This window comes from Loxodonta africana, chromosome 3, assembly GCF_030014295.1.
Source record: "Loxodonta africana isolate mLoxAfr1 chromosome 3, mLoxAfr1.hap2, whole genome shotgun sequence".
Classification (NCBI taxonomy): Eukaryota; Metazoa; Chordata; class Mammalia; order Proboscidea; family Elephantidae; genus Loxodonta; species Loxodonta africana.
This window is the reverse complement of record NC_087344.1, coordinates 33,577,168-33,701,843: the sequence shown is the minus strand read 5'-3', so window position 1 is coordinate 33,701,843 and position 124,676 is coordinate 33,577,168. Positions and strand designations below refer to the sequence as shown.

General features: G+C 57.1%; 9 protein-coding genes across 28 annotated transcripts; 4 read left to right on the top strand and 5 right to left on the bottom strand.

Moving 5' to 3' along the window:
* The first annotated feature begins 3,485 nt into the window (after positions 1–3,485).
* CRLF1 (cytokine receptor like factor 1) lies at positions 3,486–14,891 on the top strand. 2 transcript variants are annotated; one of them, XM_064280999.1, is made up of 9 exons: positions 3,486–3,612; positions 8,612–8,893; positions 9,274–9,403; positions 9,500–9,669; positions 10,661–10,818; positions 10,908–11,076; positions 13,560–13,747; positions 13,967–14,009; positions 14,630–14,891. In XM_064280999.1, exons 1-9 carry the CDS (start codon positions 3,501–3,503, stop codon positions 14,641–14,643), a joined length of 1,266 nt encoding a protein of 421 aa, XP_064137069.1. In that variant the 5' UTR covers positions 3,486–3,500; the 3' UTR covers positions 14,644–14,891. The 2 variants fall into 2 exon arrangements, with proteins under 2 accessions (XP_064137069.1, XP_064137068.1); XM_064280998.1 differs by having other exon boundaries at positions 13,962–14,009.
* Positions 14,892–15,138: 247 nt separating this feature from the next.
* Positions 15,139–17,348, bottom strand: REX1BD (required for excision 1-B domain containing). The gene is made up of 5 exons (XM_064281000.1): positions 17,222–17,348; positions 17,045–17,127; positions 16,534–16,738; positions 15,889–15,968; positions 15,139–15,371 (listed from the first exon to the last, which is right to left on the bottom strand). Exons 1-5 carry the CDS (start codon positions 17,288–17,290, stop codon positions 15,299–15,301), a joined length of 510 nt encoding a protein of 169 aa, XP_064137070.1. The 5' UTR covers positions 17,291–17,348; the 3' UTR covers positions 15,139–15,298.
* Positions 17,349–18,870: 1,522 nt separating this feature from the next.
* Positions 18,871–22,422, bottom strand: UBA52 (ubiquitin A-52 residue ribosomal protein fusion product 1). 3 transcript variants are annotated; one of them, XM_023552208.2, is made up of 5 exons: positions 22,307–22,422; positions 20,936–21,049; positions 20,628–20,714; positions 19,206–19,308; positions 18,871–19,063 (listed from the first exon to the last, which is right to left on the bottom strand). In XM_023552208.2, exons 2-5 carry the CDS (start codon positions 21,036–21,038, stop codon positions 18,970–18,972), a joined length of 387 nt encoding a protein of 128 aa, XP_023407976.1. In that variant the 5' UTR covers positions 21,039–21,049; positions 22,307–22,422; the 3' UTR covers positions 18,871–18,969. The 3 variants fall into 3 exon arrangements, with proteins under 3 accessions (XP_023407976.1, XP_003413301.2, XP_010591520.2); XM_003413253.4 differs by having other exon boundaries at positions 20,936–21,046; positions 22,307–22,330; XM_010593218.3 differs by lacking the exon at positions 22,307–22,422 and adding an exon at positions 21,582–21,603.
* An 818-nt stretch (positions 22,423–23,240) lies between these two features.
* Positions 23,241–35,758, bottom strand: KXD1 (KxDL motif containing 1). Of its 3 annotated transcripts, none has more exons than XM_003413017.4 (5): positions 35,629–35,758; positions 29,607–29,728; positions 28,506–28,658; positions 25,512–25,558; positions 23,241–24,465 (listed from the first exon to the last, which is right to left on the bottom strand). In XM_003413017.4, exons 2-5 carry the CDS (start codon positions 29,705–29,707, stop codon positions 24,233–24,235), a joined length of 534 nt encoding a protein of 177 aa, XP_003413065.1. In that variant the 5' UTR covers positions 29,708–29,728; positions 35,629–35,758; the 3' UTR covers positions 23,241–24,232. The 3 variants fall into 3 exon arrangements, with proteins under 3 accessions (XP_003413065.1, XP_010591521.2, XP_064137071.1); XM_010593219.3 differs by having other exon boundaries at positions 35,595–35,691; XM_064281001.1 differs by lacking the exon at positions 35,629–35,758 and adding an exon at positions 32,713–35,364.
* A 6,728-nt stretch (positions 35,759–42,486) lies between these two features.
* LOC135230536 (basic proline-rich protein-like) lies at positions 42,487–43,923 on the bottom strand. The gene is made up of 3 exons (XM_064279909.1): positions 43,920–43,923; positions 43,213–43,288; positions 42,487–42,973 (listed from the first exon to the last, which is right to left on the bottom strand). Exons 1-3 carry the CDS (start codon positions 43,921–43,923, stop codon positions 42,487–42,489), a joined length of 567 nt encoding a protein of 188 aa, XP_064135979.1.
* Positions 42,537–52,168, top strand: FKBP8 (FKBP prolyl isomerase 8). Of its 3 annotated transcripts, none has more exons than XM_064280997.1 (9): positions 42,537–42,619; positions 44,029–44,327; positions 47,495–47,664; positions 47,741–47,829; positions 48,073–48,293; positions 48,889–49,061; positions 50,583–50,660; positions 51,094–51,225; positions 51,665–52,168. In XM_064280997.1, exons 2-9 carry the CDS (start codon positions 44,030–44,032, stop codon positions 51,749–51,751), a joined length of 1,248 nt encoding a protein of 415 aa, XP_064137067.1. In that variant the 5' UTR covers positions 42,537–42,619; position 44,029; the 3' UTR covers positions 51,752–52,168. The 3 variants fall into 3 exon arrangements, with proteins under 3 accessions (XP_064137067.1, XP_064137066.1, XP_023407975.1); XM_064280996.1 differs by having other exon boundaries at positions 42,552–42,619; positions 48,076–48,293; XM_023552207.2 differs by lacking the exon at positions 42,537–42,619 and adding an exon at positions 43,117–43,220.
* A 7,245-nt stretch (positions 52,169–59,413) lies between these two features.
* On the top strand, positions 59,414–99,796 carry ELL (elongation factor for RNA polymerase II). Its single transcript, XM_064280995.1, has 12 exons — positions 59,414–59,570; positions 81,664–81,711; positions 84,573–84,694; positions 84,971–85,134; positions 86,088–86,356; positions 89,015–89,139; positions 92,882–92,975; positions 93,717–94,152; positions 95,358–95,424; positions 95,689–95,860; positions 96,079–96,123; positions 96,394–99,796. The coding sequence occupies exons 1-12, from the start codon at positions 59,436–59,438 to the stop codon at positions 96,508–96,510; spliced, it is 1,794 nt and encodes a 597-aa protein (XP_064137065.1). The 5' UTR covers positions 59,414–59,435; the 3' UTR covers positions 96,511–99,796.
* A 1,334-nt stretch (positions 99,797–101,130) lies between these two features.
* ISYNA1 (inositol-3-phosphate synthase 1) lies at positions 101,131–104,851 on the top strand. The gene is made up of 11 exons (XM_064280980.1): positions 101,131–101,178; positions 101,272–101,409; positions 101,509–101,670; positions 102,239–102,371; positions 102,464–102,657; positions 102,892–103,041; positions 103,134–103,349; positions 103,478–103,642; positions 103,726–103,839; positions 103,915–104,132; positions 104,230–104,851. Exons 2-11 carry the CDS (start codon positions 101,281–101,283, stop codon positions 104,429–104,431), a joined length of 1,683 nt encoding a protein of 560 aa, XP_064137050.1. The 5' UTR covers positions 101,131–101,178; positions 101,272–101,280; the 3' UTR covers positions 104,432–104,851.
* SSBP4 (single stranded DNA binding protein 4) lies at positions 104,839–120,028 on the bottom strand. Of its 13 annotated transcripts, none has more exons than XM_064280985.1 (18): positions 119,759–120,028; positions 111,763–111,835; positions 111,436–111,497; positions 111,262–111,346; positions 108,234–108,308; positions 107,843–107,908; positions 107,609–107,668; positions 107,460–107,526; positions 107,261–107,331; positions 107,105–107,172; positions 106,753–106,798; positions 106,627–106,662; positions 106,491–106,545; positions 106,344–106,411; positions 106,180–106,258; positions 105,834–105,862; positions 105,424–105,647; positions 104,839–105,173 (listed from the first exon to the last, which is right to left on the bottom strand). In XM_064280985.1, the coding sequence occupies exons 1-17, from the start codon at positions 119,833–119,835 to the stop codon at positions 105,438–105,440; spliced, it is 1,227 nt and encodes a 408-aa protein (XP_064137055.1). In that variant the 5' UTR covers positions 119,836–120,028; the 3' UTR covers positions 104,839–105,173; positions 105,424–105,437. The 13 variants fall into 13 exon arrangements, with proteins under 13 accessions (XP_064137055.1, XP_064137057.1, XP_064137060.1 ...); XM_064280987.1 differs by lacking the exon at positions 119,759–120,028 and adding an exon at positions 118,512–118,643; XM_064280990.1 differs by lacking the exon at positions 119,759–120,028 and adding an exon at positions 118,512–118,643 and having other exon boundaries at positions 105,540–105,647.
* Between the last annotated feature and the right edge of the window lie 4,648 nt (positions 120,029–124,676).

Below are 124,676 nucleotides of genomic sequence, written 5' to 3'. Positions count from 1 at the left end.
GGGTCTGAATTTTTGAAGCTCAGGGCACTTAATGCCTGGCACCCAGTCTTCTGGGCTTCCAGGTTCAGCCTCCAGGATGTGGAAGCATCACATTTAGGACACCCACTGGCCCTTCTTTCCCTGGGCACACCTCCACGCCCAGGGGTCTGCCGCCCTACCCTCATTTCTAGGGTGCCCACAGGACCCAGGCATCCAGAACCTCACATGACCCCTTGCCGGAAGTGTGGGCCTGGAACTCAAGATAGCTAATCTCAAACTAGGGTTCCAGGTTCAGGTTCAGGTTCAGGATTCCGTCATGGAAGGGGCAGCTCACTCCCTTTGGCTCTGAGTCCCATGGCCCCTGGAGGTCCTGATACCACTGCCCCCTCCCGGGCCTAAAACCCCTCTTCAGTGCTCTGAAAGCAGCCAGGGAGCTGGGGCTGAAGGACCCCGCCCCAAATCCTGAACTCTCACACAGAGATAGCCTCTGAGTGAAGGAGGCAAGACTAAGGGGGAGCCTTCCCCTTAGCCCATGAGGGCCCCCTGGAGAGAACAGGGCCCTCAGGGCCCTCCCTCCGTCCATCTGCCCCTCAGAACATTCCGAGCCACCCTCAAGGACTTGGGTCAATATTTGCCAGAAGTTTCTTGGTGCTGGTAGAGGCAGTGGGACTGGGGAGAAAGGCTGAGGCCACCGGGGGCGCCTAGGGCAGGAAAGAGTGCAACTGGGAGTCAAATCCCTTTCCCTGAAGTCAAAGATAGAGGGCAAGGGGCACCCAGAGGGCAGAGGACAGAGGGCAGGGCTGAGCAGCATCTAGAACTCCAAATCCCGTCTTCTGTGGCTAATGATCAGAGTGCTGCCTGCAGGCCTGGGCCACTCAGCCCACCTGGTGCTGGGCCTGCTGAGCTTTTCGCCACCTGGAAGAACTGAAAATGCCTCTTCTGTCTTTTAAATTTGCAAATGTTGACTAAACTCCGGCGTCTCCCAGGCTAAAGGAAAAAATCGCAAGAGGAGGAAAAAAGGACAAGGAAACAAGGTGAAGGGGATGGAGGTGGCTGGGAAGGTGACCTTTGAACTATGACTTTATGAAGGAGCTAACTGGAGAAAGATTTGGGGAATGACATCCCTGACAGGAAACAGCCAATGTGCTCCATAGCAGTAACAAGCTGGGTGAATTTGGGGGACTAGGAGGGCCCAGAGTGGCAGGAGCAGAGCAAGCCAGAGGAGGGGACAGCGGAGGGAGGGGAGGGAGAGGGTGGCCAGGCAGAGGTGCCCTGGTTTACTTCTTGATAAGCTCTCTTGGAGGGTTGCGAAGAAGCTGGGAAGCCAGGAGGAGGCTGGGGCAGCATCAGGAGAGAGACAGTGGGGCCTGCACGCAGCCGGGTGGGGAGAAGGGATCAGAAGCTCCAAATCAGGGAATCGGGATGTATTACGGAATCGGAGCCAGCAGGATCTGCTGATGGATTGGACATAGGGGATGAGAGAAGGGGAGAGGGGTCACGGTCGCCTCCGGGTCTCCGCTTGGAGCACCCGGGTGGATGGGAGCCCTTGCAGGGACAGGCATTACTGGGGGAGGGGCAGAGTTGTTGGGAGGAGATAGATCCAGATTTTGAACTCCTCCAAGCAGGGGTGAGCCTTCACTCCCCTCACCAGAGCTTGGGAAAGGTAGAGGTGGGGGAGGAGGAGCAGCACATGCCAGAAACACAATTCCAGCCAATGAGCTGCCACCTCCATTAGCCCTACCAGCCACCTGGCAGGTTGGCCGATGGTCCCATTTTCCAGAGGGGACAAACTGAGGCCCAGGGGTCACCTCACAGCAGGAGAATGTCCAGCAGGCGGTGCTAGGCTCCTGGTGCATTGCATTCTCCCACTGAAACTTGCCAGGCTGTCTGGGAGCTGCCCAAGGTGCATACAGGGAAACGGAAGCAGGAAAGACCTGGCTTGCCCCAATAAGCAGCAGTGCACCTTCCCCAACTTGACTCCCCCACACCCCTATACAGAGTCCACATGGGGTAGTACCCTGAACCCCCAATCCCCAGCTTCCTGTTCTGAGTCTGGGGTCTGAGATGGGGACCCAACTAGAAGGGGACTTCTGACCTCCCTATCCCTCCAGATGCTTTGACCCCCGCCTTGGCAGGATAGGGGCGTGGGGAGGGGGTCTCAGCCTCTAAGGGAACCCCGGGAACGAGGGGAATCACGGCTCAACCCCTCCCGGGGCTGGGGGGCCGGTTGCGACCCAAACCCGTGACTGAGGCGCCCAGGAAGTCTCATCCCAGGCGCCCTCTCGGTCCTCCAGGCTCCAAGCCCCGGAACCCTTTATTCATGGGCGTCCTGATCAGGTGGGGGCAAGGAGGAGGGGGATGAGCTGCCCAGGCCAGGAGAGGTCCCAAATCCGAACGGTGGCCAAAAATAATAGCGGGGAGAAGTATCCCTGCGCGAAAGCAGGCAAACTATGTGTCGCTCCGGGCAGCCGCGTTACCTGGAGTCGGGCGGGCGGTGGCCGCCCCAGCGATTACTCACCGCGTGGCGCACCCCACCCGCGGGCCGCTGAGCGGATTTTTCCGTGGAGGGGGGTCAGTGAGTCCGGGGGTGCCTTTTCTCCCAGGAACCCCTCCTACTGCGCGCGCGGGATGCAGTCCCTCCCGCAGGCCCTGGTCCTGCTCCCACAGAGGCACTCGCGGGAGCTCCCTCCTTTGGGTTCCCAGCCTGGTCCCATGCGAGGGGATAGCCGAGCCCGGGAGCCGGCCGGGACTCGGTGCCTTCCTGCTCTCTCCCGGTCTTTCCTCCAGCAGAGCCCTGGCCGACGCTGCGCGCCGAGGAGCGCGGGAGGCAGGATGAGTGGGGAGGGCGGGGGCGCTGGGCCCAGGCCGGTGGGACCCGTGCGCAGGGCTCGGGCGGAGGGCGCCTTCCAAGCCCCCGGGGAGGAAGGGGGGCTGGAGACAGGGGAGGTGGGGCTCAAGGACCACTCAGCAGGGGGCGGGGCCAGGGCTGGGTTGGGGGCTGAGAGGAGGCTAGGGCCGGGAGGGGGGAAGAGGAGCCGGCCGCGATGGGAGGCCGCAGGGACACTGAGGGGCACCCGGCCTAGCGCAGGGTGCGGGGAGGTGGATGGCGCATGGAGCTGGGGTTGGGGCGCCGGGTCCTGGACTGGGGGTGGCAAGCCTGGAGCTGGAGGGGTGGCGAGGGAGGTCCCGGGACGGTAGGGGTGATGTAGGGGTCTTTGGGCCGCTGGCCGGGGCGCGCGCGGGGCGCGGCGGGGCGGCGGTGGCGGGCGGGGCGCGCGGTGCCCGCGGGCGGGCGGGCAGAGGTGGGGAGGCCGGTGCGGGGCCGCCGCCCCCCCCCGGGGGCCGGGCGGGCCGGGGGCGGGGCCGGGCGGGGCCAGAGGCGCATTAGCGCCTTGTCAATTCGACTGCTCAGACTTGCTTCGGCCTCCGCGCCCGCGCCCAGCGACGTGCGGGCGGCCCGGTCCGCGCCCTCCTGCGCCCCGCGCCGCTGCAGCCCACCGCAGCTCGGCAGCGCCGGCCCCATGCCCGCCGGCCGCCCGGGCCCCGCCGCCCAATCCGCGCGGCGGCCGCCGCCGTTGCTGCCGCTGCTGCTGCTCTGCGTCCTCGGGGCGCCACGAGCCGGAGCGAGAGCCCGTGAGTACCCGGCGCCCCTCTCCGCCCTCCCGCCGGCCCGGGAGCGGGCGCCTCGGGGGCAGTCGGGGGGGGGAGGGGGTGCGGGCGCCACCTAGACGGCCGGGAACAAAGGAAGGCGCCCCCAGCGAGGCCCTCGGGGCGCCCTCACCTGCGAGGCGCACCGCTCCGCAGGCCCCCGGCCCGAGGGTCTGGCTTTCGCGCCCGAGGCCTCCTTACCTGGCGAGGGCGCCCCGCCAGGCCCCGGGGGTCTGGGGAACGCAGCCTGAGACCCTATGCACACCAGGATACGGCGGGTGCAAGCGTCTGCAGACCCGAAGCCGCGGGGAACCCGGGCGCGGCTCCCAGGCGGGGGCGCACGCGGTTGGCGCGCTGGGTGCGGGCCCCAAGCGGCCCCCCCGGGCGGAGGGATGAGCCCCGCGGGGAGGGCGGGGCGGGAGGGGGGCCGCTCTGGCCTCCTGGCGCGCGGCCCGGGGTCCCCGGGGACGCGCCTCTCCGCGGGCCGGCGCCGTCGCCCTCCCCGTGCAGGACCCCGCGCGCGGGAGTTCGCGGACTCCCAGCCACCGGCGGCTCTCAGAACCGTTCCCGGTCAGGCACCGCCAGACTGGGATCCTCCAGTGGGAGAAATCTTTGTGAGTGAGTGGGAGCCAGCGAGTCTAGGCACCGCGGGCCCACCCTGGGGGAGGGTGGTGCTCCACTGGGTACCCATAGCTCCGCAGCTCTAGGCCTCCGCCCTGCCCTGCTGGGGCTCGGGGCTCCGGCCTCCTGCACTGAGGCTGCCCACCCGACGCGCGCACGCATACTCCCGCCAGGACCGCGTCTCCACATGCAGACCCTCTCCCGGACACACCCAGAGTCACACAAAGACTCAAAAGGGCTTGTGGCCCGTCACCCTCGGCCTCCGAGGCGTGCACACTGCCTCCCAGATGCACATTCGCACACCATCGCCGGCGCAGACATTCCATCCCTGGCACACACACATTCGTGGTCACACCAGCTCATTACTCAGGGAGGCAAGGAAGGGCACAACGCAGGCACAGCCAGCCACGACCTTCCCAATCCCTCCTGTGCACCAATCCAGGCGCAAAGGCCATCCTGGGCAGAGCTGAGCTGTTGGAAAGCTCCCTTCTGCTCCTCCAGAAAGGGCCAGGTGGGCACCCCCTGGGGTCACTTGCAGGAAGAGGGGCTTGCCCAGTCACCTGGGCAAGTGAAGGGCTGGCCTGGGCCAGGCCCTTTACTGGGCAGCAGACAGCGCCTGTGGGTGCCACCAGAACACCAGGTTTTGTTCCCAGCCAGCCGGGCAGCAGGCTAAGTTGGGGGTGGTTGTTGTGCCCGTGTTTTTTTCCTTTAAAGGGGAAGAAATTAAATAAAAGATTCTCACACCTCAGCAATATGTTTCTACTTACGGTGTGTCTTAGCACCTGATCAGCAGGCGGGCGGGTTGTAAAGTTTGTGCAGGTACTGGTGGGAAGGAGATGGGGATCCCTGTGAGGACCCCAGGATGGAGGCCGCCAGCCCCACAGCCCTCCCCGCTCCCTCACAGGGAATCTCACACTTTTCCCTTTTAAAACACATGGTGTTCCTTTTTAATAATGGTGGTGGCTCCAGATAGGGAAAGGGGGAAGAAAAAAACTTTTAAAGGCCCCAGCTCTGCAGGAAAGGCGGGGAGGCAGGGAGTGAAGGGGAGGAGAGCCATCTGAAAGCCTGGCCCTGGGATCTGCTTTGGGGAGCCCTCTAGGAGGCCCCCCAAACCTGGCCAGGGGCCCCCAGCCTCAGTGGGCTTTTCCCAGCTCCTCCGCCAGGCCTGGAATGTTGTGCGTTCCAGTCCTGAGCACCAGCCCATTGTTTGGGGAGGCCTGGAGGCAGTTGAGGCAGCCCCTGGCCCTCTGCTACAGGACCCCAGCACTGGGAGGGGCTGTAATCCCAACAGTTCCTGGGCGCCACCGTGTGCCTAGCCCCCTTTAATGTCCAGGACCTCAGCTAACTCATCTCCCCTCTAGGTACAGTGGATTCCTCCTCCCTGTTTTGTGGAGGAGAAACCGGAACAGAGACGGGCTGTCGCGTGCCCAGGTGGTCCAGCCAGTTGGCATCCATGGCCCTGAAGCAGAGGCCTCAATCTGACCTCTCCTGCTGGGCTGGGGGGAGCAGTGGCCTGCTCAGGCTCGCCTAGCCTTGCCCTCTTGCCCCGGCCCCCACCCAGCCCCCCAAGGGCAGCTGCAGCTGCTGGCAGGAGGGCCTGGGCAGCCCAGGCCAGGCGGGCATGGTGTGGAGGGACAGAGCCCCCAGCCAGGACCCCCCAAAGAGCCCCTTCCCCGCTAGGCTGTGGCAGTGGGCAGGAGGGGGGGCAGGAGGGCGTGACCTGACACTGAGGACTGAGAGGGGGCCTGGGGTCCGGGCAGGCCTGGCCTTGATCCCACCCTACTGGGGGGGCCCAGGCAGGAAGCGGTGGGTGGGCCGGGGCAGAGTCGCTGGCACGCCCGAGTTCATGCCAAAGGAATTCCGAATTAGCGGGCGGCTGGCTGCCTGGGACCTCCGGGGCGGCCCCCTGGCCCCCCGCCCCCAGCCGCCCCCGCCTCCCTGGCGCTGGCCAGCTCTGCCGGCTCCTTCGCACGGACGCCGAGACCTCCGGCGAGCCCTGGGCCAAGCCCCAAACGCAACTTCGATCCCAGGCTCCAGCGAGATGTGGCCCGCGAGCCAAGTTTGCCCCGGAAAATCGTCAGGGCCCAGCCTGGGAAGCATGTCCACCCTACCTCGCCCTTTTGGGGCCAGCACAGGGTGGCCACAGGCATTCCAGGGGCTTCCCAAGGGCCAGGTTTGTTGGCCTGGGCTGCCATCTGCAGCCCCTGCCCCTTGTAGACCCTTCGCAGAGGCTGGCTGCCTGGAGATCCTTTTAAAATGTAAATCCAGCCTCATTCCTCCCCTGCTCAGACCCCTCCAATAACTCTCCCGTGCCCTCAGAATAAAACCTACAGCCTTGATGGGGCCCTCAGCTGGCTGACCTTCCTGTCATCACTTCCTAGCATGCCTGCCCCAGGCCCTTTGCACTTGCTCTTACTCTCTCCCAATTTTTTCATGACTTCTCTTTCTTTATTCAGGCCTCCCTTCTCCTAGCTTTGCTTCTCCCTAGCACTTAATCTACGAGAGTCATTTGTTCTTTTTTCCTGCTCCTTTTTCTGAATTCAAACCCCCTACAGCGGCAGGATTTTGTGTGTCTTGGTCACCACTATGCCTCAGCTCCTGGGACACTGTAGATCTCCAAGAATGAATGAATGGGTCTTCACAACTACTCTGCGTGGAGGGAGGGACCCCTTTCCAGAGGCTCTGAGAAGTGAAGCCATTTGGCCAAGCTTCGTAACAAGCAGGGTCGTTTGAGCCCAGGTCAACCCAGCTCAAAGGTTCCACGCACTGTCCTTGGACAGTATTTTCACTCCCCTCAAACAACCCCCTGTGGTTGATACCATGATACCCACTTCTCAGACAAACTGAGGCTCAGAGAGATACGAAGGGTGTTGGCAGAGGTGGTAGGTGCCTGGCCCCCCAGTACCCCCAATGGGATGCCCAGGAAACAGGAGAGGTAGTATTATGGTCTAGGGAACCCCACCCTCTTCTCTGGGCCTCAGTTTTCCCACGGGTAAAATGGCTTCCTCTTAGGTTCCCGCTGGAGAAAAAGGAAGTCCTGGGCTGCCCTGATGGCAAGCAAGAGCAGAGACACCAATCATGGGTGTCCCCTGTGACCCTCACAGCCTGCACCCAACCCTTGCACAACCCAGTTCCAGAAGCCCCCTTCCATCTGACCTTCCCAACGGCCTTGGGGACCGAGTGTTCTCGTTCCCACTCTGCAGATGAGGAAAACCGAGCTTGGGGAAAAATGATGTGAAGCCCCTTCAGGTGGGAGCTGGGGGTGAAGAGCTTGAGGAAACCCCCAGCCACACTCAGTCCTGGCAGCAGTGCAGGGCAGAACTTTGGAGCAAGATAAATCTGGGTTTACATCATGTGCTCTCCCTTCATTCTGGGACCCTGGGACAGTGACATGATCTCTCTGGGCCTCAGTTTTGTCATCCATAAAATGGGCAGGATTCGATGTGAAGACGTAGGTCTAGTCTTAGCACAACACCGGGAACACAGCAAGTGCTCAATAAACAGTGTCCTTGATGATTCATCTGGACTCCCTGAGAGGCAAAAACTATAAATGTGCTTGGCTGCTAACCAAAAGGTTGGTGATTTGACTCCATCCAGAGGCACCTCGGAAGAAAGTCCTGGCAATCTACTTCTGAAAAATCAGCCACTGAAAACACTGTGGAGCACAGTTCTATTTTGATACACATGAGGTTGCCTTGAATCAGAGTTGGCGCTACAGCAAATGGTTAATGCTTTATCTTGTTGTGTTCAGGATGCTCATTTTTCAAAGTTCCTTCCCCTCAGAGAGTAGTCCCTGGGGGGTGTGAATGGCTAAGCGCTTGGCTACTGAATGAAAGCTCGGCAGTTCAAACCTACCCAGTCGCACCACAAAGACAGGCCTGGCAAGCTGCTTTAGAAAAGTCACGACCTTGAAAACCCTATGGAGCAGTTCTACTCTGTACACATGGGGCCACCATGAGTTGGAATCTGCTCGAGGGCAAATACGTTCCTCTGATAGAAGCACCTGCTATGTGTGAGCCTCCAGGGTTATCACAAAGCGAACTCCCAAACTTTTGTTTCTAATTGCCAAAATAAGAAAGAAAAGAAAGGGGGAAAAGGCAGAGTGCTACGTTTGTCAGAACAATGTGCAAACCAAGAGTCACTTGGATCCAAGTGGCCACTTAGAAACTCAGTGATGAACTCAGGAAGGACCTGAGTTCCTAAGTCAGACACACCTGGGCTTGAATTGCAGTCTTATCACCAACCTTGGGCTGCTCACTTGACTGAACTGAGCCTCAGTTTTTCCATCTGTAAGAGAAGGGCCCCTGGAGACCCAACATGGTGGGGGTCCCCAGGCCTGACTTCCACTCCTCTCTGACCTCAGACACAGCCGTGATCAACCCCCAGGATCCCACGCTCCTCATCGGCTCCTCCCTGCAGGCCACCTGCTCGGTGCTTGGGGACCCACCAGGGGCCACTGCCGACAGCCTCTACTGGACCCTCAACGGGCGCCGCCTGCCTGCTGAGCTCTCCCATGTACTCAATGCCTCCACCTTGGCCCTCGCCCTGGCCAACCTCAACGGGTCCAGACAGCAGTCAGGGGACAACCTGGTGTGCCATGCCCGCGATGGCAGCATCCTGGCTGGCTCCTGCCTCTATGTTGGCCGTAAGTGGGCTCTGCACATCCTGGGGGAACTCTTGGAATGGTAGCTACCTCTGGAGAGGGGAGTGACTTAGGGCTCCTCTGGCCTGGGGTCGAATGGTGAGTGAGCTGCCAGAGGCTGAACTGAAATGGTGGGCACTCTGGCCTGGGGTCGAATGGTAGATGAATTAGCAGAGGTTGGGCTGAATGGTGGGCATATTGGCAGATGCTGGACTTTACAGTGGGGTGTTCTGGCCCAGGTGGAGAGTTGGGGTCCTCTGGGATGGGAATGAGATCAGGTGGCCATACCAACACGTGCTGGCACCTTTGAGGATGGGGCTAAGATTGCCCTGCCCCACCTCCCACTCCCAGCTGCGGCCCCCCTCAGCCCTGCCCTCCCCCAGTGCCCCCAGAGAAGCCCTTCAACATCAGCTGTTGGTCCAAGAACATGAAGGACCTGACATGCCGCTGGACACCTGGGGCACCCGGGGAGACCTTCCTGCACACCAACTACTCTCTCAAGTACAAGCTGAGGTTTGTGGGGCCGTCAGGGAGTGTGTGTCCCCATCTGGCTGAATGCCCTTGGCCTCCGCAGGAGGGACCCTCATTGCCCCACCTGCCTACCCGTAGGTGGTATGGCCAGGACAACACTTGTGAGGAGTACCACACCATGGGGCCCCACTCCTGCCACATCCCCAAGGACCTGGCCCTCTTCACGCCGTATGAGATCTGGGTGGAGGCCACCAACCGCCTGGGCTCCGCACGCTCTGACGTGCTCACCCTGGACATCCTGGATGTGGGTGAGGCCCCGGTGCCACCTGGCCCCCCACGGGGGGCTGCATCTAGGGCGGGTCCCAGCTAGTGTGGGGGTGATGCTGGGTGTCCCTCATTCATCTGCAGCACCCCCTACAGCAGCCAGGATCCTGACCCTGTAGAGAACACCTGGCCAGGCCACCTCCCCCTTAGTGGCCCAGGTGTGTGCGAGAGGGGCCCCGGGGAGCAGGGAGGGGGCGCCCAGGTCGGGAGGCGCCCCAGGAAGCTGCCGCCCAGAGCTGGGGGGTGAGGGCGGGAGGCAGGAAATGGCTGATCTGCGAGCAGAATTGGGCCTAATCTAATTAGGATGTTTCTCAGCCCCAAGCAGGCCTGCGCCTTAACCCTTTCGGCCCCTCGCGGAGGCCTCAGGGGGGAGAGAGTGGTGTGCCCTGCTGCCCACAGGATTCCCAGGAGGATCGATCCCCGGAGCCCCTCAGGGCTTACAGGGCACCCCAGCCTACCTTATACTAACTTAACTCCTGAATCTGCAGTAGGAGAACCCTAAGACTCTTTTGTCCCTCTGCACCCTACTGCCACATGGGGGACCTTAGCTGTCTCCTCTATAAAAATGGGAAAGGGCTGAAGGGGGGGGCGGGGGGGAGGGAGGGGGCTCCCTGCAGGGCTGGAGGCCTGACTTGGCCTCAGGGGCATTATTGTAACAACATCTTCCAGGGGCCTCTTCTGCCTTGTCATAGTCTCCAGGAGCTGGGATCATGTTTCCCCTTTCACAGATAATAACGCTGATAATAGCGAACATTAATTGAAGGCTTCTGGGTGGTGAGTGGTTTCCGAGCTTGACTCCTGGAATCCACACCTCAGTCCCCAGGGTGGGTGGAAACGGAGGCAGGTCACATGAAGCCACCTGCCCTGGGCCACGTGGTTCTGGGGCAGGAACCCAGACAGTCCCAGGCTGCCAGTCAGGGGGCCAGCGAGGAGAGGCCAGGCCAGGCTGGTGACCAGGCCCACCCCGTCCTGCAGTGACCACAGACCCCCCTCCCGATGTGCATGTGAGCCGTGTAGGGGGCCTGGAGGACCAGCTCAGTGTTCGCTGGGTCTCACCACCCGCCCTCAAGGACTTCCTGTTCCAAGCCAAGTACCAGATCCGTTACCGTGTGGAGGACAGTGTAGACTGGAAGGTGCTTGTTCACCCGCTCGCCCACCCACCTGCTTGCCAGCCCATCCTGGCCCCCCAGTCTCGGGCTCTGACCCTGCCCTACTGACCCAGGTGGTGGACGATGTCAGCAACCAAACCTCGTGCCGCCTGGCGGGCCTGAAGCCAGGCACTGTGTACTTCGTGCAAGTCCGCTGCAATCCCTTTGGCATCTACGGCTCCAAGAAGGCTGGGATCTGGAGTGAATGGAGCCACCCCACAGCCGCATCCACCCCCCGCAGTGGTGAGCACCCCCCAACAGGCCTGGGTGGTCTGGGGACCAGTCTGAAATCAGAACGGCCCTCATTCTAGTTTCTCTAACGAGAGCAGGTGGTCAGAAACTGCTGGCCCCAGGCTCGAATGAAGGTGGCTGTTCCTCAGCCTATTTTCTTTGGCCTGTCATTAATTTTTTTTTTTCTATCTACTCCCAGACCTTTAAAAACAAGACCTTTTTACACGAATATCCTGGATCCTCTAGAAAAATTCACTGTCTAGAAAATTTAACAAGACAGGGCCAGTGTTGCCATGAAGCTGCCCCTTCAGGCAGGACCCTCAATCTCCAGCTGTCCCATCCCCACCTGGCCCATTTAACCACTTGCACCCCCTCCCCTAGGTCCCTGGGTGGCACAAACGGTTTGCACACAACTATGAATCTAAAGGTTGGCAGTTTGAATCCACCCAGTGGTGCTGTGGAAGAAAGGCCTGGCAATCTGCTTTCATATAGATCACAGCCACAAACACCCTATGGAGCAGTTCTACTGTGTAACACATGGTGTCACCATGAGTCAGAACTGACTTGACAGCAACAGGGGACCCCCCCTCAACTCCTGAGGCAAGCAGGTTTGAGACCTCTGCCTCTGAGGTCTGAGTGTCAACTCTCCCTCTGATGGGCCTCGATTTCCCCTTCGGATTAAGAAGAGGTTCAGAATGACCAGGGGCCTGGGTCCAGCTCCCCTTGCTGCCCTAAGCCTGTGGGCGCTGTGTTCTCCTCTGGAATAGGGCAGTCGTGAGCAATGGGATGAAATTTATTACTGGGGATCTCTGGCCTCAGGTTCCTCACCTGGAAAATGGGGCCCATAATTGCACCAGTATCAGCACAGGAAAGCACTTTAAAGAGTGGTGGGCCAGGGGCAGGGGTGGGGGTGGCGGTGAGCCTGGGTCCCCTCCTCCCCGTTTCACCCTGGAAAGGCCCTTTTCTCAGAGGAGGACACAAGGTCCAGGAAGTTCAGCTGCCTCCCCAGGTCACACTGGGATCTGAGCTCAGTTCCTTGGGAGTCCAAGCCCACCCTCATGGGCTCATGGGGAAACAGAGGCCCAGAGAGGCTCCCAGAGCCAGGGAGGGCGGTGCCGGCTCCAACAGGCTCCCAGCCCCAGCCAGGGCCCCTCCAGGTTGGGGTGGGCGGAGCAGCGCCGGGAGGGGCCTGAGCCTTGGCCCTGCTCGTGCCCAGCACCTGCGATTCTTGCACGGGAGCCAGCAGGCGCTGCGTCCGCAGGGAGGCCGGAGAGGCCGGTGGGGGCGGTGGGGGCCGGGGCCGTGCCAGGGCCTGTCAGCGGGTCCCCCGCGTTATTTATGACGTGAGGCCGATGTCCTTATCCGCTGGCCTGCTCGGGGCTGCCTGAGGCCGGCTGCTGAACCGAACCACCGGCCTCCCACCTGGCCCTTTTGCCTGCTCCTGGGGTCCTCCACCGAGTACCAGCAGCTCGTGCTCCCGGCCCACCTAGGGACCAGACCACAGGTCTCCTTCTCTGTGCCTCCTCTTTCTCTCTTTTTGTGTCTCTGTATTTCTGCTTTTCTTGGTCTGTCTCTTGCTGTCTCTCTCCATCTCCCTCTTTCTGCCTTTCTCACTCTCTCTGTTACTCCCCATCTCCCTCTTTCTGTTTCTCTCTTTCTTTCTCTCTCCATCTCCCTGTCTGTCTCCCTCTTTCTCTACTTGTCTCCCTCCATCTTTGTCTCTGTCTCTGTCTCCCTGTCTCTTTCTTTTTATCTGTGTCTCTGTGTTTCTCTCTGCCCCCTCCATCTCTGTCTCTCTCTGTCTTGTCATCTCTTGTCTTTCTCCCCATTTCCATCTGTCTCTCTGTTTTTGTCTCCCTGTCTCTCCCTCTGTCTCTGACTCTCTCTGCCTCCCTCCATCTCTTTGTCTCGCTCTCTCTTACCCTGTTCTCCTTCTCTCTCTGTCTCTTCTCCCGTGTCTGTCTTTCTACTATCATGGTCTGGGTTTCACCCTGCACAGCCCTGTCCCTCTCTTGACACTCTATGTCCCCCCCCACCTCCTTGGCTGCCCACCCTTACTCCCCAGCTCTCTCTCCTCACCATCTTTTTCTCTCCTTTTTACTCCTTTCCTCTCTTCCAGCCTGGTCTCCTCAGGGCCCTCATCTAGGTCCCCTCCTCTGCCCCCTGCCCTGTCAGTCTATCCTCTCCTCCCCTGCCCCGACCCTCCCTCTTCTCTCTCCCTGCCCTTCTACACACACCTGGCTCAGGCCTCAGGAATCCTGTTCCTGGACACGTGGAGGAGGAGCCCCTTCCTCCCCTGCCCCCACCTCCCCAGGGGCGGGCGGGCCGGGGCGCAGCTGGGCCGCGGTGCAGGGCTGCGGGGAGGGCCGGGTCCCGGAGACACGCGGAGGGAGGTGGCCGAGGGGAGCGCGGGCCGCTGCGCCGGCCCCCTCCTGCCCTGCGCGCGCGCGCCCTCTGCCGGCCGCGCCCCGACGTGCCACTGCGCCTTCCTTTAGAGCGGCCAGGCCCCGGCGGCGGGGCGTGCGAGCCGCGAGGCGGCGAGCCGAGCTCGGGCCCCGTGCGGCGCGAGCTCAAGCAGTTCCTGGGCTGGCTCAAGAAGCACGCGTACTGCTCGAACCTCAGCTTCCGCCTCTACGACCAGTGGCGCGCCTGGATGCAGAAGTCGCACAAGACACGCAATCAGGTAGGGAGCGGGGCCCCAATCAGGTGGGAGAAGGGACCGCAACCAGGTAGGGAAAAGGGGCCGCCACCAAGTAGGGAGGAGGGACCCGCAACCGAGTAGGGAGACGGGATCCGCCACCAGGTAAGGAGGGGAAACTGTGGGCGGGGGCGGGGCAGGAGGCGGGATGGGGGAGGTTGGCCCGCAGCCCCCACGACTCCGCCGCCTTCCTTCCAAGCACAGGACGAGGGGATCCTGCCCTCGGGCAGACGGGGCTCGGCGAGAGGTAAGGGGGCCCGGCGGACTAGCGGGAGCGAGTGCCTCATCAGCTTTAGAGTCGCTGAGATGGAACCCCTCCTTCCTTAGTGTTTTATTCATCAGCATTTGTTTAGCGCCCTGTTTGCCCAGGCCTGTTGCCTTTAGCCTAGAAACAGCATCCAAAAACCCGAGGGGGAATCTTATCCCGGTACCCCAAGTCCCAGGAATGAATGAGTAATAACCATACTCCTGGTAGTTAGCATGTATGAGCACCTACTGCATGCCTGCCCTGTGCCAAGTGCTTTACCCCCAGGACACCAGGTGAGATGGGTAAAAACAAACAAATGAATTGCCATCAAGTCGATTCCATAGGACAGAGTAGAACTGTCCCAAAGGGTTTCCAAGGAGCAGCTGGTGGATTTGAACTGCCCACATTTTGGTTAGCAGCCGAGATCTTAACCACTGTGCCACCAGGGTTCCCAGTGATGTGGGTAGAGTCCGATTTATCAGATGGGGAAACCAAGGCCCAGAGAGGAGCAGCACCCTGTCCGAGGTCACACAGCTAAGTGTGGGGCCAAGACCTGAACTGGGGCCTCTGTACCTACTTAGTGGTGCTCTGTCCCTCCCTGCCTTCCCCTCTGCCCACAGGTCCTGCCAGATAAACTCTAGGGCCCTGGGCTGCCATCCCACTCAAGATCCTGGTGGTCCAGGAACACCCATTTCAAGAGCTCCGACAGCCACAACAGCTTGGGCCCTCTGGAGGCCACCCTGGGGGGGTGCCCCAGTATGGGAGATGCAGGCTGTGTTGAGTTGCCTGAACCTGCCAGGCTAGGGTGAGGTGGGGTCATGACACCTCCCCACCCAGGACCCCACCAAAGAGTCTTTCTAAATAAATGAGTTATTTAGGTGCTGATTGTGTAGGGGGGCTTTGAGTCCAGCTCGGGGCCACAGGGCTTGGGAAAGGAGAGAGGTGTCCTCATGACCCTTTGGGGATAGAACCTCTCCCCCCAGAACTTCAGAGAGGCACTCTCCAGGATATAAATTCTGAAAACACTAGCAGTAGATTTTATGGAGTCTGGGAGGGGTGGGCGGCTTCCAGAAGCCATTCCTGGTCCTATGGGGCTCCCTCCCCAACACGCTTACTTCAGCACCCCCAGGATACAGACAGGAGCAGCTGCAGACAGAGAAGTCTTTATTTGGGGGGGGGGGAGGGTCAGCAGCCTAGTGGGCACGACCCTGGCCAGCTGGCAGTCAGGACAGGCTGGGCGCCATCCACCGAGTTTCCCATCTCTCTTGGTATATCCCTGGGGAGCGCGATCACTCCACAGACTCTGCATCAAACCTGAGGTCCTGGAGAACCTTGCTGATTGCCTCCATGGTTTTAATTACCCTACAAGAGCGGATGGGAACTATAAATAAAACCCAGATGGGGTGAATTAGCCGATGCTGTGCAGCCAAGGGGGATGCAGTGAGCCCGGGGCCCTCCTACCCGCCGCCCAGCTCCAGGCAGCACCAGCGCCCTCCAGGCCGGTGGGACCGATGTGCACATGCATGTGCTTGGGAGGCTGTATGCAGGGTGAGCATGGTATGTAGCATATGTACATGCGTGTGCTCGGGAGGCTCAGCGTACAGAAGGATGTGCATGGTGGTGTGGAGCTTGGGCAACTGTGTCCAGCCCTGTGTGTAGGACCTGGGGGCGCCAGGGTGTAGCTGGTGTGAATCTGCAGTGTGTGCGCTTGTGGAAGTGTGTGAGCAGTGGCCACCAGGTGAATTCTTGGTATGCACAGCCTAAGGGCCGTGTGCAGCCCGAAGGTCCGGCAGGGCAAGCTCTGGGGACCGGTGGCTGGGGTGGGAGCTGGAGGGTACCCGGCAAATGTAGCAAAGGCCCCGCTGGGGGAGAGGCTCACTTCATTTTCAGCTGGTGCGTCTGGGAGGCGTCCTCCTGCCCCCTCAGCTCCGGTGCCCCCATCAGTTGTAGCAGGGCCACCTAGGGGGAGGGGTAGCGGGAGTGAGTCGCCATTGGCAGAGGCTGCATTGCCCCCCCCCCCCCCGCCACCCCGCCAGATACTGCCGCTCAGACAGGCAGGGCGGGTGGGGCTACGGGTGGGCGTTGAGAGAGGAGGAGCTGTGTGTTGGAGGCGTATCCTTGGGAGGGACCTGGGAATCCCAGTGCAAAGTCTTGGGGGAGGGACTGCATGTGGGCGGGGCACAAAAAGCCAGTCTCGGCCAGATATTGGCGGTAGAGGTAGAGTAGGTGGGGCCTGGGGCCATCAGGGGGCGAGTTTTGTAATCCTAGGGGCGGGGTAAGGCCCAGAACCTATGCTGGGATTGGGGTTGCTCGGGAGAGGTGTGGCCAAGGGCCTGTGGGCGGGGTCTGAGCATAGTGGAAGAGCGCTGAGGCTGGGGATTGGGGCCTGGAATAGGGTGGGCGTGCCCTGGGACTTCGACGAAACCAGCACTGAAATCAGGGTCAGTTTTTTTAAGGAGGGAGCATGCGGGAGAACCGTGGAGGAAAGTGCGGCTAGGCAAGGGTCGGGTCGGCCGGAGCTCACCGTGGCCAGGCGAGTCTGCTCCAGCTGCTGCAGGGCGCGTACATGGCCAGCGAGCAGCGGCTGTGCTCGGGGCCCGGCCAACTCGGCCTCTAGGGCCAGTACCTCCCGCGAAGCGGCGGCGAAGGCCTGGGTCACCTTGTGCACCGAGCCCCGGTAGCGCGGGAAGTCGTAATGCGGGCCGCTGCGTACGTACTGGCGGTGAGCTCTGCGGCAGGTGGGGGTCCTGAGGCCGCGCCCCCAGGTCCTGAGCCCGCGTGACCACCTCCGGGCCCTCCACGGAAAGTCCCAGGACCCTTGAGACCCTGACTTCCCCAGGGGTACCCAAGACAGGCCCACCGATCCTTGTGGGTAATGGGAAAGCCGCGCTGAAGGGCGTCCAGGAGTGGGGGCGCGCCCTGCGTCTCCGCGAGTGGACGCGAGGATCTGGCCCACAGCAGACCCCGCCCCACCTTGGCCGCGAAGCGCACGGGGACCCAGGGCACCTGCACCCCACCCACCCGGCTGCACTCACTCCTCCAGCCGGCGGAAGGCCTGCGCACGCTCAGCTTGGAGCTGATGAATCCGCTGTACTAGCGCGTGGACTGGGGCACCTTTCTGAGGGGGAGGGACACGGCCCGGAAGTGAGGCTGGCGCCCTTGGCCCGCACCGCCCGCGCGCCCCGCGTCCCCCGGCCTGTGCCCGTGCTCACCCAGGGCCACACCGGCTCCGTGCGCCCCGGGAGTCCCGGGGCTGACGCGGCCTCCTCGGCTGTGATCATGACTGCGAGGCCCGGGTCCACCTTGGACTGGGCCGCTTCGCCACGCGCGGCGCCCCCTGCAGGTGCGGAGGACTCAGGCCCGGGAAGAACCGGGAGCCGGACCCGCCGGCTCCATCGCCCGCGCCACACGTCTCTGCCTGTTGTCCTGGCTTGTTGTCGTTGAAAGCACAGCTCTTGTAAAGAAGGGCTATTAGCCCTCTGCTCGTTTCTTTTCTTCTTCTTCGTTTTATAAGCACATATCGGAACACCCACTGGGCGCTGCCATGGTTTCATTTCATTCTCACAATGCTCTGCCTCAAAGACAAGAAGAGGAGCCCTAGGTAAAGCTCCTCACCCTAAGGCCACATGGCTGTGACATTAATGGGACTGGCACGCAGCTTCTCGCGCTGGAGAGCATCAAGTCACTGGAACCTGCAGGCTGCTTGGGTAGTGTGTGCCAGACCAGGAGAGAGCCGAGCAGAGAAGCCACTCTACAGGTTGGAGAACAGCCTGTGCCAAAGCCCTTAGACAGAAGTCTGGGACTGGGCAGGGCCTGCAGGGACTCATTCATCTTCAGTGCTGAGCTTATGGAGCTTCATGACCCAAAGAGCTTCCTCCTGCAGGGACTTAGGGGTGGTGGAGGGCATGGAGGAGTGGGGAGCCAACAGTGGACATGGAGCCTAAGTTGAGGTGGGGGTGACTGGGACACCAGCCTTCAGCAGGGACTCTGGGAAGTCTCAGGCACCTGCCCTCAAGAGGCTGGGGGTGGCATATTCACAAGACAATGGCCAGTCTAGGTAATGTCCCTCACCTGACATCACTTCAAGCTGATACCTGGCCCTCTGAGATAATGTCATTGATCTCAAGTGGGCCCCAGGTGACCGTATGTGCACCCCAGTAAGGGGGGCAATCCTGATTTTCCACTCACCCACCCACCTATACATAGACATCACCTCCCAGGAATAGGTATGATGGGATACCTGGTGGTGGCTGATGTATTGTGAGGTGCCATCAAGTTAGCTCCAACTCATGGTGACCTTACGTACAACAGGTCAAAACGCCTGGTCTTGTGCCTTATGTTTGAGCCCGTTGAGCTACTGTGTCAATCTATATCAATGGTCTCCCTGTTCTTCGTTGATCCTCTACCAAGCATGATGTCCTTCTCCAGGTATTGGTCCCTCCTGATGTGTCCAAAGTAAGCAAGACGAAGTCTCATCATACACACTTGTAAAATGCATTCTGGCTGCACTTCCTCCAGGACAGATTTGTTCGTTCTGGCAACCCATGGTATATACCACAGCATACCATGGTGCCTGACTACGCCTACCATTTCCGAGCCAATCCTGGGGCGGGGGTCTTTATTCTCATGCTCCACATGACTCAGGTTCAGGGAGTAACTAGGCTTGTAAGTGCGAGGGAGCCCATGTGGCTTGGCCTGTGGTTAGACAATCCTGTCAGAGGAGGGTGGGGACCCCGGCCTGTTTTAAGGATGAGCTAACTAAAATTCAGGACCAAGTGGTGGGCAGAATCAAGTGAGAGGAAGATGCCTCGCTTCAGCTGCCTCCCGCCTGAACAGACCAGCCACAGACACCTGTTACTGCTTCAGTTCAACAGAAGGGAGACTTTATTGAGGGTCCAGGGCTATGGGGCTTGGGAGGAGGCCACCAGCGGGAGGCAGGAGAACCGGCAGAGAGGGGCCCTTATTTGACCTTCTTCTTGGGGCGCAGGTTGTTGGTGTGGCCACACTTCTTCTTACGGCAGTTGACAGCACGGGGGTGCAGGCGAGCATAACACCTGTATGGGAATGCAGTGCTGTTAGAGGTGTGGGGGTGCAGGCGAGCATGACACCTACACAATAACTGGGGCACGGGGTACTGTCAGGGCACTCTGACTACCCCCGACCCAGGAAACCCAGCCCGTGTGAGTGGGCACATACTTGCGGCAGATCATCTTGTCGCAGTTGTACTTCTGGGCAAGCTGGCGCAGGGAAGGCTCAATGATCCCACCACGCAGACGCAGCACCAGGTGCAGGGTAGACTCTGCACAAGGGCAGGCAGGAGGGTCAGTGAGGGAAAGAGGTCAAGGCTGGGGCCCAGCTCTGCAGGGGCAGGCATGGCGGCCAAGTGCCCTGCAGACCAGAGCTTCCCCAAGTGCAGAGATGACAAGGACCCCTAGGAAGCTCCACAGTGGATGGCCGCAGTAGCCCTATTGGCCCACCATCCTCCTTGGTAAGTCTGAGGTTCACATGTACCAACTAGGTGCCCCTCTGCGTTTTCCAATACGAGAGGCAATTTCTAAGCAGTGTGGGGATGAACCCCATGTTTTGATAGTTAAAAGACATTAGAGTCTTGTGACTGTGACAAGTCACACCAAGTTTCCTGTCATATTTTAAAATAAATGAAGTCATTAAACATCTTAAAAGCAGGACTCCCCATCTTAACAAAAAAAGACAACTCAGTCAAAAATAGGCCAGGAACCTTAACAGACCGACAGTTCACCCCAGAAATATAAATGACCAACAAGCATATGAAAAAAAGCTCAAGGTCACTAGCCATTAGACAAATGCAAATCAAAACCACAAAGAGGTACACCTCACCCCCACCTACAGTTGAAAAAACAAAAAAAGTGTTGTTAAGAATGTGGAGAAACTAGCACCTCAACCATTGCTGGTGGGAATGTAAAATGTGCAACTGCTGTGGAAAATAGTGTGACGGTTCCTCGAAATGTTAAACACGATCCTGTGACTCCACTCCCCCAAGAGACTTAAAGACCACAGAAACCTGTACATTGGTGTTTGCTGCAGCACTTTCACAACAGCCAAGAGGCAAAAACAACTGAAAAGTTCCATCAACAGGTGAACAAAATGTTGTCCATCCACACAATGAACATTATTCAGCCATCAAAACAAAGAGGCCCGATGCGTGCCACAACATGAACCACGAAGACAGTATGTTGGGTGAAGTGAGTCACGAAAGGACAAATATGACATGAATTCACTCGTGAAATAGTGACACGACAGTCAAATGTATAAAGCCCAAACTTGATTAGTGGTGACCAGGGGCTGGGAGAAGAGAAAAGGAGAGGAAGAAACTATTGTTTACGAAGCCGTGAGTTTCTGTTTATGGTGATGGAAATCAGCAACCAATATTGGTTAATAATTACACATAATTAATAATTATGTCACGAAATTATACGTGTGGCAAATGTTAAATTAGCAACTGTGTTGTATGCATTAAAAAAAAAAAAAGGGCAGAATCTCCCACCCCAGACCACAACTGTATTTAAGTGTCCTCCTGGTACCAAGGAGGCTGCCAGATGACTGTCCTGGGTCCCAGGCCTCTGTTTGACCCCCCAGTACCTTTCTGGATGTTGTAGTCTGAGAGAGTGCGGCCGTCCTCCAGCTGTTTGCCCGCAAAAATCAGACGCTGCTGGTCAGGGGGGATGCCTGTGAAGAGGGAAGTGGGGGGTCTACTCAATGTCCTCCTCCCAGGGGTGCTCCGGCACTACCCCCAGCCTCTGAGAAGGGAAGGTGAGGCACAAGAACAACCCTTTGTCCTGAGACCACACAGGAGAAGCATTAGCAAAGCTGGGGCGTGCTGGAGCCCAGCACCCATTCCACACTGGACGGTGGCCATGGATAGAGCTAAAGGACCCAGCCCCACTCACCCTCCTTGTCTTGGATTTTGGCTTTGACATTCTCGATGGTGTCACTGGGCTCGACCTCGAGAGTGATGGTCTTGCCTGTCAGGGTCTTCACAAAGATCTGCATCTCTGCGTCTGCTATGGGGAGGGACAGAGCCGTGAGCCAGGTAGGTCTGAGCAGCACTGGGCCTGAAGAGGCCCTACCTGCAGTGCCAACCCCCAGCCAACCTCCTGTGCCAAGCGTGGTCATTCTTGGGAAGTCTTTTCACACACACTGGACTGTAGCCTAAATGTATCCTATGACTAAGTCTCTCCATCCTGCACCTGAAAACCTGTGGTAAGCTTCATGGGGACCAGGACTGTGTTTATGATGCTCAGGCCCAGGACAGGAGGGACTCACTGTTGCTGATGGAATAACAAGTCCCCCAGGCCAGCATCTGGCTGGCCATGTCTTCCCCAGAAAGGAGCTCAGTCCCATCCTCCACAGCCTCAGCTAGCCCCTGGCCACAGGCTGCTCTTCCTGCTGGCCTGGTTGGGAACCCCATCTTAACAACCACCCCCCCCCAACACACACAAATACATCTCCCCTGCAGCCTCTATTCTCCCCACTCAAATTCCAAGCTGGGTCACTCAGCACACTGGTTTCCTTCTCTATTAAGCTCAGACTCACCAGGCCTCACTTTTTGCCTCTGCATCAGCCCATAAGTAGTAATGGCTACCACTGAGTACCTGCCAACCATGTGCCAGGCACTCCCTTTACAGATTATCACTTCATGCCTTAAAAAAAAAAAAAAGACCGGCTGACAGAGGCTATCTCTTCTTAGAAATAAACTGAGGTAGGCCTAGAGACCCAGCTGAGGAGATTTGATACTTTAACGAGCGAGGCACAGCACAACACCCGGCAGGGAGAAAATGCTGTTGTTTTGCCCGGTGTAGATTGCGACTCAGGGCAGCCCCATGTGTGCACAGTAGAACCACTCCGTGGGGTTTTTTTTCCCCCCATGGCTGTGACCTTTCAAAATCAATCACGAGGCCTTTCTGCCGAGGCATCGCTCGGACAAAAAACGCTACACTCTTGATTATCCCTCCTGCTGTAACCCGGATCTGCCCCAGCAGAACCCGTCTGCCTTGTGGGGTCGCTCGGGGCCGCGGGCCGGACGGACCCCAATCCCAAAGCCCCACTCGCCCTCGGCAACCCCGCCCAGCTCGGAGCCCAGGCCCCGCGCGCCTCGCTCCTGGTCCCACGCGCCCGGCTGGCCAGCCCGCCAGTCCCTGCCGGCGCGGCACACTCGGAGCCGCTGCTTCGGCCTCCGACCCCCTACAGACCCCCAGAGTCCCCCGCGGACCGCCACCCGCCCTGGACCCAGGGCAAACTGCACAGGTAACGCTACCAACCCGCTCGGCCGCCTCTGTGAGGAGAAAGAGGGTGACGGAACCGGAAACCGCCGATTCGCCCCGAGGGCGCCTGCGCACCGAGCACGCCGCGGGCTGACGTCACAATCTGCGGAGCTACCAACCCCCGCCCCCGCCCTGTCGCCATTTTGAGTGAGGGCGAGCGAAGCCGCGGCCAGTGTGGGCGATCCTCGCTTGTCCGTCTTCCTGATGTGGGCTCACTCCGCTGGGGTCATGTGAAGAAACAACCGCATCTTTCAAGTGATTGGCCCTACTGACGCGGGCCGACACACAGCTGGTGCTTAACTGAGCGCATGTTAACCAGAGCAGACATGGACGTTTTCTGCTAAAGCAAAGGTATTAAGCAGAGAGCCTGCGGGGAGAGGACGCAGGTCCCCGGAAGCCCCGGGAGGGGTGTCTGCTGGGATGACACGCTGGGTCAGTTATTAGAAAGCACTGCCGCTGTGGGCTGACGGACGGGTTTAAGAGCAAGGATGGAAGTAGGGAGACCAGGTAGGGGCTGTGCATCCGCCCACAAAAGGGTAGGAGTCTGTGCTAAGTGGGGGCTCCGTGGGACCCAAGGTCTGTTTTGGACATAGAGCCCAGGAGACATGTGAGTGGTTTAAATGTGACAGGCCTGGGAAAGGTCCCGGTGGATTCTCTCTCTCTTTCCTTCACCATTTCTGAACATCTACCCTGTGCAAGGTGAAAGTAGATACCCTCCTGTCTGGAAAAATGCCTTTAATGATGTAATCCCTGGGTGCCCTGGATATGGGGCATCGGTGGGTCAGTGGTAGGTAGAATCCTCACCTTTAATGCAGGAGACCAGGTTTGATTCCCAGCCAAAGCACCTCATGTGCAGCTACCATCCATTTGTCAGTAGAAGCTTGTGTGTCGCTAGGTTTCAGCAGAGCTTCCAGACTAAGACGGACCAGGAAGAAAGGCCTGGTGATCAACTTCTGAAATCAGCCTTTGAAAGCCCTACGGATCAAAACAGTCCAGTCCATAACTGATCATGGGGATGGCACAGGACCAGACAGCATTTTGTTCCATTGTGCGTGGGGTCACCATGAATGCGGGCCAACTGGATACCAGCTAACAAGAACGACCAACAGGGGAGGGGGGTGATGTGGGAGTCACGGATGGCTCGGAGTGGACTGTGGAGCTATGAGTGAAGGCAGTGTTCCAAGCATTGGGAACAGCATGTACAAAGGCCTAGATGGCGATGGAGGTCAGGACTCCCACCAAAAGCAGCCACATCTGCCCCTGGTCCCTGATCCCGATTGTCTGCAACCCCAGCTTATGTCCCTTGTCTGGGCCCAAGAAGTCACTGCCATGGGCAACCTTCCCTTTTTAGGAATGGAGTCTTTATTGATAACTTCCCAACAGCATCTGTAAACATCGGGTACAAAAATATTCCGTGAAACTCTGTTTTCCAAGAGGGCCTGGCCTGCCCATGGAGGCCCCTGGGAAAGGCCTGCTGGGGCAATCAAGTGTCCTCAGGGGCAGCCAGCCTCCATCTTGAGCCTTCTACCTGTCTCTGAACCCCCCGACATACTGATGGGAGAAAGTACTGTTGTCGGAAGAAGGGACAGAGAGACCGGACTTAGCGGGGCTGGGGTGGACGGGGGTTGTCCACCTCCAGGAAGGCCTGACCAGGGGGCTAGGAGGGTGTGGCCTGGCTCTGGTTCCTGAGAACCTGTAAGTGTTGTTTGGGGCAGCCTTCCATCCCAGGAAAGTCCCCACACGCCCAGCCTGAGGACCCCAGCTGGGCTGGGCACACCCATAGACTGGGAGAAGCATCTGCAGAACAAAGATGTTCTCAGGAGGAAGGGATGGGTGAGGGAGACCCCCACACGTCATAGCCCTGGAATCCGGACCCTGAGAGCCCCAGATGACAGATGGGACCCTGGGGAATCCAGGGCAAGGCTACTCGCCCGGCGTCTCCTCCTCGTCGTCTGTGGGGCCATGACCATTGATGGCGGGGGAGCCAGGCCGGGCCTGGGACAGGTCCTCAAAGCCGGGGCTGAGGGGGAGTGAGATGAGGTCAGGGCTGGTGTCACAGGAGTCCGTGCTCTGCTCCGAGGTAGCGATGGTGGTCGTGGTGCTGGGCGGGATGGGGTCCTCATCCTCGTCCTCCAACAGGGATGCCTCGGGGATGTCTGGGGAAGGGGAGAGGCTGGAGCCGGACCAGGATGGCCATCCTGAGGGCCTTACATGCCAGGCACCACAACGAGGGTCTTGCTGAGCCTGTGAGCCCACTGACAGCCCTTCCAACCCTTGGGGCATGACTTGGCCAGAGTTTAAAAAAAAAAAAGCCAACCCGCACTCGTGGCAACCCTATGCGTCAGAGCAGAACTGTGCTCCGTAGGGTTTTCGGTGCTAATTTTTCAGAAGCTGATCACCAGACCTTTCTTCCGAGGCACCTGAGTAGACTGTTATTAGCTAAACATGTTAACTGTTTGCATCACCCAGGGACTCCTCCACTCAGAGAAAGAAACTGAGGCCCAGGCAGGTGAAAGGCTCCCCTTCAAGGTGAAAACAGAATACAGGCTCTGGGTCAGGCCGAAGTGGGCCCTGGGGTGGGGGCCCGGCTGTGCCCCTCCCGACTGTGTCATCTGGGTCAGCCCCCTCACCTGCCTCCACCTGGGCTCTCTGTCCTATACATGGGGCTGGTGACAGCACTACCACTGTCCCCACAGCCCTCACTCCTGGGGTGGTCAACAGCCCTGGAGCTGGGAGCTGTCCACCCATTCAGCAGACGGGGTAAAATCAGGCTCAGCATGGGGTGGGGGACCTCTAAGATGATAGTGACATGGAGTGATGATCAAGAACACGCTGGCTTCAAACGAGAAATATGTGAGTTTGAGTCCTGCCCATGCCTTTTCCTGGCTGTGCTTCCTCCACAGCCATTTCCCCTCTCTGGGCCTCAGTTTCCCCATCTGTGAGATGTTCCAGTGGTAACAGCCTGGCTCGCAGGAGTGCACAGTACATGCCGGGGTGAGGGCTGTTATCCTCATCCCACTTCCTCATGTGACCTCCTCTGGGGAGGGACCCCCACATGATAACCACGCCGCCAAAAGGACCAGCCTGCCCCTGGTCTCTGGACCTACTGCCCAGTAGGCATCAGCCCGAGACCCCTCTCAGGCCTGGCATTTGTGGGCACAGAGACTGGACTTGGGGTACAGGAGCCCCAGGGGACACTTACGGCTAAAGGCTTCGGGGTGCTGCCGGGCCAGCTTCCCTTTCAGGGTCCTGTGGGAGAGAAGGCGCAAAGGTTGATGCTGCTCCCAGGAGGCTGGGCCATGTGCTATGGCTCCAGCCAGGCAGTGGGCCCCCCCCACTGTTCCTCCAGCAGCCCAGAGTAGAACTGCACCCCTGAGGTAAGTGCCCACCATCTACCTGTCACCCAGCTTCTGTGCCTCCTTGAATACCTTTTTTCCATCTAATCCCTAGAGCCTCCTGACCCCCTTCCCAGTAATTGCTTCTGTGGGTGGCTCGTCCCAGCCTTGTCTCTCCACCCCCAGGGGAATGGAGTCTGTATCAGGCTCTTTGCCCCACCACCCCACCAGCCAGGGCTCCTGGAGGCCAGGGCTGAGGCCCAGCATGGGGGCATACTGGGGGAAGCAGGCAGTGCCGGCTCAGAGAACAACAGTGTCCAAACCCCAGACATTGAATGCTGGCCCTTGTGAAACTCAAGCTCACGGAGAGCACGTTACAGGTTGAATTGCGTCCCTCAAAAAGAATGTTGAAGTCCTAACTCCTATACCTGTGACTATGACCTTGTTTGGGGAAAATACAGGTTTTCTTTGAAGATATTATTACTTAACAAGATCATACCCCATTGCTGTTGAGTCGATTCCAGGTCATGGCAACCCCATGTGTTACAGAATAGAACTGCTCCATAGAGTTTTCAATGGCTGTGATCTTACGGAAGCAGATCGCCAGGTCTTTCTTCCGTGGTGCCACTGGTGAACTCGAGCCTCCAACTTTTCAGTTAGTAGTCAAAGGTAAACCGTTTGTGCCACCCAGGGACCTTTAAAGATAGTTAATAAGGTCATGTAGGACTAAAAAAAATCAAAATCCAAACCAGCTGCCATCAAGTTGATTTCGATTCATGACAACCCCACGTATGTCAGAAACTGTGCTCCATGGCTTTCAATGCCTGATTTTTCAGAAGCAGCTCAACAAGCCTTTCTTCCGAGGCACCTCTGGGTGGATTCAAACTGCCAACCTTTCGGTTAGCACCCAATTACTTAACTGCTTGTGTCCAGGGAGCCCATACTGGAATAGTTGTTGCCAGTTACCATTAAGTCGATTCCAACTCATAGTGACCCCACCTGTGCAGACTAGAACTGCTCAGTAGGGTTTTCAAGGCCGTGACCTTTCAGAAGCAGATCACCAGGCCTATCTCCTGAGGCATTTCTGGGTAGGTTCAAACCGCCAGCCTTTTGGTTAGTAGTCCAGTGCTTAACCGTGCCACCCAGGAGTAGGGTGGGTTCTGAGTGCTGTCTTATAAAAGGCAGAACAGACAAGGTGTCAGGGACACACAGAGGGAAGACACCACGTGAAGATGCATGTACAAGCAGCAAAGCAACGCCAAGGATCACCAGCAGCCACCAGAAGCTGGGAGAGAGTCAGGGAAGAGTTCCTCTCTCAGAGCCCTCAGAAGGAATTGACACAGCCAAGACCCTATTTCGAATTCCTGGCCTCCAGAACTGGTAGAGGTCAGCGAAAAACAGGAAGACTGTCAAGATGTACTGGCATAGTGGCTGCAACAGTGGGCTTAAGCATAACAACAATTGTGAGGATGGCGCAGGACCAGGCAGCGTTTCATTCCGTTGGCTACTATGAGTCAGAACCGACTCCGTGGCACCTAACAACAACAGAAATGTGAGACAATGAATTCCTATTCTTTAAAACCACCCACTTGTGGCATTTTGTTACAGCAACCCTAGGAAAGAAGACAGAGCATTCACTTCCTTTTTTAACCAGCTGTTTTTCCCTTTTGGATTTTTTGCTGCCGTGTTGTTTACAAAGAGCAACAAAGGGCTCTTCAGAGCCCTGCCCCTTCTCAGCAGTCCAAGCATCCGAAACTGACCCTGCTGAGCCCTTTCTGCTTCATGGTCTTTGTGTGCCATTCTCTTGTCCTGCAGAGCTCTGACCACTATTTGAGCCACCTAGCAAACTCCTATTCAACCTTCAAAACCCTGACCTGCAACCTGCCAGCCCCTCTCCCAGGAGTACCACCGTGACTAGGTCCCTGCCCATGGAGTGCCTGGGTGGACACACTTATCCTCTTCCTGAGTGAGACACACAAAATGGGCAATGCCTTTGGATTTCTGCCTTCTCCCCTAAACAACACACCTATGCCAGCCCACTGAGACCTCCCCAAAAAAGACATGTTTTCATGAAGGATTTAACTAGCCTCGTCTCATGATTTCTGCTCAAACATGCTCAATGGAACAGTTTTTCTTCAATCTTTGGCACCAGCTGCCCCAAGTTGGCCAGTGGGTACAGCTGCTGGGACAGAGGGGAAACTGGCAGAAGTGCGGCGGCGGCAGTGGCTCATCCTGGCCAGGGTGCCCTGTGTACCACATTAAGCCCTTCCTGTGCCCAGGAACTTTTTTGCTCATTAAAGCACATGCATCTTTCCTTGTCCACACTGACAGCACTGCTGCGAGAACCCACAGAAGTTGGTAATCTTATTTGCCCTGTGAGGAGACCTGGGTGGGGGCAAGAGGGGCAGGGGACTGGGCTTTCACTGTCTGGTCTTTCCTGCCTTGTGAATTATGTGTGCAGTGCTATGAGACCTGTTAGAAACATAAATAAATTTCAAAGTCTTCAAAATTTTTACTCTCAAATTCAGATCTTTTAAAAATGCCACCTCAAGGCTTGCAAGAGATGCACAATAAAGCCTCGTAAAAGAAATGAGCAAATCTCCTGGGCAGGGACGATTCTCATCGAGGAGGGGAGGAAGCCAAGGCTCACATGGGAGCTGGAAGCAGAGGCCAGAGGTGGCTGGGCGGAGCCAAGGAGAGCAGGGCCAGGGAGGGCGGGGCTCGCAAAGGGACTGGAAGAGGGCCGGGGCAGGGCCGGGGAGGACCAGGGAGGGGCGGGGCTGGGGGCAGGGCCAGGGAGGGGCGGGGCTGGGGGCAGGGCCAGGGAGGGGCGGGGCTGGGGGCAGGGCGAACACACCCACCTGATCCTGCGGAAGATGCTGTCTAGGTCCCGCTTCATCTCAACCAGGGTCCTCGTGTGATGCAGGAAGCGCTCGTTCATCTGCTGCAGGCGGGCGCTTGACAGGTTGTTGAAGTTCAGCAGCATTTCGTTAGTCTTCTCAAAGCGGTCTAGCCTGGTGGCAGACAGAGGTCTCTAGCTCCTGCGCCCAGCCTCTGGGGTGCTGTCTGACCTGCCCCTCATCCTGAACTGACCCTGCCAAGTCCTGTCCTGCTTCAGAACCTTATCCTGCTGAGCTCTACATGCTGTTGAAGTCACCTAGCCAACTCCTATTTGTCCTTTAAAACCCCAACCAAATATGCATTCTCTCCCTGCTCCCTCAAGCACACTCTGCTTCTGTTCCAACTCTCCCACTCCCAAGTTTTTCACTTTGGCCCACCCCGACCCCAAAGGGCCAGGACAGTCTGTGTGGGAGTCTCCTGGGGCTGGGGCCAGGGCCAGGTCTGTATTTGACCTAAAGAACTAGGAAAGAGTGGGGCATTCCTAATCCCAGACACATCTAGTACTCGTTCCAAGCGAGAGAGAGGTCAGAAAATCACATCTGTGCTTTGTCATACACGGAGTGTGCAGAGAACCTTCAGACCCAAGACTGAAGCCCCAAAGACCATGCTTCCACCCTAAAGTTTTGAAGGATGAACAGGAATTTGTCAACCCTCCTCCTCCACAGGGCAGGCCAGAATTAGGGTTAGGCTGTGGTGGCCACAGGGCAGAGCCGCCTCCAGAGACCCAGGCTCTGTGCAGATGCAGATGCCCAGCCCTGTCAGGAAGCCAGCCTACCAGCTCCCTGGGCACCCTGAAATCTCCCAGCAGCCCAGCCTGTGCCCCATTCTCCCACCCAGGCCTCGGGATAGGAACCTCTGCGGCCCACGCCAGGCTGTCCACAGCTGCAAACCCTTCCCCAAGCCCTGCTTCCTGTGCCAAAGACTCGCCCCCAGGCCAGGGAGGAATGTGCTTTGGAGCCAGCAGGGCGATTCGCTCATTTCCTTCATTTTATTGCCCAAGTGAGCTGGGGCAGAGTGGGCAGGGTGGGCAAGCTGGCCAGCAGGCAGCTCCTCCCACTCACATGTTCTTCTGGGCCAGGATGATGGCATTGACATCATCTGCATTCACCATACTCAAGACGCGGCTGCAGAAGACCCCTGAGGCCGAGTCTGGGGCATCCATCTCTTCTTCCTCCTCCACAGCCTGCAACGGGTAAGAAGATAGAGGCCACCATCAGCCCCAGGCATGGTGGAGGCAGGACAAAAGGGCCGGGAGCAGTCAGCCACCTGAACCTCTGGGACAGCACTTCAGGAATTTGGGGGCATCGGGAGAGCTGAGGTGTCCCTGGGTGGTGCAAACAGTTAAGCTCACAGCTGCTCACTGAAAAGCTGGAGATTCAGGTCCACCCAGAGGCACCTCAGAAGAAAGGCCTGGCAATCTACTTCCAAAAACTCAGTCATTGAAAACTGTATGGAGCACAGTTCTATTTTGACACACATGGGGTGGCCATGAGTCAATGCTGACTCAACTGCAAGTGGTTTGATTTTTCTTTTTTTTTGGTGGGAGGAGAGCTGAAGGAGGTCAAGTTTGTGAAACGCGTAACACCCATGCCTGGTGCACAGTACAAGTTCAAAGAGAATCCACCAGTCAAGCCCAAACACATCAGAATCCCATCATCCCTCCCACCTCAGCAGGCCTCCTCCCTGGTTTTACTTGCCTTCACTCATTCCCACTTTTACGGGTTACCTTTGCCCCCCCAAAAGAGGTATGTCCACATTCTAAGGCCTGGTACCTGTGAACGTGACCTTGTTTGGAAATATGGTCTTGTGGATAAAATCAAGTTTAGATGAAATCATTAGCTGTTAGGTGCTGTCAAGTCGGCCCCCGACTCATGGAGACGCCCTGCACAATGGAACAAACCACTGCCCCATCCCTCAGCATCCCATGATCGGCTGCAGATATTGATGTGATCCACAGAGTTTTAATTGCCTGATTTTTGGAAGTCAATCGCCAGGCCTTTCCTCCTAGTCCATCTTAGTCTGGAAGCTCCCCTGAAACCTGTTCAGCATCCGAGCAAAACACGAGCCTCCAAGGACAGACAGGTAGTGGCTATGCATGAGGTGCACCAGCCAAAAATTGAACCATGTGGAAGGTGAGAATTCTACCACTGAACCATCACTGCCCCATTGAGGTCATTAGAAAGAGCCCTAAATCCAATCTGATTGTTGTCCTCCTAAGAAGAGAAGTGACACAGACACGGTGAGAAGGCCGTGTGACAACGGAGGCAGAGACTGGAGTGATGCAGGTACAAGCCAAGGAACACCAAGGATTGCTAGGAACACCAGAAGCTAAAAGGCAGTTCCTTTCCTAGAGGTTTCAATGAGAGCACAGACCCGTGGACACCTTGATTTTGAACTCCTGGCCCAGTTTGTGTTACTTTGTTACAGCAGCCACTGAAGACTCATACACCCACCTTTACTCATTCTGTGAGCCATCCCCAGCGCCCTCCTCACATCATCACTCACCCCCCACGTCTCCTCTCCCCGAGGAGTCTTCAATGACTACTCCCCACCTGGTTACTCCCACCGAGTCATCTTGTTCTAATCTTTCCTTTGGCCCATCTATTCCAGAACTGTCTTAGCTATCAGGTGACCTGCGTGTCTGCCGCCCTCACCACACTGTCAGCTCCACGAGAATAGAGGCACGTTGCTCAGTCTCCAGTCCCCTGCCCAGAACCGGGCTCACAGAGGTTGACAGAACTTGGTTTTTGCGGGCGCAAAGAGAATCTTTCAGATCAGATCTGACGATAGACTTTTATCAGAAAATTAAAGCCAAGAATTTCAGGCACTCGCAGCCAGGCTGTGGGTACACCAGATGGCTCTGCAGCTTCCAGCTTCCCGGGCTCAAAGATGACCATCCTGGCAGGCAACGGCTTCCAGACCAGGTCAGGCAGGACCCCAGCTTCAATACTGTCCCCCCAGTGCAGGAAAAACCTGGAATTCCAGCACAGCTTAGCTCTGGGGCCCACGCAGTTAACGACTGACAGAAGAATCCATTTGCAATTGGTTACGATCCTGTAAAAATGGTCTAGCAGTAGTCTCTGAACCTGCCTAACTTCACAAGTAGGAATGATGAGAATTACCATCAGAACCGGCCCAAGTTTGATCCCTACTGTGTGGAGATTAGACATACCAATACTCTCCAACCTTTTTACCAATTCTGTCACCAGCCATCCCTCCCATGGCACTCTCTATGTCTCTACTGGGTTCGATAATCCATAGCAATGGCCAGAGAGAACTCATATACCACGATTACACTTAAGTGGTTTATTAAGGAAGTAACAGGGTACAACTCAGGATCAGGAAGCACATAGGCAAAGTCTGGAGGGCTCCCCAGAAGTGGAGAGCACATCTCTCCCTTCTTCAGTGCAGGACCGCTCTCTCAGCTCCTCTTGGCCATGCAAGCAAGCAGGCTCTTCTCTCTGCTGTGCACAGCCCCTCTCAGTCCCCTGAAGACAGGCCTCCTCTCAGCCCCCTGAGCATAGGCCTCTCTGCCTTCAGCCTCCCCGCCATCACCAACAACTGCCACAGGGCCCCTTCTAGGCCTGATACCACCAGCTCTGCCCAGGGCTTCAAACAGGTTCTTCCTGATTCAGTCATGGCTGATGAAATGGAACTGGCACAGATCCAAATTTTTAAAACTAGGTGCTCCAGAATGGTAACCAGAATCGGTAAAATTACAGGTCAAACCCTCCTGGACATCTAATCTCCCTCTTAGGAAACAAGGGCTGCATACGTGTTGCATAGCAACCAATCTCTTGCCTGGTAGGATTTTGAGCAGAGATGGAAATAGCTGTGTCCGGCTCAAGATGGCAGCCAGCCACACCACTCTGAATGTATGTCGCTCTCCACATTCCTACCAATAATCCAAACTCATGCATCAGGCTCCTGAAAGGGCTCACTACACCTCTTCTGAGTCTCCCACTCCGGGGCTTCAATTCATAATTTTTCCTGTTCTGCAGCACCAAAATTTTAAAAATTTGGGTCTGTGCCAGTTTCACTTCACCAGCCACTAATGAACTGGTTTGAACCAGTTCAAAGCCCTGGCCCTGGCTCAGGGCCCCTTTCAGGCCTGTCACTTAACACAGCCCTTGACCTGTGTTACAGCTCTTTGAGGAGGTCCCTCACCTCCTTTCTCTCTCTGCTGCTTCTCTCTTCTTGCCTTTTCTCCTTTGCGCTTCTTCCTTCTTTCTGTCTGCCAACCTTTGTGGAATTGTCTGCACATATAAGCAAACTCCTGGTCAATTTCAAAGTATGGCCCTCCCACCAGAGCCATGAACTGACCAATCCCCTCCTGGTAGACCACAAACCGTAAACACTTCTTCTCTGTAAATATACTGACCAATCCCTGCAAGGTGCACACTAATTACAGGGCAGGCTACAGCCCAGGGCCAAAACAAAAAGTCAAGTTGTTTATAAGTCAAGTTTGGGAAATGTCCATCAACCTGGACAAAATTAACAAACCCTCTGGGGAAGAAAACTAGGGCAAAGGTAACTCCTCGAGCCTTAGGAAAAAGCTCTCAAGCTATTTTTCCAAGAACCAAGGCAAAAGGCCACACAAAAGAACTCATTTCACCAGAAGTCTACAGGTGAGGCAGTGATGTTTCAGTGGTAGAATAGAACCTTCGCCTTCCATGTGAGAGACCTGGGTTTGATTCCCAGCCAATTCACCTCATGAGCAGCTACCACCTGTCTGCCAGTGGTGGGTTGCATGTTGCTATGATGCTGAACATATTTCAGTGTAGCTGCCAGACTTAAGATAAAGTCCCTGGATGGTGCAAATGGTTTGCACTTGACTACTAACCTAATGGTTGGCGTTTCACTACTACCCAGTAGCACCATAGAAGAAAACCCTGGCAATCTGCTTCTATAAAGATTACAGCCAAGAAAACCCTATGAAGCAGTTCTACTCTGTCACTTGGGGCTACGATTAGTCAGAATCAACTTGACAGCAACGGGCTTGCCTTTTTTTTTTTTTAGGTTACCTGACTAAGACAGACTAGGAAGAAAGGCCTGGCAATTGACATCCAAAAATCAGCCAGTGAAAACCCTATGGATCACAAGGGTCTTACTGTAACTGATCATTGAGATGGTGCAGGACTGGGCGGCATTTTGTTGTGTTGTGCATGAAGTCACCATGAGTTGGAGCCAACTCAACAACAGCTAACAAGATCCACACATAGGATCATGAAGGGCCTTCAGAGCCTACTTAACCCACACTCCCATTTCCTGAACAGCTGCTGTATACCAAGCACAGCACCAAGCTCACACACTGGAAACTGCTATCATCCTTATTTACAGATGAGAAAACTGAGGTTCAGAGAGACTGAGTCACAAACTCAAATGCCCAAGGTCTGCAGGTTCCACAAAGGGGTGAATCTGAGCAAGTGCTCAGTATCTGTCCATGGAGGAGCAGTTGCTTCTTACAGCAGCTGATTTCTCACAGACTTCTGATTTTTTTTTCCAAGTAGAAACAGAAATCGAGATTTTTTTTTCACGTGAAATTGCCTCATTTACAAATGCTAGCAACCAGTTTGGTTTTTTCCCCCAAAATATGCTGGAGGCCAAAGAGTAGCTACTGGTATCCTGAACCTGGCTACCAATTTGCATCCCTGTACACTTTCCAGGAAGGTCCCTGGGAGGTGCAAAAGGTTCGTGTTCGACTACGAACTCAAAGGTTGGCAGTTAGAACCTACCCAGCAGTGCCATGGAAGAAAGGCCTGGTAATCTGCTGCCCTAAAGATGACAACCATTGAAAAACCTATGACGCTCAGTTTTACTCTGTAACATATACAGGGTTACCAAGAGTCTGAATCAACTCCATAGCAACAGGTTTGGTTTTTCCTTTTTCTTTTTGGTTTTATGCCTTCCAGGAGCAACTGCCACAGCTGTCAAAGCCCTCCCCTCTTCCAATAATTGCTGTTTTTTGAGCTCCTACTGCACCAGGCGTGAACACCTGTGGTCTCAGTATTTCCAAGGAAGCATGGTGACCCATGGTATGAAGACGGCATTTGGGCTTAAAGAGCAGGGTAACATGGTAGGAGGCCCACAGCTAGCACTTGGCAGACACAGGTGCTGCAGGAAATGGTCCACTTCAAAGCAGGACTTTTGCCTGTCTCTGGCTCCCACGTGTGAGGCCTGAGGAGTTCATGCCCCTCTCCAGCTGCCTCTCTTAGGAAGTCCTCTCTGACTAGCGGAGCAGAAAAAAACCCAGCAGGGGCTCTCTCTCCTCCCTTCCCTGCTCTAAACATATTATGGATGGGAGAAACCGGCATTGGAAAGTTTGTGTGACCTTGGGCAAGTCACCTCACCTCTCTGTTTTCTCACCCAGAAAACGAGAATAATGATGAGTGAGGGTGTCACATCGCTGTCTGATCGCTGTCTGTGAAGACTGGGGACAATGGAGATTAGAGAGGGGTCAGAGGAGGCTGATTCTCCAGCGGGGTTTTGGAGACGTCCTGGGGCGGGGCCCACAAGCTGGTATTTTAACGAGTGCCCCCCCGCCAAGTGCCAAGAATACGAGCAAACATTTGTACGGCGTTGCATATAATTCTCGATCACTTCTATGAGGCAGGGAATATTGTGCCTAAGGGAAACCTCGGTATCTTGCCCAAGGTCACACGTCAAGGCGCCGCGACTCCACCCAAGTCTTGGAGCAAAAGCGCCCGGACTTCGCGACCCGATCTCAGGACAACCCTCGAGTCGGACGAGGTTCGCACATCCCTCGCCCCGCACTACAAAGCAGGAAAACTTGGGCGAAAGCCCGGCAACTCCTGGCTTCAGGTGACAAAGCACAACCTGAACAGAAACGGCCCCAACTTCCGCTCCTCGGATCGGGACCCGTCCTGCGGCGTCACTCGCGCACCCACTGCGCAGACAAGGAAACTGAGGCCTGTGCACGCAGGAGGGGGGTCCTGATGTGGCCAGCGGCGCGCCCCACCCCGCGGCAGCCCGAGGGCCGCGCCCGACCAGACCCAGCTTCCTCGACGCCCCGGAGCCCCCGTCCCCACCCCAGCCTCGGTCCAGCGGCGGCTGTGGCGGCACCTGCACATCTGGCGGTCTTGCTCTCGCTTCCGGGATGGCGTCCGCGCCGCCGCGACGACACCACGCACCGTGCGTGCGAGCGCGCAAGGCAGTGACGTGAACGTGGACACCGTGCGTGCGTGCGTGCGTGTGAGGCGGTGCAACCGGAAGGGCGGGGCTTAGACGCAGCCACCCCCTTTCACCGGTGCGTCCGAATAAATAGCCAATCAAATAGTCCTATTTGTGCCTGCGCCGCGCTCCGAGGAAGCCCGGAAGTGGGGAAACGTGAGAGACGCTTCTTCCATTTTATGGATTGGTAGGCTGAATCTCCATCAGGGCTTCGAATGGGTTCAGTCATGGCAGACGAAATCTGAGTAGATATGTATGTTTACAATTTCGAAATCCTGTAATGAGAGACTTGGAAGAGGCATAGTGAGCCGTTTTAGGTGCCTCATGCTTAAGACTAAATTATCGGCAGAATTGTGGAGAGCGACAGGAGCTCTGGTGGCGAAGTGGTTAAAGCGACCAACTGCTAACCATAAGGTTGGTGGTTCGTAACCATCAGTGGCACCTGGGGAGAAAGATGTGGCAGTCTGCTTCAGTAGAGATTTACAGCCTTGGAAATCCTACGGGGTCACTATGAGTCAGAATCAATTCAAAGGCAGTGTGTTTGGTGGAGAGTGACACATTCAAAACAGCATGGTTGGCTGCCATCTTTGAGCTGGGCAGTGCTGTTTCTGGCTATGCTCAAAATCCCAGCGTCAAAGAGATTCGGTTGCTACGCAACGTGTATGCTGCTCCTGCTTTTTAAGAGGGAGATTAAGTTTCCAGCAGGGCTTCAACCTGTAATTTTTACCATTCTGGGTATCATTCTGGTTCACCCAAATTCTAAAAATTTGGATCTGGTTCAGTTTCTCTTCATCAGCCATGACTTAACCTGGAAGAACCGGTTGGAAGCCCTGGTTCTGAAAAGCAGCAAGTACTGCCTTGAGGCCATACAATGCTCCAGTGGCCTTAGATACACCCAGACCCTGGTACCCTGCTTTCCAGACTAAGAATTAGCGTCACCTGGGTTCCAAAATCCCTGCTCCACCTTTGGAGACCTTTTGCAAGTGCAGGAACCCAGTCAAGAGCTTTCTTGGGATTTAGTTGTTGTGTCTTTTTAATCTCCTCCAGCCCATGCAGTTCTTCAGTCTCTCCTCATCTTTTGTGATATTAATACTTGTGAAGAGTACTGCTCAGTTTTGTAGAATGTCTCTCAACATCAGTTTGTCCCGTGTTTCCTCGTGATTAGATTGATGGTGCATCTTTGGCAGAAATCCCACACAAGTGATGCTGTGTCCTTCTCAAGATTTTTTAGATCGCTATTTAAGGCATTGTCTCTCCATTTCTTTACTGTGAAGTTATTATGTTTTTCTTTACAAATAATAGGTATCTTATGGAAAGATACTTAGAGACCATGCAAATACCCTGTTTGTCATATTTTCACCCGCAAATTTTAGCACCTCTCCATGGTCCTTGTGGCCACAATTATTAGTGGGGTATTTGCCTAATTGTGATCTTTCTAGTTATTGATTTGGTAATTCATTAGAATTCTACTGTTCATTCTCCACGTATTTATTGATGCAATTATTTATATCACTATAAACTCACTGTTATTTTATTCCATGGATAATAAAAAAGTTTTTTTAAATGGATAATAGCACATTATTATTCAGTGCTGTTCCTGCATCCTTTTGACACAAACCCATCATTCTCTGAGCATTTCCTTGCTTTCTGGCGCCACAAGATGTTCTAGGTTCTGGCACAATCCTTGAACCAGCCATTTGTCCTCGAGCCTGGTTCCATTTCTGTACGAATGGTATTTAGAAACCAAGTTCTGGATGCTGGATGTGCTCATTGCTACTGGGATGTCACTGTTTCTAGGCCCTCTCTGCAGTGAGAGGTAGGAGATAATAGCTGTATGTTGTTGTTAGCTGCTGTGGAGTTGGCTTTGACTCATAGCAATCCCATGTACAATAGAATGAAACATTACCTGGTCCTGTGCCATCTTCATGATTGCTGGTATGCTCAAGTCCATTGTTGTATCTGCTACATATCTTGAGTGTCCTCCAACCTAGAAGGCTTGTGTTTCAGCACTATATTGAACAATATTCAGTTGTGATTTATAAGGTTTTCATTGGCTAATTTTCAGAAGTAGATTGCCGGGTCTTTCTTACTAGCCTGTTAGTCAGGAAGCACCACCGAAACCTGAGAGATAAAAGGTGGTACAGGCCCCACCCCAGGGAAACTCCCTTTACCTTGGATCTGGGGTGGTGATTTGGGTAAGGGTGGTGTTACAATCCCACCCTAATCTTCTTTAACATAAAATTACAATCACAAAATGGAAGATAACCACAGAATACTGGGAATCATGGCCTAACCAAGTCAATACACACATTTTTGGGGGGACATAATTCAATTCATGACACCAGGTTAGATGCATGAACCAAATGGGGCAAATAGTAATTGTTCAAGAAATGTTAATAACTCATTATCAGTTATTGAGATCCTCTGGTGTGCATATGTTATACATTATGCATGTAATCACTGTATCAGTTTTTTAACTGTAAGTTGTAGTGATCATGGTATCTACCTCTAAAGGGTGTCGAGAGCTTGGGAGATACGTATATAAGTCCTCAGGTACATGGAAGACTGTAAAATCCCTGAAATGGGACAAAGTTCTCATTCCAATTCTGTCACATTCAAGCTGGATGGGTTTGGGCTAGTGGCTTAACCTCCCTGTCATGGTTTAAACTGTGTTCCCCCAAAATATGTGGCACTTTGGTTAGGCCTTGATTCTCAGTGTTGTGTGGTTGTTCTCCATTTTGTGATTGTAATTTTATGTTAAGGATTAGAGTGGGATTGTAACACCCCTGCTAAGGTCACATGCCTGATCCAATGTAAAGGGAGTTTCCCTGGGGTGTGGCCTACACCACCTTTTATCTTACAAGAGATAAAAGGAAAGGAAAGCAAGCAGAGAGTTGGGAACCTCATCCCACCAAGAAAGCAGTGCCAGGAGCAGAGCACATCCTTTGGACCGAGGTTCCTTTGCAGAGAAGCTCCTAGACCAAGGAAAGATTGATGACATGCACCTTCCTCCAGAGTCCACAGAGAAAGCCTTCCCATGGAGCAGACGCCCTGAATTTGGACTTGTAGCTTACTAGCCTACTACTTGGCTTTGGTAAAGCCATCCACTTGTGGTATTTCTGTTATAGTAGCAGTAGATGACTAAGACAGTCCCCAAAGCTCGACGTCCTCGTTCATAAAGTGGGGATAATCATTGTACCAGCCTTGGAGGGAGGGCTGTTATGCAATCATGCAGGTGAAGTACTCACCATAAGGGTTGGCATGCCATAAATCCTCAAAAATGGTTTGTTGTTGTGTGTGCCGTCAAGTCGATTTTGACTTATAGTGACCCTATAGTACAGAGTAGAACTGCCCCATAGGGTTTCCTAGGGTGAAATTTTTATGGAAGCAGAGCACCAGGTTTTTCTCCTGTGAGGTGGCTGGTGGGTTCAAACTATTGACCTTTATGGTTAACAGTCAAGCATGTTAACCACTGTGCCACTAAGGCTCCTTTCAGTAAATGGTAGGTAATATTATTACTCCCACACTCCACTGCATCATTTGTTGAAAAGTCAATGAGGACCAGTATTTTTATAGATTTAGTTCAACAAACCGTTTTGAAATTTGTTGATTAAGCCCTCCCATTGCTTCCTCTGGGTTTGGGCCATATGTTGGGGATCCAGAGAGCACTCTATTCCTGCCTAGCCCTAGAGGAGGAAGGGAGACAGAGGTAGACACAGACACCCCCAGCCCTGTGGGGATCAGTACTGCGCTGGGAGTGAGCAGGACTCAAGGCTGGAGGAGCCTGAAGAGTGTGACGTGAAGACTCATTTGGCAGTCAAGGAAGGTTGCAAGGAGGTAGAAACATTTGGATGGGGTTTTGAAGTAGGATTAGGAGTTTTCTAGGAGACAACCAGTCATTCCAGGCAGAGGGAACTGCAGGAGCAAAGGCAGGATGATGGGAAAACACGTTGTGTGAATTTAATCTTTGTAAGAACTGGGGGGTTGAATGAGTCCAGCAAAACCAGTGCTGAGAGGGGGGAGTCAGAGCTGAACCATGGCTCTGTCTGCAGGCTGCAGGAAAAGAGGCCCAGGATGGAGAAAGGAAGTTTCTCAATGGGTCCTTTGGGCTCTGCTGGAGGCCGGGAAATATTTATGAAGGTCTTGGGAGGGGTGGGGGCTGCACAGCAAGGCTAAAAGGGGCTTGGCCATCCCCAAATGTTTTGTGCACAGTGGAGTGGGGATAAGAACGTATTTTCCTCTGTGTGTTGAAGGGACAGCGTGAGAAGTCATGGGAACGTTCAACCTGCTGACAGCTGCCCAGTGATGCGGACATTGCTGGGGGGGAATGTGAAAGGATGGGAAGACCTGAGTTGGTTTAAGTGGAAGATGAACTTTCTCTCCAAGACCCTCACTAGAATCTCTGTGCCCCAAAGCAGTCAATCTTTTAGAAGCTTGGTCCCTCAGGAATGGAACCTCATCCCAGCCACCATATATGACTTATTCTGGTTCAGGAGAAAGCAGGAGGTCCAGGTATGGGGAGTAGAATCCCTTCTCTGCTTCTTTTCCTAGTTTATTTCTTCCATAGAATTTGTCACACCTGCAATTCAACTCTTATCTGCATCATCATCATGCAATACCTGGCTCCCTGGCTGCAATGGAAGTTCAATGCGCGAAGGGATCTGGCTCATCATTCTCTCCTGGATGTGACCTTGAACAAAGTAATTAACCTCTCTGTGGCTCAGTTTCTCCATCTATAAAATGAGAATAATAAGAGTCTTATCAAGGACAGTTAATAGTGAAGAACATGACTAATGTCACGAAACTGTACATGTGAAGATTGTAGAAATGGCAAACGTTGTGTTACCTATATATTCACCACAATAAAAAAAAGGAATCTCACCAAACGTATCCAAAACAAATCCAAAGGAAGGCAAGGAAGAAGAGAAAAAAGGGGCATAGAGCAAAAAGATATAACAAGAAGGCAGATTTAAGCCCAAAGAGGTCCATGATTACATTAAATGTAAGTAGACCAAATGTCCCAGTTAAAGGACAAAGATTGGCAGACTGGATCCAAAATCAAAACCCAACTGCATGCTGCTCACAAAACACAAGTATACAATTTAAGGATATGGAAAAGTAGAAGCTAGAAGGGTTGCAAAGGATGGAACATTTAAAATACAAACCAAAAGAAAACAAGTATGCAATGTTAACAGCCAAAGTCCACTCTGAGGCAGGAAGAACTGAGATAAAGAGATTCACGTCATAAAAATAATAAAAGGTTCGATTCACCAGGAAGATGACATGGTCTATTTGCTTATTGGTCAACATGGGGATTCAGTACTTGGAAGGTGTTTGCAGCAGTGCCTGCAAATGTGAGTCTGCCATTACTATCATGATTACTTTTTTGGTGTTGGTGTTATTTTGTTATATTTTCGTTTATTGTTTATTATTGTTGTCCATGATTTCTCCAATGCCTAGAACACTGGGGTTCAGAGATAGGAAATTGTCCAAGTCCCTTAGAAGTGGGACTGGCCCTCATTTTATATGATGTCCCTTCCCTAGTTCTTTCTCACATACTCCCAATGTCCCACCAGCCCTCCTGGCTGAACTGCCTGCCTTCTTACTTTCTTTCCTTCCTTCCACAACAATTTTCCTGAGTCCCTCCCACACCCCCTTGCCTGTTGCCAGGCCCTGTGTAGGCCTCAGAGTTAAAACAATGAGAAACAACAGACCATTCCTAGACTTTGGGGTATCCCAGTCTAGTGGGTGAGGCAGAGGTTAATCAAATCATGTCACAAAAATAAATATGAAGTGGAGGTTCATTGTGCCAGAAGAGCAGTGAAACAGGGCACATGATATTGCTTTGGGAAGGTCGCAGAGGGCTTCCTGGAAGAGGTGACACTGGAGCTTGGATCTGAGATGTTAGTTACCTCCAGTAGCTAGTGTCCAATTCATTCATTTATTCAACGAGAATTTCTTGAGTGCCCATACGTGACAGGCATCCTTCTAGACAGTACTGGACACAAATCAGGCAAAAAAATCCCTCCCATGGGATGAACAAGATCATTCCAGACGAGGGTAACTGCTGCTAAGGAAATAAAACAGAGCAAGAGTGGAATTAAGTGCCCCCCATGCCTATTCTTTGAAAACAAAATCCAGAAACACATCTAATCGAGGCTGCCACCTTCTTCAGGGCCCTGGGGCACCTTATCACCCTCTTGCAGTGGCTCAGCAGGGTGCGCAGAGGAAGAACTTCCAGCGGCCCTGCAGGGTCATCAACCTGGTAGTTACTGAGCACCTACTGTATGCCCCAGGCAATCTTCTGGGGGTTAGATAGACAAAACCGGGGGCCACAACGGTCCCCCTCAGGCACAGCTGTGACAAAGGTTCCCAGGTGGCCTATCCAGCAGCCTCAGAGCTGCTCTGACACTGCAGCCTCAGCTCTTGTAGGAAACACCAAGTAGCACAATCCTCCCGGCAGATCCTTGGTGAGCTGCATGGATAAGGATGTTTATCCCCATTTCGCAGATAGGCAGGATGACGCTTGGCCGGGAGCAGGGAGTCCCCCCAGGTTGTGCTGCGCCGACCCGCATCTCAGACGCCCTCCCGCGTCCCATCAGCTCCCCGAGTCCACCTCCACCGCCCCACCCCCGCCCCCTGGGGCGCCCGGGAGCCGCGGCCCCTTTAAGAGCGCCCCGCGGACCCAAGCAGGAAGGGGGCGGTGCCTGCGCCTAGATGGACGGGTGTTCGGACCAATGGAGGTGGCGGTCACGGCTGCTGCTGCCAATGGGCATGCTGGGGGGCGGGGCCAGGGCCCGAGCCTAGTTCCCGAGGCGCGGCGGCGGCGGCTGGGGGCGGGGAGGGGGGCGCAGGACCCCAGGAGGGGGTCCCGGAGCTGGAGGCACGTGTCCAGGGGTGCCGGCGGGGTCGCGCCGGACTGGGGCGCTGTCGAGGCCTTGGCCGAGCCGGGCCGGCGCGGCAGGGGCCACGGGCGATGGGCGGGGCGAGGGAGGCGGACCGGGGGCGCGCGGGGGTCGGGTGCCGAGGGAGCTCGGCCGGGCGGGGGCGGAGGGACTGGGGGTACGGGAAGCTGTGGGGGTCTGCCAGCAGAGAAGCGCAGGGCCGGGACTCCCCAGTGGTGCGGGGGTCGGGGCCCCCGACTGGTGGCGTTAGACGGGCAGGGGGCGTTGGGGGTCTTGCTGGGGAGTTGACACGGGCTAGGCCTGGGCGGGTGGTGTGTGGAGGGTGTGGGGGCCTATGGGGCCAGGAGGGGGGCGTCTGGGGACATCGGGTGTTTATGGGGGAGGGAGCGGCTTGGGGGGCCTGGCCCAGGCCGGGGGCGGTAGTTGGAGCGGGGGAGGCCGATTTGTGCCGGCGCAGGGGATTGTGGGGATAGGGTCTCGGAGGGTCTCCGAAAGGGAGCCCAAGCCCAACAGGAGAGGACAGGTGAAGGATGGAGGGGGAAGTGCCGTGAGTTAAGAGGACGGCCCCCACCTCCTGAGGTTCGTAGGGTCTTGAGGCTTTGGGTGGTTCGTGATGTCACGTCCAGGGCTGGGGGCTCCCAACAGGCCTGGGACAAGGAAGGGGCATAAAATGTGGGGGTATCTCCAGCAGTCCTGCAAAGGGGCCTGCTGTTATAGGGGTCAAGAGACCTGGGGAGAGGAAAAGGCCCCCAGGGCAGGTGCAGGGCCAAGGGTCCCTGGTGTGGGAGGGTGCCCTATAAGCTTCAGAGTCTGGAAGGAAAGGGCTTGGGGTTTCTGGAGGGTCACAGGGCTGGAGGTGAGTTTGTGGGCCGGGGGCTCCTCCTTAGGAAAAGGGGCAGCAGCAGGCAGGGAGTTCTGGGAGAGATTGTTCTTCTGTATTGGAGCTCTAAAAATAGCCTCCAAAGGCCTCCTAGTTGACTCTCAAAGAAAATCCCAGAACCCTCTTTTGGGATTTAATCATACAAAATCCCAGGGCTCTGGAGCCCGAGGTTCAAATCCCACCCCTGCTGGCTTGCTCTGTGACCTTGAGCAAATGGCTTTACCTCTCTGGGCTTCAGTTCCCTTTTTTGGGAAATGTGTGTTTGGGGGGGAGGGTGGTCACCCCTCTACTAGGGCATTTACAGTAAGTAATAATTAGTTCTAGTAATGGTGACACTGTTTGAGCTACATGGCCAGAGTTTGTTAAATCCTTGCAACAAGCCAGTGTAGTTGTAATACCCATTGTATAGTTGAAACTGAGGCCTCAAGTTACTTTGCAGAGTGTGAGGTGGAGGGGAAAATGGGAGGGACCGGGTGGGGTTCTTAGCCCGTCCCCTCCCCCCAACAGCATGGCATCCTGTGCCGAGCCCTCTGCCGTGGGCCCTGAGCCCGCCACCCCGCTGCCTGCCAGGGTCCCACCACTGGAGGACTTTGAGGTGCTGGATGGAGTTGAGGACGTGGAGGAGGAGGAGGAGGAAGAAGAGGAGGAGGAGGATGACCTGAGTGAGCTGCCACCACTGGAGGACATGGGGCAGACTCCGCCAGAAGAGCTGGAGCAGCCCGGGGCCCTGGCCCGAGAGTTCCTGGCAGCCATGGAGCCTGAGCCCGCCCCAGCCCCAGCCCCGGACGAGTGGCTGGATATCCTGGGTAAGGAGCAGGTGACCCGGACAGCTGAGGTTCAGAAGTGACCTTGACCCAGACTCGTTGCCCTCTGAGCCTCATTTTCTCGCCTCTGCTGTGAGGGTCAGCGGTAACCACAGTGATTGTGACCTGCTTGTTGTCACGCCCCTAAACCTTCCATGAGGTACTGTGTCCCTGTTCCCTTTGCTGGCCGGGGCCACAGAGTGGCATCCTGGTGTCACCAGCCCCTAGTGCATCTTCTCAGCTACTTCCTGCTAAGGGCATTCCCCAAAAAATGCATCCTGAGGTCAGGCTGATGTGAGGAATGTCCCATTTTTTCAAGCTTTCTGGCAGATGCTCACAGCATTTCTCAGTGCTCTACAGAGAAGTCCTGTAGGAAAGAAGCCCCTGAACCCACACATGGCCCCCTTGACCCCTAGTGCCCTGTCCCAGCCACCCAGGACTTTAGAAGAACGTTAGTGTCCAGGTGGAGGAGGTGTTCCTGCTAGTGCTGAGGGCGGTACACTCAGTCATACTAACACCGCATAAGTGACAACATACGGCATCACACCTGCCAACAATATTAGCAGTACTAGCTGTACATCTGTAACGCACAGCAGATTGTTGTTGCCGTTGAGTTGACCGCAACTCATAGTCACTCCGTGTGTGCAGAGTAGAACTTTGCTCCCTAGAGTTTTCAAGGCTGTGACCTTTGAGAAGCAGCTGGCCAGGCCTGTCTTCCAAGGTGCCTCTGGATGGGTTCAAACCAACAACCTTTTGGCTACTAATCAAGAGCTTAACCATTTGTGCCATTGGAGGCCCTGTGTTATAACGTTTTATATGTAATACAAACAATAATACAAAACCGGGTTATCTTGAAGCTGATAAAATAGAGTTTTGAGAAACATCACCACAGCTATTGAGAATAGTCCTACTTCTAAAAATAGCACCAGCTAATATTATTGAGTACTAGTATTAGAAGGGAATGTAATATAAGCCAGTTGCCCTTGAGTCGATTCTGACTCTTGGTGACTCCGTGTGCGTCAGGGTAGAACTGTGCCTCACAAAGTTTTCAATGGCTGATTTTTCAGAAGATGATTGCCAGGCCTTTTTTCTGAGGTGCTTCTGGATAGACTCAAACCTCCAGCCTTTCTGTTAGCAGCTGAGCGTGATTACTGTTTGCACTCTCCAGGGACTCCATAACATAATACGTGGTAATATACAATATTAAACCCATATTACAGAGCACTAATTTTGAGCCAGGCCTGTACATCTTCACAGCAGCCCCAGGACATAATTCCTCCTATGTCCCCATTTTGCAGATGGGGAAACAGGCTTAGAGAGGCGAAGGCACTTGCCCGAGGTCACACAGCCCCCTTGGCTATGTCAGAGTTTGGGAACCTTTCCTCTAGGGATACTCTCAGAGCTTTCTCGCTCCCCCTCTGAGTACGAGGCTGGCTCTGTCCATTTTTGTTCGTACTAGCCAGCCACTCTCTGAAGTCAGAACTGAGGCTTCTGTTTTCCAGATGAGGAGACTCAGGTCCTGAGAGGGGATCTGATCTGTCCAGCAGCGCCTGGGTACAACCTTGCCAGTACATCCACCATTAGTGCCCAGAAACCTCAAGCTTCAGGGGTCCCTTGCAACCTACTAGATCACAGGTCCTAGGCTGGATGTGGGACGTGTACAAATTGGGCAGCAGCACAGAAATTCAGAACATTCTAGAATATGGATAGACACCTAACTGTTCTTAATCTTTAGTTTGGGCCTATTCCAGACTTGGTATATTCCAGATCAATGGAATATTATAGTATGCAGGTATCGTCAGCAGAATGGGGGTGACCTTAGATGATGTCAGTCCCATGTGCTCTGTGGATTAAGCCCTTGCTTTGCCACAGCTCCATTTTGTAGATGCCTTGCAGTAGTCAGGGAGGGGGCGGGGCTGCGTGCCACGGGCTAATTGCCTGCTCTCTCTGATCCTTCGTTTCCATCCCCCGTTGCTTGCAGTTGTGGGACCACATGGGCATGTGGTTGCTGCAGGCTCCTTGAGTCACTGTGGCCACTTGGCCTTTCCTGTGGTTGCTTGGGAGTTCCCAAGTGGTGCAAACAGTGAAGGTGCTTGACTTTTAACTGAAAGGCTGGAGGTTCGAGTCCACCCAGAGGCACCTTGGGAGAAAGGCCGGCGATCTACTTCCAAAAAATCAGCCCATGAGAACCCTGTGGAGCACAACAGTTTGGTCTGCAGCCGATCGTGGGGATGGCCCAGGCAGCGTTTTGTTCCATTGTGCATGGGATCACTGTGAATCAGGGGCTGACTCAACAGCAGTTAACAACAGGAGACGTTTGGAGTCCCTGGATGGTGCAAACAGTTAACGCAGTTGGCTGCTAACCAAAAAGTTGGAGGTTCACATCCACCCAGGGGCACCTCAGAAGAAAGGCTTGGTGATGTACTTCTGAAAAATCAAACATTGCAAACCCTATGGAGTACAGTTGTACTCTGACACATAAGTTCTTTACGAGTTGGAATCAACCCGACAACAGCTGGCTTGGGGGCTGCTTGGGGCGTGGAGGTAAACTCCAGCCAAGGCAGCTGAGAGCTGACAGTGGTTTCCCTGGGGGCATGAGGGGCTGCTGATTGTGTCAATGGTGAACTTATCAGTACTGTTTTGACTTGAGCCCAGAGCCATGACAGAGAGGCATTTGCAGTGTCTGGCGCCCTGCTCACCTGGCCAACTTGGACTGGTGGACTGAGGAGGTCCCATAATCTCTCCATTGCATAGTTGGGTAAACTGAGGCCTGATCATACTGGGGAGGGGGCTGTTTCTCAGCCCTTGGCCCTCACAGACCCTTGGTTTTCTTAAGACAGCAACCAGAAATGCTGGTGGTCCTTGATCCATTTCTCAGCACCCACCCAGCCCAGTGCCGTCGATTTGATTCCGACTCATAGCAACCCTATGGGACAGAGTAGAACTGCCCCATAGAGTTTTTATATTTCTTGGCACCAGCATCCCGAAATTGGTCTTGTTGGGCCCAGTGTCCAGCCCAGGACACTGAGGCCCCTCAGCGTAAAGTCACCTGCTCAGTAGATAGCAGAGTGGTCATTTGAAGCTCAGCCTGTGTCCCAGAGCTGGGATAGGGGAGTGGGCTCCCTGTCTGAGCCTCCCAGTGACAGGCTGCATCCCCTCACCCCCTTCAGGGAACGGGAAGGTGAGGAAGAAGACGCTGGTCCCGGGCCCACCCGGCTCAAGTCGCCCAGCCAAGGGCCAGGTGGTGACAGTGCGAGTGCAGACGTCACTGGAGAACGGCACGAGGGTGCAGGAGGAGCCAGAGCTGGTGTTCACCCTGGGTGACTGTGACGTAATCCAGGTGGGCACCGGGGCGGGCCAGGGGACGCCAGGGCCAGCCTGGGCCCGCATGACCCTCTGCTGCTCTGTTCTTTTAGGCTCTGGACCTCAGTGTCCCGCTCATGGACGTGGGGGAGACTGCCATGGTCACTGCTGACTCCAAGTACTGCTATGGCCCCCAGGGCAGGTGAGATTCCCTCATCCCACCCTGTCCACCCACCTGTTTCGTGGGAAAGGAAACTGAGGCTCAGGGCAGGGAACTTTGGTGCCAAGGTCCCATTGTCAGTGGGGTTTGGGAGCTGTTTCCCTACCTTCTACCAGGAAGGAGGCTCAGAGGCAGCACATCCAGGGCTTGAGCCCTTTCCTCCTGGACTGGGGTATAATTGGGAGGTGCCGAGGCTGAGTGCTGCCCCTGCCCCACGCCCCCCAGCAGGAGCCCCTACATCCCCCCACATGCGGCCCTGTGCCTGGAAGTGACCCTGAAGACAGCCGTGGATGGGCCTGACCTGGAGATGCTCTCAGGGCAGGAGCGCGTGGCCCTGGCCAACCGTAAGCGCGAATGCGGCAACGCCCACTACCAGCGAGCCAACTTCGTTCTGGCGGCCAACTCCTATGACCTCGCAATCAAGGCCATCACCTCCAGCGCCAAAGGTGCCCTCCTGCCCCACTCCGTGACTACATAGTTTTCATCCCCTTTGCTGCCACTGCCACCACGTCTGCCATTGGTGCCTAGAGAATTCAAGCCGCCACCAGATCAGTGGGCCTCAGAACATTCTAGAATATTCCAGAGCATGGATAGATTAGATGCTTAACAGCCCCTGACTTTTTGGTTAAGTTCTGTTTCAAGCTTGTGGTGTATTCCGGACCAATGGGATATTCAGGGTGCAGGTATTATCAGGACGGGGGTCACCCCAGTTGGTGTCAGTCCCACGTACCCGAGGCTCTGTTTCGTAGACCTTGGTGACGCCTGGGGAAGGCAGGCTACGGGCTGCGTGTTAACATAGTTTGAGGGTCTATCCTTGGGAGCTCAGAAGCCCCCTTGCCACCTCCTACAGTGTCTGGAGTGCTCAGTCATATAGAGCCCACCGTGCCAGTTCCTCCCTTCTCCCAGGAGCAGAGAGGGCAGGGTCAGACCGTGGGCAGCCGGGGTGGGTGTGAGGCCAGTGGCATTGCCGTCAGGTCAGACCATGGGTGAGTGGGGTGAGTGTGGGGCTGGTGCAGCACAGTAACGGCCACACCCCTGCAGTTGACATGACGTTCGAGGAGGAGGAGCAATTGCTGCAGCTGAAGGTGAAGTGTCTAAACAACCTGGCGGCCTCGCAGCTGAAGCTGGACCACTACCGTGCTGCGCTGCGCTCCTGCAGCCTTGTGCTGGAGCACCAGCCTGACAACATCAAAGCGCTCTTCCGCAAGGGCAAGGTGGGTGGGTGCCATGGCTGTGGGGGCGGGGGCACGGAGGCACAGACAGGCGCAGGGTGTGGTCCAGCTCATGCAGCAGTGCGTTGGGGGAGGCCACATTCAAACCCAGATTCTTGGCTTTTTTCCATTCTCCTGCACTGGTCCTTTAACCAAGTACTGTCTCTTTTGCATATAATGCCTCGTGGCTCCCTTCTTCCTCAGAGTAAGCTGTGTCATTGCTGTCCTCTCTTATACTGCTCTCACCTGTCCTGCCTGACTTCTTGCTTCTCTCCATTCTTACTACTCGCTGACCAGGCCAGGCCTGTATCCACCCTAGGGCCTTTACATGGCTGTACTCTCTACCTGAGACATTCTCACCCCGGGTGCCTGCATAGGCTCCTCCCTCACCTCCTTTGGGTGTTTGTTTAGATGTCATCTCCTCAGGCTATCTTTCTACCACCCCAGCTGAGCCCAGCACCCCCTCCCCGCTGTGCCCCCTACCCTGTTATTGAGTTTTGCAAGTCACCATCTGACAAGCAACACAAGGCATCACACATCCTGTCTGACCCCACACTGGAAGATGGGGTTTTGTCTGTGTCTCCTTCTCCTGTATCTCCGTCCCTTGGACAGGGCCTGGCACATAGCAGATGCTCACTAAATGCTGACATATAATAGGTGCTTACTGAATGGTAGTATACAGCAGTGCCCACCAGGTGCTGACACATAGCAAGTGATCACTAGGTGCTAGCACATCACAGATACTTACTGAATGCGGGTATATGGCAGGTGCTCACTAAGTGCTGGCTGATGCAGGGATGAGCCCTAGCCGCCTCTACTCCTCACAGCCATCCTGTGTGTAGGGGGCTGTCAGTGAACAGTAAACTCAGGTGCAGATGCTAGGGTACCTAGCGTCTTTGTGAGTGGCCTGAGCAGGAGCTCCCTCCAGCTTGCTTTTATCAGGCACCTGCTGTGTGCAGACCTCTGGAGAGAGATGTAAGGAAGAAAAAGGTGCTGCTGGTGTTTTCAAAGAGCTTATAATCATCTTACGGGTACCATGGAACATCTGTTCATTGAGCCTTGTGTGTGTTTGGGTCAGTTGGTCAAACGTGACAGAAACCCATGCAGTTCAGGCAAAAGCAAGGATAGATTGCTCACAGAAGTGCTAAGCATGGTGTATTGGGTTTCAGGCATGGCTGGATCCAGGCATTCACATAATGTAGGACACGTGTCTCTCTCCTGTGGGCTCCTCTCTCAGGGTAGCCAAGACATCCCCCACTGCCAAAGCTCTAGGCTGCCGTCTTCCCTCGCTTAGCAGCTGTTCTCCAGTGGCACTGGCTGAGTTCAGGGCTGGATCTCCATTGGTTGGCCTGGGTCACATGCCTGGCCCTGAGCCAGTCGCCATAGCTTTGGGAAGGTGGCCTTTGGAGCCAACTGTAAGACAAGCCAATGACTGGCTGAAGTGGTGAGAGAAGGAGAATCCAGGCTGTGACAGACATGTGGGGAAAGGAGCAGGGCCCAGAGTGATGTCCCCCTTTGTTGCAGGTGCTGGCCCAGCAAGGCGAGTACAGTGAGGCCATCCCCATCCTGCGGGCAGCCCTGAAGCTGGAACCTTCCAACAAGGTGAGGTATTCTGAGAATGTCTGGGAAGTCCCTTCTTTAGTCTACCCCAGGCCCTTCTTGTGGGTCTGCCACTGGTGTTCCCATCTGGGCCGTGGGTGGCTGATGGCCCCAGCAAGCTTGCCAGGACCCACCTGACTCCCCAGATGGACAGTCTAAGATCACCCCTCACGATGCCCAGAGGCTGAGGGTGCCACCATTGTGGCTAATGTCCATGTCTTTGATCTCCCTGCCTTTCTTCTGGCCACCTGGCTCTTGTCCCATCCATTTTGTTGATGCCAACAGGGGCAGAGCCTGGCTCCAGGTCCCATAGTGAGCCTGTGACAGACAGACCCTGTGTCCCAGTGGGCCCAGCCCCCAAGAGACCAGACCCCCAGAAAGGCAGCACTAGCACAGACGGTCAAGCTGGACCTGCTCACACCCGCCTCCCCTGCAGACGATCCATGCGGAGCTTTCAAAGCTGGTGAAGAAGCACGCAGCCCAGCGGAACACGGAGACCGCCCTATACCGGAAGATGCTGGGCAACCCCAGCCGGCTGCCTGCCAAGTGTCCTGGGAAGGGTGCCTGGGTGAGCTTCGGGTGGTAGACCCCAGAGGGGCTGGGGCCAGGGCCAGGGAAGGTGCGCCAGGCGGAGGGTGCAGCCCAGGCTGGACAAGGAGGCTGCTCAGGGATAGGGGCCCTTTCTCCCTGCAGACGTTGATGTTCTTGGTCACTGGGCCATACTGTGCAGTGCTTATACACAAGAGAGGCCTCAGCCCTGTGTGACTATGACAAGCTGGAACCCAGACTGGAAGGCCTAGTGGGGAGGGGAGTTGTCCCAGAGAAGGGGACATTTGATTTAGATTTTGATGCATGAGTAGGAGTTTCCCAGGAGGCAGGGAGGGCATGGTTTTAGGCAGTGGTTGCTGGGATGCCTGTTCAGGCTGAGTCAGGAGCTGAGGTCCCAGAGGTATGCCTCGGCTGCTTTCCAGCCCCTTTTACCCTCCCCCTCCCGCCTTTATCCATAGTCCATCCCATGGAAGTGGCTGTTTGGAGCAACTGCTGTTGCCCTGGGGGGCGTGGCCCTCTCCGTGGTCATTGCTGCCAGGAACTGACCATCCAGGTGGCAGCCACCACCTCCCCGCACACCGTGGACCCCACCCCATGCTCCCTAACTTCCCTGGCCCCTGGTCCGTTGTCCTCCCTGGCCCAGCCCCCTCCTCCGGTTCCGGCAGCGAGGTTTGGGGGCCATGCAGCCCAGTGAGCAGTAGAGACTGCAGCCCTCTCAGAGGAGAGTGAGGCAGGGCTGGGCCCAAGTCCAGCCCGGAGGGAGGGGCCCTCACCCCCAGACCCCGGTCCCGCCTCCCATCCCAAGTCAGGCCTCCACCCAGCCAGCCTCAGTTTCTCCTTCCCAAAAGGCCTGGGCAGGCCTTCTCCCGCCCTGTTCCCATCCTGAGTGCCAGCCCCTCCATCCCATCTGCTGCCCTCTGTGCAGGCCCCCCCACAGTGAAATAAAGCCTCCCACCCCGCAATCCACTGGCTCCAGAGTCTTCTTCCATGGCCACATGGGGATGTCCAGGGTCGCATAGCACCGTGGGCATGGCTGAGCCAGGGCTCAAGCTGGGGCGCTTCCTCCCAGGCTACAACAGACTCTTTTAAAGAGGGAGAAATTGAGGCCCAAGGAAGCAGCCAATATTCCCTGACCTATTGAACTTCTCCAGGGTCACACCTGGTCCTGCCTGGCACCACATTTCTTTACCTCGTGTCTATCCTGTTACCCTGGAAATGGGGCCCCTGCCCAATATCATGGACTCATACCTTTGGTTGTAGACAGGCTGCAGATGCAAGGCCCCAGCCTTGAAGGAGACAGATGATGGGTAGGATCTGCGAGGGGGCATGGTGGGGGTCTGAGAAGAAGACTTTTCTGCAGGGGATGCTGGGTGCTACGACCACCAGGGTCCAGCTATGTGGCAGGCTGGCAACCTGGCATTTGGACAGTAGCACAGCTAGTCCAAAGGCCCTGGGATGGGATTGAGCCTCATGGGTTCCAGTCCAGGCACGGGCAGTAGAGAGATCCTTAGGACCTTGGGGCCACATGGAGGAGTCATAGCTGGCTCTAGGGGCTGCCCCAATCCCATCTGAGTCTGCCATAACCTGGGGCTGGGGGAGCCTCTCTCCACTGAGCCAGGGAAGCTGAGGCCCAGAGGATGTATATGGCTCCCACAGAACCTGGTCAGCCTAACACAGGCCAGTCTGCTGCTGCTCCATCCTGTCCCAGGAAAGGGGGTCCCCAAAAGTAGACCTCCATGAGCTGCTTCCTGTTCTCTCTCCGCCCAGGTGGTAAAGCCACTGGCCCAGCCTCCCAGCAGGAGGTGGCAGGCAGCAGTTTGGGTCTGTACCCCACTGGCTTCAGGCCCCTGCTCTGGCCACCATGACCACTTGGGGCATGAGGCCAGGGTGGCTTAAAGCTGTGCCTCCTCACTGTCCAGCCCCCTTGGATTTCTGCCCGACCCTGAGACAATGCAGGGGCTTTGCAGGATGCCCTAGGAGGGGTCCAGGAGGTTGCCCAGGCTGAGGGAGGGGCTGCATCCCAGCTGGAACACCCCACTCTTCCCCCAGATGCCTGGAAGCCCTCAGTCTCACTTATCTGCACAATGCCCAGTTCTCAGGCATGGGCAGGGAAGAGGCTCCATGGGGGTTGGGACTGCAACCCAGCCAACACTTTGACTGTAGCCTCCTGAGACCCAGCTAGAATGTGCTGGATTTCTGACCCCTGGAAATTAGGAGATAATACATATGCATTATCTTAAGCCTCCAAGATTGTGGTCCTTTGTTATGTAGCAATGGCTGACTGTTACAAAGGTGTTCATCTAGTGTGGTTTAAAAAATCCTAAACTTGAAACAACATACATGTCCAGTTAAAAAAAATTGTTTACCATCTATGGTCAGTTGATTTCTGACAAGGGTGCTAAGTCCATCCAGTAGGGAAAGAATAGTCTCCAATGAATGGTGCTGAGATGACTGCATCTCCACATGCAAAAGAATGAAGTTGTACTCCTAGCTACCTGCACCCAGTGCCGTCGAGTCGATCCCAACTCATAGCGACCCTATAGGACAGAGTAGAACTGCCCCATAGAGTTTCCGAGGAGCACCTGCCGGATTTGAACTGCCGACCTCCTATCTTACACCATATGCAAAAATTAAAATAGATCACAGACGTAAATGTAAAAACTAAAACCATAAAACCGTCAGAACAAAACATAGTAAAGCTTTGAGACCTAGATTTCAACAATGAATTCTTAGACTTGACACCAAAAGCACAAGTAACAAAAGACAAAATAGGTAAATTGGGCTTCATCAGAAATTATTGTTGCATATCAAAGGACTTTATCGACAAAGCAAAAAGACAGTCTACAGAATGGAAGAAAGTATTTGGGAACCAAATACCTGATAGCACCACCCATCTATCGGTTTGTGGACTGTGGTGGCTTGCATGTTGCTGTGATGCTGGAAGCTATGCCACCAGTATTTTAGATACCAGCAGGGTCACCCATGGTGGGCAGGTTTCAGAGATTTTAGCAGAGCCTCCAGACTAAGATGGACTAGGAAGGAAGGTCTAGTGATCTACTTCTGAAAATTAGCCAATGAAAACTAAGGATCAGAACAGAACATTGTCTGACTTGCTTGGTTTGGACACTTCAGTAGGAAGGATTGCTGAAAGACGACATTATGTTTGGTGAAGTAGGGGGCCATCGAGAGAGACCCTTTGGGAGATGGATTAACACAGTTGTGCAACGATGGACTCGAATGTGCCAGGCAACAATTTGTTCTGTTGTACATAGGGTCACCATGAGTTGGAGTCAACTCAACAGCAGCTATCCATCCATCCATGCAGCCTTCCATCTGCCCTTAAACCATCTATTCATCCATCAGCTGTATCTATCTATCAATCTATCTACCTAATAAGGGTTTAATACCCAGAATATATAAAGAACCCTTACAACTCAACAACAGAGAGACAGCTCACTCAAAAAATGGGTAAAGGACTTTATTTCACCAAAGAAGATATACAAATGGCCGAGAAGCACATGAAAAGATGCTCAAAGTCATCAGTCATTTAAAAAAACCCATCGCTGCAGAGTTGGTTCTGACTCATAGCGACCCCATAGGGTTTCCAAGGAGCGGCTGATGGATTTGAACCGCTGATCTTTCACTTAGCAGCCGAGTGCTTAAACATTGTGCCACCAGGGCTCCTTTTCATCAGTCACTGTTGCTCTTGTTAGGTGCTGTCGAGTTGGTTCTGATTTAGGGACCCCATATACAACAGAATGAAATACTGCCCAGCCCTTTACTATCCTCACAATCGTTATGCTTAGCCCATCATATCAATCCATCTCGTCGAAGGTCTTCCTCTTTTTCGCTGACCCTCTACTTTACCAAGCATGATGTCATTCTCCAGGGACTGGTCCCTCCTGATAACGTGTCCGAAGTACATGAGGTGTAAAGGAGCTCTGGTGGCACAGAGGTTAAAATGATTGGCTGGTAACCAAAGTATGTGAGATGAAGCCTGGCCATCCTTGCTTCTAAGGAGCATTCTGGCTGTACTTCTTCCAAGACAAATTTGTTCGTCCTTCTGGCAGTCCATGGTATAGTCAATATTCTTCATCAACACCATAATTCAAAGGCATCAATTCTTCGGTCTTCCTTATTCATTGTCCAGCTTTCACATGCACATGAGGCAATTGAAAATACCATGGCTTGGGTCAGGCGCACCTTAGTCCTTAAAATGACATCTTTGCTTTTTAACACTTCGAAGAGGTCTTTTGCAGCAGATTTGCCCAAAGCAGTGCTACATCAGACAAAGGTCCACTGCTGTCCATAAGGCTTTCATTGGCCAGTTTTCTCAGAAGTAGACCACTAGGTCCTTCTTCGTAGTCTGTCTTAGTCTGGAAGCTCTTCTGAAACCTGTCCACCATGGGTGACACTGTTGCTATTTGAAATACTGGTGGCATAACTTCCAGTATCACAGCAACATGCAAGCCACCAAAGTATGACAAACTGACAGACCAGTGCTGGCATCAGTCATTAAAAAAAAAAAAAAGGGAGCTGCAAATCAGAACCACAATGAGGCTGCTTCACCCTACTAGTCATGATGATGTCATTTGCCATTGACTGAGGGCCAGGCTCTGAAGAGCTGTTACTTATCCCCATTTTATGGATGAGCAAACTGAGACCCAGAAAGGACAAGACATGGCCAAAGCCACACAGGGCAAGTGGCAGGACAAGGTCACTGCTCCCATCTTAGAATGAGAACTCTATAGTATGTGTGGAGGTGCCACTCCAAGGTGATTAACTGGTTTCCCATTCCTTGGATGGCCTAGCTCTGAGAGACTTTGGAAGAGTGCGCCAATGCCGGCTGAGTCTTCTATTATTGCTCTGGGAAATTCAGTGTAAAATGGAGAACTGCTCATTACCAAGCTGCCCCCTGAATGGTTTCAGTGTTCCCAATTCCTTGAACCTCTCCAAACCTGTCTCCTCCTCTGGCACATGGGTCCAAAGCACCGTATCCATCCCAAGTGGTGGTCGTGGATGCCATTCGCTCAACACAGAGCCTGGTTGGTCGTATGTGCAGGTTGAGGGTTATTATGACTATTGTCTATTTCCCAGGTAAATCCACAGAGACTCAGAGAGGGGTGGTGCCTTTCCTAAGGTCAAGCCTGTAAAAACCAAACCCACTGCTATTGAGTCAGTTCCAACTCATAGCAACCCTACAGGACAGAGTAGAACTGCCCCATAGGGTTTCCAAAGCTGTAAATCTTTACCGAAGCAGACTGCTAGGTCTTTCTCCTGTAGAACAGCTGGTGGGTTCAAACTGCAGACCTTTAAGTTAGCAACCAAGCACTAAACTAAACCACTGTGCCACTAGGGCTCCTAAGGTCATGCAAGGAGCCACAAAGCCTGCTCCTCCTACCTTCTCCTCCACTCAGCAGCCAGGCTGCTGGCACCCTGCCCTTCCTCTCCCCTGACGACTCCTGTGCCCCGCTTCCCCCACTTCTGCCCACCTGAGACCCTCCAGGACAGCGCAGCCCCACCTGCTCCAGTATTGACCTGGCCCAGCTTCCTGGATAAACAGCTGGGCAGGGACTGAGGAGACAGTCGAGACGGTCATTGTGTCTGGACATGCATAGGCATCTACCTCTAGGATCAGCTGATCTGGCCGGAGGATCCCAGAGCCTTGGCCCTGGGCTCAGACAGGTTGGAGTTCTAGTCTCTACAGCAAAATGTGTGACTCTGAGCTGGTTCCCTGAGCCTTAGTCTCCTTGTCCACAAAATGGGGTGATTTGTGAGGATTAAACAAGATCATTTATTCACTTACCTGCATTCATCCCACCCATCCCATACCTGGCCCTGTGTTGGGAGCATTCTATGGGGAACAGAGGATGGTGGGTAATCAGCCCAAAATACTAGAGTTTGAATCCCAACCAGCTGCTCACCAGTGGGGTTGCCTCAGACGGGCAATCTCTCCCCTGAGACTAGTTTCTCCTTATGTAAATGGGATATTCATGACAGGTACAGGAAAAGTGCGTCACAAGGAATCAAGCATTGACTCCACTCGGTCAGCAGTTGAAACTTGGTGGGGCCGCCATGTCTCCATCTGTAAAATGGGGGCAGTTGTGCCAGCCTGGTGGTAAAACTAATGAGACAGAAGAAGGTCCCTAAACTTTGTCTTTCATCCTTTAGCCACCCGCCCCCCCAATTAGATTAAAGCAACAAGGAAAACAACTGAAGACCTGAGAGCCCAGAAGGTGTTCACTGTGTGGCAGGGCCTCTCTCCAGCATCAGTTTCCCAATCTGTAAAAGGGGGCATTGATAAAGCGCTGCAGCTGCTGTGGAAAAGTCAGGCAGCTCTGCAAAAGGCATGACCCAGCACATACACTCCTAGACATAAGCCTAAGAGAAGTGAAAACTTGTGTATGAGTGTTCATAGCAGCACTATATGCAATAGCCAAAAAGTGGAAACAACCCAAGCATCCCTCAGTGGTTGAATGGATAATGGAGTATTATTCAGCCATAAAAAGGAGTGAAGTTCTGATACATACTACAATGCGGATGAATCTTGAAGACATTATGCTCAGTGACAGAGGCCAGATGAAAAGGACCACATAGTGTTTGATTCCATTTATAAGAATCAGACTCATAGCGACCCCATAGGAAAGAATAGAACTATCCTATACGGTTTCCAAGGCTGTAAATCTTTATGGAAGCAGACTGCCACATCATTCACCTGTGGAGTGGCTGGTGGGTTCGAACTGCCGACCTTTTGGTTAGTAGCCAAGCACGTAGCAGAGCACTTAACCACTGTGCCACCAGGGCTGTATGAGAAATGTCCAGAATACATAAATCCACAGAGACAGAAAGTAGACTGGTGGTTATCTAGGGAATGGGGAAAGGTCCCTGGGTGGTGCAAACAGTTTGTGCTAGACTACTAACCTAAGAGTTGGCACTTCAAACTCACCGGCAGCACCAATGGAGAAAGGCCTGGCAATCTGCTGCAGTAAAGATTACAATCAAGAAAACTAGGGAGCAGTTGTACTCTGACAGATTGGGTCATCATGGGTCGGAGTGGACTTAACAAGGGCAATGGGTTTAGTGAGTGAGTGTAGGAAGGAGTGGAGAGTTATTGCTTGCTTAATGGGTACAGGGTTTCCTTTTGGGGGGATGAAAATGCTGTAGAACTGATAGTGGTGATGGTTGTACAACTTTGTGAATATAATAAAAACCTTTATACACTTTAAAGGGTGAATTTTATGGTACATGAATTATCTCTCAATAAAGGTGTTATTAAAAATAAGCAAGCAAACAAAAACCATTATGTTCATTTGTGAAGGAAGCCAGTCACAAAAGGACAATATTGTATGATTCCATTTATATGGTTTAAATCCACAGAGACAGAAAGTAGATTCGGGGTTTGCTAGGGGCTGGGGGAAGAGGGGGATGGGATTAATTAAATGGGAGAAGGGGGTCTTTTTGTGGGGAAGAAAATGTTCTGAAAGTGATTATGGTAAAGTTGTAGTAAAGTTACAAAAATTCATTGGATCGTGCACCTGAGACAGTAAGTGTGAGGATATGTAAAACTATAAAGTTGTTTATAAAAATACAGGTAAATTGGACTTCACCGTCGCTCAGGGACCGTGGGGCTGTAGAATTTTTTTCTATGCAAAATGCTTTCCTAACGTGGAAGAAGTTCACGGCGTTGGCTTCAGCAGCCTCCGCGGGGAAATGCCCCACGGCCACCTTAAGGGAAGTACGAGCGTCCCAACCCAGCGTCCCACGCGGACGTTTGCATAACCACGCCCACCCACCAGGTTTGCCGCTGACCCCGCCCCCCACGTGCGGCGCGCAGGCCACACCCCCCTCCGTGTCTTCTCAGCGACGCCCAAACGAAGTCAATGACGAACGGCGGAAGGGACCTCATAAATAATGAAACACGGCAACGGCAAGTGGGCAGGGCCTTGGCGCGCCCGGCTGAGTCAGCGACACGAATAATTGATAGAGAAGCGCGGTCCGGAGGGCGGTGCGTGTTTCGAGGCGGAGTCCGAGGCCGAGCCGAGCGCCTTGAAAGGCGGGGCCAATCGTGACTTCATGAATATGCAGCACGTCGGGACCGGACAGTGGGCGCAGGGGGCGTGACTCTCCGCGTTTTATGAATAATGCAGCACGTCAGCGGGCGGCGGGCGGGGCGTGGGCGCGCGTAGGCGCTGGAGCCGGGACGGGGGGCGGGGGAGCGATGGTCGCAAGATGGCGGCGCTGAAGGAGGCTCGGAGCTACGGGCTGTCGTGCGGACGGCTGGGCGACGGCAGCCGGGTGTCCGTGTTCCACGTGAAGCTCACCGACAGCGCCCTGAGGGCCTTCGAGAGCTACCGCGCCAGCCAGGTGAGCAGCGGCGCGGCGGCGGGGCGCGAGGGCTGCGGGGCCTGGCCTGGGACTGCGGGGCCGGGGGGCGCGGGGCCGGCGCGGCCTTCCAGGGCACCGGGGGGCGGCGAAGAGCACGGCCTCGCGCGCCCGGCCGAGGGGCATCTGGAGGCTTCCGGGAGTCCTGCCTTCGCTTTCCCGGCGCTTGGGCAGAGCCGGGTTTGTGCACCTGGCGGGGGGCACCCGGGACTTTTCCGCCTGGGTGTTCGGAAGGGTGGTGGGTAGTGGGGTTCCTCCCCTTCTGGGGTCAGCTCTTCCGTCGGAGTCTCTGGCCAGGTGGCTAGGGGGTCCCCGTCGTCGGGGCACCTGTGAGGGCCTCCTTGGGATTTTCCCCTCCGGATCTCAGAGCTAGTGGGTGGGCAGGTGGGCGGGGAGGCTTCATCTGTTCCTGGGTTCCGCCTTCAAGGCTGTCAGTGAGGCCCCCGAGTCGGGGTCGTTCTTAATTCTCAGGAAGGGGAGTTTGGGGAGAAACTGACAGATCGTCCATAACCCCCACCCCCTCCAGATGACCCTACCCGACTTGACACCTTTGGGTGTGTGAGTGTAGGGGGAAACTGCTGCTTCTCTTTGGACATATGAGGGGGTCTCTCGTTGTGGGCGGGGGACCCTGATTGGTGGGCACCTGGGTGGAAGCTCTGGCTACCACACCTGGTGGCCGCGGACCCTTGAGCTTCTCTGGAGCTTATTTGGGCCCATCAGGGGAAGTTTGAGGCGTTTCGGTTCTGCCACCTATAGTGGGGCAGTGGTAGAGGTGTCTACTGTGTCCTGTCTCCAGGCCCGTCTCGGGCACATCTGGGGCCTCAGTCAGAACCGGGTGCCCTGTTTCTGTGTGTGTCATGGCGCCCTCCCTCACTGCAGGGACCTGAGTTGCAGGTGTCCAATGGACAGGTCCTGGGAGGAAGTGGTTTTCAGTGCTTTGCCTTCGTATGTAGAAAGTGAGGTCTTTAGGGTGATAAGGTGGCGGGATGGGGGGCATCCAACCTCGGGGAGGCCCAGCTCCCTGTGTGTGTTTGTGTCTTTGGGGTGAGGGGGGGGCCGTGGGCGCGAGAGGAGAGACTAACTAGGAAGGAATGTGGTGTTCTTCCTGCCCTGGACTCGCTCGGCACTATGAGCCAAGCCGGGAATTTCTTCCCCTTTTGGTTCCCGTCACACTCTGGGAGCCGAATCTTCCAGGCACTTCTTCCTTCTTCTCTGGGCAACTTCCTTCCCAGCTCAGTGCCTCAGTTTTCCCCTTTGTCAAGCAAAGATCTGAGCTTGGTTTGGAAGGGCCACTTCTCATCATGTCCAAAAGATTCCCCAAAACGAGGCAGGGGTGCCCCGACAGGTGAGAAGGTGGCCTGAACCAAAACCTCCTACCTGGTGGAATTTGGGCCATGGGTAGGCTTAACTGGTGATCCAGGTGTGACCTGAGGGAAGGAAGGTGACTTTCCTAGAAGCATCTGGGGGAGAGCCCATGAGTCACAAGAACAAGGCGGATGTGGGCCTTGGTCACCCCGAGTTACAACCCTTGCCTGCCCTGGTTGCTGAAAGCCTAGCCTGGCGTCTACCTCCTGCCCGTCATGCTGCTATTTTTAATTTTGGGTGTGGGTGACATCCCATGCCAATCCGGGTCTTCCTCCCATGAGGGTGAAGGTAATTGCAGATGGTCAGGCTTTCCCAGCATGGCCTGGGAGTGGAGGGCTCACTGGCCAGTGCTCTGGGCTATATTACATTTTGGGGTGATCCACACTCTTTGTTTTTCTCCAAAGCTGGTAGGGAATTTAATCTGCTCAGCAATTTTTGGGTTTCTTCTTCCTCCTTGGGCAGTGTGGTGGGTGGAGTGCAGATCAGGGCAGCATGATCTCCCAGGGGTTTTGGGTGGTGGGTTTGGAAGGCAACTTGGAGAACTTGTTTGTGTAATCAGAGACTCTCATTGGCTCCTGACAAAGCCTCATGGTGTATGGTCTGTCAGCAGCCATCCGACCAGAGTCTTCTGTTGTTGAGCCTTGTGGTTATGTGGTTCGCCAATAGGAACTCGTGGAGAGGATTTTTGTGTTTTTTAACTGGGACGAGGCTTTTACAAACGCAGGTGTGTCAGGTCACAGGCGGGAACATCCTGCAGAACACTCCCTGTGCCTCCAGGAGCTGTAGGAGCAACCAGGGTACAGGCCCCACCGTCTGTTTCCCCAGAGGGGTCTGGAGTCAGAGCTGCCCCTGTGCAGACCTGGTGACGAGGTGGAACGGCCCAGAAGGTCAGAGTATGCCCACACATTCAGCTGCTCACTGCCCAGTCTTTGACTCTGGGCAGCCCTTCTTTAATGTCAATACTTAGTGAGTTCCAAGGCAGCTACTCCTGCTGTGGATCTCCCTTCTTATGTGGAGGGGTGACTTCCGGGAGAGAAGAGAGGAAGTTCTGATGTCACTCATCCTTCCAGGACGATGTGATGCCATTCTTTTGTAGTGGTCCCTGACCACACTGTAGGAAGTGGTTCTGTTCAATGTACCTGCCTCTCCTACGTGGGTGGGATCTCTTTGCTGGAGCTCTGGCAGAGCTCAGCTGACAGGTGACTTCTCCTCTCTGGATTGCAAGCTCTTTGGCAGGAAGTAGCTCGTCATTGTTCAGGAAACCTTGAGGGCCTGGATAGGAGCATCAAAGCCTGGGGTTTGGAGACCTACCTGGGTTTGGACTTTGGCTGTACCTGTGTGAGGCTTTGAGCGAATGCCTGACCTGTCTGATTCTGGATCCTTCTCAGGGCTGTGAGGGCCCCAGTGACTGATTTCTCTGATTCTGATCCTTCCTCTCAGGGCTCTGAGGGTCCTAGTGACTGACCTCTCTGATTCTGGATCCTTCCCCTCAGGGCTGTGAGGGTCTCAGTGCCCAACCCTCCTGGAGTTCCAAATCCTCCTTCTCTTCAAGACTGTGAGAGTTCCAGTGCCTGACTCCCTCAGATTCTGGATCCTTCTCCTCACAGCTATGAGCATCCCAGTGCCTGACCCCCTCAGATTCTGGATCCTTCTCCTCACAGCTATGAGGGTCCCAGTGCTTGACCCCCTCATATTCTGGATCCTTCTTCTCATAGCTATGAGGGTCCCAGTGCCTGACTCCCTCAGATTCTGGATCCTTCTCCTCACAGCTATGAGGGTCCCAGTGCCTGACTCCCTCAGATTGTGGATCCTTCTCACAGCTATGAGGATCCCAGTGCCTGACCCACACTGAGTTCCAGCTCCTTCTCCTCAGGGCTGTGAGGGTCCCAGTGACAGACCCTTTGGATTCCGGATCCTTCTTCTCAGGATTATGAGGGTCCTAGTACCCGACCCCTCTGATTCCAGATCCTTCTCCTCAGGGCTGTGAGGGTCCCAGTGACCGGTCCTCCCTGGGTTCTAAATTCTTCTCCTAAGGGTTGTAGGGCCTTGTTAGAGTGTGTGTAGTCCTGGCCCCTCTTGGGCTCTCAGCTCCCAGAGACAGCTCCTGCTGTAGGCCCCCCGGCAGCAGTGCCGTTCCTTGCAATGAAGTTTGCATGGAGCCTACAGACTTTGGGAGTTCCAGCAGGTGACCAGACTGGCCTGTGTCACAGGCTGACTGTGTAAGGCAAGAGCCGGGCGTGTCCAGGCAGCAGGTCCATCAACAGGAAAACCTCGACTGTGGGCCTTATCAGTAAGGAAATTAAATTGGGCGCCCTGTGGGGGCCGGGTTGTGGGGTCCCTCCCATGAGGTGCAAGTTGTGGAGCTGGTAAGAGGGCAGAGGGTACGGACAGGGGCATTCTGGGGCGTGGCAGACAGAACAGGTAGGGGTATGGGTGGGAGGCCCCATAAGTGTCCTTATGTCCGCGTGGGCAATGGAGGCTGCTTGCCAGCTGATGCGTGGGTGGCGTGGGGACATCACCTGGCCACTGGCTGGAGGAGCCTTAATTTAGCTAATTCCTCTCCCACAGTACGGACTCCAGCCCTTCCTCCCAGGTGGCTCAGCCAGAGCAGGGCTGCTTCTTGCAGCTTCTCCTGCAGTGTGGGTGTGGCCCCTAGGAGTCCTCAGAGGGTGCCTGTCACCTTCCTGACGGCCTGGTGGGGAAAGCTGTTACTCTGGGGATGTGGAGGCTCGGAGGGGCAGCAGCACCTGCCCAGGCCGCTTGAGCACCTGAGCTGATGTCTTGTTTTGGGGGTTGGGAGGGAAGTTGAGCCACAGGGGACACAACCACGGAAGGGAGTCGCACATGGCCTTGTGCCCTGGGCCTGTGTGCACAGGACGTAGTTGGGTGATGAGGATGCCAGTGCATCCTTACTATGCACCCCCCCTCCCCGGTACTTTCTCTTGTCCCCATGGTGGCCCTGGGGCGTGGTGCCCCCCCAACAGTGGGAGAAGGCAGAGTCACGGGGAGTGACTCCAGGCTGGGCAGGGGGCATGGACTCAGCACAGGAGGGGATAGAGCAGGGCTGGGCATTCAGGTTAGGTTTGCCTGTGTTTCAAGGTGGGCCTTGTGGGTTCTGGGTGGTAGGAATTCCTCCCAGCACAGTCCTCTGGGTGCCAGATGAGGCCAGCATCCCCGAGGCTGGTTTAATAAATGGGTCTGGGGACGTGGGGGTGTGAGAGACTGGGTGCTGCCCTGGCCACCATGACCTGTGACCCCTGGCTCTCCTTCTGGCATTGCTGCTGCTGCCAGCCATAATTGTATATAAACAGCAGGCACTCACGGAAGCCCTCGTCCTGACTCATCAGGAAGGCCAGAGTTCACCCCAGAGCCAGTTTGACATCATGTTGGATTGTGACATCGCCAGGGGACCTCAGAGGAGCCAGCCAACTGGAAAACAGTTGCTGCTCCAGGACGTGGCTACAGGGGCCTTGGGGGTGGGGACAGCCTGTGTTCAGCTTCCGTGTCTTCCTGTTTATGGGCCTGTCCCCCTGCGTTACGCCTTTATGGCTTAAGCTATCATCTCTCCTTCCACGGTCTGTGTCTTAAAGGACTAGGGGTGTCTGTAATGTCTTTAGTCAGCTACAGAGCCCAAAGGGGTGTAGGCCCCCACACAACCTCACTTTGTCACTTGGTCTAAAGAACCAGTCACCAAATGAACATTTCTGAGGGGACACTGTTTCACCAAGTCAAGTGTCCACTGGACCTTCCGCCTTCCGGCAGAGTGGGCACTCTGGAACCTGTGCTAATTATATCTGCCACCGGCCCCACCAGCCATGGGGATACGTAGCTCCCTTGGGTCATGCAGGTCATGGGGACACGCAGCTTCCTGGGTCACATGGGCACAGACGCCTGCCTATGATGGTGGAAAGGGACTGGACTCGCGGAGAGCAACTGCTCCTCACTCCCGAAGCATGAGCTCACTACAGGGCATCCAGATTCTGGAGAAGGAGCCCTCCGCTCGCATTGCTGCCGGGGAGTCACGTAGATACCTCTGCCCCTTGGTTCGGTGTCTGGGTGGTTGGCCTGTTTGTTTTCAACGTGGTGTGGCACCTGCCTTCTTCCCTTTTTTTTTTCCCCAATTGTCACCTTTGTTTTTCAGTGATTGTGTCTTCCTCACCAAGCTCACCCCAGCAGGTCACTGTTCTGGCGCGTCCTTGTGCTGCAGGCACTGGGCTAGTCCTGGCTTCTGGGTGTGGTGAAGCTGCGTCTGCTGCAGGCCGGCTCGCTGCCCTGCTGGGGCCCTGCAGGGCTGCTTGAATGGGGGTTGAAGTGGGACTGAGGCAGGGTGTGGAGGCAAAGTGCAGGGGCCTCAGGCAGAGGCTGGCCTGGGCCCGGGCCTGAGGTGGGGAGTGGGTGGCTGCGCAGCTGTTGCTGGCAAGTGGGGTGTGAGGTAGTAGGTGCCAAAGCTGCGAGCTTGTGTGGAGGCTGGCAGGCTATGGACAAGGGTTCAGGGGTGAGGGAGGGGCTGCACAGGAGCAGTGCCAGGTGGGCCAGGGCACAGAGGTGGAGGTGCTGGGGAAGTTACCAGTGCCATCAGAGGATATAGTGTCTCCAGTCTTCTCTTATTATGGCCATGAGACAGGCATGCATCACACGCTGGCCGTGTGCATGGAGCCGTGCTGTGCACGGGAACAGTAGGGATCATGCCAAGGAGTGGCTCAGCCAGAAGGGAGGTTGCCAGTGCTAGACTGTGCTGACTGGAGACCCACCCGCAGGCTCATGGTGGGGTGCATCCTTGTCGTCGCCGTCATCATCATCATCATCATCATCATCATCGTGGTGGTGGAGGGCAAGGAGGAAGCTGTCGTATGTCTGGGTTGTGCCCCAGGCCCTGTGACAAGGTTGTCAGGAGGCTCAAGCAAGTGTCCTCAGGTGTACTCTGAAGGCAAGTCTGCACAGACGGGGCCACCCTGGAGGCCAGGAGCCCTTCCCTCCCGACTGGATGTGTTCTTTGCACAGTGACAGATGCACGCCAGGCTTCCCCAGTGTGCTGGTGGCAAGTTCTGGGCAGCTGGTGCTCCAACAAAAGCCCTGGACCGTGCTGGGGTGAGGGGCTTAAGGACTGGCTGGACATCTGCCCTGAATTCCTCTTGGTGGGCAGTAGGCAGCAGTACTTGTTACCGAGCAGGGAACATCATGACGGGGGCCTTGTGGTCATCCTGGCTGTCCCCAGCAGTGATCACATCCTTGGACCGAGACTTTGGGAACGAGGGACAAGTGTGGCCCTCAGGGCCACAGCCCGCCCTCCCTCGGTGCCTGCCTGAGTGCCCTCTACCTGTTCCACACAGGCATCCTGATGAAGAGCTCCTTGCCGATTCTCAGTTTCACTGAACACAGCCCCTGCTATGCAAGCTTTGGCCCCCTGTCAGTGGCTCCAGCTTCTTTTGCTGCGGTTCCACTTTGGGCTTGTCCTACAACTACTTTCAGTTTGGCAAGCTACCTCGGGAAATGCACCCTCAGCATTTAGAGTTCCCTTCCCTGCCTCTCTGTTAGGTTTATTCTTTTAAATAAAGAAACAGATTTCCTCCGTTTCTTCAGTGATTCCACATGGGAAGCCCAGCACAGTGGGAGAGGCTTGGCTGTGATTCGACAAGCTACGGTGGGTCTGGGGGCCATGCTGAGTCCCTGGGCCTGCAGGATCTGGGGGTAAGGGGCCACTCCGCAGGTACATGAGGCAGGGTGCTCAGCCAAGCTCACTCTCCCCATCAGGCGTTTGTTGGTCTGGGCTGGGATTCGGGAGTGAGAGCAGCCTCAAGAGTCTGACCCTGTCCATTGGAGACTCGAGGGTGCAGGTGGCCCCTCCAGTGTGTAGCCTGGGCTAGGGGTCCCTGCCGAATGGGAAGGAAAGGAGGGACGGCCGATGTGTGTGTCTGTGTGCCTGTCTTCTCTGTGTGTATGTATATCCGTCTCTGTGTATCTGTCTGTCTGTCTTTTGCATTGCCCCTGTGCAGGTCCTGTGCTTGGGCCAGGAGCACAAAGTACCCAGGCCTGCACCTCCTTTGGGTTCCTCAGTCCAAGGTAGACTGATCTGAGGTGGCGGGGTTGGGGGGGAGTGTGTCGTACAGGCCAGGGTGGAGTCTGAGGGGAGGCCACGTAGGCAGGTGGGAGTTGGTGACCAGGACCCAGGGGTCTGGGGTGGCTTCATCTTTTCCCACTTGCCTAAGGAAGGTAAGCTGATCCTGTGGTTCTTTCCCCCATTTTTTAAATTTTAACTTTTTTATGATAAAATATATTTACACAAAATTCCCCATTTTAACCATTTTTCAGTGTGTAATTCAGCAATGTTAATTACATTCACTCTCTTGGGCAACCATCACCACTATCCATTTCCAAATTTTCCTGTCTCCCAAACAGAAACTCATTGTTCCGTAAACAATGACTCTCCATTCCTCCCCCCCAGCCCCTGGTAACCATTAAATAACTTTGGTCTGTATGTATTTGCCCATTGCAGATATTTCATATAAATGGAGCCGTACAATTTGTGGCCTTTTGTCACTGACTTATTTCACTGAGCGTAACGTTTTAAGGTTCATCCGTGTTGTAGCATGTATCAGGGCTTCATTCCTTTTTATGGTTGAATAGCGTTCCCTCGTATGTGTGGATCACGTTATATTGGTGGACACTTGGGTCGTTTCCACCTTTCGGCTGTTGTGAAAAGTGCCGCAGGTTTCTGTTTGCGTTCCTGCTCTCAATTCTTCCAGGTATATGCCTAGGAGGGGAATTGCTGGGTAGTAAGGTAATTGTTTAAGTTTTTGAGGAACCACCACACTCTTTTCTGCAGTGACTGCACCACTTCATATTCCCACCAGCCTTGAATGAGGTTCCAGTTTCCATTTCGCCACGTCCCCACCAACACTTGGCATTGTTCATTTTCCTCAGAATAGCCATCCTAGGGGGAGTGAAGTGGTTCCCCTTTTTTAAGACAAATTTTTAGGGGAAGTTCCACTTCCTGATGTGACCCTGTGACCCTCACCCCCCCGCCCAACATGGACTCACTGGATGTTCCCAGTGGAGGACTACAGTGTGAGGGAGCCCCTCGCTAATCTCTGGGGTGGCGATGCTGGGTTGGCTGTGCCCCTGCCCACAGCCACTCCAGGATCATGTCCCCAGACCCTGGCCGGAAGCCCGTGCCATGCCCTTCCTAGCAGGTCAGTGTCAGAGCTGCTGGGGCCACTGTACTTGCCTATGAGGAAGCCGAGGCCCATACACTCTGCCCAGGGCCACTGCTGAGCCTGCCAGCCTGACCCCGGCCTCCTGCAGGTTCCCCCCAAAGTCAATGAGCAGGACCTGATGAGCCCAGCAGAGCGGTCCTCTGCCTGTCAGCCTTCGAGTCTGAAACGAGCCAGTGAAAGATCTGGCTCTCCATCCGCTGTGTTGCAATACAGCTTCTACCTGTTGATGCGTCGTCTGTGGCAGCTTTTGCTGCCGTTGGGTCATCGTGACAGACACAGTCCAGGCTGCAAAGCCGAAAATATTTACCTTTGCCGAAAGTGTTTTTGCCCCTGGGTTGGGGCAGGTCATGTATGTAGCCTGACCCTTGGTCTGAAAGGAGTGGACTGGGCTGTGTCCTTTGACCTGACCTCTGGTATGGAAGTGGGCTGGGGTGGTCATGCGACCTGACCCAGGACTAGAATGATGGACAAGGCAGGTCACATGAGCTGACCCCTGTGACCTAACCAATGGTCTAAAAGGGTGGCTGGAGCAGGTCACATGACCTGACTTCTGGTCTAGAAGGTTGGACAGGGTCATGTGTCTCCAAGAACCCAGCGGCTCTCTGCATGGTGCTCTGTGAGCCTGGCGCTGTGTGTGTCAGCGCTGGTCCAAGACCTCAGGGGTCCTTTTGATCCAGCTATTTGTTGTCGCCATCAGGATGCCCTGGACAATGGTTGGCTGTGGCCACATGGTCAGTGTAGGTGGCACTGAGCCCAAGCCGGGGGGTGTCACTGGGGACTATTACTCAAAGCTGTCCGGCATGTCTGTGTCCTGTGCAAACTTATGTTGCCCCCGCCCTACACTAAGCACCTTGATTTCAGGGCCACCTTTCTATGGGAACCTTTTGGAACTGAGAACTGAGCACAGGTGTATAGGCGGGCAGAGGTCCCCAAGGTGCTGGTAGAGCAGGTAGCTGTGGGCCCTGGGCCCACGTGCTGTCAGGCTGGTGTTGCCCATGGAGGAGGCCACAGCCTTTGAGGAGCAGGCTTTCGGACAGGGCGCACAACCAGGGAATCAATAACTAGCCAGTGGACGGTGGGCTCAGCAGGTATGTTATGCAGAGATGAGGTGGCCAGCGTCTCCTGCTATCTGCTCTATGGAGTACGCTGGCCTGGTGGGGAGGTGGGGGGGGCCTGTAGGGTGGTGGTGCCATCTGCTGGCCAGATCCTCAAGAGAGCTGTGTTACAAGAGGCCCCACTGCTGGGCTACAGTTCCTGTGTCTGCAGACTCGGAGTGCCATTGTTTTGTTGGTACATATTCTCTCGTTTTCCAGAATCAGTGTGACCGTTGAGCAGGTGGGGAGCCGGGTAGGGAGCCTTCAAAGCACAGGAAGTCTAGGAACTCCACCAAAGCAGGCTGCCCGCTGTCGTTGTCCCAGAAGAGACATGACCGTGTAGGTGGTACCACGCTGTGGGGTCAGACTGGCCTCTGGGCACACTGCTCATTGGCTCGGGGCAGCGCCTACGAACTGGTTGACACAACAAGATCCTGGCGGGAGGCATGGCAGGCCCTGCATCCCGAAGACACAGGAGTTATTCAGAGACAAGAGTGGCCAGCGCTGAGCTGTGGGGCTGTGTTTGCGGTGGGTCAGCCAAGGTGAGGGAACAGGTGCTGTGAGGGCAGCCAGCATGGCACACCTCCCAGCCCCCGACCTCCAGCATGCCACCACCCCCAAATCCCCGAGTGCCCAGCAGGCCTGGTGGTCAGAGTGGGGCTTCTGCAGAGGGAGCCCTGGCTGAGGGAGCATCTCATGCCAGTGCACAGAGTGCTCAGGGCAGGGTGGGGTTCCCACCTGCAGACATGCGCAGTTGCCTGCCCAACTGCCTTCGCCAGACACAGCAGCCCCTGTCCGGCCAGGACAGGAAGCAGCTTCCTGGAAATTTCCTAAATGTGACAATGTTGGTAGCAGCCCTCCCACCACCAGGATGGCAGGAACCATGTCATGGATGGGATGGCGAGGATCTGAGTGCTTGCTGGGCCTGCCCTGAGGTGGTCACCTCCACATTGGCTATGGTTTGCACCTTTATGCAGCGAGCGACAACCTTGTCTCAGGTTCCTAAATCTGGTCAAGTGTTTGTAGGCTACTGAGCTCACCATTCGTGGTGTTCTGGAGGGTTCTTTGGAGACCTCTGTCTGGTGTGGGCACAGTCATGGTGCACCTCCATTTATAGCTCCCTGACCATTGTGTGGTAAGAGATATAGGGGTTGGACCAAGACCTGCCTTCCTTGCTGGGCTGCCATGGAGGTGTGTCCTCAGGGCGTCCCCTTTCCATTAGTGGTTTGGCCTTTGAACCTGGGTCAGGTCAGGGCTCCCAGAGCACTGTCTGGATACCTCTGACCAACCCTTGGGTGGGGCTGGGCCCATGGTCTCTACCTGAGGGTACCCAGGCCTGGGAAGTGGGGGGTCTTTGAGAGGCAGGGACCTCAAGCCCCTCCTTGAAGGGTGACTTGGGGCCTCAGGTGCCTGAGGCTGTGTGCAAATGCTTACTGACCAGCTACAGCCAGTGGGTGGTAGAAAGGCCTGGCAGTTGACTAAAAAACTAGCCAGTGCACCCTATGGGTCATAACACAGCATTGTCCAACTCGCTTGTTGTGGACACATCGTAAGGAAGAATCAATCGCTGGAGGAGAGCATCATGTTTGGTGAAGTAGAGGGTCAGCGAGGGTGAAGGCGACGCTCAGGAGATGAATTGGCACCATTGCCACAGTGATGGACTCGAACATGCTGGTGATGATGAGATGAGGCAGGACTGGGTGGTGTTTCATCATGTTGTGCATGGGATTGCCATGAGTTGGAGACAACTCACCAGCAACTCACAACAACTACAGCCAGTAGGTACAAGACGAGGCTGAGGTATGTCCCCCAGGTCGCCCCATTGGCTGCAGTGGCCTGGCCCACCGTGTGGGCAGACGCAGTTCAGGTGTCATACCTGCCAAAGGGGCCTGACGTATACTGCGATGTCTCAGAGCCCCTAGCCCCACACTGTGACCCTCCTGAGACATGGGATCCAGCGAGACAACTGCTGGTGGCGAGCATCCCCTGCAAGCCCCCTGACCATGCACCCCAGGTGTCTCGGTGTCTGGGCATGAGGCTTTCGGATGCACTATGGTGGATGTTTCTGCTGCTTTTGGTCCCCAGGGGATGCCTTCATGTTTGGCAGATAAGTGTGAATGGTATACCCAGGGAGGGGGATGGTGTATCCTGTCCTCATGGCAGTCTTGGTCCCCCTTGACATTAGTGGGAGAAAACATTGACACAGGGGGTGGGTGTCTGTGGTTCTTTCGGGGGGGGCTCTTCCCAGGAGGGGTTCCCTGGTGCTTAACGAACCTGTTCACAGCATGTGCATGGAATGTGCCCCATCCCAACCCAGGATGCCCTGAGTCCTCCTCTTGCCCCTGAAGGAGCCCCACAACCCCTGTGGCCCCCCAGGGAGCCCTGTTCCTGACTCTGAAAGGGGTTTCTTTTTACTTTTGGTCCCTGCATATGATAGGGAAGACTTTGAGCAGTGTGAGGATCATTGCCAAGATGCCACCTTAGTTGTCCGTCTGTTCGTCCCTCCGTGCCCCGTTGGCTGGTCTTTGGGCAGCAATGTCTTGGCTCTGCTGTGTGGGCTGAGCTTTGCCATGGCTCACAGCAGATGAGCTGGGAGGCCCTGTGCCATGCTCTGTGGTGCTGAGCGATGACTGGCCAGTGTCCCTGCTCTGGGACAGGCCCCCGGCCTGAGAATGTAAGGGCCTTGTTGGATGTGGGGCTAAGGTTACTTCCCCTTCTGCCTGATGGAGGGCGAATGTGACAGCGTCAGCTCTGCACAGCAGCATCAGGTGAAACCAGGAAGCGGCCGCAGTCTGTGGGATGTGTAGAGAAATGTAGAAAAGAGAACCATGTCATCGTTGTCACTCAGGATGTGCAAGAGAGCGTAGTGACCTGAGAGTAACCAGATTGTACAGAGCAAATGGAGCAGGCTGTGTGCAGTCGTGTCGTTCCACCCACTCAGGAGCCCCGTGAGACCTACTCAGGTCCCTCCCAGGTCCAGCTCTGTCTCCTCAGCCTTGCCTCCTGGCATCTGGCAGGGACAAGCCACTCGGCCCTCAGAGCCACCCTTGGCCCATCTCATGCCTGAAGCCTGTGCACTGGAGAAGGGATGTTTTCCTGGAACCTGAAGGATGGCAGGGTCCCTGCACAGGTGGGGGCTCCTCCCAAGGAGGTGACAGGTGAAGAGTGTGTGAGCACAGTGCACGGGCGTCAGGGATACCACGGCTTCTGCATGTCGCTGTGAGTACAGCCATCAGCGGCTCCTCGCCTGGAACTCGGACCTGCCAGGTGTGCCCAGCCTGCCCTGTGGACCCTTGCTCAGACAGCTCCTTCCCGTGACCCTGGACCCTGCGCGTGTGCATGTGCTCCTGGTGGGCTTTTCAGTTCTATGTTTGCAGGCCTAGGCACCTTCCCTGAGGTGAGCCCAGGAACAGAAAAGATGGCTGTCTGGCATCCTCAAGAATGTTACATCCACAGGGATCCCCATGTCCCCACTTTTGCCCAGCAGTCTGGGTGACACAGGTCTCCTTCTCCCTGGCCTCTCAGGAGAGTAGGGTTTGGGAAGCCCCAGGTTTGGGGTGTTAGGCATCTTCCCTTGTTGTTTTTGCTGCTGGTGACTGTTCACGTGTTGTGGCTCTTCTCCAGTCCTTTCTGTCCACTGCTGCGTTCCCACCGTGTTCGCGTGAGGGGTCATCCAGAGCACAGTCACCCAGTTGTGCCCCTGCTCCCCACTGGGCTGGGAGTGATGTTGTTTGAGGGTGTAGCTGGCACGCACAGAATCATCTGGTCCGTCCTCATTGCGTAAAACCCCTACCTCTGCTGGGGGCACATCCTTCCTCTGCTCTGTGCTGTGGTCTGAGAGGGGTCTGGGGAAGGCCAGGCCATTGTGGAGCCAGCCACCAGCTCCACTCTGTTGATCAGACAGGTGGGCCTGGCAGCCAACAGCCGTCCGGTGACTTTCTCAAGTGCGATCCACACGCTGAGTTACGTGGTTTTCAGAAGCGTGGAAACCATGTTGTTTGCTGCTTTTGAAGGCCTATGGTCTGCATCATTCTGCCTCAGAAAAACTACATCTTACTTATGAGTTGGGAATCTCTGAATTCTGTGGCAGCCTGGTGGGGGAGGGCGGGCCCTGAGTCCAGCTCCAGGCTGTTTATCACATCATACCCTGCTTCTCTCTGAGGAGGGCTCGTGTTGGGGCATGGGGGCTACAGGTGTGTGGGCCACGATTTGGAGGGATGCCATCCCTACTCAGCCAGCTGGCAGGGACCCATGTAGCTCAGACTCTGGACTCTACAGACATTTTCTCACAAACGAACGCGCTGAGCCTGCTGCTTCCAGGTGAAAACTTGACCTTTGGAAAATCCTGTGTTCGCCATATGGCTGGGTCAGATTGCCAGTGATACCCCTGCCTGTGGCCCCATGGGACGTGGGGTGCTCTGAGACTGCCCTGCATGCACATACTGCCCCTACCCCTGCCGGGTAGCACCATGTTTCCATGGGCCCCAGAGGACCATACCAGCTTTGCGTGCAGTGTGCGTGGCGGGGCTCTTCTCCAAGTGCATCCAACACCAATGGCCGACGTGTGTGGACAGCAGGGAATGTGGCCCGTGCTCCGGCCAGGCCGGGCCTTCCTAGGAGATGGGATGATGGGGGACCTCCCGGGCAGATCCCTGCAAGAGCTCTGTGCCTCGAGAGGCTTGTCCTCCCATCACGGGCAGTGACCCTGTCCATTTGTCCTGCTGCAGCTGAGGGAGCCTCGCCAGCTACTCTCAGCCAAGGGGCCTGGTGTGTGCCTGCCTCTGCCAGACGGGAAGATGGAGCCGTGCCTGGCCAGCATGGTCACTGAGGTGGGAAGTTCCGGCCTCAGGAGGCCCAAGTATCCCAAGCGGAAAGTCCAGGCCTCCGTGCACCCCTATGCTGTGACTGTGCACATACCCCCACACTGTAACTGCCCCCCACGCTGTGCCCGTATCCCCCCACATGCTCACTGTGCACCCACAGGCCCTATCAGAGGCCCTGATTCACTTGGTGCCTCCGGGTCTCCCCAAGGCCCAAAGCAAGAGGAAGGGTCCCATTTCCCTGCTAGGGAGAGGACACAGCATCCGGGGGCTCAAGGCCGACCTGCACATCTGCCTGGTAGCTATGACTATCATGAGGCCACGTGGCATCCTCAGGTACAGGTCCTTGGGGCAGCTCCGGTTAAAGGGAGTGTGGCTCCCCCTCCCACCTGACTTTGGGGTGGACTGTTTCCAGGGAGGGGACACCAGAAGGTCCCAGGGCTAGTGTGCCCAGCAGGGTCCTCTCACATGGCTAGGGCTGCATCTCTCTGGCTCTGTCCACCCTTGGTGCAGACTTCCCTCTCCCAGCCTTTCAGGCTTGCCCGTCCCTCCACTCAGGGCCGCCCCTTGGGTCTTCCTGCACTTCCTGCCCACTAACACATCTTGCATTCTGGCTTGTCCGATGTCTGTCTGGCCTGAGTGTCCATCTGCTGGTGCGATATCCAGCCCTTGGGGTGGCCTGCGTGTCAGTGGACACATGGGGATGTGCGGGGCCCTGCGGGGGAGCAGCCTCGGCCTGGCCAGTCAGAAGAGACCTCACGGGAGTGCACAGGCTGAAGGTCGGGTGTGTGGGGAGCAGGGCTGCCCCACCCTGCCCACAGGGGGCAGGATGGTCAGTGTGGACGGCGCCACAACTCAGCATTCTGGGAGCATCCGTGATCGCGTCCAGAGGAAGCCTGCAGTCAGAGGCCTAGGCAGTGGTCCCGGAGCTTCTGTTTTGGGGAAGAGGGAGAGGAAGTTGGTAAGAATGGCAATTTAGGAGATTTCCGTAAAATGGACTTACTGAGAAAAGAAGGTTGTAGCTACAACACCAAAACCGAGATCCATAAAGAACAAATTGAGAAATTCCACATCATCAAAGTTAAGAATTGCTCTTCAAAGATGCTGTTCAGAGAGTGAAAGACCAGCCACAGTCAGGAGGGAGTCTTGGCAAAGCTCATCTAGTAACGGCCCCCGTGTCCGGGATGTATAAAGAACAGGCAAAACTCCGCAATGTATAGAAAACGGACAATCCAGTTTTTACAGATGGCTGTAACATTTGAACACAAAACTTTGCCAGAGACATGTGATGGCAAATTTGCTGTGAAAAGATGCTCCACACCCTCAGTAATCAGTGACCTGCGTGTGGGAACCACAGTGAGATGCCCCATCTCTCGTTTGGGAGGCCAAGCTGAAAAAATGGACAGAGCCAAGTGGTGATGGGCAAGGGTGGGGAGCAGCTGGAGCCTTCATGTGAAGGCACTCTGGAGTACATTCTGACAGTTTCTTATCAAGCTCTTGTCGTTAGTTACTGTTGAGTCAGCTCTGACTCAAGGCTACCCAGTGCTGTCCAGTTCTGCGCCACCTTCACGATCTTATCAAATCAAACACACAATTGTCCCATGACCCAGCAGTCCCACTCCTGAGTATTTACCCAAAGGACATGACAGTGTATGTCCACGTAACAGCCTGGGTATGGATGTTTCCAGCAGCTTTATTCATTAGTGCCCTAAGCTGGATGCAGCCCATCATCCTTTCGGCACATGATGGACAGATAGCCACGTCCAGACAGCAGGAGCCTGGGTTCCGAAAGCAGTTTGTGATTGGCTGTTAACTAAAACGTTGGAGATTTGATCCCACCCAGCAGCACCACAGAAGAAAGGCTTGGCTATCTGCTTCTGTAAAGATTACAGCTAAGAAAGCCCTATGGGGCAGGTCTACTTTACTTTGTAACACATGGGATCACCAGGAGTCGGGATTGACTCAGTGGCAGTGGATTTGGTTTGGCTTTCTGGGGTGATACTGAACAGTAAAGAGGAATAAACACTGGTCCTCTAGCCAGGGGTATGGGTGACTCTCAGAGGCATGCTAAGAAAATGTGCAGCCAGCTAAATTAGGCCCCAAAGATGGCACATCATAGTCCCTGGAGTCTATGAGTTGGTGGCCTGACATGGGAAAAGGGACTTGATGCATGAAGGGTGTTGTCTCAGTCATCTAGTGCTGCTATAACAGAAATACCACAAGTGGATGGCTTTAACAAAGAGAAATTATTTTCTCACAGTCTAGTAGGGTACAAGTCCAAATTCAGGGCGTCAGCTCCAGGAGAAGGCTCTCTATCTGTTGGCTCTGGAGGAAGGTCCTTCTCGTCAATCTTCCCCTGGACAAGGAACTTCTCTGCGCAGGAACCCTGGGTCCAAAGGACACGCTCTGCTCTCCGTGCTTCTTTCTTGGTGGTATGAGGTCCCCCCTCTCTGTTTACTTCCCTTTTCTTTCATCTCTTGTAAGGTAAAAGGTGGTACAGGCCACACTCCACAGAAACTGCCTTTACATTGGATCAGGGGATGTGACCTTAGTAAGGGTGTTACAATCGCACCCTAATCCTCTTTAATGTAAAATGACAATTAAAAATGGAGGACAACCACACAATAGTGGGAATTGCGGCCTAACCAAGGTGGCACATATTTTTGGGGGACACAGTTCAATACATGACAGATATTAAGACAGGGAGAGAGTCGTGGATTATCCGGATGGGCCCACTGTCATCACAGGGTCCCCACGTGATGGACATTTCAGACAGACACAGGAAAATGGCCATGTGACGGTGGAGGCAGAGACTGGAGTGATGTGGCCACAGCACAGGACCACCTGAAGCCATGAGAAGTTGGAATAGACAAGGAAAGATCCTTCCCTAGGGCTTCTGGGGGAAGCATGGCCCTGTAGGCACCCTGAATTCAGACCAGGAGAGGATACGTTTCTGCTCTTCAGAGGCACCTAGTATGTGGAGGCCCTGGTGGTGCGGTGGGTAAGAGCTACGGAGAGCTATAGCGAGCTATGGCAGCTAACCAAAAGGTTGGCAGTTCGAATCCACCAGCCACTCCTTGGTAACTCTGTATAATGATAATTCTACTCTGTCCTGTAGGGCCGCTAGGAGTAGGAATCGACTCGACGGCAACGGGTTTGGTTTGGTTTTTAGCGTGTGGTGATTTGTCACAGCGGCCACAGGAAATGAATATAACGTGATTCCATTGAAATGACTTCCTGGAAAAGGCAAACCACAGGGACAGGACACAGACCAGAGGTGGCCAGGGTCCAAAGGGGGAATGCTCAGATGGGCGTAGGTTGTAGAGTGGAGCAGATGGAGTGTGTGCGCGGGCACGCAGGCTGGGTTGTGAGGCTATTTTGTGTTTTCCTGAGCCTCACCTTTCCTCACAGCGAGTTTTCTTTCAGCTCCCAGCGTGCCTCTCTGCGCGCCTGCCCAGTGTTGGTGGACACACTGCCGGAAGGCCTCCACCCCTGTCCCAGGCGCTGCCTCAGGGTCTGTGCGTTTGTCCTGGCCAGGGCCTCGGGGTGTGTGTGGCTGTCTTGGGCAGGACCTTGGGGTCTCTGTGTCCGTCACAGGCAGGGCCTTGGGCTCCATGCGTCTGTCCTGGGCTGCCCCTCTCCTCCCTGTGGTTCACGGAGGGCCTGTCTGAACTCTCCACGGCCTCGCGCCAGGGAGCCCTGGGGAGGGTTCCAGAAAGGCGTTTCTCAATTGCGTGGGCTTTACTGGAAAGGGCAGGAGAGCTGCCAGGCGGCTGGCAGCCAGGGCTTTCCAGTGGGGCTCGCAACTTCCTCCCTCTGGGTCAGTTAGCCCCGGGGTGCTTCCCCCTCCTTTGCCCTGGGTGAGGGGAGTCCCCAGTCCCCGGGTGACGAGTGAGTCAGTGATACCTAGCTGTCTGTCTGGTGCTCCTTGAAGAGCTGGGGTCTTGGGCTCTGCTGGGGGAACATGAAGGTGCGTGCAGGTGTGTGGGCCTGGGTGCCCTGTGGGGCAGGCGTGTGATGTCACTGATGGGGCCCATCCGGAACTCCACCCCTTCTGGGCTCCGAAGGCTGCCCTGCCTGGTTCCCTGGCCCCTGGAGGGTCAGGCGGAATCTTTACTGCTAGAGTCCATCTGGAGAGCCTGTTCCTGGAAGGGCCCCATGGGAGGCCCTCCCTGGACCCTGTCCTCATCCCATCATTGCGCACCCCCTTGTCCTGTGTGTAAATGACATTTGAGGGGCTAGAGTCACACGAGGAATCACGCCCCTTCCCTGCTTCCCATGCGCTTTCCCTCTGCTGGGGACATTGCCCTTCTGCTTTGGTCCCCATATCACATCCAGGCCCGCGAGGGCAAGCCTTTTCTCCAATTTATGTGCTATGTGTCTGCCATCCCCGCTCACTCACCTTCTGTCACTCTGTGTTAAAATTCACCGTGGCATCCCTGAGGGAACAGGAGAGCAGTGGAATGCAGACCTCAAATTCTCGTAAAAAGACCAAACTTAATTGTCTGAGACTAGAAGGACACCGGAGGTCATGGTCCCCAGACCTTCTGTTAGCCCAAGACAGGAACCATTCCCAAGGCCAACTCTTCAGACAGGGATTGGACTGGGCTGTAAGATAGAAAATGACACTAGTGTGGAGTGAGCTTCTTGGATCAAGTAGACACCTGAGACTATGTGGGCAGCTTCTGTCTAGAGGGGAGATGAGAGGGCAGAGGGGGTCAGAAGGTGACTGAATGGACATGAAAATAGAGGGTAGGGAGGAGCGTGCTGTCTCATTGGGGGGAGCAACTAGGAGTACATAGCAAGGTGTATATAAATTTTTGTATGAGAGACTGACTTGATTTGTAAACTTTCACTTAAAGCACAATAAAAATTAAAAAAAAAAAAAATCACCGTGGCAGCTTGTGTGCTGAAATGGGACCGTACAGGGATGTGAGCTCTATGCAGGCTGGCACGCACATTCATGAGGGGCAACAGTCTAGTGTCCACCGATAGGTGATGGATGAACACAGTGTGGTCCATCTATACACGGAATACCAGTCAGTCACAAAGAGAAATGAGGGCCTAATACATGCTATCACGTGGACAGATCTCTCAAACATGACGTTGAATGAAAGATGCCGGGCTCAAAAAGACAAGTATCATATGATCCCACTTGTATGAGATATCTAAAATAGGCAAATTCCTGGAAACCAGAGAGTATTAATGGTTACCAGGGGCAGGAGGGGGAAGGGGAAGACTTTTCTTGGGGGAGGGGGCACTGAGTTCTGTCAAGGTTGATGGGAAATTTCGGGAACAGATGCCCGGTGAATGTAGTTAGCGTCATGGAATTGTACACTTAAATAAGGTTGAAATGACAAATGTTACGTGTCATTCACCACGGTAAATTTTTGAAAACAAAGATTATCAGGTGAGACTCGTTCCCCTGCCTGGCCTAAAAGTCACTGCTCCAAAGCCCAGAGTCGTCATGGAAAGACCGTCATCCAGCTCTGGGTCACAGTACCATGAATGCACTTGTTTGACTTGCGCCTTCAACAGGCTTAGGAGGTGTCTGTGTCACCCCAGCACGCCCCCTGAAGCTGCTCCCGGTCTCCTGCTCCAGGCGCACACTGACCTGCTCCCTGTCTCTTTGGTTTTGCCTTTTCCGTAAACTTCACATGAAGGTCATCAGGCGTACATGGTCTTGTGTGCTGGGCTTCTCCCCATGAGTGAGGGGGTGAGGCTGTCCACGCTGTGCTGGCCATGTCTTTGCCTCCCTACTGCTGAGCCGTGTCCCTGTGTTGGTCTCTGTCCTCTGGGTAATGGGTGCTGTGGACGTGTATGAGTGACACTTTGTGTGGATGTGTGTCCTCACTTCTCTCAGGCAGATGCCCAGGGTGGGGTGGCCGGATCAGGTGACTCCCTGCTCTCTGCAGTGGCGGCCTGTCTTCTGTCCCTACCACAGCCTCGATGACAGTTGGTGGAGTCAGTCTTTTCTCTAAGCTGTACTCACAGACGTGGTGGCATCTCGTGTGGCTTCAGCGTGCGCTTCCCGAAGGACTGACGATGTGAGCGTCTCTTTGTACTCCTCATTGTTGTCTGTCTTTTTACGACCTCAGGCCAGGATTGCACAGGTGCATGTCCATGGTCTGCTGGTGGTTGAGGGACCTTTGCAATGAGGGGAGCTGGCCTTGAGCTTGGCTCTGGGGGCCTTGGGCAGGGTAGGATGTGGAGTGGCTTGTTGGGTTTTCAGCACAGGCCCTTGCGCGGGCACTGGGCCTGGGTGCTATTCTCCTTGGCCCGGCCAGGGCCCTGGAGCAGCGGCTCGGACGGGGAGTGTGCTCAGTGCACGTGTGGCCTTGGGATGCAGCCCCTGTCTCCTCTAGACATTTTTGAGGTTTTTGGCAGAGGAGGGGCTCTCAGTAGAATCAATGTGGGTATGGTGGCCTCTCCCCACATCCCGCCCATGTTTTCCTTCATGTCCTGCGTCCCCCCCTACAGCCTGTGGGACGAGGCCTCCCAGGATCCTGCTGCATTCCTGCCTGTCCTCCGTGTGCATGGCCACGCGTCCCCACACCTGGCAGTGTTCCTGTCACTCCCATCACCCAATGGGCACTGGGCCCCTGCCCCATCCTTGTGTCCCTGATCATCTGAGGGGGGCCCCAGAGTGGAACTCAGGCTGGTGACCGGGTGAGAGTCGTCCGCTCTTGTCCTGCCCACACCACAGGGTGCCTTCGTCCACCAGGCCATTCCCTGTATGGGGACCGAAGACACCCCAGGCCAGGCCTGGCAGCTGCCCTGGCATTGATGTCCTCCTCGGAGGGCAGACAGTGCAGATGCAGGTGGTCCGGGGGCCTGAGGCCAGGGGTGGGGCGTCTGTGTGCAGAGATGGGGGAGGGCATGTACTGCATGGATGAGCCTGGTGGGGGCAGGAGGGGGGCCTGGTGGGCGAGTGGGGGTATCTTGGTGAGGAGAACATGGTGGGTGGGTTAGTGGGGACTGGTGGGAGCAGGGGGTACATTGGGGCTGGTTTGGGCGTGAGGGCTCCAGGGGTGGTGGTGACAAGCTGTGATCCCCGAGCATGGGTTGGCTGCTCTGGGTGGTAGGGAGGGCTTCCTCTCTCTCTGCCCGTGTGTGCTCTCAATCCAGCTCCTGGAAGCCCAGTCTCAACAGCTGAAGCTGAAAGCAATATTTTTAGCTTTTTAGTGTGTTTTCTTCTGACATTTGGAAGTCACCAGCACTCCCAGTACAGGAAAAGACTGCTCTGATGCACTGATGTGGGGTGGGTGGGCATCGGGGGGCAACATACCATCTTAGCCCTAGACCCCTGGACTCCCTGGTTTTGCCCCCTCTACCCAAGTTCTGGAGGGCGAGTGAGGCCTGGCCTGAGAGACCGTGTTGCCGAGGCCTTGCCGTTGCAGAGCTTGGAGGGTATGGGGAGGCCTGCTCCTGGGATCGCCTGCCTGGGTTCTGCTGTGGCTCCCTGCTTGCCCCTGCTGCAGCCTCCAGGAGCTCTTGGGCCCAGGGCCCCCTTTGCACGACCTGGAGGTGCATGCCTCGTGTGCTGAGCCTACCGTCCTCATGTCTCTGTTTTCTCTCCTAGGACTCCGTTTCACTGAGACCGTCGATCCGCTTCCAGGGCAGCCAAGGGGTGAGTCCTCTTTGATCATATTCAGGCGTTTGGGCCACAGGCCAGGGCACACCACCCCTCCTGGTTGCTGTGGGTGGGACATCCAGTGTCAGCGTTGTCCTGGGCCTGGAGGCCAAAGAGAGCCAAGAGGGGTGCCTGCTACTCTTGGGGCACCCTGAGCCAGGGAAGGCCTGAGGACAGATTGGTGCACTCGTGACCACCAGGCTGGGCTGTAGGTCTCTCCAGAGTGGTCCAGGTTCCTGCAGGGGTAGGGGTGTGGTGATGGGGGGCAGGGCAGGGGCAAGCCATAGTCCTCCGGGACCGTGTAGGTGAGTCCGTGGTGTGCCCTTCAGATCAGCAGTTCCATGAGGTGGGGCCCGGGCATGGTGACTGGGTTGGGGAAGTGAGGGCACTCTTGTTCGGGAGCACCACTGGGGCTGTGGGGGGAATGGTCACCATTTGAGCCTTGCTTAGCCTGTAGCTACTGCTAGCTGGGCCCAGGGCCACAGTGCCTGGGCCAGAAGCTGATGGGCATTAGTCATCAAGAAGGAGAGCCCGGAGGTGCCCGTCCCTTGGCCGTGGGATCCCACTGGGCTTGCGGGGGTGAAGGCAGCTCTGCTTGCCCACTGCAGCTGTAGATGTTCCTGGTGTGGGGTCTGGGAGGTCTGGGTTGCTGGAGAGTGGGGACTAAGTCTCAGTCAGTGCCAGGCAGGTCCCACCCAGGCTGGGTCATGGTGGGGACCAACCTGTATGGCCTACGGCTGGAGCACACCCCATCAGGTGGAGAGGTCAGGGATGGGCAGAGGGCACTGGACTCGGTCAGTAAACAGAAGGGAGGAGCTGGGGTGATGGGGTCTGAGCCGGGGTCTGAGCCGGGGTCGGATCAGGCACGGGCGCCGGTTCCTCTACAGCATCTCCAGCCTTGGAGGCAGTGGCACAGGGTGCTGGTCTCACTCTGCTTCACCTTATGCAAGTCCTAATCACGGCCCCTCTGCTGGCTAGGTGCTTCTCAGTGCTTGAGCCCAGAGAGGGGATGCCCTGTTGTGGCTGTGGTGTTTATAGCAGGGACTTTGGGGATAGCCTGGAACAGTCTCCACAAGGGTGGCTGGACCGGGTCCACCGTGTGCCTGGTAGGGGGCAGCCAAGACCTCGGGATAGGGGAAGCCGGCCCAGTCCACGTTTGGGTGCAGGGGGAGGAGGGCGATGCATCGCTTCTAGAAATTACGTTATTCACGTCCTGACAGTGCTCCTTAGAAGAGGTGTATTTCATTTTTCTGGAAGATCACCAGGAAATAACAACAATGAAGAAAACAAACATTACCTGAAAACCACCCTGACCCGAGTAGACAGGCACTGCATCTGGTACCCTCTAATGTTTTTAGCTTAGCTCTCAGCCCCTGCTCACCCCACAATTCTGTCCCCCATTCCCTCACCTTCCCCCCCACCCACAAGACTTTGTCTCTTCAGAGGCCCCACCACCACTACCATGAGCCCCCAGGCAGGGTGGTGGGGCTGATTTCAAAGGAGAGGGCTTGAAGAGCTCAGGCCTGAGTCGGTCAGCCAGGGTGAGAGACAGGGCCTGGCAGGCATGGCTCAGGCGTGGCACTGTTGGCCCTTCCAGGTCACTGTCAGCTCAGCCAGGTATCCGGAACTAGCCAGAGATATGGTCACAATGAGCCTGCTTGCTGCTCAGGCCTGAGTGTCAGTCTGTAAAACAGACATGTGCTCTGGTTTATACTGGCTCCCACACTCCACCATATCCTAGCCAGCAGACTTGCCGCATGTGCCCGATGGAAGAGATCTACACAATAGAAAAGGATCACAGGTCCCCACCTCCTATTCTCTCCTTCCCACACCCTCGGGGCACCTCTCCTCCCCCAAGCTGCAGGAGGACTAGAGCCCCCTGTGCAGTGGTGAAGAGAGAGGGTCTGAGAAAGAGCGGAAAGTTGCTCCTGCGGACCTCAGCTCACTCAGGCTTCTATGGGGTCTCCAGGCCACCAAGCTCCCTGCGTCCCAGATAATTCCATGTCTGAGTCAGGCTGAAAGCCGAGGCTGCTGTAGATGCGTGTCCCCGCTCTTCTGCAGCACCTTGGAAACCTGAGCGCCAGCATCTGGGTGGCACATTTCTAGTTACTTCTGATTGTAGAGAATAAAGTCAGATCTGCAGGGCTGTGCAGGACAGGGCAGGGTGGCCAGTGTGTCAGCCAAGGAAGATCTCATCTGCACCCACCATACGAAGTGGGGTCTGCAGGTTGTGTGTGCGCGTGATAGCGCACGAGCGCATGTGGATGTGCACGTCCATGAATGTGTGTCTGTGTGTGCGTGTGTGTGTGTTGGCTCAGGCCCTGAGGTGAGTCCTCAAAGGCCCTTGGGGGTGGGTTGTTTGGGGATATCTGCCGCTGAGTGTGAGTGGGCCGTCACCCTCTCTTTATGCATGTGGTTGGGTCAGACTGAGCTGGCTGAGGCAGGTGACTGGGTCGGGCCACGTGTGCATCAGCAGGACAGATGGGGACACCTGCCCAGCAGGGCCATGATGCTGGCTGGGATGAAGATGCCAGTGTAGACGGACCCTGGGGCCTTGGACCCAGCTCATGCTCAAGCTCAGAAAGGCTGGGTTCACCCTCAGCAGTCAGTGCTGTGGCACAGGCCATCAGTCAGCTGAGGGGGGCCGGGCTTGGGCTGCATGCCCCCCCCTCCCCAGTGCATCTGCACAACTGGGGCGAGCTTGTGCACCAAGCACAGCCAGGATCATGGTGTCAAGCGTCATCTGCTGATGGGAGATATCTTCTGAAGGGAGACAACTAGACGTTCCCTGTAAAGGGGGTACAGGCACTGACAAGTCTGCCCCAGGTGACAGTTCCCCGTGCCTCCCCTCCCCGCAGCACATCTGCGTCCCTCAGCCCGACTGCCCCTCCGAGGCCCGAACCTTCTCCTTTTACCTCTCCAACATCGGCCGCGACAGCCCACAGGGCAGCTTTGACTGTGTACAGCAGTACCTGTCCAGGTGAGTCAACTTGCCCTGCTCCTCCCTGCCCCACCCTGCACCCATCCCACCAGGAGTTCACCAGTACTGTCCAGGTGAGCCAGTGCACCTGCCCTGCACCCACCCCCTCCAGGATGGACCCTTCATGGGTCCTGTCAGAGCTTGTCAAGGGGAGAGCACTGAGCCCCAGCCTGGACCTTTGGGTCCCCTGCTTCTTTTGGGAAGGCTGGGCACTGCTAGCCCTGTCCCCCCAACGCCCATGGGCAGCCCAACTCCAGCCCCCGCCATGTCTTGCAGCCGCGGGGATGTCCACCTGGACTGCCTGGGCAGCATCCAGGACAAGATCACAGTGTGTGCCACCGACGACTCCTACCAGAAGGCGCGGCAGAGCCTGGCACAGGCCGAGGAGGAGACGCGGAGCCGCAGTGCCATTGTCATCAAGCCGGGTGGCCGGTACCTGGGTGAGGAGAGGCGAGTGGGGGTGGGGGCCAGGCATTTGAGAAGGAGGAATAGGGCGGCCAGAATGCCGGCCTGGAGCAGCATCCAGGTCCTGTGCCTCTGGACCCCAGGAGACAGTGGGCCTGAGACATTGGCAGGTTCCAGCCCAGGATCCCTTCCTGCCTGTGCACGCAGGGGACAGACTGAGTGCCAGCGTGGGCAGCCAGGAAGATCTGGTCTTCCTTGGCCGTCCTCTTGCCCAGCCCAGCTGGCTCCTGTTTGCCTCAAGGCGCAGACTGGGACCTCCCACCTAGACCCACGTGGGCCCTGAGCAAGGAGCCAGCCAAGCTCTGGCCAGGAAGGAGGGCCGTCTGAGGGGCACGGGACAGCTTAGTTAGGGGAGAACCGGGATTGGCCATGCGAAGATTTCTTTGCGAGAGAACTAGGGAATTTCCAGGCCTCGTTGCTTTTTTTTTTTTTTTTTGCCCCTAAGCAGGTGTCTGACTCTTCGCACCCATGTGGAGGGGCACCAAGCCCCTCCATGGCTCTGAGCACCCACATCTGTTGGAGCTTTGGCTGGGCTGGTGGGGAGGGTGGCCCACACCCCAGGGCCCTCAGAGCAGCTCTGTGGTCGCCCTGATGTCACGAGACACTGAAGGGGGGGGCGAGGTGGGGTGGGCAGCTCGGGTCAGCACCCTGGCCTAGGAAGTCCTGCAGGCTGAGGACCCCTTTTTAACATGAGGGGGGCTCTTAGCACTCTCCCACCCTCTTGTCACACATGCATCATGTACACATTACACACACGCCATGTGTCACACATGTGAGGTAGTGCCTGTGTGCTGAGTGTGTTGTGTCCCATCACCAGGTGCTGCTCTCACCTTGGGGTCCCCACTCAGCGCCCCTCCCCTGCGTGACACTGTGTGAAGGGTGCTGCCCCCATGCCCCTCTCCTGACCTGGCTCTGGCTCTCGTTTCAGGCAAAAAGGTTCATTTCCGGAAGCCAGCCCCAGGGCCGACGGATGCCGTGCCCTCCCGGAAGCGGGCTACCCCCGTCAATCCGGCCAGTGCCCTCAAGAAGGCCAGTGGTGGCGGCAGCAGTGGAGGGGTCTCCCAGAGGCCCTTCCGTGACCGGGTGCTGCATCTCCTGGCACTGAGGCCCTACAGGAAGGCCGAGCTGCTGCTGCGGCTGCAGAGGGATGGGCTGTCGCAGCCAGACAAGGATGCGCTGGACGGCCTCCTCCAGCAGGTGTGGGGGGACATGGGGATGCGCTGGATGGCCTCTTCTAGCAGGTGTGGGGCGGACATGGGGACACGCTGGATGGTCTCCTTCAGCACGTGTTGGGGGGGACATGGGGACACACTGGATGGTCTCCTCCAGCAGGTATGTGGGGGGACATGGGGACACACTGGATGGTCTCCTCCAGCAGGTGTCAGGGGGACACGTGGGGACGCGCTGGACGGCCTCTTCTAGCAGGTGTAGGGGGGACATGGGGACATGCTAGATGGTCTCCTCCAGCAGGTGTGGGGGGAACATGGGGACACACTGGATGGTCTCCTCCAGCAGGTGTAGGGGGTACGTATAGGGATGTGCTGGGCGGCCGCTTCTAGCAGGCGTGGGGGGACACGGGGACGTATGCACTGAATGGCCTCTTCTAGCAGGTGTGGGGGGATATGGGGACAGGGACACTCTGGATGGCCTCTTGCAGGTGCGGGAGTGGGGGATACATGGGCAGAGTGGAGGGCCACAGAGGGGCGGGGAGACTGAGAATGGGCAGCATGCAGGAGTGCCTCCGCGGGCCTGTGTACAGGGGCATGACACCTGCATCACAGCCATGCATGGTAGCAGCCACCCAGCACGAGGATGGAGATGCTCGTCATGAAGGGCTTCTCAGGAATGCCACCTCTGGAACCATGCACCTGAATCCATGAGCACGGACACCTCTGTGTGAAGTGGGGCAGGACTCTGCATCTTGGGCCCTCAGGTTTCCCTTTGTGGCAGGTGTAGTCATCTCTGTAGAACAGGTGACACCTGGACACAGAGAGCAGATGGTACTCGCCAGGGCCTGGGAGGGGGGCCTTTCTGCTTCCCGCCTCCCAGATACCAGGCTCACAGTGACATGCCCTGTAGCCAAAAGCCCATGCTGGTAAACGGATGCTGGTACAGCCTGTCACGTGGACACCATTACATGGACTCATTCACATGCCAGTGCACAAATACAGTTACATGCCATTACATGGATGCTGTTCCACGCCATTGTAAGGGTGCAGTTACCCACCATTACAAGGAGGCCATTACATGGGCACTGTTAGGACCTAGTACACAGACGCCTTTTAGGGGCTGGGCCTCTGGGAAGCAGCCATGTCTGGGATGACGCCCATCTCTATCGGGACCTCGGGCACAGAAGGCAATGCCTGCAGACCTGTGGCTGCACCTCCTTTGCCTGTGTGTGGGGTTTGTGTGGAGCCCAGCATCCTGCACCTGGCCCTAAGCAGCCATCTAACTCTGAAGGTCAGAGTTGGCATCAGGATACCCACATGGCTCTGTGGCCGAGAGTGTTCTTTGTCAAAGGGTGTACAGAATGTCTAGGAAGCTGCAGGCCCGTTGAGACATTGTGGGTGTGTCTGTGGAAGCATTGTCGACCCCATCCCAGGAGATCGGTGGGTGACCAGAGCCGCCTGTGCAGTGTGGGGAAACCAAGGCAGGGACCGCGGCCAGAGTCACTGAAGGGCCCAAGGAGCTGTCCCAGCACAGAGAGACGTGGGGGCGGCACATGCCCTCCTCCTGGCCTCTCCAGTTTTCTCTCATCCTGTTTCAGCCCTGAAAAGAGGAGACCTGCGAGCACCCATGCATGTGTCTCCAGCAGTCTGGGACAGTGGAGACCAGCCCTTTGACCCCGCCAGAGCTGGCCTTATGATGTCCTGGGGTGCTGGATGCTGGCGAGGGCTGAGTGGGCAGAGCCTCCTGGGGGCAGCACCACCTGCTCACCCTGCTGGCTTGCCTGCCTGCTCCCTGTGTGCTTGTCCCAGTGGTGATCAGGTGGCAGGACCCCGTTACACAGAAGGGAATGGATGGCCTGTCCAGGTCACCGGACTGTGTGTCGCCCAGGTCCCTCTTTGAGAGTATCTGGCCGACTGTGGAAAGGATGTGGAGGCAGGGAGACACATGAGCCCTGTGAGGGAACTGGGTGCACAGCTTTGCTGGGAGCTGGGAGCGCATTGGCCAAGTGCGTCGCTTGCTGCAGGGTGTGGCCTGCTGAGCCTCCCTGGGAAGCCTTCCTGCCACACAGCGCCTCCTCAGTGCAGGGAGGTTGGGACCACGTCGTGTACCCCTGGAGGCGCCTCCTGGAGGAGGATGGCTGCGCATGCAGCCTGGTCATGCTCTGGAATGCTACTCGGCTGAGAAGACGTGCCTAGGGACAGCAGCGGTGGGGGCCTGGCCTCAGGAAATAGCATTTGTGGGAACATTGCTGCAGGGTGCACACTATGCCCTTGGGGCCACGGGGCCACCCCAGCAAGGTCCTGGCTCACTGTAGGCCCCTCGATGCAAACAGTCATGTCCTGCACGGCCTTGGCATCCGTTCAGTGTCCTGTTCTCAGTGAGCACAGGCCCTATTGGTGTGCAGATGTGGGCTCAGGCCTGGCCCCGGGACCAGGATGGGAGGGCGGGTGGGTGACAGAGGCTTCAGATGGAGACGGCAGCCCCCTCTGGGGGCCAGCCTGGGTTCTCATCTGCCTCCACCAGCATGTGTGTATGTACCTGCACCTGCCGGGGGGACTCAGGGCACACGTGCTGGGGGACCCTTAAGGCAGGGTGCATTCTCTACCCCTTCTCTGTTTCTGCCCCCCCACCCCCCCATGGCACCTGCCCCTGGGTCGTGCAGGTGACATCCTGGCATGTCTGCAGGTGGCCAATGTGAGTGCCAAGGATGGTACGTGCACACTCAAGGATAGCATGTACAAGGATGTGCAGCGGGACTGGCCCGGCTACTCGGAGGGTGACCGGCAGCTGCTCCAGCGCATGCTTGTCAGGTACTGACCCCAAGGACCACCCAACCCCTGACCCTGAGAACCTCCTCACTTGTGACCCTGAGGGTACCCCAAGGACAACCCTAGATGACACCCTGACCCCAGGGTGCTAGGGGGTCTCTCCCAGAATGTCAGGGTGGCCTCACAGGGCCCCTCCCCATCTGAGCCTGGACCCTTGTCTAGTATGAGCAGAGGTCACAGGTTGGGGGAACATCTACGGGCCCTACCAGAACTCGGGCCTCCTTCCTGCACCCCCCAGCTGTCACCTCCAAGCTCTGCACCCTAAATCCAGGCTCCTTCTGGCTCTCAAACCTGTACACTACAGGGCTTGGGGCTGAAACACACTCATTCTGTGAAAGAACCTTGAGAACACACGGGTGAGGGGTACAAGGCAGAACTGCACTCCCCAGGGCGGGACTGCACCACGCTAGTTGAATGTGTCCACTGGGCACCCAAGGCAGGGTGCCTAGAGCTCTGGTGAGAAGCAGGAAGTCAGCCCAGGCAATTAGTGACTGCGTTGGAGGCACTGCTGCCAGAAGCGGACACGCTCATTAGTCCTTAAGTGATTTTTTGGGCACGGGGAGCCTTTTTAGGGTTTTTTGAGTTTAGCTGTTGAAATACTACCTACATCTAGAACAAAGCCCAGTGGGGGTCCTAGGTAGGCACAAGGAGAGAGGGAGCCCTGGGGAGCTTGAAGGTGCAGGGTCTTCACGGCTGTTAGGTCGCTGTGCTGAGGCAGCAGCTTGATTACACTTAGAATTTTAGACTGGAGTGGACTTGCCCTCTGCTGGGGAGGCCTGGCCCCATGGCCACGGGTCCCTAAAGTGCATCTGAGCTTGGACACCACCCTTCAGGCCTGTGTGCATGGGAGTGGTTGCTCTGCGTGGCCCGGTGTCCCCCGCCCCCGGCTGTTGTCTGCAAGTGGCTAGACTGTCCTGCCCTGGAGCCTGCCCTGCGCAGTCCTTGGGTTTTGCCCCGGGAGGTCACACACCAGAGTTGTCATTGTCTGTTCGGTTCTTTCCCGTGTCTGTTCTTTCCTGTCTCGGCTCTGCTTTGGGAGATATCCTTCCCAGCCCGCCTCTTTTGCTGTCATTTCTCATTTCCAGGCTGAGCTCCTGTGTCAGGTTCTCATCTCACGGAGAGATGTCACTTTTAGTCTGTTTTTTTTTTTTTAGTTTTATTTATTTTGTTATTGTTGTTGAGAATTTCACTGCATAACACACCAATTCAGTGACATTGATTTGCTCTTTCTAAGGACATGGTGAAAAATGAGGTTTTATTGAGACATGATTCACGTGCCATGCCGTTCACCCATTTAAAGTGAGCAATTCAGTGGTATTGATTACGCCGACAACGTGTGGCCACCACCTCTTATCTAGTTCCAGAACATCCCTGTCACCCCAAAGGAGACCCCGTGCCCATTAGCAGTCACTCCCTGTCTCTAGCCCCTGGCTACCAGTAATCTACTTTCTGTCTCTGTGGGTTTGTCTGTTACGGCCATGTCATATAAATGCGATCATACGCTACTGTATGACTTTCTGCATCTGGCTTCTCTCATTCAGCGTTGTGTTTCTAAGGTTCATCCATGTGATAGTGCGTCTCAGCGCTTCGTTTCTCTTTATCCTCAAGTAGTGCTCCATAGAGTGGATGGCCACGCTATGTTTGTCCATTATCTGTTGATGGCCACTTGGGCTGTTTCTGCTTTTTGGCTCCTGGTGGACAGGGCTGCAGTGAACATTTATGGACGAGTTTTTATCTTTGTGGACATGTATTTTCATTTCTTCTGGGTAGATGCCTAGGAGTGGAATTGCTGTGTCACATGGTAACTCTGTGTGTGATGGTTTGGGGAACCACCAGACTTTTTTCCAGAGTGGCTGTACCGTGTTACATTCCCACCAGCAATACATGGGGGTTACAGTTTCTCCACCTCCTTGCCAACACTTGTAATTCTCGTGGAGGTGAAGTCATCCTCGTGGAGGTGAAGTGTTATCTCATTGTGATTTTGATTTGCATTTCCTAGATGATTAATGCAGGGTTCCTGAGTGCCGTAAACAGTTAACGTGCTTATGTTAGAGGTTCAAGTCCACCCACAGGCACCTTGGAAGAAAGGCTTGGCGATCTGCTTCCCCAAAATCAGCCATCGAATCCCCTATGGAGCAGTTATACCCTGACACACGTGGAGTCGCCATGAGTTGGGGTCAGTTCAGCAGCAGCTGGTTTAGTGTTTATTTTTTATTGGTGAAAATATACACAACAAAACCCATTCCCATTCCACAGTTCCTAGACATAATTATCAGTGACATTGGTTACATTCTTTCCATTGTGTCAATATTCTCATTTCTGTTCTAGTTGTTCCATTTCCATTTACTTGATCTCCTTGCCCCCCAACCTTCTCATCTATGCTTTAAAATAGCTGTTGACCCTTTGGTCTTATAAACCAAAAAAAAAAAAAACAACCAAACCCGTTGCTGCTGAGTCAATTCTGACTCATAGCAACCCTATAAGACGGAGTAGAACTGCCCCATAGTTTCCAGGGAGCACCTGGTGGATTTGAACTGCTGACCTTTTGGTTAGCAGCTGTAGCTCTTAATCTTATAGAGATTAATTAATTTTATAGAGTTTTTTTTTTTTTGAAAGTAACAATAATAGTGACAATCCTTACTCTTTGGGCTAAACTGTTACTTAGTTTAAAGGTGACTTTGGGGGATAGTTTCAAGGTTTGAAGAGCAACTTGAAGAGCAACTTGGGGCCATAGTCTTGGGGACTCCTTTAGCCTCAGTAGGTCCAGGAAGTCTGCTTTCTTTAAGAATTTGAAGTTTTGGTCCACCTTTTTTTCCCCTTTTTTTCCTGATTGCTCTACTGTGTTCCTGATCAGGACATTCAGTAGTGGTAGCCAAGCACCGTCTAGTTTTGGTCTAGGTTTTTGTTTCAGTGATTGCTGACATCGAGCATCGTTCTGTGTGCTTGTTGGTCCTTCGTGCGTCTTCTTTGGAGAAGTGTCTATTCAAGTCCTTTGTCTTTCAAAGGATACTAAGGGTAGTGTTTTTATTTTACTTAAGCGTTCATATCCTTTTGGAGTCTCTCTTCCCTTTGAAGGGTGTTCTGCTTGTGTGTCTGTCTTCAGGGCCTCTGACATTGGCTGCAGAGGCGTCCCTCAGTGTCCCACATAATGATGGCCACTATGGGCTTCCCCTGGGCAGAGCCACTGGGACAAACAGGTGCAGCCTTTTCAGGGGGCATTGAGAGGCCCCTGAGCCCCTTGTGCCCAGGCCTGGCCTCTGGCATCTGCCTCTGCTAAGCCCCAGCCCCTGTTCATCCTGCCCTGGCCCTTGGACCTGTTGCCTGTCCTCTGTGGTGGACACATCTCTGCCCTCATCCTCTGGTGGCATCATTGTCCTTCGGGTCCCAGGCTGCACCCCTGTTCTATGAAATGGAAGTGCTGGGCCCGGGCCCCAAAGGCAGGGCCAGGGGCCGTTCCTCCTGTGAGTGTTTGCTCGCTCTGCATCAGCAAGTGTTTGCTGCAGGATAGAAGGCTGTTCTGTGGAACTAGGGGTAGCACCTTGGGGGCCGCCCAGCGAGGTGGCCTCCATGGTGATTTCACCTGGAGATCGGGGCTCGCTGCTCGTGCTTATGCCCACAGGACGAGACTATCCTCCCCCCTTGTGCTTGCCACAGGGACAGGCAGCCCTTAGGGGTGTGCCCCTGCACTGCTGCTGGCCCCCAACCATTTCTGTTTTCCCCTCAGGAAGGTGTGCCAGCCACAGGGTGCCAGCACCTTCCCCAGTGATCCTGCTGCCAGCCCTCCAGGGGAGCACGGAAATGCCTCCTCGCTGCTGCAGGTAGGGGTCAAGCTGGGGGAACTTATGGCTGCTCCTTGGAGGGTCTCACGTGGGAGCCAGTGGGCCTGGAGCTGGGCATGGGCAAGGAGGGAGTGAGCTGGGAGTCTCCACATTGCCCCTGGCTTCTGTCCCTTGCCTCTGTGTCCCTTTCTGAGCCCAGTGTGTTTACAAGGATGAACTTTCTGGCACATGGGAGCCACCTCCCAGAGCAGCAGGGTAGGAGACCAGGAAAGGGTGTCAGCCTGCCCCCTGGGTTCAGGTGCCTTCCTTGACTGCAGTCCACAAGGTTGGTCACAGCTTGCCCATGGTAGCCTGTGTCTAGGGTCAGGCTGGGGACATTGGTCACCGGTTCCTTGAGGTCCCCAGTGAGCCTGAGCCAGTCCTAGTGTTGACCAGTGGCCGCAGAGTGGACCTGGGGGGCAGATGGTTCCTGATGCCCTGTGTCCCTCAGCTTCAAGCACCCTGTAAGGTCTGTTGTTCCCTTTCCCCAGGAAAAACGCTGAGCACAGCAGCAAAGTGCAGACCAGGCCAGGAGGGGGGTGTCTGTGGGCTGGAGGTGGTTGCCGAGGTAACAGGCTGCAGGCCTCTGCTGGTCCAGTACCTTGGTGCCACCATGTGGCTGGAGTGAGCCCTGCACCCTGCACCAACTTCCAAGGGGCCTGAGTGGCCAGGCTTGCTCCTCCCTGTACCCTGCTCCCCCCTGGGCTGCCCCCATCATCCAGTTGCCTCCCTTCTCCACAGAAGCGGCCGCAGCCTTCTGACTTCATTGACCCCCTCGCCAGCAAGAAGCCCCGGATCTCACACTTCGCCCAGCGTACCCAGCCTGCTGTCAACGGGAAACTGAGTGCGCCCCATGGCCGCACCACCCCCCTTCTCCCACTGCCTGAGCCCCCACGGCCCCATGACCCACTGGCCGACGTCAGCAACGATCCGATCCACGGTGGCCGGGACTCAGAGTCCCTGGAGGCAGGTGGTCCAGGTTCTGCTGAGCGCCTGCACCCGCCCCCATCCCCAGACTGCACGCGGCCCAGCCGGCCCCACGGCAAGGCCAAGAAGAAGTCTAAGAAGCACCGCGACAAGGAACGGGTGCCTGAGGACCAGCACCAGGGCTCGCAACCCGACCCAGAACCTGCAGAGAGCTCAGGCAGCACCCTCGGAGCCCCACCAGATGCCCCAGGTAAGTGTGGAGGGACATGGGGAGCCGCAGGGGCCAGGCTAGCCCACCACACTCTATACCCCGTGATTATGTGGACACCCCTCCACCCTGGACCGAGAGCCTGGGGCCTTAGGGTCCCGCGGGGCGGGGGGGCTCGTGGGAGGAGGACAAAAGCTGCGGGAGGAGGGCTCCAGACTGCAGCCCTGGTGCAGGTGGCAGAGGACGCCTGGAGGGAGCTGGTGGTGGGGCCGGAAGGCTGGTGGTGGCTGTGAAGCCAAGCTCCATCCTGGGAGGCCACAGGGTCATGGGCAGGCATTGCCTGGGGGAGGGGCAGCGCCTCGCTGCCGGGGCCTGTGGCCTGCCAAGCAGTGACCGAGCTCACCTGTGCAGAGTGGGCTTGGGAGGCAGGTGCCCGAGGACAAAGAGTCGGGAAGCGTCAGGACAGCAGAGAGGGTGGTGGGCAAAGGCCCAAGGGTAGGGTGGGCTGGGGATGAAGGTGCAGATGCATCCTTGCTGTCCCAGAGCCCCCTGCCCAAGGGCTAGGGCAAAGGCTTTGGGGACAGGGAGTAGGGGGGGAGCCAGCCACTGTGGGGAGGCAGCTCCAGGTAAGGTGGTTCCAGGAGCCATGGGACAGCTCATTCAGACAGGGCTGGACCATCTGCTGCTGGGAACTCGGGTGATGTGGCCCAGGGCGGCATCACTCCAGAGCTTGCGCCTCGGTTTCCCCATTTGCTGTGCACACCTGGAAACTATGGAGGGTTAAATGAGGTAACACCTGACGCCCGTGGCCAGTCACTTCCTGCAGGCCTGAGCCCTGTGCTAGGGTCAGCTCAGCCTTCAGTGGCCCCAGGCAGCACTGGGCATGTTAGGAACAACTGGGGCGGAGGGTGCTGTTAGATGCTTGAACCTCTAGTGGGTCCTGTCTGAGTCCCCCATGGCCAGAGGCTGGGTGCCCCAGCAGACTCATGCTGGCTTGCACTGTCTGCCCTCAGCTCAGTGACCTTCCAGTGCCAGTCAGCAGCACAGCCAGGCCCTGTGTCCTCCCTTGGCCGGGCACAGCCTGTCCCGGTGGCTGCTTGGCTGCGTGCTGGGCACAGCTGTGGCTGTGACTCGGGCTCTGGTCTGTATTCCACCCACACAGCCTCCCTGCCTTGTCCCTGCCCCCCCAGGAACCTTTGTGGGTCTTCTGAGACTGGGGCTCGTGACAGCATGTCTGTTCTTCACAGGGTTAAATGGTGCCTGCCACAGTGCCAGTGTCCCCACCTCAACCTCAGACACGCCCGACTACTTACTGTGAGTATAGGGCTGTCCATTTTTATCTGCCCCCAGGGTGCTCAGCTGCTGGACTGTCCTTTATTGGACAGGCTTTCCGGTGGCTGTCTGTGCCTCAGGATTGGCGGGTGGTAGAGGCAAACTGAGAGGGAGAACGTGTGTGTGTTCCGAGCCATATACTGGCTCCTGGCCGGTCCCTTCTACCACCCAGAAAATCCTGCAGCCAGGGCACCCTTGGGGTAAGGCATGGTGACCTGGACCTGGCTCTCCCTCTCCTCCCGCCAGGAAGTACGCAGCCATCTCATCCTCGGAGCAGCGGCAGAGCTATAAGAACGACTTCAACGCAGAGTACAGCGAGTACCGTGACCTACACGCCCGCATCGAGCGTATCACGCGGCGCTTCACCCAGCTCGACGCCCAGCTCCGGCAGCTCTCCCAGGGCTCTGCGGAATACGAGGTCATGCCCCCAACATTCCACTGCCCTCTGCCCCACCAACAGCCACCCTTACCTGAGGCCCTGCACAGGTCCCCATGGTGGCCCCCAGCCTCCCATCCTGGCCCCTTCCACACCTCGGCCCTCTGCCAGAAGCCCTTGGCCCCCCACATTCCACTGAACACAGGGGCAGGCTTGATGGGGTCCTGCAGGTGGGTGATGCTGTCTCTCTTTCCCTCCAGACGACGCGTGGGCAGATTTTACAGGAGTATCGAAAAATTAAAAAGGTACATCCATTTGGGGAGAGGGTGGGGCTTCTAGGTGCCCTCCATTGTTCCTGCCTGTCCTCACTGCTTCCAGGCCATGTCCATGGTGGCAGGGCACCCTTGGGTTGAAGACCTGGCACTCACCTTGGCTAGCTCCGTCTGTCATCAGACCTGGTGGCGTCACCTAGCCTTGAGGCCTCCCCCTGCCCTGAGATGCCTCTAGCCACCCCATCAGGGGAAGGCTGGCTCTGGTCCCCGCAGTCACCAAGCACCCTGCACTGCTCCCTACAGACCAACACCAACTACAGCCAGGAGAAGCAGCGCTGCGAGTACCTGCACAGCAAGCTGGCCCACATCAAGCGGCTCATTGCTGAGTATGACCAGCGGCAGCTGCCCGCTTGGCACTAGCCTGAAGTGCTGGGCGGAAGGAGCCGCCCAGGGACCAATGGCCTCAAGGCCTGCTCCACACACCCACCCGCTGCTGGGCAGACCCTTGTGGATGGTGGGGCCTGGGGGACAAAAGGCGGGAAAGAGAATTTATTTAAATAAATACAAGGACACGCACCCATCTGAAGCCACACGTGGACAGCGGGGGTCCTGAAGACGGGGCCTTGGGCCGCGCTACCCCGCTGCTGTGGCCAGAGATGAGCCATGCGCCTTTTCTAGTTTTATACAGACAGCCACTTTTAGCTACTGCGAGGAGACTCGTCTATTTTTGTATGAAAAGAAAAAGCCCTTTTTCTACACCTGTGCCTCCTGCCGCCAGTGGATCTCAGACCCGAGGTCCTTTCTGCAGTATTACCGCCACCGGAGCAAGCACTGTTCTGAGGGCTCCACGGAATGGGCGTCGCGGGGGCCACATTTCTGAGGAGCCTGGCCCAGGGTCACCATTTACAGGGACACCCCGTCAGGCCCTGGAGCTGGGGTGACCTCTGGCCTGCAGATACCACCTCTCCCCACCTGCCGAGGGATCTCTCAGAGGGGCAGAGCGGCACTATTTTGAGAGGCCCAGCTGGCATGGAGCAGCTGCAGGGCCTGGGGCCAGTGGGGCCCATTTGTCCCGGGAGGTGCCTGCCCGTTGTCCCCAAGCCGGCCAGCTATTCCAGGCGCCCAGCTGCCAGCCAACCGCGACCGTGCCGGACGCTGCACCAGGTGGTATTTGTGACTTCTCAGAGCTCCCCTTTGCTGTTGCTGCTACTGCTTCTTGTTTGTTTTTCCTCCGGGGGTTGAGACCCCTCCTACGAGGCCCCGGGTTTGCACTCAGGGAGGGGCTGGGGGCGCGGCTTCGCGGGCCCCACAATTGCTGCTTTGTTGCTGTGCCTAGTGTGCCCCTAACCCCGCGGGGCCGTGTGATTGCGTGTGTGTAGGAGGACTCCGCGGAGCCACATAGTGGGGTCCCCGCAGACCAGGCGGCGGGGGCAGGGCCTGAGGGGTGGGGCCACGCAGAGGGGGTGGGGCCTAGGCGTTGGAATGCGGCCGCGCCTGGACCCTGTGCTATGGGAGCAGGGCTGACCAGCTTCCAAAGAGCTGGCGGGTGAGGAAGGCGCCATCAGGGTGTCACCCCCCCCACACACACAAAGCCCCTTCCTGTGGGACCCCCAGCCCCCGCGGAAACGTTGACCCTTCGTGTTTTATCATTTGGGGGGTGGCAGGGTGGGCACGTAGGCCCGGGTGATCGGAGGAGCCCAGCCGCCTGCCCGCTCCTGGGAACCATCTCCTGGGAATCTCAGTTGAATTTGCCTTTTTGTTGTTATTGTTATTTTTTTTCTCCTTTTAAGGAATGGTGAAAATCAGAAGTTTTGTGCTGTGGGGGTTGGCAGACGACAGTCCCAGCCAATTAAATAGGGTCTAACTTATTGATACTGTTCTATCCCTCTACTTCCTACTGTGGAGAGAAGCCACTTTGAGCCATGGAGTTGGTGTTTACAAGAACTTTTCACTTTTGCCAAAATGTTACAATTGAGAGGCACCTGCATCTTCAGTTTTCCTGATATTTTCTTAAAAGAGCTAGTGTCCTTTTTGTACACTAAACAGATGAATGCTGAATTTTTTCAACCTACAATAAATTTCACTGAACTGAACTGTGGCCCTGGCTGCCTGGCCTGTGTTCATGTCTGGGTCCTCCAGGCTGGCTCCTGTGGCATCACTGGAGGGTGACCATGGTGATGGTGTGGACTGGACAGGGATGGCAGCTTAGACAGCCTGCCAGCGCTGCCGCCCAGGAGTCAGTCAGTGTGGAGAATGGATGTGAAGGTGATGGGGAGCCACAGCAGGTGTGTGAGCAGGATAGAGCCCGGACTCGTTTGCACACATTCTCTGATGACAACAGCGGGCAGTAACTGATTCCTCCTTTCTTTCTGCTGCTTGCTGGGGGCAGGGGCAGGGTTGTCCCCGTGACTCTGATGGGAACACTGAGGCCCAGAGGGCCTATAAACCCAGGACACCAGTGGGGGCAGTAGTTCTTGTCCCCTGTTCCGGGTGAGAAGCCTGAGGTTGGGAGGCATGGAGGCAGGCCCTGCCTGCTCAAGACCGTGGGGGTGGACTTGATTTTAGAAAAACAAAGCAGATGACTGAGTGAAGGCCCCAGCACCCTCACTGTCCCCATGTCCACTGCAGGCTCCTGGGGTCAGCGAGCAGCCTGCTGGCCATGGCCTTAGCCCAAGTTCTAAGGTGGCCTGGAGTCTGAGGCACAGGAGTCTCGGCCAGCAGCAGCCTGTGGGCAAAGTGTACTAGTCACATAGATAACATCTTTTTTGTCCTCATGCCCCAGGCCCCCGCCTGGCACCTCCCCTGACCCTCCACTGCCTGTCCTAGCAGCACCCCCACCACAGCCACAGTGTCCTTTGACTGTCCTGCCTGAGAGTCCAGCCCCCTTGGGCCCCAGAATGGTCTTCTGGGCTTGAGCCTGCCCTTTGGTATACAACGCTGTGCCACCCTCCACTGGGCTTTGGGACACAGCAGGGACTGGATGGCCCCACCTGCCCTCAGTGGGACATGGACAAAAGCCTGAGTGACCCCCAAATGGCATGGGGATGATAAGAGCATGGCTGCACACTGCCCACCCCCCCAGGCTGGGTCCCACTAACCCTGTGGTCCTACCCAGGCCCTGACCCTTCTAGAGGCTGAGCCTCCCCACCTCCAGGCCTATAGCCAGCCCTGCAGTCACCTTACAGTGCCAAGTGACCAGTAGGGATAGATACAGCCCTGTCCCTGCCATTTCTCCACCGAACTCCTCACTGCCATTCCAAGAGGGCTGTCAGGGCCTGGGTCCCCACACTTCCCTATGAACACTGGGGACCCCTGGCATGGGTCCTGGGCCTTTCTCTCCTTTACATACATTCCTGTGACTTCACATGTGGCCTCAAGCTCCCCTCACCTCACCTTATCCCCAGCCTTTAGACCCCTACATCCCCACTTCCCCAGGCTGCCTATAAACTCCTTTTCATACCTAAAAACCCGTCAGTGGTCACCTCTGCTGGGAAGCCTTCCCAGCCCTCCCTAGGGTGCCCCTGGCTGGCCTTGTCTCTGGTCCCCTCTGGCTTGGGGTGGACAAGTCTACTTCTCACCTCCCCCCAACTCCACTTGAGTCTCTTTAGGGCTAGGCATGGGCCCAGAGATTCTGAGCCCCCTCCCTCAAGGCCAGGCCCTGACTGTGTTCCCTCCAAGCGTTCCCAACTATCCACCTTTTGGGTCAGCGCCAATTGTGGAAACTTTCCGGCCGGAGGAGGCCGCTTGTTTTGGAAAGATCCTGGGGGAGCCGCCTGCTCCGCGGCTTCCCGCTGAGTTCCCACGCTCCCTTATCGCCCAGCGCAAGGGGGACGCGCCTCTGGGCCGGCTTCGCCCCTCCCGGCTGCCTGCCGGCCTCAGCTGCCTGCCCCCAGCCCAGCTTGCCCTTGGACATTACTGCTGCAGGTGGGGAAACAGAGGCCGCAGCAGCAGCCACCGTCTGAACCCTCTCATGGCAGGTGACTGTGTCCGCCCTGAGGCTGACAATGTTGAATTTTACCTGATCCCTGAGAAACTTCCCACCCTTTGTGTCCTGGAAACCGGCTTACTGCAAAGAACCAGACGCCCCACGTGACCGAGATAAGCCTCCCAGATGCCCCCTTGTTTACCCAAGACCAGGCCAGACCCAGGCCCTCTAAATCCCTATTCTCGGCCTCAGCAATGAGTAACCAAGGGCTGATCCCCGGGATCTGGCAGAAACAAAGTGCTTCTCAACTCAACTCGGGCGACGGAGCTCTCTCTCCTTCCCCAGCCCCTGAACTTTGTCTACCCTGCACCCGAGGCGGCAGACGGCCCCTCCTTCAGGGCCCCTCCGAGGAGGATAGGCTGACCTCAGCGAAAAGTCGTCGGAGCCCCGGGGATCACGCCACTCTCTCAGCCCACCCCCCCGCCTGCGTGCTGAGAACCGCGTTTCTAACGTTTTCTCGCCGCGTCCCAGTATAAGAGAAAACTACCTCCCCGAATCCCGAGGCTCCCGCAGAAGTTGGGCTTGCGCGCTCTCCCGTGTGGAGCACCCCGCCCCTGCTGTTGCGATCGTCCTGTCCCCTTGGCTCTCTTTCTCCCCCGTCCAGATATTTTCACTTGACGAGATCATAGGGAGCCATGCGGGGGACAAGGGAGAGTGCGCGCTGTGGGTTCTGCTGCGCGTGTTTTGGAGGGATGGGGACAGCTGGAGCCAAGAAAGTGTCTGGCCTCGGGTCTCAGTCCTTGTTTGGCCCTGGGCTCTTTCACCCCTTCCGCTCCCTCAGTTTGCCCCGCGGGATCTAGGACCAAGAGTCACCCCGCCATAAGCCCGACCTCCCTGGCCTGGCTGCACCCCCCACCCCACTGTGGCTGGGGGCAGACGCGGCCTCGCGGCCCTCCTTAGTAAAGTGGCGGTGCTGGCCGCGCGCGCCAGTGAGGCTGCGCAAGAGCCTGGAGCCTCGAACCCGGGCGGCGGCGGCGGCGCCCCCTCCCTCCGGGGGCGGGGCGGGGAGGGGCGGAGGCGGGGCCGCGGCGCTTTTCCCCGGAGTCGGTGCGCCCCGCCGCCTCGCGCAGCCCACCGCTAGCCGCCCGCGCTGCTTTGAGCCGGTGAGTGCGCCCCGCGGGGTCCCGCCGTCCCCCCCGCCCGGGGACGGAGTCCGCCGCCTCGGGTCCCAGGCTGACCGTCCGCCCTGCCCCCAGCCCGCTGCGATGGAGGCCGCAGCCGCCGCCGCCGAGTTTGTAGTCGAGAGCCCCGACGTGGTCTACGGCCCCGAGGCCATCGAGGCACAGTACGAGTACCGGACGACGCGCGTCAGCCGCGAGGGCGGCATCCTCAAGGTGGGCGGCCCAGGGCTCGCCCAACGGCCTCACCGCCGGGCGGAGGCTCGGGGCAGGGCGGGCCGGTCGCGCCCCAGGATAACGACGTTGTCTCCCCAGGTGCACCCCACGTCCACGCGCTTCACCTTCCGGACGGCCCGGCAGGTGCCCCGCCTCGGAGTCATGCTCGTCGGCTGGGGCGGCAACAACGGCTCCACGCTGACCGCCGCGGTGCTGGCCAACCGGCTGCGCCTGTCCTGGCCCACGCGCACTGGCCGCAAGGTGGGGGGCCCCGCGGGGAAAGGGTTCCGTGAGGGGAGGGGTTCCGCAGAGAAACGGAACTCCGCTGTGGGAGAGTAGTCTCCCCGCGGGGAGCAGATGCAGATTCTACAGGGAAGTATTCCGTGGGGGGAGGGGGCTCCGCGGGAGTTAGGAGATACCACTGGGGGAAAGGGACGTCTTTCCCGAGGGGAGAGGATTCCACCGGTGGGAGGGGGCGTCTCTGCGGGGAAGGGGCCTCTCCGCGGGGGAAGGGGGTCTTACAGGGGACGGAGGGCACAGAAGGTGTCTCCGCAAGGGAGGGGCCTCCACAAGGGGAGAGGATTCCACGGAGGGAGGGAACTCCATGGGGGTCCGTCCGGGGGCGTGGCCTCCTCGGGGGGAGCAGATTCCACCGAGGGGTAGGGGGCGTCTCCGCAGGGTAAGGGGCCTCCGCGAGGGGAGTGGTCTCTGTGGGGAGTGGCCTCAACTGAGCTGACTGCGCCAGGCAGCGAGGCGGGGCAGGGGGGCGTGTCCGGGGCGGGGCGCAGGCCGGCTCGGTCCCACCCCGCACCCTGCCTGCCGCCCCCAGGAGGCCAACTACTACGGCTCGCTGACGCAAGCCGGCACTGTGAGCCTGGGCCTGGACGCAGAGGGTCAGGAGGTGCACGTGCCTTTCCGCGCACTGCTTCCCATGGTGGCGCCCGACGACCTGGTGTTTGACGGTACGTAGGACCCGGGCCGGGGAGAGGGCAGCGCGGCTGGCGGGGTCCCCAGGGGCCGATGGAGCCGGCACGAGCGTGAGGGGCGTACACAGGCTGGGACATCTCGTCGCTGAACCTGGCCCAGGCGATGCGGCGCGCACAGGTGCTGGACTGGGGTTTGCAGGAGCAGCTATGGCCGCACATGGAGGTCCTGCACCCGCGCCCCTCGGTCTACATCCCCGAGTTCATCGCTGCCAACCAGGGCGCGCGCGCAGACAACCTCATCCAGGGCACGCGTGCACAGCAGGTGCCACCCCTTTGGCCCAGCTCCATCTGTTCCTTGTCTCCTGTCTTCTTTACTTCCCCCTTTTTATTTTTTATCATGCTGGCCTTTTGTTTTCCCTCCCTGCCTGTTACCTCACCCGTTCCTATTGCCTTATGCACCCCACTTCGTGTACTGGGGTAGGTCCAGGCCCCACTTTATGCTTGGGGCATCCAGGGATCTAGGCGCCTGTACACCCTCCTCCCACCTTCCCCTCAGCTGGAGCAGATCCGCAAGGACATCCGAGACTTCCGGTCCAGCAAGGGGCTGGACAAGGTCATCGTGCTGTGGACTGCAAACACAGAGCGTTTCTGTGACGTGGTCCCAGGCCGAAACGACACGGCCGAGAACCTACTTCGAACCATCGAGGTGGCGTCCCGATGGGGCAGCATGGGCGGCGCTGGGGATGGCGTTAGAGCCTACGGCCCCCATGCTGACCACCCTTGTGCCCACACCTGCAGATGGGTGAGGAGGTGTCCCCATCCACGCTCTTCGCTGTGGCAAGCATCCTGGAGGGCTGTGCCTTCCTTAACGGGTCCCCGCAGAACACACTGGTGCCGGGGGCGCTAGAGCTCGCGTGGCAACACCGGGTCTTCGTGGGCGGGGACGACTTCAAGACTGGACAGACCAAGGTTAAGTCGGTGCTTGTGGACTTCCTCATTGGCTCCGGCCTCAAGGTGCGCGGGGCGACAGTGGGGGTGGGGGTAGAGGGCTCGGGACAAAAGAGGTGGGGGTGAAGAAGGTGGGGCTTGACCCGCGAGTCGGTGGGACCTGGAGCGCTGCGGGGCTGTGTTGCCGCCCGCAGACGATGTCCATCGTGAGCTACAACCACCTGGGCAACAATGACGGGCAGAACCTGTCTGCGCCATCCCAGTTCCGCTCGAAGGAGGTGTCCAAGAGCAGTGTGGTAGACGACATGGTGCTCAGCAACCCGGTGCTCTATGCACCCGGCGAGGAGCCAGATCACTGCGTGCGTGGGGACGTGGGGACTGGGAGGCCGGGCGTGGGCTGGGGCGCTGCGGGTCCGTGTGAACGACTTTGTGCGCACCCCAGGTGGTGATCAAGTACGTGCCGTATGTGGGCGACAGCAAGCGCGCACTGGACGAGTACACATCAGAGCTGATGCTGGGCGGCACCAACACACTGGTGTTGCACAACACATGCGAGGTGCAGAGGCAGGGCCAGGCGGGAGGGGCGGGGCGACCACTGGAGGCCACGCCCACTCACCGGCCCCGCCCCTAGGACTCTCTGCTGGCTGCGCCCATCATGCTGGACTTGGCGCTGCTGACCGAGCTGTGCCAGCGCGTGAGCTTCCGCACGGACGTCGACCCGGAGCCACAGGGTTTCCACCCAGTGCTGTCTCTGCTCAGTTTCCTCTTCAAGGCTCCACTCGTGCCTCCGGGCAGCCCAGTGGTCAACGCACTCTTCCGCCAGCGCAGTTGCATCGAGAACATTCTCAGGTGCATATGTGCGAGGGGGTGGCGGTGGTGTGGGGTGGAGGTTGCCGACACTGCCAGCCCAGTTTCTGGCCCAGCTGAGCCCCACTACCATCTCCAGGGCCTGTGTGGGGTTGCCGCCGCAGAACCACATGCTGCTGGAGTACAAGATGGAGCGCCCAGACCCCGCATTCAAGCGCGTGGGGCCCGCGGCCTGCCATGTGCCGCGCAAGAAAGGACCAGTGCCCACCGCCCCCAATGGCTGCACTGGTGACGCCAACGGGCATCCGCAGGCTGAGACACCCCAGACAGCCACCACCTGAGGCCACGGGGTCCACCGGCGCCCTCCCACTCCTGCCTCTCTTGTCTCTCATGACCCCACCTGCCAGGCCACACCCAAGACCATAAAGCTGGCAATAAAGCTCGCGCCACTGTCACAACCAAGCCTCTGCCTACAGGTCCTTGATGCCTGTGACTGCCGTTCTCTTTGCCACCACCCACTCAGCACTTGAGCCACTCCTGTCTCTAGCCTCGCCCCACCCCAACTTTTCCACATGGTACTCATATCCATCCTTCAAAATCCAGCTGTTGCCCATCCCCTGGGAGTCCCCCAGCACCCTGAAGTGCCTCTGCTCCCCCCCAAGTCCCCAAGGTGGGGTGCAGCTGCCCCAGGTAGAGAGTGGGTATTGGTGCAGATGGAGCGAAAAAATGTGAGACACGGCTACCAAAACACAAAACCGAGTTACATTTATTGATGGGCCCCACCCCCACCATCCTGGGAGAAGGGTGGCCCCCATGAAACCCCCACTGGACAAAATACAAGTGGCGGCGGGAAGGGGCCGTACAGGAGAGCGCGCGAGTCTCTGAGGTCCTTGCGTTTTTTTTAGAAAATGAAAAGTCTTTGTGTAGGCCGTGGGGCCTCCAGCCTGTCAGGCCTCGGCCCGGGATCCAGGCACCAGAGATGTGACCTCGGCCCCCTCCCCAGCGCCCGGCCTCAGGCACGGGCGCTGGGCAGAGGCCGGGGACGACCGCCCGTCACACGCTCATGGTCATCCCGGGCGAGTACTGCGGAGAGAGGAGGGCGGCGCGCGCGGGCAGCTCAGCTCTGGCCTCGGCTGGGACCCGCCCCCCGGGGACAGTGGGGCAGGGTAGGGTGGGTCTGGATCCCGGGCGGGCACTGGGAGAGGAGGTGGGGACCGGGATGCAAGGAAAGCCGCCCTGGGACGGGGGTCCCGGGGTGGGGGGTGGGATGGGCTGGACAGGGCGGGGAGGGGTGGGACCGGGAAGAGAAGGGGTGCCGCGGCCGCCCCCCCACCTGGCCCGCCGCGGTCACGGTCTTGCTCTGGCCCCCCGGCCGCCCCGCCGGGGTCTGCCCGCCAGGCCCCTCCGGCCCGACGCCGCCGCGGGGGGGGAGTCGACGCAGTCGCTTACGCTTTCGCTCGGGAACGGGTGTAGGAAGGTCCCGGCGGCCGCCATCTCGCCGTCGTCCCGCGGGGTGCCCGGGGCGTTGCTCAGGCCGGCCACAGCGCCGGGGGAGCTCTGGGGGCGGCCGCGGTCAGCCAGACACCTTGCCCTCGAGGTCCCTCCCAGTGACGCCACCGCGCGGCCTCGCCCGGGCCATAGAGACCCCCTTGGCCCCACCCCGACGAGGCCTCCTTGCAGAGGCAGATTCTGAGTACCGCCTCCCACGCCGCGCCCTGCCCACCACAGGGACGCAGCTCTCACCTTCGGCAACCCGTCCATGTCGCCCGAGCCTGTGGACCGACAGACAGACGGACGCGCGGCTCAGATATGCCTGCCCCGGGCCCATCCGCGGTTGGGGGCCCCGAGACCCGTCCCCCAGCTTCGCCTTCAGCCACTCGCTCTTTGCCCACCCCGCGCGAGCGCCACTGGGGGCCCGGGCTGGGAGACCCGGGTAGAGGGTTGCAATAGAGGACCCGGGATGGGGGTCACTAAGCACTCCCCTCCGCCGCAGCCCATGTTACTCAACGGCCCCAGAGCGAACTCAGGAGGGCCGGGGCAGCCGCCAGGGGGCGCAGGCCGGGGCGGGGATCCCGCACCGCCCACTCACCCAGGGATCCGTTCACGTGGTGCGGTTCCATCGCGCTCATGGCGGCCATGGGGCCCTCAGGGCCAGGGCCAAGCGGGAACTACGGGCAAAGGGGCAGCATGAGGTCAGGCCGCGCCAGTGACAGCGGACCCCGCCCGCAGAACCTCTCGAAGCCTCCCACTCACGTTGGCCCTGCTAGCACTGGGCCCGATGGGGTTCATGATGGTGTACATATTCTCGCTGGAGTTAGAGTCTGGAGGAGACGACGGGCAGTGTGAGGGGGTGAGAGCGCGAGGATCCTCCCTCCAGCCCTGTCCCCTGCCCAGGCATACCTCCAGGGCTGGCCATGATGGGTGTTCCGGGTGGCCCACCTCCTCCGGGGGGTCCCTGCATATAAGGCAGGTAGGTAGGTGAGAAAGGCTCCCCCACCTGCCACTCCAGCATCCAGGCACAGATCGCCCCACTCACCGTGTAGCTGCCCGGGGAGGACGAGGAGTAGGGGATCTGAGGAGAGGGGGTAGCTGTGAGTGGTGGTTCCACACGGTGGGCTGAGGCCCTCCACCCAGCCCCTTGCCCACCTAGCCTGGGACTCACCGAGTTGCCACTGGGGCTAGCCCATGGGCCCCGCACTCCTGGACCCCTAGAAGAGACAGTGGGTGCACTCTGGGGCTGGGCCAGGGGTGCACAGGCCCCCACTCATACTGACCCCCACCCTCCACATGCACCCAGATGTGGGCTGAGCAGTGGTGGCCACAGTCGGTTCAAAACCACTATTCATGACCATGGATGGGTAACTACAGCTCTGGGCCTCAGTTTCCCCACCTGACACATGTACAAAGCAATGTCCAGAATTGGGCCCATCCCAGCACAACCATGGTGAGGCTGGGCAGTGGCCCATATGAGGGGACACCAGTGCACACCCCACTCCCCAGCCTGGGGATCTTACATGTTCAGGGCAGGCAACCCGGGGCCAGCAAGGGAGTTGGGCAGGGGCCTGATGCCGCTTCCATAGCTCTGCCAAGGCAAAGGAAGCATGAATAGAGGGATAGCAGAAAGGGGCGACAGCCCCTCAAGCTCTGTCCCCCACCTTGGTGAGCCTTACCTGGGGCCCGACGCCGGCCATGCCCCGGGGAGGTGTTACCCGCTGCATCGGGCCACCCATGCTCGGATGCCCTGGGGTGGGAGCAGGGAAGGGGGCTCAGGCTGGGACCACTGTCTGTACACCAGGAGGGTGTCCAGTGCTGTGGTTCCTGATGGGTGGGGGTGGGGGTGGGGACAGCAGCTGGTGCCTCCCTACTCACCCTGTACACGGGAGGGGTCCATGGAGCCAGGAAGGAGGGGCTGAGAGCCAGGAAGCCCAACTGGAGGCTGCAAAGGGGGACGGACAGCCCTGAGTCTGGGATGTCCCCACCCACCCAGCCTCAGCCCCCGCCCCCCATCCGTCTCTCACCTGACTCGGCATCCGCAGGGTGGGCCGGGGGCCCCCTGGGAACCGCGGTGACATGAAGGGCTGGAAGAGGTGGGTGGGGGGTCAGCGCCTCCCTCCAACCACCCCCAAGCTACCCCGTTCCTGCTCACAGGAACCCCCAAGCCTGGCAGCCCCTCCTCCAGGGCCAGCTCGTGTGTGAGGGTACAGCGGGCAAGGGAGGTGGTGCGTGTGTGAGCGGGGGCTGCAGGTCCTTACCTGGCCATGAGGCCCCATCATGGGGGTGTTGGGGTTGTGGGGGGGCGGCTGGGAGCTGGGGGGTCCCTAGGATGACAGAACCAGGAGGGTTGGGGGGAACGCAGTTACCCCAAAGTCCTACTGTGTCCTGCAGCATGCTAGGACAGCCAGGGAAGGGGAGAGGGTGACATGTAGATAGGGAGGGTGGGTGGCCCTGAACTCTGTTCCCCTAGAGGGTGGCCCTGTGGGGGCATGGCGACCCCTCTGGTCCCCACCCCAAGTGCAATTATGACCCCACTCTCCTGCCCAAACACCCAGACCCCAAGCTGCCAGCCTCAGAGCTCCCCACGTGTGACTCCCTCCTGTTGTAGCCCACTCAGGGTTGGGGGTCTGGGGACTCCAGCCCTCATACCTGGAAGAAGCTGGGCGCCATGGCGTCATTGGGGGCCAGGCTCCCCATCACGGGACTGGGGGCTGCTGCGGTGCTCTGCAGGGTGGGGGAGATGGAGAGGGGCAAGTCAGGCCAGGTCCCCTGGGACACCCTCTCCTTTCTGACAGAGGCCAACCTCACCTCAGGATAGGGTGGGCGGCTCTGCCAGTGGGTGGGCAAGTGATGAAGTTTGGGCCACATCCAGGGCCACCTGACCCATGCACAGCATGGGGGGAATGACAGGCCTTCCCAGGAGGGAGAAGCCCTGGTTAGCAACCCTGGACTGGCTTTGGACGCTGGGTGGCCTTCAGTAAGGGACCTGCCTCTGACCATAGCCCAGGGCTCTGGGACCTGGCCTAAGGAAATTCGCAAACTTGAGAAGTTCATGGGTCTAGAAGTACACCTGGCAGACCCCAGGGTGGGCGGCCAGACTGCTGGGTTGAAGCCACCTGAAGACCCTGGTCTGGCGAGCAAGCATTTGTTCTTTAAATCTGAATCTATTTCCACCCTTTTTGGTCTCCAGCTCACAGAAACCCTATATGTGTCAGATTACAACTGTGCTCCATAGAGTTTTCAATGGCTCAGTTTTTGGAAGCAGATTGCCAGGCCTTTCTTCTGAGGGACCTCTGGGTAGACTTGATCCTCCAACCTTTTTGTTAATAGCTGAGTACTTAACTGTTTGCACCACTCAGGGGCTCCCCACACTCTTTAGTATGCAGAAAAAAGGCCAGGTTGGCCTCCAGGATGTGCCCCTCAGTGGACAGGGCTCGATCCCCACCACTCTACCCTTCCTCCTCCTGGCTGGCAGAGCAGCTTAGCTGGGGCCTCCAGCTCTACCCAAACACCATAAAACCAAACCCATTGCCAGTGAGTCAATTCTGACTCATAGTGACCCTACATGACAGAATAGAGCTGCCTCATAGAGCTTCCAAGGCTGTAATCTTTAGGTAAGCAAACTATCACATTTTTCTCGCCAAGTGCAGCCGGTGGGTTTGAACGACAGGCCTATGAGCTGAACACCTGATCACTGTACCACCAGGGCTCCTTAGCCGCCCAAGGGGTACATCTCAGGAGAAGCGGGGCAGTGCAGATTGAGTCTGGGGGTGCACATCTCCAAGGGTCCCTGAGTCCTCTGCTGTTGTTCCCAACCAGACTTGAGGTCTGGGAGGAGCTGGTCTGTACGTGTCACCGCTGTCCCATGCCCAGTGCCCAGCTGCACAGTAGCGCTGAGAGGGCTGCAAGGTTTCAGTGCTGTGTCCACATTCAAGGAGGTAAGGGTTGCGGGGCGGGGGAGGGGGGACGGACAGACCTGCAGCCAGACCCAGACCCATCTGCCGCTCAGAGCAGGTCTCTTGTAGGCATCCCCCTCCTCCCCAATTCCAGTCTAGTCTCCTTCTGCTCCTCCCCCAAGGCCATCCTGTAAAGGCTCCCACCTAGGAAGGCAGCAAAATTGGGGGTGCTACAGAGGCCAGCCCCCACAAGCCCACGTGACAGAGAGCCCTCTTCAGGGCACAGCAGAAATCCCATGAAAGCCCACGGTGACCCTGGGGGAGAGAGACGCAGCCCTCAACCCACCACTCCTGTGCCACCTTCCTGGCTCCAATAAGGCCCCCCTCACTGTCCACCACAGACACCCCGGCGTGATGCAGCTGTGCCCTAAAGATGCCCACCTCAGCGGCTGGGGCAACTCTGAGCCCCGGGTCGGCCCCACACTGCGTACCCTACAGGCGGACGGGGAAGCAGCCCCCCTTCAGGTCGCAGCAGGCGCCGGGGCATTTCCTGGTAGGGGCTGGCGGCGCGGTGAGCTCCAGGCCGGGGGATGGCGCACAGGCCCCCCAGTCCCTGCGGCACTCCAACTTTAGGCACTGCGGGGTTCATTCTGGCCCAGCCCGCCCCCACTCCCACTCCGCCGGGTGGTGCGGGCCGGACCCCCCACGTTAATCATCGTCAGAGACGCTCCTGGGCCTGGGGCCCGCGTTGCCATGACGACGGGCTGGGCGCGCTCGCGTTTCCTGGAGACGCCAAGGTCGGCCCTGAGCCCGGGAGCTGCAGGAGACGGGAAGGGGGACCGGCAGGGCCGCTCCCCCCGCAGCGGGGCCCGGCAGGATGCTTGCCCTGCTTCCGCCCCCGCCCGCCGGGACCCCGCGCCTTCTCCCCGACGCCCAGGCGCTGCCATGGCAACTGTCCCGCACCCGGGGGAAGCGTGCTCGCTCCAATGCCGGGCAGAAAGGGGGAGCAGAGCCCAGAAGACTCCCGAGAGAGGCATAGAGCGGGCTGTGGCTCGACTGGGGCGAGGCAAAGCCTAGCCTACGCGGAGGCACCCACGCACCAAGAATTCCAGACACCCTCGGCACCCCAGTCCCTGCGGGACCAGGACCAGGCTGGAGCACCCGGGCTGAGGGACCCGATGGGGGTAAACAGCAGCGACGCCGACGACAGGCCCCAGCACACGCAGTTCAGGAAAAGGCGTTTTCAGGGGCATGCGCTTCCGGGCAGGGTTGGGGGCGGCTTCCACCTGGGAAGGCGCCGGGTTTCCGCAAGGCCGTGGGGCAGCGCGAGGAGGCGCAGCGTGGTGACTCCGCGAACCCACGCTCAAGGGGAGGCCCCAGGGATTATAGCACGGCCAGGGGTCGCACTCGCGGCGTGGCTCAGAAATGCCAAGGCGCCGGCATCTGCCACTGCCCCCCTCATGTTACCCCAGCCTCCTCCCCAGGAGAGTTTGAACCCCGCTTGCCCTGGGGAAAACTGAGACCAGAGAGGTCAAGTGGCCAAGCAGTGTCAGGTGTCCCCAGCGCTCTCAGAGGTCCATCCCTCCAGGCCAGCGTCTGACCCCTTCAGCTACCCAGCCCCGGGGCTGATGTAGGCGGAGCTCGGTTAACCCCGCCCAGGCTCCGCGAGGACACGAGAGAAGGGGCGGTCCGAAAGGAGAGTTTGGGGCGCCCCACCGGAAGTGGCCAAGACCCCCGGGTCACACCCCCGCGCCCGCCCACCCCGTCCCCACGGCACTCACGTAGTCCTGGAAGGCCTTGGCCTCACTCGAGTGCTCGAAGGCCTCTCTCCGGTCCGGAGCCGCGCAGTACAGGTCCCAGAACACACTGCGAGGCGGGATGGGTCGCGGTTCCTCTAGGCCCACCCCCGCACCCCGCCCCCACTCGTCCCCTCGTTGCCCCGCCCCCGCACGCACCACCACCAGGAATGCAGGAACCCCGGGGGCTCCCCCAGCGTGATGTTCTTCTCCCATCGTATCTGCAAGAAGAAAGATGGCAGGTGATGGGAGGCCCACACCTCCCCACCCAAGGGACTCCACCCACACAGAGCACCCAAGGAAGCAGGAGACTAGGGAGAGGAGGGGCCCAGAGGAGAGCGGGGGCCGAGCCACAGGTGGACGGACAGACGCCTAGCTCTGGCCATGTGCCCTGTCCTCAGCCCTCGGGTCCTTCAGAGGGGCAGCCCCAACACCACCACCTAGAGCTCCGATGGGAAGGGGGCAGGCAGGGAAGGGCCCCCCTACCTCGGACAGAAAGGTCTGGGCCGACTTCTGGGCTCCCACGTGCAGCAGATACTCGTAGACGTACAAGGCCAGCCTGGGGTGGGAGGGGCAGGGGGACTCAGACCTCAGCTGGCCCCACACCCAGCCCCTTATTGTGCCTGCCCTCATTTGCTGACACTCCCCCCCCCCGCCCCCTGCCGGCCCATTCTGGCATCCCTGGCTCACCCTGGCCGGGGGCTCCAATACTCCTTTCAGAGGAGATGGCCTCCTCATCAGCAGCTCAGCCAGCCAACCTCGTATGCATCCATCAAGACCCTGCCTGCAGGGCCCCCCTTCTAGGCAGCTATACAGGAATCCCTGCCCCCGACCCCCACTTGCAGACTGAATTCTTTTCAACACCCTGTCACAGACAAGGTCCTGGCCCTGTCTTGCCTGTGTGGAGACCTATGAGCTGCCACCTGCCCCAAACGAACTGGGAGTACTGCCTTGGGGGTTGGATGGCACCAGCACCGCCCTCCCTGGGCCCACGGGGAGGCCAGGCCTGTCCATCCTTAACCTCCACCCACCTGACCTCCCTAGTCCCAGAGCTCTCCCACCGTCCAATCAGGCCCCACAGCTGAGGCACCTGGACCTAGCCCTATAACCCCACGGCTGGGGATCAGCAAGGGCCAGTCTGAGGCTTGGTGCTGAAGGCAGGAGGTGGCATCTGGGGCCTTCTGGCCTCCTCCACCGCTTTGCAGCCCACCCTGCAGGCTGGGCTGATGGACCCCATCCAAAAATAACCCTCCCCTCAGTCCTGCTCTCCCAGCCTGGCCTCACATCCCTGACACACATGAGCTGTGACTGCCACCAAGGGGTGGGAATGGAAGGGGGACAGGATCAGAGTGCTCATGGGTGCACAGCTCTCAGGAGCGGCCCCCAGCCCAGTACACCCCAGATTCCGACTTGGACGGCCACACCCCAGCCCCATTGGGACACCTTCCTTCCCAGAAGCTCCTGCCTTGGTGCAGGTTGGGGAGAAGGGGAGCCCAGGGCTTTGGGGGTCTGAGCAGGCAGCATGAAAGGCCTCCGGTGAGGCCCAGAGATGGGGAGCAAGACAGAGCTAGGGGGTCCAGGCCAGGAGGGCAAGGGAATGGGGGACCAAGAAAAGGCAAAGGACCTATGTGGTACCTTCTCCACACTCCCTGCCCCCATACAGGGCTTAACACTCTCTAGGAGCTGAGGACCCCCCAGGTGTGAGAGCTGGGCTCCCAGGGGGATCCAGGATGCCAGCCCTTCTCACAGCTCCTGGACCCCGCCTCCCCCACCTCCTGGCTCCCCTTCCACCTCCCTGGCTGCTACTCCTCCTCCTGCAGGGCCCCGTCGACCCTCCTTTTCCCTTTGGTGGCCTCCCCTCCAGTTCTGATGGCACCTGCAGCAGCCACCACTCACAGGGGCCTCTGTCCCCTCACCACCCCCCCAGCTGATGAGTCATGGATGCTGCCAGGTTCACCCATGGGGGCTCTCTGGCCTGTGCCTGACCTGGTAGTTCTCACACAGATGTGTGCACACACCTGGCCACTCATCTACCCCAGGGCCTTTACACTGGCTGTTCCCCTGTTGGGAGAGAGCTTCAATGTCCCTTATCAGAGGCCTCTTTGCCACTTCTGACCCGCTGTCACGGCCTGCACTGCCTGTTGCCCCCCCCCCCCCCGCCCCGGAACGTGAGGTGGAGGGCAGGGGTACTGCCTCTTGTTCTCTCTGCACTCAGAGCAGAGCTCAGGCGCCCTGGGCCCCAACCTCACAGAGAATGTTAAGTGCCAATAACAGGTTTTATCCTGAGGGTGCGGGAAGCCCGGGCCGGTTCTTGTTTTTGCAGATCTGCCCTTACACGCTGGTACTTTTATTTTTGCACCAGGAGCGGCAGGCCCAGGGAAGAAATGCGGGTGGTTTGCTTTGGGTGAGAAGTTGAGAAGCCTGGACAGGAGGCCTGCAAGTCTGGAAACCTCTAGGGCCCTCCCCTCACCGAGGGCTTCCCACTCAAGAGTGCCAGGTCCATGGGGTTGCCGATCCTGGCCCCCAGCTCAGCGTCAGGATGAGCCTGAGCACCAGCCTCCAGACCTGCAGACCAGAGACCCATCCTTTGCAGGAAGACAGGGGAATGAAGGGAAAGGTGTGGGGAGACTGGAGAGTGCAGCACGCTGTCCCCTGCCCCCCAGAAATCTGCACCTATGGCATGAGTCATTTGGAGGACACTGGGGTGCCCAGACTGAGTGCTCCGTAGGCAAGCAGCCATATAGTGGTGTTAGCACCTCAAAGATTAAATGCACCTCAACCCCTATTACTGACAACTATTATAATGGGCCACCACCCATTTGCCAGTCCATCCCACTGTAGTGGCTTGCGTGTTGCTGTGATGCTGGAAGCCACCCCACAGGTATTTCAAATACCACCAAGATCGCCATGGTAGACAGGTTTCAGCAGAGCTTCTAGACTAAGACAGACTAGGAAAAAAAGCCTAGCAACCTACTTCTGAAATCACCTAATAAAAACCCTATGGGTCACAAGAGAACAGTGTTCCACACAGTGCTGGACGATGAGCCTCCTAGGCCGGAAGGCACTCAAAATACACAGGCAGCAACAATGGACTCAAGCACACCAGCAACATGAAGATGGCACAGGACTGGGCGCTCTGTTGTACGTAGGGTCACCATGAGCTGGAGGTGACTCAATGGCAGCTAAGAACATTGTAACAGTGCTCCCTGCCCAGCACCCTCTGCTCCTGGATACCCACATGTGCTGGGGGCTTGGGAGACCCTTGACACCACCTTATCTCACTCATTGTGTCACCAGGTCCCACTACTGCCACCTCACAGGGTCCCAACCCAACACCTTTTCTCCCTCCCAGTCCAAGCCACACCTGCCCTCACTGTCCTTTTCCCACCCAGCGGCCAGAGTGACCCCAAATCACAAGTCTCGTCACATCCTCCGTGGCCGAAAACCCTCTGGGGCTCTCCCTTCCCTCTCCCAAAGCGGGCATGTTCTTAGGCTCCTCCCTGGCCCCATGGTCTGTTGACCTAGCCGGCCTTCAAGACTCAGTAAAGAGCTTCCTTCCTCAAGAACCACATACCCACACAGCCCCAGAAGACTCTGTGGCTCTGCCTAGGACAAGGAACAGTGATCCCTCGCCCACCCGCTGGGTTTATGAACAAACTGCCTGGAGGCATGGGGTGTCTGCAAGTCAATACCGGGCGGAGAATATGAGATGCTCAATGACACAGACGGTAGCTGTTCCTGGAATTGCTTCAAACACAGAGCAAATGTTTTAACACTATGGGCACACAGACACTCCCTGCTCCCCACACCTTTCCTAAGAGTAGAGGCCCAGAGGTCAGAGGGGACAAGGAGATGGCAAGAGAGCTTCACTTGTACCTTTCACCTTTGTGTTATTATTACAAATGGCCTGAGGCTAATGGCCAGCCAGAGGTGCTGGTCAGCTCTGGGCAGTGGTGCCCTTGGGACCTCCTTGTAGGCTGGGTATGTTCACAGAAGAGGCTCATCACCTCCTCTGGGCAGCCTGGGTACCCCAGCCACCTCTTCCCAGCCTCCTCTTACTGCCCCACCCCCACCGTACCACACTCCCTGGTCTGATGTCACCACCTGTCTGCTGTAAGCCCTGGAGGGCAGGTCCCGGCCAGTGCTTGGGTCCTTTCTGGGCCAGCCTGAGATGGGGAGACCTCAGTAAGCCCTCATGTGGTGTCAAAGGGGGCTTGGGGCATGGGGCAAGAGATGGAGAGGGAGGCCTGCTGTTGTTAGTTGTACTCAATTTGACTCCGACTCATGGCGACCCCATGTGTACAGAGTAGAACTGCTCCATAGGGTTTTCAAGGGTGTAAACTTTTCAGAAGCAAATCACCAGACCTGTCTTCTTAGCGCCTCTGGGTGGGTTCAAAACCATACTCTTTAAGCTAGTAGTCAAGCACAAACCATTTGCTCCACCCACGGGATCGGAAGGGAAGGCAGGCCCTCCTTTAGGAGGTGGGAGGATGAGAACAGGGAGGGAACCACCATCCTGCAGAGTTGGGGACTTGAGCCATGGAACCCTCTTCACCCCACTTCACCGAGAAGGAAACCAAGGCCCAGACAGGAAGTGGCTCGGCCAGCGGCTGACACTTCCTGAAGGCTGACTGCACCCGGCATTCATCCTCGGCACGTCACCCAGTCCCTGTGAGAGTCCTCGGAGGCAGGGGCCCATGTCTCAGATGAGGAAACTGAGACTTAGACCAACACCTCCACCCCTCTCTAGCAAAGGTGCCCCGCACTTCAGGGTCACTTTTTCTCCGGAGCCCCAGCATCCTTGTCGGTGGAATGGGGGGACTTGGCCATCTGTTTTCCAAATTTTCTTTATCTGCAGAACCCCTCTATTCAACCTAGTGCTTACAGAGGCCCCTCTGTGCCAAACGGGGAATGCGGGGGAAGGCACAGGATGGCTCAGGAGAAGGGTCCCTTGGCCTCCCCACCCAGAGCTGAGACACTGCCATGGATCCGGCATTCTCCAGGCACCTCTGTGGGGCTGAGAGTGGGGGAAGGGGGCCAGGAACACGGACCCCCCCCTTCATCTTCCAGCCTCCACCAAGAACTGAACTGATGTCCCTCCTGGGATGTCCAAAGGTGTCAAAACCCAACTCTGAACCCAGCACCTCGGCTCAAACCTGTTATCCCCTCTGGTTCTCTTATCTCCATGGCTACCTCAGTCCAAGCTGCTATCAGCTCCTTCCCAGACACATTCACTCACCTGTCCCCAGGTCCCCCAGCTCCCTACCAGCCCTCCTGGACTGACCCTTCCCCCCAGCTCCTTTCTCAGCCCTACCCCAGGGCCTTTGCACCTGCTGTGCCCTCTGCCACCAGTTTCTGCACAGTTGACTTCTCACCTTTCACTATAACCCAAGTCCCCACTTTGTTTTTCTCACAGAGCATTTCCAGATCTGGAATTGCCTCGTTGGTTGTTTGGGTACCTTGATGCCTGCCTCCCTCCTTGGATTTGGAGGTCTCCTCAAGGCTGGGGCCTGCTTCATGACCACCACACCCCAAACTAGTGATTCGTTCCCACTGGGTAGGGGGTATCTCCAGATCCAGCAACCAGAGCTTGAGGTTGGGTAGGGACAAAGGGGCTGAAGCTTCAGACACCAAGATCCCCAGGGAAGGGGTGGCCATACCAGACACCCCCTTCTTCCAACCTGGGCAGCAGCCAGGTGCCAGTCCAAAGACTCTTGGAGTTTAAAGTGCTTGACAATGAAACAGCACCCTGGAACTGTAGAGACGGGCAAGAGAGCCTGGCAGGGCAGTGACCCATGCAGCATCTTCTGGCCAGAAGGCCCTTTTCTCCAGAATGACTCCAGGGCTGGCCAGAGGAAACACACATTCTTCCAGATCAGCTCGGGCAAGATGAGGCAGGTCTGGGGGACAGAAGTCAGCGGCATCCAGGGCTGATCTTCACTGCCCGTGCCCTGAAGGCCACAGTCCCGGACACCCTGGGGGATCCTCAAGGTGGGTCACCATGGTCCCCCTTCCTGGACACAAAAGGAGATTCTCAAGGCGGTTCTATGGTCCCCCTTCCTGGACATACAGGGAGATAGATTCTCAAGGCGGGTCACCACGGTCTCCATCCAAACGGATGGTTGTCCCCCACCTCAGGCCCGCCCAACTTCAGAATCCTTTCCTCTTGAAGGTCTTTCTCCATGATGCACTAATAATAATGCTGCAAACTAGTAGGGACCGTTGTGTGGGGCCGCCAGTCTGAACCACTTTCCAAGTGTCAACTCATCACACGCTCCCCAAACCCTAAGAAAGGTACTGTGATCCTGTCTGCAGCTTTCAGGGGAGGAGAGTGAGCCCAGCAGAGACGCGTTCTTTCATCTTAAGTCACAGAGCCAGCGCAAGGAAGTGCCCAGGCCCAGGGCACACAAGCTGTCCCCACTCTCTGTCCTCCAACCGACCGCAAAGGGCTGAGGACCTGCCCGTATAGCCTGAGCGCCTGACGCCCAGAGCCCGGCTCACGGGCCTGGGCATCGGGGGAGCGGTTTGTCCCGCCCCTGGAAAAAGGCCTCGTAGCTCCCCAAGCCCTGGGGGGCCTGCCCGGCCCGCCTCGCAGCTGCCCCGGTCAGGCCGGGCCAGACAGGTGGCTGGCGGTGTGGGGCCGCCGTCGCCTGGGCCTCCCCGGAGCGGAGGTCTCCCAAGGCTCCCAGGCCCGCCTGCCCGGAAAACTTCCCCCCAGGCTGCAGGAGGCGGCGCCCACTCAGTCCTGCGCGAATGCGCGCACGCCCCGCAAGTCTCGCCCCAACGGAGGTCTCGCGCGCCCCCGCAAATCTCGCGACCCCTCGCGCCCCTTGGGTCCCGCGCGCCCCCTCAATTCTCGCGACCGCTCACGTCTCTGCCGCCCCTTTAAATCTCGCGCCCCTCGGGGTCTCGTGCCCCCACTAATCTCGCGACCCAAGTCCCTTAGGTCTTGCGCTCCCCTTAAACTGTCGTAACACCTCGGGCGCTTTCAAACCCCTCGTGACTTTCGCGCCCCCTTGTCTCTCACGAGCCCCAGTCTCACGCCCTTCGGGTCCCGCGCGACCCCTCGGGTCTGTGGCGCCCCCGCAAGTCTCGCGACTACTCGCCCCTCGGGTCTCGCGCGCGCCTACAAGTCTCGCGACCCCGCGCCCACGTGCCCGCGCGCGGCCGCCCGCCTGCCGCCGGCGTCGGAACCCACGGAAGTCCCGCGCCCCGCAACGCTTGGTCCCACTCACTTCTCGCGGGCCTGGCTGTCGGAGGGCACGGCCGAGCCCTTGCCCCCCTTGGCGTACATGCTGCTCCGCGCCGTCCCGCCGGGCCCACACCTGTCAGGCGGCGCCGCGGGCCGCGCTCGCCGTCGCCATGGCTACCCCGCGCCCCGGGCCTCACAGCGCCCAGCTCCGCGCGCCCGCCGCGGGCATTTTCCGCGCGGGGGAGCTCGCAGCAGCGGCGGCGCCAGCTTCGGCCCGGCCGCAGGTTTTATTTTTTTCCTCTAGCTTCCCTCAGCGCCTGCTGTTCCGGGAAACGCGCGCCCCCCTCCGCCCGCCGCGCGCGCCCCCGCCCGCCGCCACCTCCCCCGCCGCCCGCGGGTGCCGCTCTTAAAGGGGCGATGGCGGCGGCGGGTGGGCCCAGCCCGCCGGGGCTGCAGGCCGGGCGCGCACGCGCGGTTCTTGCCGCGGGGGGAGGAGAGGGCGCGCAACTGCACAAGTGCGCAGGCATGAGTGGGGACCGCCGCCTAGGGTCACACAAGCGCACACACTTAACAGCTACATGCGTAAACACGAGTGGGGACGGCTACCCAGGAACATACAGCCACGCACAAATGATTTCAGCTACACCCGACCTCACACATACGTTACAAATAGGACCAGCCACCCAGATTGCTGTACACCCAGGAACACACACACAGTGCCACACACTCTTGGTCGCAGCTACACTCTCCTCACAAAAGTCCACACAGCCACAGAAGCCAATATGCCACTGTCGCAATCACCGTGGGTGCACGCTCCCACAAACCTACCTACACCCAACACAGGTGGGGACCACATAACTCGCCACGGACACACAGCCCTCACGCAAAGGCTCGGGGATGTGCAGGATCATCACACCCAGGCACAAAAGTTCAAGTCCTGGTAGGCTCGCTCCTGCACTCTCAGCCCCCTGCTCACAGAGGCACACACGTCCACATAGGGGCCGTCATGGCAGACAACTGCTAACACAGGCACAGGCACACCTGGTGACTACAGTGGGTGCTTGCGGGGCCGTTGACCACGGGCGGCCAGGCCACTGCGCTGACTCCGCCTCCCAGTTTCAGTGTTGCCAGCTGTAAAGTGGGCGCATCCCACTTTTAATTGCTCCCTTGCGGGGCTCAGGGGTGCCTTAGGGCGCCAGCCCCCAGGAGGTGCGCAGCGGAGGTGGGGCACACTGGGGAGGGAGTCCCCCCAGGAAAGGGATGCCTGGGAGGATGCCTGTGCCAGGATACCTGTGGCCGTGCGCGGGGTAGGAGGGGGCAGCCCGGTTGTCCCTCGTGGGCGTATTTCTGTCTGTGAACGTGGTCATGCAGGTTTCCTAAGCACGGTCGCCTGTGTGTGAACGCGTGTGTACGCGTGGAGAAATGTCTCCGGGTTGTGTGTCTTCTGCGGTCGTGGGAGTGAGTCCCCCAGCGTCGGGGGCAGGGTGCGGCTTCTGGGGACCTGTGCTGTGTGTCCCGGGTCGTGTGTGTCAGTCTCTGTCTCGGCGGGAGCGCCCCACCCCACTGCCGGCCGACTCCCCAGCAAGGGTCCCCCACAGCGCCCGCCCCCACCCCAACCTCCTGTAGGGCGGCAGAGGAAAAGAAGGGCAAGCGGCCCAACCCCGCCTCCTCCCCGCCCGCGGGGCCCGGCCGGGGGCGGACGCCGGGCGGCCTTCCCACTTCCCGTCCAGCCACCGCCCCCTCCCCCGCTTCCTCTACTTTGGGCGCTGGGCCGGGCGGTTGTGGAGGGGGCGCCGCGCTGCGCGCTGATGGGGATGGGAGGGCTGCCCCGTCCCCGGGGCCACCGGGAGGCGCCGGCGGCCAGGACTCGCTCCTCTTAGTAATGATCGCTCCCATCTCTCGCTTCCCCGGCTCTTCTTCCCTTCGGGGCATGGAGGGTGTGGCCCGCCCGAGCCTCAGCGCTTGGGTGACCGAGGCGTTGCGAGGGTAACGAGCGTCCAGGAGCAATCTCTAAACCAGCATCGTGGGTGGAGGGGCGAGGGGTGATTCGCCGGCCGGCCTCGTCTGGCGCCCCCTTGGACTTGCGCCCGGAGCTAAATGCTCCCCTCTAACCCCCGCCCCCGGCTACTCTGGTGACAGACGCTCCTTGAACCCTCCCCACAGTCCCCCCATTGATTTCCCAAAGCTTTGTGGCTCCCTCTTCCCCACTGTGTGTCCTGGGCATGTCCTTCACATTCTGAGTCTTGGAGTCTTCATCCATCCCACACACATTTATTGAGCGCCTATTGTGTGCAGCTGGGGCACGTTGCTACCCTCGTAGACTGATGGGCGAGGCCCGTCAGGAATGTCATTTCAGAGCGTGCCGCGTGCTGGGCGGGGGTCCCAGGTGGGGAGGCAGAGCATAGCGGGGCGGGCGGGCTCCAGAAGGAGGGCGGTGGCAGCGAAGGAGGCAGGCTTGTGGGGGAGGCGCTGCGAGCAGGCGGGAGCAAGAGGCGCCGTTCCCATGGCAACCGGGCCGGGTCTCCAAACACCGGCGGCGCAAGCGGAAAAGCGGGCAAGAGCGAGCCCAACCCTGCGAGGCGGCAGCGGCGGCGGCAGGAGACAAGCGGCGCGCACACTCGGCCCAGGCGCTCGCTTTGCGCTATTAGAAACCAGAAAAAGAGCCCCCACACGGGGGATATGAGGAGAAAAGGGAAAATGTTAAAAATAAGGTGGATCATTAGTCATCAGGGACATGCAAATCAAAACCACAATGAGATACCACTTCACGCCCACGAGGATGGCTAGAATCAAAATTGCAGATAACAAGAGCTAGGGCTAGGGCTAGCCAGGATATGGAGAAATCAGAACCCTCATCCACTGCTGGTGGGAATGCGAAACAGTGCAGTCAAGCTGTGGAAAACAGCCTGGCAGTTCCTCGAATGATTAAACATGGAGTTGCCACAGGACCCAGCAACTCCACTCCTTGGTGTATACCCAAGAGAACTGAAAACACATATCCACACAGAAACTTGTACACGAATGTTCATTGCTGCACTCTTCCTAATAGCCTAAAGGTGGAAACAACCCGTGTACATCAATGATGATGAACAAACACAACGTGGCCCACCCATACCGTGGAGTATTACTCAGCTATGAAAAGGAATGAAGCACTGACACAGGCTACTATGGGGATGAACCTCAAAAGCACCATGCTGAGTGGAAGAAGTAAGGTACGAAAGGCCACAGGCTGTATGATTCCATTTATGTGAAATGTCCAGAACAGCCAAATCCATAGAGACAAGTGGATTATTGGTTGCCAGGGACTGGAGGAAGGTGGGAGGGAGGATAGATTTGATAGCTAAAGGGTAGAGGTTTTATTTTGGGGGAATGAAAATATTCTAAAATTGACTGTGGTGATGATTATTGCACATAACTGAATATACTAAAAATCATTGAATCATACATTCTAAAAGGGCAAATGTGAATGTGAATGGTATGTGAATTAAATAAAACTATTTATAAAACAAATAAACAGGGAGGTGGGTCTGAAAAATCTGGAAGCAGAATGTTTAAACAGAAGTGGAGAGAAGTGCAAAGGCCCTGAGGTAGGAACATACAGCGTTGGGGAAAGAAGCTGGTGTGGCCGGAGCAGGGGGGAGTGAAGGGGAGATGGTGATGCGGCAGAGGTCGGAAGGGCCGGATCACGCCAAGGGCCAAGGGGTGAGTGGGTGTTGGGATTTGTTCTGGGAGCAGTGGAAAGCTATAGGAGGGCTTGGAGGCAGGAGAAGCAGGATCTGATTTTGGACATGATTTTAAGAAGCTTCCATGGGGCAGTCATGGGGAGCGGGGACAGTCGGGACTGGCTTGGAGGCTGCAGGGAGAGAGCCCCTGGTGCTAAGAGTTGGGGCGGGGGGAGGTGTCAGATCTTAGGCCAAGGAGCCTAAACCCATTGCCGTCGAGTTGATTTCGTCTCATAGCGACCCTACAGAACAGAGTAGAACTGCCCCATAGGGTTTCCAAGGAGCGCCTGGTGGATTTGAACTGCCAACCCTTTGGTTAGCAGCCTTAGCACTTCATCACTATGACACCAGGGTTTCCCAAGGAGCCTAGGAGGGGCAGAAAGTGAGTAGGACGAGGGGTCAAGGCGGGATACCAGACCTGCGACCTACTCGCCAGTTTCCGGCCGCCCCCGTGTGGCCGCTTCCGAACTGCAGTCCTGGGCAGGAAGTCCGTCTTTTTGAGGGTGGGCGGTGGAGAGACACCTACCACAAACGTCCCCCAAACCCACAGGCCGGCGAGGTCAAGGCAGTGGCTGGGGGAGCCCGAAGGAGGAAGCAGGCTTCGCCGGTGGAGCAGGGGGTCTGCCCGGAGGAGGGGCCAATGTCTCTCTTCATTCACTTTCCTCCCGTCCTTTCATTTCCCAAATCCACCCCCAGGGCCTTTGCACGTGGTGGTCCCTTGGCCTAAAGCCTGTTTATCTGGGCCCTCACCTGGCCTACTTTTGCTCCCCGATAGTACCTCCACTTTTCCTCTTTCCCCCCCCTCCTGCCTTCCCACCGCCTACTCCTCGACTATCCACTTCTCTTCCCCCCTCCTTTCCCCACCTCCTTCCCAGGCTACCTCTCTTTGATTACTGTTCCGCACTAGTCTTTGTAGCTGTTATAATAAAATAATGCATCCAGTCATCAGCAGATCCGCGCACCCCAGATCTGCCCTCCCCCCAGAACACTGAGCTGGGGGCCCCTCGAATATTCCTTTCGAGAACTGGGTGCGGGTGTTGTTGGGAGGCGAGGAAGGTGGGTTTTATTCTTTGCATGAAGTAGTAACAGCCCCCTCCTCCTCATTCAAATTTGGAGCATTGGGAGGGACAGGGACTGGGCTGATGGCCCATGCAGCTCCTCCCCAGCTGGAGAGAAGGCAGGCTGCAGCTGGGACCGGGTCTGCTGCTTCCAGGCCTTTTTTTTTCCAGAAGCTGTCATTATGGGTAATTTTCTAAATGCAACACAAAAATTAAAACCCAAACAACACTGGGAGGGGAGCAGCAGCTGGTGGAGGGGGACAGGAGGGGCGCAAGGGGGATTCTGGTCTGGGCCTGGTGGGAGGAACAAGCCCCTCCTGCTCCCCTCCACCACCCAGAGAGCTGGTGGCAGAGGGGCATGGACAGAGGGTCCTTCAGGCAGCCTGGACTCCTCCAAGAGCCATCAACCCCTTGGAGCCTCAGTTTCCCCATTTCTAAGATGAGAATTGTACCCCAAGACTGGTCACCTGGAGAAGGAAGTCCACAATGGAAGGTCTGATGATCTGGGTATGAATTCTGGCTGTGTCATCTTGTCCGGCTGTGTGGCCTTAGGTGGGAGCAGGGGTGTTTACTCACCCTGTAATAATGGCATGGCGGGTTGTCTAACCTTTAACTTCACAAGTGGGAGGGAGAATCAAGATCTACAGGCCAAGGTTGATTTCTCTGAGGCATAGGTAACACATACCTCTACGCTGCAACCTTTTTACCAATTTTGACACTAACCACTCCTCTCATGGCACTCTCTACCTCTCTGTTGGGTTGGAAAATTTGTTGCAATGGCCACACAGAACTCACAGACAATACTCACATTTATGGGGTTTATTAGGGAAGTTCGGGTTCAGGAATGCTCAGGATACAATCCTTCGATCAGAACAGCCTCACCTCAGCCTTGCCCAAAGGCATACTTCTAATTGGCCCTTGGAACTCTGCCCTGCTCCAGCAAGTGTTACAAAGATCTTTTAACTCTGCCAACAAGTGCCCAGAGGCACCCCACTCCGCCAGGAAACCACCTGCCCAAAGGTGCTCAGCTTTCTCACTCCATGGGGCCGCGAAGACCGCCATCTCCTGCCCATCACCTGCTTCTGCTGCCTCTGCTGCAGCTGTTTCTCTGCTGCTGCTGCTGCTGCTGCTGCTGCTGCTGCTGCTGCTTACCATCTCTCACCATCTCCAGTGTTACAGTTCCCTCTCTGTCTCCTGGACCTAGGAGGTTCTCAGCACAGGGATCCTGGGTCCAAAGGATGCCATCTACTCTTGGCTCTTCCTTCTTGGTGGTGGTGAGATCCTCCCCTCCCACCTCTGGGGTGGCTCATTTTAAGCCTAGTAGGATGGCAAAACTGACTATTCCCCTCGTTAGGGTTCCATACACCTTATTTACATGGTCCCACCCCCGACAAGGGCGGGTGCCTGCACCTTATTTACATTATTAGC

Excerpts from the sequence above, each read along its gene's own strand:
- CRLF1 (XM_064280998.1), top strand. The coding sequence starts at position 3,501 with ATGCCCGCCGGCCGCCCGGGCCCCGCCGCCCAATCCGCGCGGCGGCCG. Across the intron at positions 9,404-9,499 it reads TCTCTCAAGTACAAGCTGAG|GTGGTATGGCCAGGACAACA; the intron begins GTTTGTGGGGCC and ends GCCTACCCGTAG. Across the intron at positions 9,670-10,660 it reads CCTGGACATCCTGGATGTGG|TGACCACAGACCCCCCTCCC; the intron begins GTGAGGCCCCGG and ends CCCGTCCTGCAG.
- REX1BD (XM_064281000.1), bottom strand. The coding sequence starts at position 17,290 with ATGATCACAGCCGAGGAGGCCGCGTCAGCCCCGGGACTCCCGGGGCGC. Across the intron at positions 15,969-16,533 it reads AGCAGACTCGCCTGGCCACG|GTGGCCCTGCTACAACTGAT; the intron begins GTGAGCTCCGGC and ends CCCTCCCCCTAG. Across the intron at positions 15,372-15,888 it reads ACGCACCAGCTGAAAATGAA|GGTAATTAAAACCATGGAGG; the intron begins GTGAGCCTCTCC and ends CCGCTCTTGTAG.
- UBA52 (XM_023552208.2), bottom strand. The coding sequence starts at position 21,038 with ATGCAGATCTTTGTGAAGACCCTGACAGGCAAGACCATCACTCTCGAG. Across the intron at positions 20,715-20,935 it reads CAAAATCCAAGACAAGGAGG|GCATCCCCCCTGACCAGCAG; the intron begins GTGAGTGGGGCT and ends CCCTCTTCACAG. Across the intron at positions 19,309-20,627 it reads AGACTACAACATCCAGAAAG|AGTCTACCCTGCACCTGGTG; the intron begins GTACTGGGGGGT and ends GCCCTTGTGCAG.
- KXD1 (XM_010593219.3), bottom strand. The coding sequence starts at position 35,636 with ATGTGCAGGTGCCGCCACAGCCGCCGCTGGACCGAGGCTGGG. Across the intron at positions 29,729-35,594 it reads GCCGCTGGACCGAGGCTGGG|GCTGTGGAGGAGGAAGAAGA; the intron begins GTGGGGACGGGG and ends TACCCGTTGCAG. Across the intron at positions 25,559-28,505 it reads AGCATCTTCCGCAGGATCAG|GACCCTGAAAGGGAAGCTGG; the intron begins GTGGGTGTGTTC and ends TCTCTCCCACAG.
- LOC135230536 (XM_064279909.1), bottom strand. Across the intron at positions 42,974-43,212 it reads GACCCTACGAACCTCAGGAG|GCCCCCACACCCTCCACACA; the intron begins GTGGGGGCCGTC and ends CTGGCCCCATAG.
- FKBP8 (XM_064280997.1), top strand. The coding sequence starts at position 44,030 with ATGGCATCCTGTGCCGAGCCCTCTGCCGTGGGCCCTGAGCCCGCCACC. Across the intron at positions 48,294-48,888 it reads CATCACCTCCAGCGCCAAAG|TTGACATGACGTTCGAGGAG; the intron begins GTGCCCTCCTGC and ends ACACCCCTGCAG. Across the intron at positions 50,661-51,093 it reads AGCTGGAACCTTCCAACAAG|ACGATCCATGCGGAGCTTTC; the intron begins GTGAGGTATTCT and ends CCTCCCCTGCAG.
- ELL (XM_064280995.1), top strand. The coding sequence starts at position 59,436 with ATGGCGGCGCTGAAGGAGGCTCGGAGCTACGGGCTGTCGTGCGGACGG. Across the intron at positions 84,695-84,970 it reads GTACAGCAGTACCTGTCCAG|CCGCGGGGATGTCCACCTGG; the intron begins GTGAGTCAACTT and ends CATGTCTTGCAG. Across the intron at positions 86,357-89,014 it reads TGGACGGCCTCCTCCAGCAG|GTGGCCAATGTGAGTGCCAA; the intron begins GTGTGGGGGGAC and ends GCATGTCTGCAG.
- ISYNA1 (XM_064280980.1), top strand. The coding sequence starts at position 101,281 with ATGGAGGCCGCAGCCGCCGCCGCCGAGTTTGTAGTCGAGAGCCCCGAC. Across the intron at positions 101,410-101,508 it reads GCGAGGGCGGCATCCTCAAG|GTGCACCCCACGTCCACGCG; the intron begins GTGGGCGGCCCA and ends TTGTCTCCCCAG. Across the intron at positions 101,671-102,238 it reads CCACGCGCACTGGCCGCAAG|GAGGCCAACTACTACGGCTC; the intron begins GTGGGGGGCCCC and ends TGCCGCCCCCAG.
- SSBP4 (XM_064280981.1), bottom strand. The coding sequence starts at position 117,142 with ATGTGTGTTTCCTCTGGCCAGCCCTGGAGTCATTCTGGAGAAAAGGGC. Across the intron at positions 107,909-108,233 it reads TGGCGCCCAGCTTCTTCCAG|GGACCCCCCAGCTCCCAGCC; the intron begins GTATGAGGGCTG and ends CTGTCATCCTAG. Across the intron at positions 107,173-107,260 it reads TGGCCGGCGTCGGGCCCCAG|AGCTATGGAAGCGGCATCAG; the intron begins GTAAGGCTCACC and ends TTGCCTTGGCAG.